Source organism: Sturnira hondurensis, unplaced genomic scaffold (assembly GCF_014824575.4).
Source record: "Sturnira hondurensis isolate 20B ecotype Veracruz unplaced genomic scaffold, ASM1482457v3 Scaffold0020579, whole genome shotgun sequence".
Taxonomy (NCBI): domain Eukaryota; kingdom Metazoa; phylum Chordata; class Mammalia; order Chiroptera; family Phyllostomidae; genus Sturnira; species Sturnira hondurensis.
The window spans coordinates 834,981-964,058 of NW_028093210.1; the positions used below are offsets into that span (position 1 = coordinate 834,981).

Sequence of the window (129,078 nt, forward strand, 5' to 3'; positions counted from 1 at the left end):
GTGACATTTCCAAAATATGCATGTGGATAGAAACAAAATCGTAACTTTAGAATCAGCTTTCTTTTGATTTTTCCTATTTTAGTTTCTTAAATTTATTAACATGCATCTTTGTACTCAGACCAATAACAAATAACCAGTAACTCAAGCCAGTAACAAAGCCTCTTTTATTTTTAATGACTATTAATATTTAGTTACTAAATACTATTTCTAAATGTTGGTCACTAATACTAGTGAAGACTGATCCTTTACCTTCCTCCTACCTCGTCTTTCTGCCTACATTTTTTTCATTTCTGTGTTTTAATGATTACCACAATCATACCTATCTTTACACTGGTAGCTTAATTTCTCACTTTCTTACTTCAAAAACTCCAATAAGAAACTCAAAATTCTTATTTTTTCTATTTAAATCTCTGCTATTAATACTCTATTGTTTATTTTCTTCTGATTTCTCCATCTTTTAACTGAAATTAATAGGAATATATAAGTATAATATAAAATTGACCTATACATTTATAGTTTTATTTTTTCTCTCCTCCCCTTTAATAATATTGATCAATCCTGTAAAAATTTCTTTCTCATCTCAACTGGTCACCACATACAGATACTCTTCACAGCCTACTTTCCTTACCCTCTTAATATCTTAATGCCCTTTATTCACATTCCCTTTAAATTTTATTTGTTTTATATTGTGGAATTCACTACTAGACAGATATAATAAACATCCCCCTCTTATCCCTCACCCAGCATAGGTTGTTATTCCTTGTCTACCTATGTGCAATATACACCAGCTTTGTGTTTTCAATCTTCACTTTGTCACCTGATACTGTTTTTAACCAACCCTCTATGGTGAGACGCAGAACTGTGGTCCTGTCCATTTCTGCCATAAAAGAGCAAGATTTTAAAAACAATTGAATAATGCATACACCAGTGAGGTGAGAGTTTACTATGCTATAAACACTCTTATCAAGGGGGCTTATTTTAAGTTAGAACATTGCATTTCATTAATTGCATAATTTCCCCAGGATGAAAGGGTAGCCCGCCTAGTTCTGAGATCTCTAAGTAATACCATCCACATCCCCTGGATAAATGCCACTTCATAGGTAATCCATAAATTTGGCCTACAAGATCTCAGATTTTGAGGCCCCAGAATTTCCTCTATTGTGTCCTTATCCAACACTTTCTCCCAGACATTTCTGAACAATCTATATCTTTATTAAACATGACTGCTTTGTCTCTCAAATTTATCCAGGCATTCCCTTATAACCTAAACCTCTTCTCTACATGCTCTCTTCACCCTTTTTGTCTTTTAACTCACTTATGTGGACACCACGTACCCTTTGGCACTACCAAATATTAGCTCTTCACCCTTGACTCCCTACTACCATTTCTCCTACAGGTTGGGTATGGGCCCTTTAACTCACATTGCTACTTTCACAACACTTATTCGAGGTAAAAGGTAAGAACTAAAGTTCTAATTTGTCTAGAATTGGCATGTTAACACGATATAAAAGTTAATTTTGCATCTGTTGTTAACTTGTATTGTACAAAATTAGCATTGGAATTATCCAAATATCAAATGCTAATGTGCCCATAATAAGAAATCTTAAACATGAACATAAAAATACACAAATATTTAAGACTGCCTGTGAAAAAGCTTAGCAACCTCTATGCCTGCCCACGCGTCAGCTGAACTGGGAAATTTCCATGCATTCTATTTGGCTCCTTCAACGCCTTCAAGGATTGTTACTGAAATTAATCATTAAATATGGGACCGACCCTGAGGTTTCAATGACATTGTCATGGAATTTAAAACCGTCTTTTTTGTAATCTAAATACTCAAAGACCCACACGTTAACCAATTTAAAATTTGTGGTTCTCTTCAAGGTTTTAGTAGCAGACAAGTTTGATAAAATGCAGAGAGCTCATTACAGAAATAGACTCTCAGTATCCCATTAAGAAATAACACCTGCTTTTGTTAAAATTCTAGTTTGCAAGAAAGTGAATTTAGTTTACTAAAAAACTAATCCTGTAACATGTATTTGTATGAAATATAATGCATAAAATCAATTATGGAAAAGGTTGACGGAAATCTGCCTGTTTCTCTAAACCCTTGTTTCTTAATTTGAAACAAATGTGTTCTTGGTACAATGTTTATCAAAAAAACCAATATGTCATGATTATTTTATTTAAATTAGAAATTTATAGCTGCTATTTTCATTTTTATTTTGAAAAAATATTTTAAATTTAAATAAGGTGATTTTCTAAAGAAAATTGACCAGATTATGTACTGTTTTAAAAATGGAGAGAAAAATGAAAAAAAATAATAAAGAAACTTTCATTTCTGGATAGTTCCTGAATGAGAGTAACCATTTATATCTAGATAAAAGTAGGCAAGCATAACTTTTAAAACATAAGCCTTTTTGTACTTTTCTGTGAAGAATCTGAGTTTTCAGAAAACAGATAAAATTATATATAACTGACAATTTTAAGGATTAAATAAGACATCTTAGTTGTGTGCCTTGGAACATACTTTAGAACTTTAAAATCCCCTTTAGCTTTACACTGTGCTCTCCAAGCCCTCTAGGGCTCTGGTTTTGCCTCTGCAACGCAGCTGGGTGAGGGTCTTATGGTTCTGTAGGACAGTACAGTCCCCACCAGCTTTGGGCAGAGGTCATCTGGTCTGCTGAAAGCCAGGCAATGGCTCCATTTGAAACCAAGGAGGCAGCCCTGCTGATATCTGAATTGACTTTGTGGGAGAAGTGGAGGTCATTCTTTCCTTGTGTAAAATAATAGAGTAAGTTTACAGCCAAATAGCATTGTAGACCTGTCCAGTATAATCCAAATAGTCTGACAACCTTCCTTAATTCCTTTTGATTTCCTTTGCATTCAGTATGAACTGACACTTTTCCTGCTGGGTACTGATTAAATCCATGGCTCACACACTAATCTTATCACACTATTGCTTAGCCACACTCCTAATGTTGTCTCCTAAATATGTCTTCTCATTTTTTTGCAATATGGATAGGCTGAGAATTTCCAAAATTAAGTTCTGGTTCATTTTTGTTTAATAATTCTGCCTTCAAATTACTTATTTCTTTTCATATTTTATTATAAGGAGACAGGGGGACCCAAACTGTTCCTGCAACACTTCAGTTTAGAAATATCTTGAGCTAAATATTCAATTCCATGGCTCACAGATTCTACCTTCCTCAAAACATTGTAACTTGAACACAGCCAAGTTCTTTGCTACTTTATGATAAGCATCACTGTTTCTTCAGTTTTTGATAAAATACTTGCCATTTTCACCTAAGACCTGAGAAGAATCCTCCTTAAAATACATAAGTCTGCCGACATTCTGATCATGCTTGTTTACTTGTCCTGCAGGAAGATGGAAGTGTTCTTTAAAGCTCTCCTTTTCCCGTTGAGTCTCGGATCACCTTTCAAATTCCCTTCACAGCAAAATCTGCTTTTTCTTGCTTACACTTCACCACTCTTCCGGCCTCTACTCAGTATTCAGTTCCAAAGATGCTTCCATATTTTGGGCTATTTCTTACAGCAGCACCCCACTTCTTGGTGCAAACTTCTGTCGTAGTTCAAGCTGTTATAAGAATGATCATAGACTCAGTTAAACAGCAAACTTTATCTTTCATGGTTGTAGAGGCTTGGAAGTGCAAGATCAAGGTGCTGGTAGCTCCAGTATCTTGAGTCTGTCTGCTTCCTGCTTGCAGACTAGCTCTCCAGCCTCTTTTTGTATGGGCACTAATTCCACTAATGAGAGCTCTATGCTCACGTCCTAATTATCTCCCAAATGCACATCTCCATATACCACCACAATGGTAATCACATTTTAGCGTATTAATTTGGGGGGGACACATTCATCTTATAGCAACTCCCCAAGTGCAAACACATTAACATCCCATGTAAACCCATATGCTTTTGCTGTGTTCCACTTGTTATTTTTTTCTAGAACCACAGTACTGGAATGGAATTACCTTATCTACCTCGTGAAGTAGGGAAAAGTGCCTGATGAAACTAAGGAAAGGTTTTTAAAGGTTCTGCGGCAACACAGCACAGATCAATTTTCTTTATTTCATTTGGCTGAAGCAAGTGACCAAAGAAGGTCATGCTTCCTTGAAAAGGGTAGAGAAGCAGACTTCTCTCTCCATGAGGCATTGCAAGCTACGTGACAACAGGTGAGATGTCATCATTTTCCCCCAGAGAGAGCATAAAGTAAATTATAAATATAGGCATTGATTTGGGGGAGAATTAATCTTCTTTTTTTTGATAACTGAGTTTTCCTTCCCAAAAATCTGGTACTTATAAAAATTTGTTCAAATCTACTTTGTGTATCTTTGGAGGTTTTCTCATTTATGTTGTAAAGAAAACAGTTATATACAATTTGTAGATAGTTTATTGTTTTCATTTTATGTAAATGAGGACTTTTATTATGTTTTAAATATGAACAATTTTTAATTTTTTCTTTTTTACATGTTTTTAAAATTTTATTATTTTCCAAATACAGTTATTCTTATTTACTCTTTAATTAACAAATATATTTTAAAAACCCAGTCTGGGAAGCAATATAAAATGAGCTATATAAATAAAAAAAACGTTCCTGCTCTAAAAGAGCTTAAATGATATCAAAGATGAAACACATTTGGGTAGTGACATTTTAAATAAAATTTAATATAGTAGGTGACAAATATATAAAATGGTTTGACTTTGAATGTAATAGATTTAGGCTTGTGTTGGTTGCTCCACTGAACAATTAAATTGATTGAACTGACTAGGTTAATGCTGTGTGGCTTCTTATTATTCTCTAAATATCTCTCCTGAACCAGAAAATTCTATTCAATAATGTAAAGATGTACGAGAAAGAAAAATTTTCTTTTTTCCAGTGGCATATTACTTAAATAGAGGTCTAGACAAAATATTGCAGAACACAGATGCAAAGGTGATTAAATTTGACTGGCACAGTCACTGAAGTTTAAAACAAAATGCTTTATTTTATTAAATTTTATAAAGATAAGCTAAGATTTGGATCATGTTAAATGATAGATGCAATTAACCAACAGTATTTTAGATCTCCAAAAGCGAAACAGTGTGTAATATTTGGGGAATTTAGGTGCTTGAACAAAATAGGGTTTTTTAAAATAGATTTTATTTATTCATTTTTATAGAGAAGAGAGGGAGAAAGAGGGAAGCATCAATGTGTGTTTGCCTCTCATTCGTCTCCCTCTGGGGCCTTGGCCTGCAACCCAGGCATGTGCCCAGACTGGGGATGGAACCAGCAATTTTTGGTTTGCAGGCCTGTGCTCCATCCACTGAGCCACACCAGCCAGGGCTATTTTTTAAATATAAATGTATAGATTTGATTAAAATATTGGAAGCCTTTAGAATTTGCTGTTAGTTGACTACTTGAGAGCTAAAGAAGCTGTAGACCTGCAGAGATAGTCCGATAATACCTACTACAAAATGAATTATTAATATCAAACATTTTATCAACTATTTACATATATCAACTTATTTAATATCTAATTAACTTATGAAAAAGGCTAATTAGTTCATGTTATGAACAGAAATCTGAGATGCAGAGTGTTTATGTAACTGTCCCATGGTGAAATGGCTAGATGCCATGGCTTTGACTCTGATCAGTCTTTCCCTGGAGTAGAAGCATTAAACTCTACCCCGTGGTTCAGGAAAAAGAAACGTTTATGTGTATCTTAGCTTTAGAGAGTTTGGAAGATGAAGGAAATAGAATTTTAAAACAGTGCTAGGAAGAGATAATATTTAAGAACTTGTGTGATCATATCTGTATTAGGAATTTTCAATTCAGTATTGGTTAACACCTTAAACATGAACAAATTTTTGTGGGATAAACAATGTTAAATACCTATTCTGGAATTGCTGTAAACAGATGCCAGGGACCATAAACGAACGACATTGTGTTATTAAGCTAGAAATCTATGTAAGAAAAAAAATGAAGATACCAATATTATGGAATAATACTTGTAAACAGCATGTTTTCAAGTGGTTTTAATCCAATTACTAACATTTAGATAATAAACTAAAGGGTTTAAATTATAAGAAATTATATATTGCCATTTTTTATGGTAGGTAAGTGCCAACAAGTGAAGCTTTTTATATGGAGTTGAAAGACCTATATCATATAATTAAAATGAAGAAAATCATGCTCATTTTTCGTTTGTGGTTTTCCCATCCAGTAAGATTTTCACGCATAGAGTGACACCTAGTTTACGTTATTTGTATTTTTCCAAATTAAAGAGTAATGAAAAATTTTAATAAATCTTCTCTAAAATTGCTTAGTTTGTATTTAAGCTTAATATTAGTTAAAAATAAAAAGATTTTAGCCTACTCTAGAAAATTATTTTATATTGTGATATTTACCTATTCTGATATAAATGAAAGTACTTTAGCTTTGTTTCCTAAATGTTGTACACAAACTATAGAACACAATGAGGACTTTACCATCACCAGGACATGTTAGCTTTGCATGTTCTCTCAGCATGTGGTTTTCTCCCAGCACTTTTCCTAGCACTCCCAGCTAAGGTTGGGTACTTAAGCCAACCAATTGGGCTTAGCAATCGTGTACTTCTTCCTTTTGCTTTAAAAACTCAAAGAATGAGTTTTATGCTTTTATCTTGCCTTAAAACCTAATAGTAAAACCTATTAGAGAATAAAGTGTACAATAAAATAAATGATTCAATATTTTCTATTAATGTTTTACTGAAAATATTTTTGGTATGAATACTAGATAAGGAAAACAAATCTGTAAGGATGCATTGCTAAGAAAGAAGGAGAGAAACACCCTCCTTATCTCTACATAAATAATGGCCAAGCTGTTGTAACCTACTGTTCCTGGTGAAAGAAGAGGCCATTCTTGTGTATACTTTCTGACAGAATGAGGACGTTCATGCTGTCCTGATTAGTTGAACAATGTCCTGTGGCATTTTCTCCATTGATTCAACTTCCTGATGACAGTCTCATTTGTTGTTCATACTGACCTTTTTTCTTTCTGTTTTTACACCCTTCTCTTTTACAAAGAAGAAAAAAGATTTAAAGTGCTCAGTATGTTCCAAGCTGTAAAAAAAGGCATTTCTTTGAGTCTTACGATAAAAAGATGAGATTATCCTCATTAATATTCCCACCCACATTTTACTTATAAAAAATTGTTTTTTGAAAATAAAATAATTATTATAGAAATTAATTACTCACCTAGGTAAAACTTTACCTTGTATAACAATTAATTGATTATAAATGCACTTTATTTCCATTACATTTTTGTATACAAATTTGATCAATATCTATTTTTAAATATTTAACTATATTTCTTCAATTTAATCAATAAGTAGCAAATAAGGTTTTGAAGTATATTCGTAGGAGAAAAAGATATGAAAACAGTATTTATATATTGATAATCCACACACAACATATCTTCTAATTTCTATTTTCATCATATAAACTAATTATTGTGGGGGCAAAGTTGAAAAGGCAACTTTACATTCATATAATAAAATACATGTATTTCTCTCACCAATATAAACACATGCTAGTATTTTTGAGTTATGATGGAATATAACCTGTCTTCTGAAATTGTATAATACTGAGATTGTATAATACCAATTTGGAACAAGAAGTCTTTCTAGGTAGTCTCTATAATAGATGATAAAAGTAGATGTTAAATATAGATGATATGGCTACATATTTACAAGGAAAACACAACATAGCACATTTTGCAAATTATGTTTCATAGTAAACTAGTTGTATCGAATGTTTCATGTAAGCCATCACAAACTGCTTTTGTTTCTTGGTAAATTTGGAAAATACTGTATGAAAAAGACTCGCATGTAATTACCTCAGCCTGATTAGCAGCAATACTTCATGTGCATCATGATTCTTTCCTATTTATAAAATTAAAAAAGACATAAAAGCATTTTTCTCAGGATCTCATGGACCTATAACTCTATGTATTTTGGGGGGGCATAATAATATACTGGACCTTAAAATATTTTAAATGATAGAGAACAACAAAATAAACTTAAATGAAAACTCAGATAATATAACTATAGTTAGTACATACACAAATAATTAATTTCCAAAATAGAAATTATCTATTCTTGTTTAAAATGTTTAAATTTCTTTAAAAAATAAGAATGTTTATTCTTGTTTAAAATTCTTAAAGAAAATATAAATTTTAAAAAAGTTGAATGGCAGTGTGTCATGAACAGATGCCTATTGCTCCTGTCCTTTAACACCAGTGGAGTTTGTGACTAAATGAAGGAAAGAAGAACAAACAAGTCAGGAAAGGTCAATAAATAAATACCCAGGCAACAAGGAAGTCATCTAGAATTAACTCCTAACCCCAGCGAATCACAGGTGCATCTAGTTTAAAGAAGTTAATACACATTTAGAATCCAAACTGCAAAAGACACTTTCAACTTTTTATGCTCTGCAGTGAAAGGCAGACAGTAAACAGGAAAGAATGGAGGAGAAAGACATTCCACTATATTGAACATACTCACCAATATTAACGATTGTGAAAGCTCATTATCAAATGCAAATATAATGTAGGAAACAGACAGAGCAGGATGACAGATAAGGAGTGGGGAGGTTAGGGGGTGGGAGGATGGAGCACCATATCCGTATCTGACCGGCGCACTCCTTCACATCACTGATGTCTATATGCAAAAATTGCCTTTCAATGAGGCCAAACTTCATCATTGTTACATGGTGTTACAATGCATCAACTCAACCCACCACACCAGTAATTTAATGATGCCCATTATCTCTCTTTTCCTCAAGTGATTTGTCATCTCGGCATTTATTTATCCGGGTATTTAGTTATTGCATTAATTATTCCTTATATATCTTTATAGAGTGCAAACTCATGGGGAGCTGGAATTTTTTTTTTCTATTTTCTTCATTTATTTTTCCCAAACATGGAGATCAAGACTCAGGATATGGAAGTTACCAATAAATATTTCTCCAATAACTTAGTTTAACTAAAATAATTTACACAATTCTTCTAATATGTCCACTTATTAACAAAATAAAATTGACTACTACAGTTTAGCATTATTTTTTCAGCATACATACAATGGATACATAAATTGAAAGCAACTTGGATTATTAAAGAAAGTTCATAAATTTAAATGTTTGATACCAGTACATCATACATTCTAACCATAACAAAATATTAATATACATTAATAATAAAGAAATTTAAAATAAGACTGCTCATTCATAATCTCATAGACAATTAAAATAATGTGTGAGTTAAAGAAAAAAAAGGCAAATTATAAAATACTATAAGCTCAGCTATGAGGGAACTTTACAGTTCTGAATAATTTACATTTGTAAATATCTCATGATTTAAAGAAGAAACAATAATCAAATTTTAAAATAGCATGAGCTGTTTCATGGGGAACATTTATAGTCTTGAATGCTATGAGTTAAAAATAAGAAAGACTAAAAATGTATTTTTAAATTTACTTGTTAGGAAGTTACAAAAAGCATGACACAATTTAAAAATGGGGCATATTCTATTTCCCAAAGCTGGTTGAAGTAACACGCACTCTTTCAACAGTGCAATTGACTCTCATCCCAACAAGTGGGGTGTTGTTCATTTTGTTCCCTTTGAATCTCAGCAGAAATTTGTGACTAACCTTTTTAGTAGAAGGTGGCAGAATGATGATAGGTCAACCCTGAAGCTTGGTTATAAAGAGAATAGAACTTCCCTTGACTCATTCTCTTACAAAAGTTTCCATGTAAGCGTGTGTGTAAAAAGTCCAAATATTGGGACACCTTTATGCTGAAGAGACCAGGAATAGAAGCCATGTATGTAATAAAGATGTTACCGAACAAAGGGTCCGGGGGGGGGGCAATACTTGGCCCACCGAGGGATGCCAAAAACTGCNACCATTCCAAATCTTTTCTGGGGCCTCCCTTGGCTGCACCCTGTATCAAAGATGCTCTGGGAACTTTAGCTGTGCTGGCCTAGAGCTCTTTGAGTTTTCCCAGCATCAGCTACTAGACTTATAAGAGGTATAATGTTTTCTCTTGGCTTCAAAATACAGCAGGAGATACCAAGTGGAGTAGAGACAAAACTTTCCTGTCTCTCCGTGTCTTAATCTCTGACTCACAGAACCTGTGTGCATGATGCATAGTTGTCAAATTAGTTAGAACTAGAAACTGTGTTTACCAAGTTCTGCTTTCATGTATATTTCTTATTTGGAATTGACCAAAACAGGAAAATGAATAAGCCTTGAAAGTGGGAAACAGAGAAGTCATTACTTTTCCAAGGTCTCAGAAGCCAGTCAGGTTGAAAGAGAGGCATAGAGATATCCAGTGTACACAGAAATAGCCATGGTCCCTGGGACTCCTGGCCTCAGCAGCCAACAGTGGGTGCAAATCAGCTGCCAAGCATACCGCTGAAGCTGCTTCAAAAAAAAAAAAAAAGCGAATTCCACTTCCAGATTTCTCCACTGATTTTCAGTTCATAGTTAGACATAGTTAGACTTACATAGTTAGACATGCACACCTTCTAGACTATTTCTTAAAATTTGAATTTGCTCAACTACTTCAGTGACAAAGTCTTGTGGTTGAAAATGATTGATCCTTATCTTTCAATTCTTTGTGAATTTTACTTAGCTAATTGCTTTCATATTTATGTAAATCCTATTTCTATAGTAAGCTTTGTAGCTCTATCGCAGGTTTAGTAACTCTACATTTCTAATAAAACTTTGCCTAAGACAACTATGAATTTATCATTTATACTAAAATATCTATGGCAAATATAAACCTTCAATTTTATATTAGAACGTTCAAGTTTATTTATTAGAAACTGCATCATTGGATATGAGATCAGGAATATAACATATCTGCAAAACAAAAAACATAAATTCAGGCTTCAGTGATTTTGATACATAGGGAGTGGGGATGACAAACATTTTTTTTTTTGTAAAGGGTCAGAAAATGAGTTCTTTAGTTCATAGGGTTTCTTTTTCCTTTTTTTAACCCTCACTTGAAAACATGCTCATTGATTTTTCAGAGAGGGGAAGGGAAGCAGAGAGAGAGAGAGAGAGAGAGAGAGAAATATTGATGTGACAGAGAAACATGGATCAGTTGCCTCATTTACGCACCCAGACCAGGTACCAAACCTTTGACCTAGGCCTGTGCCCTCACAGACAACCAAACCCACAATCTTTTATTTTATGGGACAGTGTTCCAACCAATTGAGCCATAACAGCCAGGGCTAGTTTGTGCTTCTTATTAAGTCTCTATTGTAACCATTCAACTCTGCAGAAGCGATTGTTGCTGTGTTCCAATTAAATTTTATTTACACGAAAACTATTAGCAGTCCAAAATTGGTCCATGGACCATAGGTTGTTGAACTGTGGTTTACAGAATCACGTTGAAGCAATTAAAAAGAGAAGGACTTCAGAATTTATTTAACTTTGGAATCTACTCGATTTAAACTTACAAAACTGCTGTGTACAAAATCATTTTATTACACTTTGATCATTCATTACTTCCTAATTTCTATCATACATTCACTTTCCTAGGAAATAAACTAGATACTACAGTTTGGCTTTTCAGATACTCAGCCTATTTCTAATTAAAGTCTAATTTTACATATAATTGACAAAGTACATTGACTTATGCTCTCACAATCTCTTGTGCATCAACTCATTATGTGTTGCAAATATTCTCCCATATTTCTTGTGGAAATCTGGTGAATATGTGGGATCCCCCTATGGTAAAATATCAAGGTAAATAGTGGCACATGGAATTCAAACTGATGGAACCTCACAGTACTGAACTTTAGCTTGTCAAAGAAATGTGTGGGTTTGTTCCCTTTGCTCCATGCTAATAATGCAGTGCTTAAGAAATAATAAATAGAAAGAATAAATAGAACCAGTGTTCAGATAACCTGAATTTTTTTTTTAACGCTTGCACCTTGTGGATTTCATACCTTCTAGCAAAGAAATCTTAGATTTATTTGGTTACCCTTAGAAGAAAACAAGTTACTGTGACATCTCCAAAACACCTGTAATTGTATCTGCAGGCAGCTTCAGGGCTGCTCCTTCATTAACACCCTGCATTCTGTAGCTGCTGTTGTCTGTTTAAAAAGTCACAATAAATACTGCTCACAACCAGCCATTCCTTTCTCATATCATAACCAAACTGCTCAAAGCAGATCATTCATTGGCTAAATCCACACACATTATTTATGCCACTTAACAATAAATATATCATTTTGTAATTTTTTTTCTATTTTTCTAGTAGGACTTCCTTCTCTGACAGAATTACATTTCAAAAATAAAAAAATCTATTATGCCAATACAAAAGACTTAAATAATATTAAATATTTCTATCCCTATGCACTGACACTGAGCCGTGACTGGCTCAGAGGATTTGTTTTCCTCCTCCCTGAGACATGGTATTATTAAACATGTTAAAGCATTATCAGCCAACTGCAGCTGTTGATTATTTAATGACAGTAAGCTTCAATTTTAGGTGTTTAAAGCAAATGTCACTCTCTTCCTAAGTAAATAATCATATTTTCATTTTCAATTTAATTCAGGCAGCTATTTTAAAATTTGTGATTCACTGATATACATGCATATATTTTAGCATCATTAAATCTCCAGAAATTTTATGCATAATTGTACATATGATTTTTATATGGTAGGGAAAAAAGGCCTATAGATACCAGTAGATTGAAAAATGGAGACATCAGTAAAAAATGATCATTATTTAAAAAGTCATTGTTGTTATGAATTAAGATTGAAAATATAACTTTTTCTATTTTTCTCACTTCCAATAATAATGTGTTTTAATTTGACCATGGTACCTTAGACACTAAAATTATTTTATTTCTCTATGAAAAGCCTTTAAATTAACATTTAAAGACAATCTTTATATCACATGAAGAAAAGTATTGAATAAGATTTAAGAGAAATGAGTGCAAAAACTTACCTTTTGCTAAAATCAATCAATAACATTACGTGACAAAGGAATATATTGTAAACCAGAATTTTTCATCATGCTTCTCATAATGACATGTGACCCTGTGATATAAGACAGCTATTTTTTTTAAGAAGTTCCTTTCAGGGTTGTCATATAATCAGGCTTTCCAAAGGCCCTTGACAAGGCAAAAACTGTTTTTCACTATTTGCTATTTGTAAAAGCCCAAACAAGTTTTTGTTGGCTGTTTGATTGATTCTGTTGTTTGGATGACTTTATCCTTCAAAGTATTTTTAAAACACAAAATCAAGCCTTTCGAACATATTCATCAAGTAAAAGATCTGGGCTAGGGTAGAAGAGAGCTAATCAGGCACATTTCTAATTATCTTTATATAACATTCAAGTTAAATATAAAATAGAATCCAGTTTCAGAAAAATGAATGAAATGGAAAACACTTAATTTTCTGTTTACTTCATTTTTGTGAAATCTCTTGTAGCTTAAAAATGCTATGATTTCAGTTACAACAAAGTCTGGTAAATGAACCATAAAAACAATACTGTATTGATCAGAGTAATGGATTGAATGAGATGTAATGAGTATTGCTGATTCCATTTCAACAGCAATTAAACACCAAAGGTCAATTACTCCCATCAGCTACTCAGATGTTTTCTTTTGTTTTTAATTGTTCAAGTACAATTTTATGCCCTTTTCTTCGACCCCAGCCCAACCTCCTAGCCCTCCCCACCTCCCTCTCATTTCCATCCCTTCCCCATTACTGTCCATATGTCCTTTATAATTGTTCCTGCAATCCTTCACCCTTTTCCCCTGAAATTTCCTCCCCTCTCCCCTCTGGTTACTGTCAGCCTGTTCTCTATTTCAGTGTCTTTGGTTATATTTTGCTTGTTTGTCTGTTTTGTTGATTAGGTTCCTGTTAAAGGTGAGATCATATGGTATTTGTCTTTCACCACCTGGCTTATTTCGCTTAGCATATGCTTTCCAGTATCATCCATGCTGTTGCAAAGGTTAGGAGATCCTTCTTTCTTTCTGCTGCATAGAATTTCATTGAGTAAATGTACCAAAGTTTTTTGATCCATTAATTTATTGATGGGCACCTAGGCTGTTTCCAACACTTGGTTGGTTGTAAATTGTGCTGCTATGAACATTGGGGTACATAGGTTCTTTTGTATTGGTGTTTCAGGGTTCTTAGGATATAATCCTAGCAGTGAAATTGCCCAGTCAAAAAAAAAGATCCATTTTTAATTTTCTGAGGAGATTCCATATTGTTTTTCATCAAAATGTCCATACTACCCAAAGCAATTTGTAGATGCAATGCAATACCCATTAAAGTACCAATGGCATATTTCACAGATATAGAACAAGCACTTCAAAAATTTTTATGGAACCATAAATGACCCCGAATAGCAGCTGCAATGTTGAGAAAGAAGAACAAAGTAGCAGGGATCACAATACCTGATATCAAACTGTATTACAAGGCCACTGTAATCAAAACAGCCTGGTACTGGCATAAAAACAGGCACATAGACCAATGGAACAGAACAGAGAGCCCAGAAACAAACCCAACTCTCTATAGTCAATTAATATTCAACAAAGGGGGCAGTAACATAAGATGATGTAAAGATAGCCTCTTCAACAAATGGTGTTGGAGGAGCTGGACAGCTACGTGCAAAAAAATGAAACTTGAGCACCAACTTACACCATACACAAAAATAAATTCAAGGTGGATAAAAGAGGTAGATATTAGCTGTGACACCATTAAAGTCCTAGAGGAGAACATCGGCAAAAAAATCTCAGATATTTTACACAGCAGTATTTTCACTGACATGTTCCCTAGAGCAAGGGACATAAAGGAAAGAATGAACAAATGGGATATCATCAAAATAAAAAGATTCTGCAGGGCTAAGGAAAACACTGTTAAAATAAAAAAAGAACCGCCCTGACCGGTGTAGCTCAGCAGATTGCGCATGGGCCTGTGAACCAGAGGATCGAGGTTTGATTCCCAGTCAGGACACATGCCTGCATTGTAGGCCAGTTCCCAGTGGGGAACACATGAAAGGCAACCATACATTGATATTTCTCTCCTTCTCTTCTTCCCTTCCCTTCTAAAGATAAATTAATACAATCTTAAGCAAAAAATAAAAAGAGAACCAACCATATGGAAAAACATATTTGCCAATGATACCTTAGACAAGGGTTTGTTCTCCAGAATAATTCACACAAATCTACTCTAAGAAGACAAGCAACCCAATTAAAAAATGGGCAAAGGACTTGAACAAACAATTCTCCAAGGAGGACATACAGAGTGTCCAGAGACACATGAAAAGACGCTCAGTATCACTAGCTATCAGAGAGATGCCAATTAAAACCACAGTGAGATACCACCTCACGCCAGTCAGAATGGCCATCATAAACAAAGCAACAAACAACAAGTATTGGAGAGGTTGTGGAGAAAAGGGGACCCTAGTGCACTGTTGGTGGGATTGCAGACTGGTGCAACCACTATGGAAAACAGTATGATATTTCCTCAGAATACTCAGATATTTTCATTTTAGTTACCAGGTAAATGAATTGAAGCAGAATCTGGGACTGTGTACTTTAATCAATAATGTTTCAAAAGGATCCTTCCTAGGTACAATGTTTCATTCTAATGAAGCAAACAGCCTATTGTCATCTCTGGCTTGTTGAGTTGACCTAAGAACACTACTTGCGAATACTATAGTTGGAAGGATAACTCACTCTTTAGTGCCATAGAACAAAAGGAACTTAATCATAGGGCTACTTGTGATTGACAATCTATTAACTAAGAAACAGAAAGTTGTATTCTAAAGAATGACACTCTTCAAATTCTAAGTAAATTACCATGAATGTTTTTATATAATATATGGCAGAATCAGCCTGAGATATAAATATTTTTGACACAAGAGAGCATTGTTTTCAAGGTTTTTCTGTGAAGACAGCAAACTATTTCATTCAAACCAGGAGGATTTAGATGTGTGACTGACCAGGTTCTCTTGGTAGTACATGGAAGTTAAAGTTCTGGACTATAAAGGTATTTATTATGTTCTCCGCTGAAGTGTAGACTTCAAGCATTCCATTTGGTTACATTAACTCTCTATCAGCACTTGAACAGGTGATTTGCAGGTACCTGATGGTATGAATCCAACAAATACTTTTCTTAACAACTCAACAGGATACAGTTCCAGGTTGGATTCAAGACCAAAAGAAAAATATATAAAGCATGAGTAAATACAATATACTTAGATAGACACAGAAAATGTAAATTAGGGATAAAGATCAAAGCTTACTGGGCAAATGCCCTGGGTATTTATTAATGGTCAGATTTAAGTGGGGATGAGTGGTAAGTAACAAGTACAACTGAGTGCTTATTATGTGGCTGATGCATTATAAATACAGAAGCTCAGTACCATGTGTGGTTGGCCACGTATTCTCCTTCCTTGTATTGTTTTAGAGCATGTATTATATAATATTTTGCCAGCCGTAAATACCATATAGTAGTGTATGCTCCCTGCAGGAGGGAACACTGTCTCACAGTAGGCATGTGTGCAGTCCATCACCCATGGTCAGCTATGGGGAAGGACTGACTGGCCACGAGAAACCTGCACACACTACAGACACTGATTTTATTGTATTTCATCTACTTTTTGTGAGTAAAGCATTGTTCCACCAGTGACTCGTATGTTGGTTTTTCCTTGGCTACTTCAAAACTGTAGAATACTGATGTCTGCGGGCTCCTTTACAGTGGTTGGCATTGTCAGGATTTTTCCATCCCTCACAGTGGGAATCCTCACTTGGCCTTGGTAGACAGATTTTCCTGCTCCACAGATAGAGTGTCTTATATATGTTCGTTAGATACAGTTGCTTTATTTATTTGCCTCTATATCCTTAGATATCTTGTTTCTGATTGTTATAGTCATTATTAAAAATGGAATTTTAAAGTCTCCAAATATTATTGTAGCAATGCCTATTTCTCCCTTCCTTTTTATAATTTTTTGCCTCTTATATTTGGATACTTTGTTATTAGGAACATAAAGGTTTATAATTTTTATATCTTCTTGATGTCAATATTTTATTAATAAATTATTTTAAATCTTTGGTAAACATTTTTAACTTAAAGTTTGTTTTGTCTTATATTATTAGCAAAGCCACTGAATAGAATGTCTTTTTCCAATCTTTTACTTTAAGCTTATTTGTGTTTTAAGAACCAAAGTGAGAGTTCTGGCCAAGATGGAGGTAAAGATACATACATTGCATTATCCTTGCACAATGAAAAGGAGGAAAACAAACAATTTAAAAATAACCAAAACTGCCAGAACATCCAACTGTATGGAAATTTAATGACAAAGCAGTTAAAAAAACAATGTTCATCTAGACCTGTAGGCGGGGCAGAGATGGACGGCCAGGCAGAGAGGGCACGTAACAAGATAGTGGCTGGCTGTCCAGGGTGGGTGAGGCTGCAGCTGGTTAACCCAAATATCCTACATTTGCTTGAGGATAAGCCTGGAAGAAAAGCTGGGAAGCAAGGCAATCCATGCAAACCCAGAGTTCCAGCAAGGGAAATATCTGTGGGGGTTGCAAGAGCAGGAGCAATTCTCAGTCTCACAAGAAAATCCATTGGAGAGGCACACAATGGACTCTAGAGGTTCCTAAAACACACATAACCCACCCACCCAGGAATCAGCACCCAAAGGGCACAATGCACTTGTGGGAAGCAAGGGATGTGATGGAAAGTGAAGTGAGAGACTAGTAATTTAGCAAGCAGCACTGTTCCCTTTCTGATCCCTCCCCCACATACAGTGCCACAGCCCTGCCCTAGCAAATGCCTAAGGCTCAGCCCCTGACAACAAAACAGGTGCACCAAGACAGATAGATATGGCCCAAGTGAAAGAACAGGTCAAAACTCCAGAAAAAGAACTAAGCGACAGGGAGATATCCATCTTGTCACATGAAGAGTTCAAAACACTGGTAATCGGGATGCTCAGAGAAATGATTAAAGGTCACAAAATAAAGGAAAAAATGGAGGCTATACAAAGTGACATAAATAGAAATAAACAGGGAAACAACAGTGAAGGGAAGGAAACCCTGACTCAAATCAACAATTTGGAAAAAAACGGAAGAAATAAACATCCAACTGGAACAGAATGTAGAAACAAGAATTCAAAAAAATAGGAACCTTTGAGACAACTTTAAACATTCCAACATCTGAATCATAGGGGTGCGAGAAGGAGAAGAGGAAGAGCAAAAAATTCAAAAGTTATTTGAACAAATAATGAAGGAAAACTTCCCCAACCATGTAAAAGTTGCCAGAAAAATAATTCATCTGAAGAGAAACTGATTTTGCATGAGCAACTTTGTATTCAACATTCCTAATTGATAGAAAGGAACCTAAAATGTAACTGTTAGACCTGTCTCATCCATAGATTGAATCCCTAAATCATTGCTCACCATTGCTGAGACACAAATGATTGAGGCTTTATCGGTGCCTTCAAAATGCATTAAATGCACTATCTATTAAGGTACGAAGACAATAAGTAAATGTAATACAGTAAATGGTATATAAACTACGACAACAAAGAACATTTGAAGAAAATGCAGTATAATGATTATACTGGGGACCTGAAAGGACCAACCACCAGATCCTGCCAAAGAGAAGACAAAAAGAATGTGTCAGGTTATGGAAAGTTTTTTTAGAGAAGGTGTCAATTCGGCTTATCTTTAAAGATGACCTCATCACTATATGGTTTTGCCACCTTTGGTGTAAACACAGCTGCATGCATGTATGTGCAGACATACACGTGCACATACACACAGCAGTGAGGATGAAGGCTGCCGGAAGTTGGATTAGACAAACGCCCTCGAGGAACATTTTCAACTGTAACTATCGATCCCATGTAGTTTTGTTCACTTGGTTCAGAGCCTGCTACTACCAGGAGGCAAAGCATTGTTTTCACTTACACTTAAATTAACTTTAAACTCACATATTAATTGAGCTGTAAGTGCTGAATAAATACTGTCAAATCATTACAATCTGGGTCTTAACATTTAAAAGTATATGGACCCATTCATCACTAATTAATTAATCAGAGATGTGAAGAATCAGTTGGAAGGAGAAAACAGTCTTTTAAAACAAACTATGTAAAATAGTAAAATAGCTAAAAGGATAATTTGCTTTCAGTGCAGATAAACTAAAAAACCTCTTGTTTCTCTGACTGGTGTGGCTCAGTTGGTTGCGTATAATTAGGCAAAGTGAAGAGTCACTGGTTTGATCCCTGGTCCGGGTACATACCTGAATTGTGGGTTTGATCCTGGTTGTAGCTCCCTCTCATGTTGATGTTTCTTCACCTTTTTAACTCTCTCCCTCCCTCTCTTTCAAAAAATAAATATATACAATGTTTTTAATAATACAAAAATTAAAATAAAACCTGTTTTGCCTCTTCTCTTTTGTTATTAGAAAGGATAATTATGTGATGTTTGAGAAATAATCCCTCTGGTAAAATTTCAATCTATTAGTTAGTTTCGGCTGCTATCACAAAATGCCATAAATTGAGTGCCTTAGAAAACCACTTCTTACATTCCTAGAGGGTGGGAGTCAGAGATCAGAGCGCTACCATGGTCAGGGTCTGGTGAGTGCCTTCTTGTAGACTGTGGATTTCTCCTTGTATTCCCACAGGGTGGAGAGTTCTGAGAGAGCTCTCTGGGTGGTCTTTGATAAGAGCACCATTTCACTCCTCACTGTTCCACTGCAGTGATCTAATCCCTGCCGAAGGCTACACTTCCTGTTACCTTCCTACTGGGAGTTAGGATTTCAACATATGGATTCAATTTGATCACTCAAATTGAGGCACAAACATTTAGTCTGGAATACAATTATTAAAATTAGGTATGTTTTAAAAATGGCCTGTTTACGTAAAATTTACTAAGTACCTGATATTAGAGATAGTCTCAATTTTTAAAGAATGTTACCTATAATATGAATAATCTTTATTAANAGCACCATTTCACTCCTAACTGTTCCACTGCATGGTCTAATCCCTGCCGAAGGCTACACTTCCTGTTACCTTCCTACTGGGAGTTAGGATTTCAACATATGGATTCAATTTGAGTGAATGAGGCACAAACATTTAGTCTGGAATACAAATATTAAAATTAGGTATGTTTTAAAAATGGCCTGTTTACGTAAAAATTAATAAGTACCTGATATTAGAGATAGTCTCAATTTTTAAAGAATGTTACCTATAATATGAATAATCTTTATTAATAAAAATTTTAGTAACCTGAAATTGTTTTATATTATTTATATGAATCCCAAGTACTTTATGTATGTGTAGATATAAATATTTTTCAAATATGCTAATATCAATTTTCAAAAAATAAAAATGATTTTTCCAGAAAATACAGAGATAATAAAATTCTATTTATTCATGTTAAAGTAACAATGTTTCTGTAGTGTGGACCCCTAAATCAGCTATAAGTGCTAAGGAAAATATGCACCCGTTACATACACAAGTGCACGCACTCATAAATACACATGCACACATTTAGAAACTTTGTATATGTTGAAATCATAGTTAATTGTGCGTTTTGTTAGTTTCCATATGGAAAACAGATTGCATTCCCCAACCTATGGAGGATGTTTTTGGAAGTTCCTAGTTCAGAAAAGATAACTGCTGTAATGTCCATTTCATGTATGTTGCATGGCCTGAAGATCACTGAATGCCTGAAGTCCCAAGAGGGTCCTATATATATATAACTATACACATGTATACGTACATATATACATGTGAATACACATGTATACATGTGTGTGCATATATGTGTATCATATATACACAACCAACATTTAATTTAATTTGTAAATTGTGTTGTAGAATTTACCACTGTTTTTCACTTATGTCTCCTATTCACTGTAATAAAAGAAGAGCACGAACTAAAATTCTATAAATGTATTTCTCTGAATTTGATAATCAAATTCTTACATATGAATTAATATTCAAATAGGTTTGTGTTCTCTTATAGTTCTACGCAGATCATTGTTTTTGAGACTTTAGGGAGGCATTAGAATTTTTAATCTCTTGCCTGTAAAAATTGCAAATTTATCAATTCTCCCATTATAAGTGAAAACTGAACTCAATACCAAGTACTTCATGCATTTAAGTAACAAACTTCAAACATAAAGCCCAATGAAGGGAAAAACAGTTTCATCAATTCTCTTCAGTTAAATTTTCTCTCTTGATTCATTAATTTCATTCTGTACATGTTATTACTCAGTGAAATATTTTCTGTTCCACTGTGATATTTTGAATAGCCAACAGAATTCTTTAGAAATTTGCCTGTCTAAAATCACTTTTTATTCTATATACTTCACAGATTCTTCTAACTCCTCAATTATGTGGTTTTAACCAATGGTCCTGTCTCATCGTGTTAACATTTCTTCACATTCAATTCAAGGGTTGCATTACAAATGACCTTTGTGTTCTCTCTCATTTCTATTGGGAAAACCAACATAGACTTTCCCAATAGAAAATCTAGGATTATAGTTTTATCTATACACCAGAAAATTAAAAACTGTTATCTTTTTTATTTCCATGATTGTGTAAAGAATATATTACTGTGCTCTCATTTAAGTAAGAAAAGTGGGCCTCATAGATATTGCCACAGTAACCCAGGTTTTGAATTGCTTAAAGGTAGGCCTTGTAAGACATGGTTTTAGAGATATTTAGATATAAGAAAAGTACCATTTCCTGCTAAGATTTGAATGTTTTTCATTAATATGTACAAATTTCAGTAACATATGCAAATATAATAATGTTAATAACAAAATAATATATGTCAATAAATGTATTATGCTTTCTTGAACATACACAGAGCCAAAATTTGTGAAAGCCTGGAAAGCTTGTATGAAATGTCCACACATAATAAAATTTACATTTTTTGAAGAATGCATAAAGTTTTCAAATAAGACCACTTGCTGTGTTATAAAAGTCACAACAAATTTCAAACATAAAATGCCAAAAAAAGAGAAAAATCAATAATTTAGGGTATACTTTCTGAACATGTGTAATTAGATACATGAAAGCAAACATTGAGAAAAGGAGCCCGAATATTTAGAAAGTAAATGCTCATTTTAAATAATGTATGGGTAAAACAATAAATAAAAAATTGTAATATGTTTTTGCTTAAATGTAAAAGAACACTTCATGTTTGATATACAAAAACTTTAGGAATACATCTAAAACTTTGGTAGTAGAACATTTGTTATAAAATTAAAAATGTTGAAAATCAATTATCTGAGTTTCATTCTGAGAAAGCTGAAAAAAGGAGAAAAAAAGAAACAAACTGAAAATAAAATTAAAGAAATACAATAGAAAAAAGTAATATTGCAATCAATGGAGAAATAATTTGTGAAAGTTTAATACTCTTTTGCATAAAAATATAGCAAACTAGGAATAGAAGGATTGATCTATAACCTGACGAGATACAAAAAAAAATACAGAAGAAAACATTGCTCTGAAATAAGAATGAGGAAGAATGCTCTCTCAAAATCTATAATTTGTGGTGATGATGTATAAGCACATATATACACACCTCATGCACACATAAATACAAGGGATAATCCCCCTAAACCAGCATTTATTCATAAAAATTGTGTATTTACTCTTACATGTTTAAACTTTAGTCACCTTCAAAGTATTCTCTATTTGATGCTATACAGTTACTGAGAATTTTTTCCACTGTTCAAAACAGTTTTTTTGAATTCATCTATTATGAAACTTTTTAGTGCTTCTGCCATTTTTTTATGTTTTGCTTTACCACTTCCATACAGGCAAAACATTCCCTTTTGAGGACCTTTTTATCCAAGGACAGAAAAAAAAAGTCACTCAGAGCAAGGTTGGGTAGATAGGGAGGATGGGACACATAGGCTGTTTTGGGCTAAAAACTGCTGAACGTTCAGCATGGTATGTACAGGCAGATGAACGCCCATCGTGAAATGGGCAAAGACATGGAAAGTCTTCAAAAAATTCACTATGATGAATGCAAACACAACATGGAAAATACAAATGTGCCCTGCCTGGTGTGGTTCAGTGAGTTGGGTATTGTCTTGCAAACGCAAAGGTCACTTGTTCGATCCCCAGTCAGGGATCGAACAAGTTCCTGCCTAGGTTGCGGTGTATGTGTAATTATATAACAAATATCTAGTTTCATATAACATAATTTCTACTAATTTATTAAACTACTTATTAGTGCTTAGTATCTGAAAAGTAATATTTGAGTCTCAGCTCTCCTGCACAAAGTAAACATTAAAGCTAAGAAAACCTGTATCTAAAAAGGCACACATGAAAGGAAACCAATGGATGTTTCTCTCCCTCTCTTTTCCCCCTCCCTTCCTCTCTCTCTAAAAATAAATAAACTCTTTATAAAAAAGAAAATACCACATGTTGGGAGAACTGACAAGCTCTCCTGTCTCTGAGTCTTATACCTATCAATTTTATGTGTCTAAAATGTTCTACCTGCAATCCTTCACCTGGCTTAATACTCCACAATTATCAGCTTAGAGAGGAAATCCATCATACCACCTGCCTCATCCTAGTTCCTCTATTGCTATTTACTCTGTCATAGCTCACAGTTCATTCCCTTTTAGCATCGATCACAGTCTAAAATTACTTTGCCCCTCATTTATTTAGTAGTTATATTCTCATTTCAACCTCAAATGGAAAGTTTCTTGAAAGAAGGAACTCTGTTTATCTTTGTGCAGGAGAGCTCTGACCCAAATATTAACTTTCAGATACTAACCACGAATAAATATTTTCAATAAATGAGTAGAAATTATGTTATATAAAACCAAATATTCATCATATGATTCCAACATTGATTTTATTACATGTTAGTTTTGAAGCAATGAAAACTGGCAATTGTCTGGGTCTATAATAATATTCTTCCAGACTATACATGCAAATATTATCAGTATAGGTTACTTACCTCAAACCTTATTTTAAAGCTAAGAAAATCCGTATCTTAAAAGGTTAAGTAAACTTAGCCATAATAATTTCTAAATAACATTTTTTAACTCTTTAATTAAAAAAATATTATTTACTTAATTTTAGAGAGAAGGGAAGGAAGGGAGAAAGAAAGGAACAGAAAGGGAGGTGTGGTTGCCTCTCACGTGGGCCCCACCGGGGACCTGGCCCACACCCCAGGCATGTGCCCTGACTGGGAATCAAACCAACGACTCTTTGCTTTGCAGCTTGTGTTCAACCCACTAAGCTACACCAGCCAGGGCTAAATTGTATAAACTTTTTAAAGTTACTTTATTTAGATTTAAAAAAATTCTTATTGAAATTATATATTATAATGCATCCTCTGTTGAATTAGCCAATTGTGATTAAGGTATAACAAGTCCCTGTATTTGGAGATAATGCCAGGAAGTGTGAGACACCATTTTGGAAAAAAACAAACTTGTGAATAGACAGAAAATAGATCATTAATAGAAAAATAATGCATTGTAAGTAAGAATTTATCAAAGAAATAGCATTGAACTCCAGGCCAGTAAACCACTGGTATAGACAGAATGTTATGCTTTATGATTATTGTGAGTATTTCTTATATTTAATGCAGATAATAAAATTCTCCAGGCACCATTTCTATAGTATTTAATTTTTCAAACAAACAGTATGAAAGCATGTTTTTTAAATTCTCATGATAGTAACTCTGGGATGATTATAGATTTTACAATGATTTTTATTAAAGTTTAGTTGGCATACTACACAATATTTGTTTTGGGTACACAACATAATGATTCGGTATTTCTATACCTTACAGTGTGATCACCACCATAAGTCTTGTAGTGATCTATCACTGTCAATTTATTGCAGTATTATTCACTATATTCCTTGTGCTGTATGTTATGTTCCCATTGCTTATTTGTTTTATAACTGAATATTTGTGTCAATACTTCTCATTCCCCCTCACTTGTACCATACCCTATTTCCCCCTCTGCGATAATTAGTGTGTTCTCTGCATCAATGGGTCTGTTTCTTCTTTGTTTCATTTGTTTGTTTTGTTTTTTTTAACATTCCACATACAAGTGAAATCATACAGTATTTTTGTCTTTCTCTGTCTGACTTATTTCGCTTAGCAGAATACCCTAGAGTTGTATTTTCAAATATTTCTGAGCACTTGTGTCTCCCATGTTTTAATCAGCATTATCAAACTACAGTTGAAAAACAAAGTCCCATTTTAGCATGGAATTTCTGCCTCTGGAGATACTTTCTGCATTTCCTCCACCAAACATCCCATGGAGGAAGGCTAATTATAGGCTGCAGTATGCACCTGGGTGAAAATTAACTTTTAAGCAGCCTTTAAAATAAATGGTTTTTAATTATTATCATTATGTAAAAACTGTATAAATGCCTTTAATTGTACTTATAAACTAACATTTGCTATAATTGTCACCAAGCGTAGGTTCGCGATATAACCTCTCCTATTACAAGTCCAGCTGGGTAATTGCTCCGCTAGCTGCCGAGCAGCCCCGCACCAAGAAATAGACAAGAGTCACACACAGTAACTATGCTGTTCACTCAGCCTTTATTGAATGCAGGTTCACTCAACGTAGAACATCAACATACATTAATATCCTCCTCACACTCTAACAATCTAAGAAAAATACAACATACACCCCCACAGCAATCAATGAGGGATAACGAACCGGAGTCCCCAAATCTCAGCCTTCAGGTCTGGGAGACAGCACAGTGGGCAAGGGACTTGTCAGCATCTTGCTAGGAAGGATCTCTGGAGCAGGGTGGGCAGAAGGGCAGATGAAGTCCTTGGTCCAGCAGGGCAGAGTCTCCGGTGGCTGATGCCATGGGAGATCAACGTGGCTTGGAGCAACACTCTGGTGTGTGGTGCTGGGCTGTCTCAGCAGCCGGCTGGAGCCTGCCTCAGTTACACCTTGAAAGTGGTGTACTCCACCTTTCTGGGTCTTTTCGATAAACGTCTTTACACTCCTGATGCCAACAGGGGCATTTGCCCAAGAGCCTATGGGTGGTATATAGCTGCTATTCTTGACACCCCTGTTGGCAAAAGCGGAGTTTCTCCAGGAGCCTGTCTACGTGTGGTCCTACCCTACAGACATGGCTGTTCTGACCATGTGTGCAGATATCATTTTTTTAATTGTTGCTCGATTACAATTGTTTCCATTTCCTGCCATTACTCTCCTGTGCCCTCCCAACTCCCACCTCTCACATTCAATCCTCCCCCCACCCCCAGTAGATTTTTTCCTAGGTCCTTTACAAATTCTCCTTGACTTAACCCTTTCCCTTCTTTCCCCTGTTAACTGCCCCTCCCTTTCGGTCACTGTCAGTTTGTTCTTTTTGTCAGTATCTCTGGTTCTATTTTGCTCATTTATTTGTTTTGTTGATCAGGTTCCACTTATTATTGAGATCATGTGGTTTTGTCCTTCACTGCCTGGCTTATTTCATTTAGCATAATACTTTCCAGTTCTGTGTGCAGATACATTAAACGTGTCTCCTTGCCAGACATGTCTGCTCCAATTTAAGTAGTTTCCCTTTGAACCAATGTGTCATGGCTGACTGACAGCCACGTGGGTTGACGTGAGTGACTCCGCTTTGATTTATATACTTTATACCATCTTGATTGGACCAATACCACTTTATTAGTCCTGCTCGCCACAATAATCATGATCTAGGAACTACCATAAAGATTTTCTTTTTTATTATTAAAATAAAAATAAAAGAATTTCTCATTATTGATTCATAGGTTATTTTATTTTATGAGCACAATTGTTATTGAAATACAATGTATTTCAATTATAACAGGTATTCAATAGTAGTCACTTAAAATGAAATTTAAAACATCTAACAGGTATTTAATAGTAGTTACTCAAAACAAAATTTAAAACATCTTGAAATTATTTAATTACTGGGAGATTAAAGATCAACATACAAAACACTCAACTATAATAATGAATTTTATTATTTGATTAGAGAAGTAGGATTGAACATGCACATTTAAAAAATAAGAATATTTTATTTGTTTAAATATTATTTGACGGTACCATATTTTCATTGTCTCCTTAAAGATGCATCATTGCTTAAAATTACCATGTGTGTCTGTAAATGAGTCAGAGAATAACTTTTGTTTTCACAGAACTTTTGCTGAAAGACAAAATGCATGACAGTTTTATTTTTATTCAAACTTAGCCAAAAGATTTTTAGAAAACACTTGCAAAGAAACCAAAACACCTTTAAAATAACAATTTGACGTAGGAAGGATGAAAGGGGTGGGGAAGAGAGGCAGTATGCTGTGATAATACAGGGCTGCATGGCAGCTGATTCAACTTTATATTTTTTCTTTTGTTTTTTCCCCTTCTCTAGCTAGTTAATAAGACACATGTGAAGAAATGTGTGAGCGATAAAGATGTGGTGCTTTACAAACACTGTTTGAGAATTTTTACTTGGGGATAAAAAAAGTATTATCCTAGAGAACTATTCAAAAATCAGTTATTAGAGTAATAAGTAGACTAAATAAACTATAAGGCTTTGTTTTAATATTATATGTAATCACAAATCTAGTAACAGTCATAAAATCCTGATGTTAATTTATTGAATTGCATATGCATAATTATGTTCACAAAACGTAAATAACTATGTTACTGACAGACTCCAAATGGAAGGTGCAAAACTATGGCTTGTCAGGGGTCATGATAATTAATCCACTAAGGAATTTAAAGGTAGAAGCCGAGGTCAGTGATCATATTTTTACACTCCTGCTTTAAATTACTTGCAACCTTTGTTGGTAACAGTACATGTGCCCGTGCATCCCTGCTGCCTCAGAGAACTTCTGGAGCCAGAGATGTCAAGGCTTCCTAGTTTGGCATCAGTCAGGATCCAGTTAAGAAAACAGAAAATACTCTTTGTTTATTTTTTATTATTGTTTTTCACCAAGGCATATTTATCAAGGCAGTTAATTACATAGATCTGTTAGATGTATGTAGTTTAATGCATTAGAACTTTAGACTTTTGCATGCTCCCATGTTATTTTGCTTAATGGTTGTTAAGGAGACTGTTCTTGTCTTTCCCTATAATATTTTAATACTATATATTTGGGAATAATACTAATGTTGTTAAAGGGTTGTTTTTGTTATTCCTTGAATAATTAACTGCATATTTTAATAATAAACACCCACAAATGCACATAGGCTTATCTTTACCAAGGATATCTTGTCAAATGCCTATATAATAATAGCTTTAATGAACATATTTTGTTATGTGTATATCTATATCTATAGTATATATTTAAGAATAGGAAAAGCTCTAGAAATGAACCAGTCTGAAGAATCCCAATATTAAAATGATGAAACTAAGAATGTCTTTTAAATATTTAACTAGTATGTTCTTGGTTTTTGCAGTATCAACCATTTCCTCGTCAAAATCCATGTTCATGTTCACGTACATACACAAGGCTTGAGAAGATGTGGGGATTTCAAACTGTAAACATGAAGCAGAATTTTTCACTCTATTTCTCAAAAAATCTCCAATGTGCTCTCTCTTCATCATCATATACGACTAATTTGAAGTGTAAATATTTCAATATGTATACTCACATATAAATATGATGTATATATACATATAAATATATATGGAAGTGACTTAGTAAATGTCTAGGAAATATTGTTATAATATTAGAATTATAGCATACATTTGTCTATACTATGAATAAATAAGATACATAGCTATGTATCAGAGTTTGAATTTTAATACCAGTAAAAATTTTCACAACAGTGTGATCTCCAAACACAAGACATTAAATTCTTCTCAATAATATTTTGAACAATGAGGGAAAATTAAATTACTATCAAAGCAATGTGTAAAATTCAAGTGATATAAGTTTCACAACTTTTGAAACTATTTACTTTTGATTTCAGATATTTTAATTGTCTTAAGAAAATAGTATGATGAAATAAACATATTTTTCAAAGATCACTCAAATAACATATCGGATGTTACTTTTCATTACTTATATCTTAGAATTTTTGTTTTTATGTGCCTCAAGTTAATTACTCTAAATTTAGATTATTATTTTATAGTTTTACTTAGCAAAATACTGTTGTTTGTGAATTTCTGGAACATAATAGTCAACCATACTTGATCAAGGCTGATTAGTGAAATTATGTTTATTTTTTATATGAGGTAAGGTCATTTATTTTTTACAGTATGAATGGAATCATTGCTGATTTCCTACGCATACAAGAATTGAATTTCTTCAGATAAATCTTATGTTTCTTTTGGGCCCAAAAAGACATCTGGATACTCATCATAAGTGTAAAAATTCCAACTAGAAGAAAAAATAAATAGTTATTTTTTTCTTTCTTCTGTGATGGATATAGCAAGTTATATTAGAAAGAAATATCATATATTACTCTAAAAATATTTCCCAAATGTTTCATAGTTTTCCATCTATTTTATGTACTCATATTCCTTATCTAGCTTATATATGTTCAATCAATACTTATTGCATGGTTTGATGAACACAGAGAGTATATAGCAGAGATCAAAATATATCTACATATTTTTCATCCTGTTGCCCCAAAGTACTTCCAAATAAGGAATCTTTATCTCCGAATTTTTCAATAACTGTTGTCATATGCAGTAATATACCTCTTCACACATACACACAATTGCTATGATCAACCACATTTATTGTGATTCCAAATTTTGTACAATGAAACAAGAATGGATATAATTGGTATAACTGATATCTCTTCTAATACATGTAGTTAATTGAAATCTAGCTTCCTTGCATGTGTTTGTTAAAATGCCAGCATCCAAGTTTATACAATCATGCTCTTAGTCGTCCCTTCACAGACACTCATGGACCCTGGGGAGCTCACACAAATCTGTGCACACACACACACACACACACACGAGACTTTCAGCTTTAGTGCATTATTACCACTGCCTCTGTATAACTAAATTTCCTGGCTCGGATTAGGCCGTGATACATAGAGATACATAGTACATAATGTTCCATTATATTTTAAAACTATGCAGAAATCCAAAGTAAAAATATAATGGAAACACAAAATCCTTTTGCAAACATGACAAACTTCAGAGCTGTAGCAGCATGTGCAGAAATCACTGCTAAAGATGTACTGACTTCCATTGAGCATAAACCCAGGTCTTACCTGGAAGCGTTTGTGTCATGACTGTGAAACTGATCCATGATCCAATCTGTTAGATTAAAACATTAGTTAACATGTATGTGTAAGCTAGCAACTTGTTCATGTGTAACTTTAAGTAGGTAATTCACAACTTAAAACACAGTAGAAAAATGATAGGTCAAAATAGATTTTCCCTAAATTACTTAAGTGTTCAATATGAGTAAATCATAAGCAACTTTACAAAATAGTCATAAGAAAATGGATATTGTTCAAATTTTTTTTTAAATCTCAAAACATCTTAAAACATTTTATGTGAAGATCATAAAATGTTATCTAAATATAGATAAATATGTTATAATTATTATTTTTAGGGAAAATTACAGAAACATTCCAATTTTCTATGTATATGATAAAATCAATATTTATTTATATCTCTGTCTATGCTAGATCTATAGATAAAATTATCATATTTTATTATCATATAAAATCCAGATTTATTATCATGTAATAAATGTAAACACATAAATGAATGCATATATTATACCAAATAAAGTTTAAATATTTACATGCATAATGGCATACCTCATAGGTATAGTTAGGACATGAAACCAGGAAAAACATCCATGTGAAGGGGTTACAGTTTGGACTTGGAAAACAGGCATTAGTTCCTTTTGGAAAAGAGCATAAAATGTCAGTGATGCTACATATTGCACATTTGAATATATATTTGTTATATGATTCTAAATTCCCAAGAACAGCTGTCCACCACATGAAATGCCATCATATATTTACAGAATCTTATTTCACAAATTACTCAGAAGAGAAACATTTTTAAATATTATGACCCTTTGACTCAAATAGAGTAACTGTCACTTTCTGACCATGTCTATAGCTATGTTGCTATAAAATTACAGAAAACATCATGATAATCAATTCTTTAACAATTTAAATAAAGTGATGTATAAAGTTACTTTGAATATTTTAATAGTTGCAGTGGTATTGCATACTGATATTAATAAAAGCGTTGTACCATTTTTATGCCTCTTCCTATTCTCATTTAGTGTCAAAGAAGGTAATTTTTGTTGAGATTATTAAATACCTCAAACTTCCCTTTCTACTAAATTAGCAAAAATCCAATGGGAATTTTATAAGGAGGTCATTTATATGAAAAAATATATAAATATATCTCATAAGAGAATTATAGTGAATATCATTATATTTAATATTCAAAAATACCATCCAAATTATTTCTTCTTAGCAATCAGAATTGTTATTCACAGCTTTCATTATGCTTAGCATATTTTCACTTGATTTTTGTTAGTTATTATTCACCTTTCAATTTTTTTCAGGAAACATTTTAGATAACAAATTTATAATGATTTCAAATTGAACTTTGAGCTGTGACATTTGTAAAAGTAAATGTGGATTTTAACATTATAGTTTATTCTCTACGAAGATTTAATCAGATGGACACATAAACTAATCTCTTTCATTATAATTCTACAGTCATAATGAAATGTCAGTATGTATTCAAAATTATAACTATTGTTGAATATCAATGTAAAAATATAGGTTCTATACAAATTTCATGTACTGCTCATTTCAAGATAAGGATAAATATGTATGCCATTTAGTATTACAGATTCTCTTGGTAACATTTATACAAACAACTTTTTGTGGTGCCCATATAACCATCAATAAAATATAATAGAGACAAATATTTACGTTATAGCAACTGAATTTCAGAGGTGGAAAATGCATACAAGCTAATTTGGTTGAGAGCCTCTACTTTATGACTGATCAGCTTCTGGAGGTAGGACATGGTCAGGGGTCCACAAATACAAACTTCTTTCTGATACAGTTTACAGGTTAAAAAAACAATATGTGTTGTGGTGCACAGATGTGTATGTATACAGATATTGTCTTAAGTGTACATAGTTGCTGTTGATTGTAATTAGAGATAAGATTAGGTATTACTAACTCAGTTTATTCCCATTATATGTTCTCTCAACATTTACTTACTATTTATAATGGAGCTTCTATTAAACAAAAGTCTGAAGACTTTTTTACATTACAATGCTTCACCACCTAAAATTTTTCATCTTAAATGGCTTATTCCACCACTTCAAGAAGTGCTGCCGATGGTCCCCACTCAACTCTCGGCACCTCCTATGAAGGTGATGTGGTTGAAGGGAACCACCTCACTCAAGGTTTCACTCACTTTTTTGTTTAGTCTTAATCCAATATTTGATCAATATGGAAAATTGATGTTTTGATTCAGTACAGTATTGTTATTTCCTCCCAACTCTATAATTTTCTGTGGGTGAGTGAGACTCTCATTGATCCTGCATTTCTTTTAATTTCCTGTCTGAACATAGTTTATTTTTTTTTTGCATACCAAAAAAAAAATCACTCCTTAACAGACCTCCTCACTGCTAATCACTATCTCATTGTCCCAAGAAACTAAACCTATAGTGGTTGGCACCGGGAGTGGCCCAAAAAGAAGATGCTGGAATGATATTCTAGAGTTGAATGACTTAGGAGCTTGCAACCGGTACCCACCCCATTACAGATGGTTGGTCCAGTACAGATAACTGCTGGTTTGAGGTAGCTGTACAAGTATAAAATCATGTACCAGTGGTATCCTGGTGTGTTACTCTGTTGGAAGGGAATGCTTTATTTGGTCCAATGGAATTAAGTGGGGGTTACTAACATTGTTCTTGACAAAGGTACCTAAAACTGAAACTGATAATTGATGATTAAAAGCCAATTGTAAAAACTAGAGGATCTCCTTGGCACCATACAAAGAAGCCCTAATTTTCTGAAGTGAGGTAAAGACTGAGAAAGTTGAAGACTGGGTATTCGCAAGAATAGTCAAGATCGAAGAATATACACCACCAATCTGAAGCAGGTCTGTTAAGCCAAGGTTACCTTCACAAAAAAAATATAATAGATGGATTTTTCCTAACTCCTTAAAGCTAAGAAGTGGTCCACCCCTCCCTGTTAAAAGTTAGCACACGTCTTGCTGGAAGGTAATAGAGAGGCTAACATGTTGCAAGGACATTCCCTTAGGATTTTTCCATGCTCCCATTAAACCCATGCTATAGCTAGGACTGTATCTACATATAACCTACCTGAGACTGTTCTGGGCCTGATTTTTTAAAAAAGGATTATTTCCCAGTGGAGTTGCAGGACCCAGCAAGCATGAACAAGCAAATTACAGGAGAATGTATATATGATTGGATTTTGAGGGTCCTTAATAAGAAGACAAAATATAAAATTAGATAAGGCTACGTTTATTTTTTTAGAGCACTCCCATGGAACATAGGAACCTGCTAAGATGGTACACACCAACATGCACCTGGAACCATAAACAAAGCAATAGTCTCCACTATGAGAGGAAGAAATGTTATAATTCCTATGGCAAGCAGAGAAAGAAGGTATTAAATGGCTGAGAAATGTAAGGATATTAAGTAGATAGTTTATATAAGGCTGAAATTGAAATGACCCTTTTCATGGGAAGGACTTTTTTTTCCTCTTCATGCTCTATATTCTCATATTTTCCCATTCCATGGAAGAACCTGAAATATGCATCATTTTCCACAACTATAAAACACATGTTAATGTAAAGATACCACAATCACTAAGATTAGAGTTAGCTTACTGTGGTTCCACTCTGATAGAAAGTGATGTCATCTTAGAACTGGGAGGAGCTGTAGTGCTGGGGTGAAAGGACTTTTCCACCTCTCCCAGATAAAACCCATTCTAGTTTTAGCACTTTATTATCATAAACTAGAATGATTGGCAAGCTCAGAAGAAGCTTGGTCAACAGAAAGCTGCGGCTGGTTAAAAGAACACAAGGTACCTGGTGGATAGATCGATGCATTTGTGACAGTACTATGTCTGAATTCAGACAAAGAAAGTTAATTAGAGGTTATTAGTCAAGAAACTCGGGGCAGCTGGCTCAATATAAAATAAAAAAACAACTATTAGTTTCCCAGTTTTTAGATTTGAGCCAGTTGTAAGACATTAAAATCACTGATGGACAGTCAGTGTGGGACCCCAGGAAAAAACACTCTACAACATGAAAGGCAGCATAGATGATGATTGTCACTAAAATAACTTCAATAAATGTCTATGGCCATTTGTTTGGGACACCATGCACTAGTGAAAGTGGTTATGGTGCATTGCAAGGACTATCAGACGCAGTGTGCCTTCTAGGTCCAAAGTGATCATTTCCTCAGATACAAAAGGAATATTTGGACTATGCTGTTGAGAACCACCCTGCCTGGTTTCAGGAGCTGTAACCCCTGCTCCCCATGGCTAAGGCTGAGTGAGTGACCTTTGGACCATAAGCCACTAAGGAGACAAAGATTATCTCCCTGGCAGGAGTGCTGCTTCTGCTTTTTTTACTTCATCCATAACTGGCCCCCAATGCTTGGTCAGTTAGCCAACGATGGGTAAGATTCCTAAAGGGAGGATCGACCTAAGACAGGCATGATCACGTAGAGGCCCCAGGGAGGGACTTGGGGAGGCTACAGCAAAAGGAGATGATGGACCCTCCCCCACCACCAGCTTTGACAAAGCTCGAGTCTTCATTCTGTCTGCAAGAAGTTTCCTAATCTCTTGTCTGCCTTACTTCCCTGCCTGACTTAAGCCTGAAACAATGACAGAGGGCAGTGCAGCTCTGTGCTAGAAAGGGCAGGCTCCTTGGGTGATCAAGCCTAAGAAAGAATATATAAAATCCTGTGAAACCCGCTTTGTTAAGAATGCTCTCAATTAAATAACAAGGGTCCGAGCAGGAAATGAGTTTGTTTCTCAAAGTTTTATAGCTCTTTAGCTAACAGACCCTGACTCAGAGTAAGCCCTCATAGTTCTTTGTATGCTATTGTTTGATGCTTACTGCCTGATAATGATTAGTGAATTTACCTGTATTCCTGTGCAAATTGAAACCCAATAAAAACCCATCAAGGCAAGATTTGATGTGCTCCCCCCTCAAGAGAGTAGCCTGCCACCCCTTTTCTTCCACAGGACTCAGTAGTCCCTGTGAATTTGTCTCACATCTCATCCATAATGCCTCAGACACTGTGGGCCAGTGTCCGCATCACTATACATACTTTGTAGTTTGGACAACTTCTACATTGTTTTCTTGAACTTTGGGCTAAAGACTGTTGCAGTGAGAAGAGCCAAGTGGAAACCTACGAAATTGCACCCATTCTTCTATAAACATAAAAAAAAATATTGCATCCCAGGGCATATTAGTGCTATCCTTAAGATATGAGTTATGCTTGAGCAATGCTTTCCTTTTTATCGCCATTTAATTAACTTTTATAGGCCCCAACAAAAGCAAAATGAATTTTAGAGCATGACAGTGAAGTATCATGAATTTGGTCAAACATTGTTCACCATTGCAATTGATCACCAGAAGCAGCATCTTTGCTAGAACAGATTGACCCAAGTTTGAATAGATGGATATAACCCCAGAGTTGACATTTTTCCCATTTTTATTAAAAGAGGATCAGAATAGTTTTCTTTTTATGCAAAATTATAGACTTTCATGTTTTCTAGGACCATATTAATACTTCTTTCTTCTGTCATAGCTCAAGGGGATCCAGACTCATTGGACATTTCACTGAAAATCACATTCTTGCACTATGTCAGCAACGTTATTCTATACTATTCATACTGCATGAGTTAGAAATGGCTAGCATGTGGGAGGCCTTATTAGGATGTGTGGTGTACAGGAGGTGGAGGAAGAGAATAAACCCTACAAAATTCTAACGGCCCTCAGTAAAACGTTTTAAGACCAGATTATTGTGGGGCACCACTTGAAAAATCAGAGGAAATATACTACAATTTGCACTTCCCACCATGAAAGAAGCAAAATTATTTTTGGCCTCTTCCATTAGGGAGGTATTATATTAAATGTCAGGAAACTCTGCTCTGAACCATATACCATGTAGCACAAAGAGCTACAATAGTTTAGCAGTGTTCGAAGCAGAAAATTGCAGCAAGCTCAAATTTTAGCTCAAGGACTCCTGCACTTGGGTAGATTCTCTGTGTTAAACAACAATAGTGGGAAAAGATAATATGTGTAACCCTGGTATTCTGGAGCAAGGCCGTACAATTTTTAGTGGAGAATCATAGTTATTTGAAACAATAGTCCTGGGATGCTGCTGAATCCTGGGAAAGATTCAGATACTACTCTAGGAACACCAATGACCACGTGGTGCTGCCTGCATCGTAAGCTAAGGTCTGCTAGACATGCCAAGTCAGAGGTTGGGTGAGACCAGCAATAGTGCATTGTAAGGTAGAAAAGGAATAATCAGAGTGAAATATAAATAGAACAATAGGATACAAGCAAGCTGCATTGGCATGAATTCTAGACAACCATATTAACTATCAATGTTGAACCCTTTTAACTCACACATTTGGCCACTGTAGGTATACCGCAAACCCAGCTGAAAAAGGAGGAAGAGCCTGAGCTTAGTGCAAGAATGTGTTGGCTGATACGTGGTATAAACCAAAAAAATGCATGACAGATACATATAGTTATATTCAACTGTCACTTTAAAAGGCAATAGTGAGGGGGGTAGGATTTTTCAAATGGGCAGAGTTTCTAGAGTTGAAAGAGATATATTCACAGCCTATGATATACACAGAAACATGTGCTGTATCAACTGAACAAACAAATCAGGAATGTCCATGAATATAAGTGTGGATATGGAGTTTGAAGATCTTTGTATGAGAAGTTAATGCCCAACAAGAAGCATCTATAATAAAAGAGACAATACACAGCAGGTAGAAAAGATAAGTCAGCCAGGCAATGCCAGCCAGCCTCTGTCATGGACCACCCCTGTGCTGGCACATGGGTGCTTGAGTGGAGTGTGACAGCAAGGATGGAAGCGGTGCTTGGGCTCCATAGCATGGGCACCCTCTTACCAGGGCAGATTTAGCTACTACTGCTTCTGAATGTTCAAACTGCTAGCAACAAAAACAACAGTAACACCATATTAAGCCATCATTGCTTTTGGAGAATATAAGTAGATTATTTATTGAATTGAATTTATTGTAAAAGGGAGCAGCAATTCATACTTCAGGAAAAGATGCAGAGTTTGTTATTTTGGGTGGGGGGGCAGTTCTGAATCGGTCTTATTATCTGAGAGCTTGCACAGTATTTGAACAATTAACATATACCCTTCATAACATACTGTTAGTTTTAGAGATCCACTTTCAAGAAGGAGGTATAAGAATAGGTCCACAACCATGAAAACTTCTAATGTGAAATCCAATATTATTAAGAAATTGCTAACCTGATGTTTAGCTAACCTGCTGGATTTGAGGGAATGTTCTGTTAAAGTCACTGCTGAAATGCTGTCTTAGAGGCAATGTATATCTTTAAATCAATAATAAACCATAGCTTTGAGTTGAGTGGGGATCTTCCTGTGACCCATGACAAAATATTACCCATTTGTGAAGAAGGGTTCAAATCTGAAGGCTCTGGAGTTGTGAGGATAAAAGAACTATTGTTGAAAAGGTAAGAGACCCTGATCCTTAAGAGGAGATAAGGAGCGTATGCTTTGCCTCTAGTACCTGGACATTCTTAGCACTCTGTTGGCCCATGAGCAAGGACCACATCTTTACCCTGATAAGAACATGGAGACAGAATTTTAGATACAAGATGATGATCTACATCATGGTAACAGATAATTCCTGAGAGGTTAAATATGTCAAGTGAAATCAAAGAATCTCTTGGAGTATATGGAGAAGGAAATGGTGCAAATTAGCTGTTATATCAAGAACATGTGGAGTGGTAAAGGCTGTGTAATTTCCCACTAAAATGGTTCCTTTAATTTTCTACCAATAGAAAAGTCCACTGGTTGCTCTTGGAAAGTATACAGAGAAGTGAATCTGTGAAGTAGAAGAGGGGATTGTGAAGGATGCTGTGATTTGCTGCCAACAGAAATGATGAATTTATTCCAAAATTGCCAAGGGTGCTGCTGTAAGAAAACTTTCAACTGTCTGAGACTCTGAGAGGATGGTCTTAATTAAAGAGAGCTGCCTTATCCAACACCATTCACCCGTCTGAGAGAGACCCCAATTCAGTTTACCTTTCCTATTGTCATTCCAACTTTGGAAAACTCTAAAGGCTTTTCCTCGCCTTTAGATATTGTTAGGTAGTGTCAGATACTATTACTGGTAGATAGTGTGTCTGGAGTGCTGGTGGGTCTCCCCCATTGGCCAAGATGGTGCAGCAGAGGGAGGTTCTTATGCTGAACACACAGAAAGCTAGACATATCAACAGATCGGGCCTGAGTACAAAAACCTAGCCAGATAACTGGATAGAGAAAAAAGCCCTCCCACCCCACCTTATCCACTGGTACCAATCAGTACCAGATTGGGAGTGGGACTAGGGGAAAGGCAGACACATACACACCAAAGAAGTCAAAATGGCACACGGGGAGGTGCTGGACCAACGAGGCCTATCAGTTTAGTCTGGGAAAGAGAGGGGTTGGTGGGGGTGGACCCACCCCAAAGTGCATGAAAATTTGGAAAGCTGATTGGTCATGTGGAGAAAGCAGCTGTTTCTTCTCATACCCAAGCTAATATGGACCCAGGGAAACAAAAGCACATGGGCTCATGTCTCACTCATGCTTGTGACCTGAACATGCATGGCACATTCTCCAGTTCTCTCCACGGGCCACTTGGCCTTAGCAGCCATGTGGCCCATGGCTTCTAGTGAGGAGTCTTTCTGTCTCTCTTGCCCACCTGGGGGTGAACTCACTGGTATATTCAGGTTCTTTCCTAGTAGTAGGGGACTCAAGAGTTGGACAATTTTAGTTTAAGGTAAATAGTTATAAGGCTAGTAAATAATGCATATGTTAAAGCTTTGTTTCAGAAACTATAGATAAGGCCCATCCTGGCTCCTGGGAGAGGCAGCTGTTCTCCTGGGGCACTGCTGAAGACCACCCACTGGGGATAAGTGGAGGCATTGGGGCCATTGTGTTCTAGGAGGACACAGACGACCACCAGCCCCTAGGAAGAACTAACTGCCCAGGGAAACAATACTGCAGGGTTTTTTTTTTTAAAGTTAATTTTCCCTGATTTTCAAAACCCTTCACCACACTTTGTTCTCTGTTATAAAAGTGCTGGCTTAGAGGGAAATGTAAGATGGTCCATGAGGCTACAAATCTGCTGTTTTCTCAAACTGTGGGCCATCTGAATAAAGCACCTGTAAAGATTCAATCCTAGTCTCCGCTGATTGGGTTTGGTATGTGACAGGCAGCCTGAACACTGGTGTCTTTTCCGGGTTTCACTAGGTACATGAGAACTTGCAGCCCTAGCAGCCACGTGGCCCAGGGTCCTGCAGGCTCCTCAGTCAAGCTCCAGGAGGGATTCTGAAATGAACAGCAGCCAGGAACAAGCTCAGCTACCTAGATGGGGACTATGATGGCTTAGCAGCTGCCTATGGACTCCAAAGGATTGTACTTCAAACTGTAGCAGTAACTCTGCACACTGGCTTTTATCCTGGTTTGCAGAGTAGAAGGGCTTTGAGATGGGAGTTCATCATTCTCCCAGATCAAACAGCACCTGAAAAAAATCTCTCTTGTTTTGCACAAGCATCTGTCCCACGAATTTGATTTTTGCGGCAAAAAGAAGTTGAAAACCCAATTATTTGTTTGGTTACAATGTCTCTACAAAGTGACTGAAGCCCCATTTGAGACAGCATCACATCTGCCACTAGAAAACATGCCTTTCTTTTTTCATACCTTTTAAAATGCTTTTTAAATTTTATCCTGTATCGCTCTGTGTGTCCTAAGAACGCATTTTAACACCTTGTTTAAACATGCAATATGAAATGGTTCCCCTACCATAATTTATGCCTAAAGCAAATGTGAGACAGATGTTAATCCAAACTTCAATTAATATGTAAGTGGGGAAATAACAACCTAACAGCAGCAGAGACTAATGTGGAGCTGACAAGGTACTGATACTTGTATAAGGATTTTATGTAAGGGAAAATAATATATTGAATGTGTAGGTATCTAGAATTCATCAGAAGATGAGAGTATATTTTTAGAAGATATCTGAGACCTGATTCATCAGAACACTGGGTATGGAAATTCAAATGAAATGGTCTGACATAGTGAGGACAGATGCTTTGCTTAGAAGGCACTGCTCTGAGGAGAGGAAACAGTAGTCCAAGGATCCAGCTCAGATGGGGAAGGCATTGGCGGAGGCTTGCAGGGTGAGGAAAGAAGGACACACTTCTAGGAATTAAGGGATTAAAACACAAAAGAATATGTAGAGAATCAAAAGACACAATGAAATCTTCATTTTTTCCAGAGCACACCTTACTCTTTAGACACTTCACTTCAATCATCCCGTTTATAAAAACAATTGCTATTTCCTTTCAAGGATGATCTATGGACTTAAAAATGAACATAACTTAATCAGTATTCATTGAAAGCTCCTATGTGAATAAAATAGAATAGGAGAAACTTCATTTTCTTCCTGCTAAAAAATAACTTCACAAAGAGAAGATAGATACAATTTTTAACAGAATACACATAGCCAGAAGCATTTGCAGAATACCAAAGAATATAACCATTAAGAAATCCTAAAACTCAAAATATGTATGAACAAAAGAGCAAGGGGAAAAAGGAGTGGATTGTGCAAAAAATGTAGAAAAAAGCCATCTGAGTAATTTTGAACATATTTAACTTTGCCTAAGGATGGAATGTTCAGTAGAATATAGGCTATTCAGTAGATGAACAAAATTAACCAATAATAAGAATAAACTGAAGATAAAAATAGAAAGTGATAAATACATAAGATATGAGGAAAATATAATATAACATACTTTTAACTCTATACCTCCACAGTCCACAATGTAACAAAATGAACTTTAAATCTATAGTCTAAGAAAACCTTCTAGAACTAAATTTCTAAAAATCCACAAAACAACCTAGTAGATAATTACAACATGTCCTTGGAAAAAATTGTGGTGGAATTATCAATTCTAATACATACCCTACACAATTAATAAACTTCAGTAGTAAAGAAAAAGTCTTCTGAATTCTTCAGGAAAAAAAGTCAATTAAGAAAGCAGAGAAGATTAGATTGACATCTGATTTCTCAAGATCAACATGGATACTGGATATGGTTAAGACACATATATCAAGTATTTTTTCAGGAATAATTTCTAAGTCACATTTGATTTTTAAAACATAATGACTTAAATTTTTATATTTAAATAATGACACCATGTTCCAGATAGATGGAGAAATTTGAGCAAGGTCATATTGTTAAAGGGTCACAGTCAAGACTAAAATGTGTGACATTTAGAAATTTGTCAATGTTAGCAATTTTATAGGATTGTACTGTGCTTCGTTCCAACATAAAAAAAAATAGACCGTTAGTTTTTCATGTGGGTTTCATCATACATATCCAAAGACAATTCAGTAGATCTATTAATTTGAATCAGATAAAAATGACATTCAATCTCTTATAAAATGTAGGCTTTACTTTTATACAAATGCAAACAAGCCACAATAGCACTTTGTACAAATGCAAAGAACAAACAACAAACTAAGAAGCTATTCAGATTATGCAATGAGTGCAACATAAGTAAAAATATGGCACAAACACTTCAAAGACAGTTGAGAATTTGTAGAAAGTGATTCATATTCAGGCCTGGCTATAAGGCCTGCAGAGAGTAGAACACCTGATAATGGTGAATGCGTATGGGCTGCCAATCAGTGCAGATCAGTGACTCACAGTGTTAGAACTAGAAGCTGATCTGGGGATTCCAAAACTTAATGTGTCCAAGATTTTGATGCAGAAGCCTGGGATGAAACATGTCATGGCAAAATTCACGCCACAATTCGGGGAAATACAATGGGGCAGCTGATAGTGATTCCAACAAAAAAATTTTGCAATGTTTTTACACAGTGAAAGAGACCCTGGGAGAACTGCATGAGGTCACAAGAGCCCACTTTGAAGGGAACGGAGGAGTCACTGTATAATATTTCTTGCATTTTGTATCTTCTTCAATAAATGTCTCTATTTTTCATATTGCATGGTTGGATACTTTCTGAAGAAGCCTGGTACAGTACAATGTGATACCCTGATAATTCTAATAAATTGTTATCATGTAAACTTATCCCCACACTACTGAATATATTCCTCTTTTCCTTTATACCTCATCCCTCCCTACTGGTTACCATCCCTTGGTTGCTGTTTTTGTGAGTCTGTTTTTGTTTTGCTTACTTGTGTTTTAAATTCCACATATAAGCAAAACTATATAGTATTTGTATTTTTATTTAAGACTATTAAAAATAATTATTATTATAGTTCACCCTAGAGAAGATTAAAACAAAAAGGACTTACCTGTGTGACTGGGATGAGCCAATACTACATTGATGAAATGATTTCCAGCTTCACAAATCTGCAAAACATTTTATTTTTTAGTGTGATATACCTGTGCCTGTTAAAAGTGTTTCTGGTAGATATATAACTATCCATGTAACATACTAATCCAAAAGATTCAATAGATACGTTATTGCTGTAATTATAAAGAGAGAACGTTTTGCATCCTAACAACAAAAGAAGTTGTTCGTGGGCATATACAGAACCAAAAAAATGTCACATTGACTCAGAAATTCTGAGGACATTATTTACCCTGTTTGATAACTAGGTTCAAATTGGTTGATGAATCCAGCCCTGCTGATTATCTGGTTTGTATTTTTATGGGGTACCTTTTTATATCATGAAGAGACAAGTCATGGTGCTGATCATAAACTTGATATAGTTGTGCATATTCTGCGTTTATTAACACAGTAAGAACCTTTCTCCTTCAAGGTTGGTAATTTGATTCTCAGCTGGTGTCAGCTCAGCCTACACACTCCTTTGCAGGCTGCACAGTCCCACACAGACACTGGCTGCACGTGTCTGTTTTCAGACTCTTTGCTCACGTCCATCTACTAGTCGTCCTTGTTAGTAGGTGATTGTGACCCCCCAGGCCTCACCAAGGTCTCCCAGGACTAAAGTTCCAAAAGTGAAACATACATCCTTGGAACATAACCCCTTTTCTTTGGCTGTCATATACATCTTATCCTATTTAACATACTCATGTATATACTATGTATATACTCAACACATAAATACTCTGTTTTTAAAAATGAATTGTGTTATCCAAAATTTTTATTGTGTGTAGTCATTCAATTTTCACTATACTCTTTAATTCAGGGCCTTTTTAAAAATATATATATTTTATTGGCCCTGTCTGGTGTAGCTCAGTGGATTGAACATGGGCCTGAGAACCAAAAGATCGCGGTTCAATTCCCAGTTAGGGAACATGCCTGGGTTGCGGGCCAGTTCCCAGCAGGGGACACATGAGTGGCAATCGTACATTGATATTTCTCTCCCTCTCTCTCTCCCTTCCCCTCTAAAGATAAATAAATAAAATCCTTAAATAAATAAACAAAAATAAATCTTAAAAAATATATATATGTATTTTATTGATTATGCAATTACAGTTGTCCCATTCTCCCCTTCACTCCCCTCCACCCTGCTCACCCCTCCCCCACCATTGCCCCCTTTTCGTTCATGTCCATGTGTCACAAGTTCTTTAGAGTCTGTATTTTCCATAGTATTCCTGCCCTCCCCCTGTCTATTTTCTACCTACCATCTATGCTACTTATTCTCTGTACATTCTCCCCCCTTCTCCTCCTCCCACTCCCCTGTTGCTAACCCTCCATGTGATCTCCAGTTCTATGGTTCTACTCCCGATCTAGTTGTTCTCTTAGTTTGCTTTTGTTTTAGGTGTGGTTGTTAATAACTGTGAGTTTGCTGTCCTTTCACTATTCATATTTTTTATCTTCTTTTTCTCAGATAAGTCCCTTTAACATTTCATATAATAAGGGCTTGGTGATGATGAACTCCTTTAATGTTGTTAGTCTCTTAGCATAGAACTGATTTCATTCTTTTTTGTTTCAGCATTTTGGTATGCATTTATTCACAAATAACATTATTCCTATAACTATAGAAGATACTCCTACTTTCTTCTTATTACAAGGCAAAGCTAAATTTTGAATTTTTAGACAATGATTTCATAGTTGAAATCATTTATGTGTTAGTTCAGTTAGGAGCGTGGGCTTTGGTTGGATAGATGTGTTAGAATGCAGCATCTTTCACTTACCCTTCAAGTGACTTAGATATTTAAAATTTAATTTCTTCATCTGAATGCTAATATAAATTTTTGTCTCACAGGTATTAAATGATGACTAAATAGAATCAAATACTGTCACAAACTGTTCAATAAAATTATCATGATATTTTTAGTTAACAATATTATCAATAGAAACTTCTTCAGGAAATGAGTCTACATTCATCTCACTCCTCTAAATTTCTGTCTCACACATCATCCACACTACTAACACTTAATTGCCAAATTAATTATTATATGTTTGGTTCTCATATCTGTTGCTAATCTCTCAGTCCAGACACTCACTCTGTCATATGTATTTTCATCACTCACAGTACCACTCCAAAAACGTGACCTATGATTAAAATATTTATTAATAAGAAATTAACATATTGAATATTTCAGAACAAATTACATATTATAAAATATGTTTTTCTTCTGGCAAGATACATTTGTTTTATTATTATTAATATTTTATGTTCATTCAACCATCAAAGTATTTTTTCTTTCTACTTATCACAATGGAACTAAGTGATAAAACAGGAATCTTCTACTTAAAGTGTGAGCCTTGAATAATATAGCATTTTTGTTTCAGTTAGTCCAGTAGTGTAGCCTCACTAATGTCATAATTTATGTTAGGTGTTTTTCCCCAGCCCAATCAGTAGTCATAGTGATGAAATCCTTTATATACATACATTTATTTCCTGGTACGGGGAGAAAAAAACCCGCCAACTATAGTTATATGCTTAGAGATACTTAGTTTATCAGCAACTTAACAACTCCCTTATTGATTTTTAAGAGCAATTGTGAATTTTTGTAATTTTCATCTTAAGAATAACCTTTAAAATTCTGGGGAATAAGTGAGTCCAACACAGTCTGCAATACTACTTGACCTAGATTAGAAGTGGTTGATATAATTTCCTTTTGGTGTAGGGCTCAGTCAGATGAGAAAATTCAGTTCCTGCTGCAAGCTTAGTATATGGTTCTAACTCTGATTAAAATTACAGGGGCACATTAAATGTGAAACAATATTTCTTGGAATGATTGACACATTTCTCCTGAGTCAATTCTTACTAAAATTAGATGTATTCACTTGGCATATTATATGTTACAAAACAATTTAATAAATTAAGTTTGGAGGCATTTCCTAGCATAAAGTTTGTTTTTACATAACTTAAATTTTAAATTATTTTAAATAACACATTCAGGTGCTACCTACTCTAAAATATAGCCCTGGCTGGTGTAGTTCAGTGGATTGAGCACAGGCCTGAGAACTAAGGGATCACGGTTCGATACCCAGTCAGGGCACATGCCTGGGTTGCAGGCCAGTTCCCGGCAGGGGACTCGCGAGAGGCAACCATACATTGATATTTCTCTCCCTCTCTCCTTCCCTTCTCCTCTAAAGGTAAATGAATAAAATCTTTAAAAAAGAAAAAAGTTTAAAATATGTATAGCCCCTATGTAATAAACGGGTAGATTGTAGCTACTAAGAATACAGGAATGTAAGAAAAACACTAAGGAAGCATGTCTGCATTTGTTAAGACAGAAATGATATTACAATATTATACACAAGAGCCATTTTCTGCATTATAGTAGTAGAACAAATTAACTTGATTTTAATTTGTTTTGCTCATATACAAATAAGCAATTTCTGACTATTGCATTTTTCCCTAAAAATACAATGTGATAAAAACAGAGTTTATATTTTATAAATACATCAAGGTCAGAAAAGCAACCTGGGGCCCTGGCTGGTGTAGCTCAGTGGATTGAGCACAGGCCTGCGAACCAGAGTATCACAGTTCGATTCCCAGTCAGGGCACATGCCTGGGTTGCAGGCCAGGTTCCAGCAGGGGACCCATGAGAGGCAACCATACATTGATATTTCTCTCCCCCTCACCTTCCCTTCCCCTCTAAAGATAAATAAATAAAATATTTTAAAAAATAAAAAACGAAAAGCAACCTGGGGACATTGTCAGAACTGCCTTCGTTGTAAAGAACAGTTTAGGCTTTAAAGTCTCTAAGTGTCTGTCGCACAGCAATGGGACAACTGAACTGTGCACTGAATGGAGTAAATTTTCTGGTGTTTGGGATTGTTTTAACCACAATTAAAAAATAATAAAGTTGCTAAAGATGTGTTTTGAATGACAGTAAACTTTAAAATAACAATTAATGTAAATTTAAATAGTCTTTACGTTTGGATGCATATGACAGCTTAAAGAAAACAAAATAATTTCATTTGTGCTTATTTCACTTAATTTTTATTGAGTACTTTGACTACTTGTCACTTTGCACTAGCATTTGTTTGAACGATTACAGGGTGTTAAGGATTCAGTAGTCCATTCTGTATTCTTCAAAAGAATCATTATATGGATAAATATAAAATTGTCAGCTAATATAATTGAAAAATCACAATGTTTACACATGAATATCACCTTTTTCTTAAATGGTTTCATTTAGAAAGTAAACAAAAATACTTTTACTTTTTTCACCCCCCCGTGTCTCTGACATTTCAATTTTACTTTTAATCAGTAACACTAAGTATTTAACAAAATACAGTGTCAATTTAATAGTCCACAAAGGATGTGATTAAAATATTAGAAGTGATGTATCACCTCTCACATTATACTCCACATTTTTCTTCTGAAAATATCCACCATTACATCTCAATGTCCCTAGACTGGAAATATGATTAGATCAGAATACATGGAATTCCATCATGAAAGAGGCTTTTTGTTTACTACCTTGTCAGTTGCATGCTGCTTTGCGGACAAAAAATACCAAGTACCAATGATCAAATCTGACCAAAACAAGGGAATAGATGGAGGCTTACTGCAGAGATCCACTTTTATATAATTTGTATAGTATTCTTCCTCCCAAACTTCATCAAGTTAAACTTTCTCTACTTTAAATAAGTAAAAGTGATGTTTTCACTTTTACTTAAAATCCCAACAGCCTAATACAAAATCTGTAGACATCAAGTAGTAGGCTCTGTCATTCTATCTTAGTAAAATCATCTGAGTTTTCACAGCAATAACAAATAACCTTTATGATCTTATGATATACAGAGGTGGGTAAAAGTAGGTTTACAGTTTTATGTGACACAGTTTGTTCTTATATTATTATTTACTAATTATTGTAATATTTATTATTATTAACCTATTTTGCTCACTTCTGTATTTACAGAAATGAAAATAATCTGCTTTATTTCTGTACATATCTGTTCCCATCACAGTTTTATATGTATTACTATTAGTATTATTGTTGGTTTTGGCAAAGCTAATATCTTATAATTTTGTCATTTGAGCAATGTGATAGTCTTTTTATTAATATATTTAAAATATAGAATCAGTAAGGAAGTGGAGTGCAGGATGTGTGGAGGAGAGCAAGGGAGAAAAATTGGGACAACTGTAATAGCATAAAATAAAATATTTAACATAAATATTTTATTTAAATAAATATTTAAAATAAATAATGAAAATATTTAATAAAATAAAATATTATTATTCAATAATAATAAAAACATAAAATGTAGAATCTGCTAAACTGTTTCTAACTCTCATAATCTGGTTTGTTTTGAATTTAGTTATTTTTTATTTTCTCTATAATAATATTAATGATAATTATAACGTCATATTCCCATAGACTGAGGCTATTTAATAATATAGGCTAATATTATACAACCTTAGCATTCGTAAGTCTTAAAACTTATGATGATTTACATAACTATGTTAATAAAATTACAGAACTTTATTCTAATTCCTGATATCTACTAATTTATATACATTTATATATCTACCCATTTATATACAATTCTATTAAAATAATTTTAAAAACATACGTTGTGTTGCAGAAGAAATGTCTTTGAATGCTAACTAAAGGTTTAACAGAAAATATACATGCTAACCAATACATCATTTTCATTAAGACTTTATTTTTTAGATTAGTTTAAAGCTTACAGTAAAATGAGGGAGAGGTACAGAGATTCCCAACATACCCCCTGCTGCCACACATGTATAGCCTCGCCATCATCAACATTGCCCACAGGAGTGACATATGTGTTCTAACGAAGTACCGACGCGGACACAACACTGACATCCAGAGTCCACAACATGCGTTATGGTTCACACTTGGTGGTGTAAATTCCAAGGGTTTGGATAAATGTCTGATGAGTATCCACCATTATGGTTGTATAGTAATTCCACTGCTCTGAAAATCCCCTTTCATCTCTAATCTCTAGTCCCCTCTCCCCTGGCAATCACTGATCATTTTTCTGAGTTTCCATAATGTGATTTACTTGGAATCACAGAGCATGTAGCATTTTTCACAATGGTGTATTTTGCTTATCAATACATTTTAGGTTTTTCCACGTCTTTTTAATTTTATTTTTAAATTACAATTTGTATTCAATACTTGGATGGGTTTCAGGTGTGCAGCACCGTGCTTAGGCAATCACATACTTTCATCCCCTCAGTATTTCCAGTACCCACCCGGCACCATGCACAGTTTTTACGACATTATTGACTATCTTCCCCATGGTGCACTTTTCATTCTCATCTTGTCATGGCTTGATAGCTCATTATTCTTTACACTAAATGTTATTGAATTGCCCAACATACGGCAATTTATTTATTTTTTCACCTACTGAGAGAACACCCTAGCTACTTCCAAGGTTTGGCAATTTTATGAATAACGTTTCTGTAAATATCCTTATGCAGGGTTTTGTATAGATACAAGTTTTTAACTAATTTGACTAAATACCAAGGTACATGATTACTGAATCATAATGGTAAGAGTATAGTTAGTTTTGCAAAACAGCTATATCACTTTTTCCAAGTACTGGCTGTACTGTCTCGGTTGCATTCGCATTAGCAATGAGTTAGAGTTCTTAATCCTCCACATTTTCTCGAGCATTTCATGTCAGTGCTCTGGATTTTGTCATTCTAATAGGCATATGGTGGTATCTCATTGTTTTAGTTTGTATTAATCTAATGACAGAAAATGCAAAACATATTTTGATATATTCTTTTGTCCTATGTGTATCTGTGTGATAAAGTCTTGGCTCATCTTTTAATTCAGTCGTTTGTCATTTTATTGTTGAGTTCTTTATATATTTTGTATAACAGTCCTCTGTCAAATGTGTCTTCTACAAATAATTTGTCCTGTCTATGCTTGCTTTGTCCTTCTCTTGACCTTATGTTCCACAGTGCAACTATTAATTTTGTATAGTTGTTCAGAGATATTTTATTGTATTTTAATTAAAATTGATCTCTCTTGTACCCACCTCCGCTTCCCCTCCCCCCACAATCACCACACCATTGTTTTTGTTCACGAGTCATTTTCCTGTTTTCATGATCCTTCCACCCCAACCCCACCCCCAGGACTGTCAGCCTCTATCTATGAGTCTGTCTCTCTTTTGCTTGTTAATAAAGTAGCTAATCAGTAATTTCTTTCGTGGATTGTGTCTTTGGTTTTGCATATAAAAAGCCACTGCCATACCTACATCTAGGTATTTTCCTATGTTATCTAGGTGTCCTATTAGGGACTGTGTGGCCAGGTTAGCTCACCTGAGCTCTGCCTCCTGCCCCTCCCCCCTCAACTCCCCTGACCCATCAGTGGTGAAACCATGACAGAAAGGTTGGAGACCGCTGTTCTAAGAGCCTTATAGTTCCTCATTTTAATTTAGATCTGAGATCTATTTTGTAACTTTTTGTGAAGGGTATAATGTCTGTGTCTAGAATCTTCTTTTAAATATGCATGTCTAGTTGTTCCACCACCATTTATTATGACTCTTTATGCTCCATTTTATTTCTTTTGCTTTAAACAATATGTTTTACTTTTGAAAACAAATAATCACAGGATTTCAGATAAAAGTTCAAATATTGTATCTATATCACTGCATAAAGTGAAAACTAAATGTTATTTTATGAGTTTATTTGTTGCATGAAACTAATATTTTACTGTATAAACTTTGTCCTAGGGGATGGTATTTTTGCTCTGTAAACTCTAAGTTTATGGAATCAATTTAATGTTTAAAGTAGTTTATCTTTATTTTATTTCTGTGTACCTCATTATCACAATTCTGGGAATACCTGAAATTTATTTTTAATCTATAGAGCTTTCATGAACTATTGTATAATACAAGAATGCTCATATACAGTATAAGAATATAGTTAAAGAATCATACCATACAATATTTTTTTAAATTTAAAAGTGACACTTCATGTATACTAACTCTATAGTTAATTATTACTATAGTTAATTATTGCTGACTCATTTGTGATAATAATATGTCCATACTTTTTTTACATTGGTTTTAACATCTATTCTAACAACAATCATTTCTATGATTATAGTAGCTGCTGATTTTAATTGAGATAATGCGTACATTTTAGGAATAACTCAGTGTAGCTGAAAAAACAATTATAATTATAACCAATTACAATAAAATAATAAAATATATTATTTTATAACTAATTGTATAACTAATGCAATAAAATAAGAATATATGCAGTAATTATACATCATTACTTTTTAAAATTTGTTTTAGAAATAATTATATAAGAAACAGTGATTCCAACTTAATTTAGAGGTAAAACATAATTCCTTTGTATTTATTATTTATATAGCTCCCTCAGCAGATTTGAAACTAAAAGGGCAGTGGTGAGAAAGTAAATGTAACCTTTGTATTGGTGTTTATTATAGTCAGAGGATCAGAAAAACAGTCAAAAATAAACAAATGTTAAAATAAAATGATCTAAAGAACGAAATTGAGAACAATTAAGTTAGATCCTTGTTTCATTCAAAAAAGCCAACTGTGTTTGCATCTAGAATTGGTTAACAATTATACCAAGGTGGTTTTTTGGATGTTCATTTGTTAGATTTGTAAAACTTTTTGCTTTTAGAATTTTATACATTGTGAATTTGAAGACAATAGGAAGAATTACTGAGTATATATTTTTCAAATTTTACTGTATTTAAAATAATTTTATTTATCCTTCATAGATGAGTAGAACATTTTGATTAAAATACCTAATGACTTGATTATGGGAAGTTATTTAATTTACTTCATTTAATACCATTATGCCATAAAAATATATATTAGCTACATAACAAGTAATCAAATACAATCTATTTGCATTTTAATAACATTGTAGTTAGAGCGTGACTAGCAATTAATATAAATAATACATACCAGAAAATTGATAGCAGATACTGTGACTTGCCTGTTTCCAAATGCTAGAGAGGAAAAAATATATATATAAACACTCATATTTTAAATTGTCATATTATACACATAATTTAGGAAAGATTTATTGTTAAATTTTAAATAAATTAACATTATTTGAAGAACAAAGACAATAAAAATGGATGTAGTATAATTATTTTAGTCACACAAATGTATAATTATAGAAGGGTTTGTATAAGAGATTCTCCCTCCTCAAATTTAATATGGTCACCTCACCCATGGCGAGGAAGTTGAAATATACAAAAGTGATAAAAGATGAAATTTTTCATCAGGTAATAAAAGTAATAAAAGATGAAAAATTTTTATAAAGTAATAAAAGTAACAAAAGTCATAAAAGATGAAATTTTTTACAGGTGGTGAAATAAAAGCTTACCATCTATATCAACAGTTCCATTTATTTCTTCTAGCTTTACGTGAGTGTGTTTACATACAACTTAGTATTAGGTTAGTTAAGAGGAAATTCTACATACATGGTGGTGTGTACCGTGGGTGATTAATGTAGTAGGCAATCCAAGAAGTGAATCCCCAGTAAAAGGTACAGCCCTGCAAATAACACAAAATAAAAGTTAGAGGAATATATATGTATATTCCCATATATATACATATGTATATATATATACACACACACACATATATATGAATATATGGCACACATATGTTGCATTTATATATAGGAATGTGGTACATATATATATTCCTATATATATATATGCTATACTGCAATAATTTTACATGAAAAATGGCATAAATTTTCTAAGCTAGATAAATTGAATGTTTATTCACCAAGTAAATTAGCATTTTATCATTTCAAAAGTAATATCACTTAAATGAAAAAAGGAAAGAAGTGCATTTATCTAATCCTTATTAATATAAATAGGTATTCATATATGATTATGTAACCATACATTTTGCAAATAATGGCTTAGTCTACCCAATAATAAGTATGAATAAAGTAATAAAATAGTAAATTATTTATAATTATTTCTTAATAGAAATGGATATAAGAATTAATTTTTTAACCATTAGCAGTAATGTTTGTTCACCTATCAGCAAGGGAAATATACTGATTTTAGAAGTCCCAAGCTATAATACTTTTTGTCAAAAGAGAAGTTACTCCAAATGATTTCTGGGGTTTTGAAGAATTCTAGAATTTAGTGTTTCTTTACAAGGACAACAATGAAATGGCTACCTTGTTCAAATTTTTAGAAAGTAGATACTTGCAAAAGAAGGAAGATTTTAGTAAAGGCATAATTGATATTTAAAATATATTTTGAATTAGAAAATAAATTAAAATAAACTTTAATTGAATATTTGAATTGTGGCATAATAACTAATGTATATTTTCACCTCGATGTTTTTGAAATTTTTCTATTTTTGTGATAGTTATGTACTGGTTAATAAGTATTTTATCTAACATTTATTTGAAGAGCAAAGACATCATGAAAATGGATTATCATTATTTTTATCACACAAATGTGTATTTACAGAAGGGTACATGTGTGAGATTCTTCCTTCTCAAAAATTTGAATTTAGTGCTGTTTCCACAAAAAAAAGTTTTCTCTGTACTGTTAATAGTTCAAGGCAACTCCAGGATATGGCATTTCAGAACGGAATGTTTAAGATACACCGATAAATTAAATTTAAAAAAAAAGTCTTGACGGAAACAAACATGACAGAGTTATTTTGCAGAGAATTTGATACACAAAACATCTCAATAATAATTGCAATTACATATTAATCCCCACCTTTATCAAATTTTTCAAAGGTGTATGCCCTGCAGAAATTTTGTGGACAAATAAAGTTTCCAAAAGATATCGGGTGTAGTGTATACAATGACAGAAGCAGGCCAAGCTGGAAAGAAAATAAAACAGAAACGTTAAATCTCTTCCAAAAATCTGGCTTGCCTTATGCATTTCTTTTTTAGTTCACTATGATATTCTATATTAGGGACTATTATTTCCAATAACTCAAACACAAGGTTTTGGTACTTTTATTCTAGAAAATTTTAAATGTATTTAAAAACAAAAGTACTGTTACAACACTCTATACATTTTCTACTGATGACACTAGAAATATAACGCCCATCATATGCTATATGCTCACACCTGCTCCAGTATTACATATGAATATTATAATTACAAATGTGCTCATGTCAAAGTGAAGCAGATAATTTACTAGCTTAAAAATATTCAAAACTTAGTAGAATGCATTTGACATTTTATAATACTCAGAATAACTTTTTCATTGTCGGGTTGTCCTTAGGCAAGAACCATAAATTAGAAGTTTGAATCTCATTTTCTATACAGCCAGTGCCAGTTGTGTTTTGTTTAGCTTTAGTTTTATGCTTGGTTTTGACAATCTAACACATTGCATTATTTTGTCTGTGGCTTTGTGTGTTGGTTTTTCTTGCTGTTGTTCTAGTATTGCCTCATCTTGTCATTTATATAATTATTATTTGAAAAGTAAATGCCGATATAATTTAGAGACATATATTGTATTTTCATACTTAAAAGTATTTCTATTAACATATGTACCTATTTTATGAATAAAATATAAAATTTCAAAATGTTGGCTATTAATGAAGAAAAACAATACGGGTCAAAGATTGCGCACTTGAACTTATGCTAACTAAGTTGAGCATAAAAATCAGCATGCCACCCTGGTGTAGGGGTGGAGCAACACCTCACACACCAAACGGTTGTGGGTTTGATCCCCAGTCAGGGTACGTACCTAGGTTTCGGGTTTGAGTCCCGTGGGAGCACATACTGGAGAAAACTGATCTACACTTCTCTCTCACATGTCTCTGCCTCTCTCTGCTTCTCTGTCTCTCTCTCCCCTTTCCTATCTAAAATTGATGAGCATATCCTCAATGAGTATTGACAAAAAGCAGCATGCCAATCACTTTATGTAAAATGAAACACTGAGATTCTACTGGCATATTATTATCACATATATGAATTAATTTTTTCTGATTTTGATTAATAATGACCTTTGGAAAAAACAAAAACAAACATACCAGGCCCAGCCATCTAGAAATTTATTATTATTCATTAATTTATGAATATATAATTGTGCGCCTATGATGGAAGAGACATTTTATATGTGTTGTGTATATCTATGAACAATAGAACATTTCTGAATTATCGGACAGAACGAGCAGTATGAATTTCTGGGCACAAAGTTTTCTCCAGGCTGTCCAACCCACGGCCCATGGGCCACAGGCAGCCTAGGATGGCTGTGAATGTGGTCCAACACAAAATTGTAAAGTTACTCAAAACATGTGACTTTATTGTTTTTGTTAGTGTTTGTGTATTTAATGTGTGGCCCATGACAACTCTTCTTCTTCCAGTGTGGCCTAGAGATGCCAAAATGTGGGGCACCCCTGGTAGACAGTACGACAGACAGAAACTACAGTCCTGAGATAGGAGGTTGCCTTAAGCATTCAGAAGGCTGATGAGGAAATTGGTGTCTCTCCTAACTCATTGGTTCTTTTGTATAAGTATTTATGTATAATAAATACTTGAGTAATAAAAGTTCTCATTTTGTAAGAAAGTAAAAAGATATTAAGTTATGGCTAGCAATGTAGCAGAGCCCTAAATGAAGAATTTTGGTTTAAGCTATGATACATATAAATTAATTCACTTATTTACTTTATACTAGACTAGGACAGCATAGAGAGTAAAACAGCACATGTCATTCTGCCTTTATATTTAAATATATGCAACTTTGTACATTATTAGTAACTCACTAAGTTTGATTTCATGTCAAATATTACCATTTTATTTAATTTTCATTGACTTCCCTTCAAGCACCAATTCTTTCCCTGTCTTATGCTTACCTAACAGATCATCCTTAAACAAGCTTGGGTTCAACACTCCTTACAGAACATCATATTTGAATATGTGTGTGTGTGTGTGTGTGTGTGTGTGTGTGTGTGATTCTTATGAAGTAAACTTCAAGGTATGGGAGCTGTGAAAGAAGACACTGTCACAACTTTACAGAGCTACAAGAGAGGTGGTGTATCAGGTTTCTGTTGAGGAAGACTATGAAGGCAATATTCAGAGAAAGTTTGAAGATATAAGAGATTTTGCAAATAGTGGACTTTGAATTGCAGGGGCATAGTGGAAGGAGTCCAGGTGTTGGGGAGGACTTGGGGAAGGCAACTAATAGAGGACAGTAGAGCTGCTTGAGAGAGAGTGTGAGAGATGAGAGATGACCTAAAAATATGGGGTTAAAGAAGTGGGGGACCTACACAAGAACATGCATCCACACATATAAAAATCATCTTGCCCTTAAGGCAGAAAATCAAACTGTGAGTGCTGTGTGCAGGAAATATTTCCCTGGCTACTTTTCCATCAATGATGGTGCAGTTGGAAGCTATAAGGCAGTGTGGTCCTAGCCACAGTGTAGCTAGTTCACAAAATTCCTTTGGTGAGAGCAAGCATGATGATTTTTTAATATGAAGCCTCTATCTTAAAAAATAAAACAAAATATTGATTTGATGAACAATAGCTATGGGCCACTTTTCCCTGCAGATGGGGAAGGCAGATCCTGCCTTAGCCCTAGTGTTTAAAGGCTTCTAAGAGAGACCAAGAATTTTTGTGGTGGTTCAGTCACATACAGAGCTGAACTGATCTGAAAGATACTTTTGACTCTGTGATTCGATTCAAAGCACTTTTGCGGAATTAACATTGGAGTACGTGGTAAATGGATGTAACATTTGAAATTTGACCTTCTTAACCACGAGCAATGACATCCATCCTGAAATTAGGTTGTCTTAGAAGACTTATGATTATTTTCTAGAGCTCTTTTAGACATTTACATTCCAGAAGTAATTTGTATGTATCTGTTCTGGAATGATTTTATATGAACTTAATATGTTTGTTATTTTGGAACCATGTTACACAAATACATTTATCAGCGTGAGAAGTTAGAAGACATGCGGTGTTTGTGTTTAAGTATAGTAACCACCTGTGAGCCAATTCCTTTGAAAATACCACAGGAGGAAAAGTGTCCCTTTTTCATGCTGTGCTGTCAATCTGTACATGTTATATGTCTGCTCTAAAAACTGAGTGCAGTTGCCTTCTCCTCATGAACTCTTCACCCCATACTCTTTCTAAATGAATAAGGCATTTTTTGCACTTAAGGAAAAGAAAGCCATGTTAATGTCTCAAAGGGCCTCCCACAACCTGTTCTATACTGACCAAACCGTCATGCAGGAAAGCCAGTCTCCCTGTGCCTCCCTGTCCCCACCTGTGGCTCTGCGGTACCAGCTTTCTTTACGTTCCTAGATAATTTCCAGAGGCAGAGTCCACTACCTTACTGAATAAAATCTGACTCACCCTTCCAGAGAACAAAGAAAAAAATTTCAAATGCAACTTTCTTAGAAAAGCCACCTCAGAACACCCATCAAGGTCACAGTTTTCTCTTTTGTCCTCTAAAAGTGCACAATCTTAAATACAGTGTTTTTAATTTGTTCATCTGCCTTACCATTAAAAACATTTTTATTGCATAGTCCTTGTAAATCAAGCAATGTGTTAAGCAGTGAAGTTAGAAAAAACACAAAAGTACCATTATAAAATTGAACTCTATAGAGAGAAAGGAAATTGGTTGTGAATATATAATTTTACAGTGAAATTATATAAAAGAAACACATTGTAGTAGCATATTTGTCATGGAAGGAATAACAAGTGCTACTCTGAGTCAGAAATATGGGGATTTTATGTGAGGTTTGAATGGAGATAAGGGAGAGGGAGGTAAAGAGGCTGGAGGAGGAGGGATGGCACGTGTAAAAGCCTGTCGGAAAGGGAGCACGGGAGATACAAGGGCAAGAGAGGAGGTCAGTGTGGCTTTAGTACAGACATTGACGGCAAGAAAAAGTTTGATTTGGGACAACAAATTCAGCAGACAAATCATTCTCTGTCTTCTAATAACCTTAAGGTCTAAATTCTGTTTCTTACTCAGAATGTTTTCACTTGATTGGGATCTTTTGTTTTTAAATTGCTAATCCTATATCCCTACATCTCAGTGTAGTACCTTAAACAGTTATTCTTTTCCTCTTTAATGCGGTATGGAGAGAGACAGAAAGAGAGAGAAGAAGAGGGAAGGAGAAGAAAGACAAAGAGAGAGAGAGATTAGCTGATTATTTCCACAATATGCTAACTACCAGTTATATATTTTGCTTGTTCTGTTTTTATAACTGCCCTAGTCTTTTTTTTTTGTCTTACTTCAAAGTAAATTTTTATTTTGGATTTTTACTTACTAAAGGAAACTAGTAAAATTTTAATTTCCCCATTTTTTATTTAGGCAATGATTTCTTTCCTATGCAATATTGCCTGCATTCTTAGAAAATATGTATATTTTAAACTCTATAGAGGCTTCCCAGCTTTATAATTTTAAACTTTTTTGATATTTCTAAATTTTCAGATTTCTCTTGATAATTATAGTTATTAATAAGTCCAATTGCCTCTATTTTAAGGTGTACTTAATAGTTCCTTGTTTATAAATTTGCAAGTTGGTATGTATATATTATTCATGGTTACCTAAAATTTATTTCCCTAAAATTGAATGCACTTTAATTGATTATACAAATAATTTTATCAACATAATGTCTCCATGCTATTTTAACTTCTTACTTTAAATGTACTTTATTACTTACTGTACCACTGGGTGGCGTGATCTTCTAGAACTCTCTTTCATGTCATATATGTATGGGATCCTCAAATAAAAGAGGAAATATATTAACAGAGGTCCTGTGTATTCAGCCAAAAATACCTGAAAATAAGAAGGTGATTTAAATTAAAGCATATGTATTTTAGGTGTTATGAAGTTTTACTTATTATACCTGAAAATAAAGCTTTAGATTGAACTATAAATTTGTTTACATGTTCTTAAGATCTATTTATGAGTGAGGTTTATCTATTATACCAGAAGATAAAAGGTAATTTAAACATTAATTTTTATAGATGTTATTAAGGTTTATGTATGACTGAAGGTATGTCTACAGACTTAGCCTATTCTATGAATCGGAGAAATGGACAGGTGAGTATGCTTTTAAAAATGCATTAGACTAGGTGCTTATACAAATAACAAGAAGTCTTCCTTGGAAATAATAACTGAAAGATACGTGGACAATTATAAATAATTTAAAATAACAATACAAGTTAAACTTCATATAATAATGTCTTCATAAATAGTACAGGGGACTTTAATTTGAATAACCAAACTCATAAATGCATTTCTCCATGTCTGCCCAGCCATAGACATACCCCGTCTTCCATGGAACCTGCCTCTGTCGCTGAGTGGTATGGCCTACGTCAGGGGTGTCTGACTCATTTTCACCTGGTCCTTAACAGTTAAGCGAGAGCTGGGGGCTGCTGCCAGGTAGAAACAAGGTGCTGGACAGATGAAACAAGGTGGAGGGCCCTTGTGCTTTGTGTTTGCCACCTGTCCGCCTACATTGTCTGTCTTTCCTGTAAGTCATTTCAGGGGAGTGTAATGTTAAACTCCATTGATTTAACTGTGATTTAAGTGGAAATAACTCAGTTCTCTCTTTTGAAGCTTTTAAACCTTAATTCTAATGAGTCTCAGTGAGTAATTAAAAGATTTGCCCTCTCATGCCTGGAGCTGAGAAGGAACCATTATGTGGAGAGAAGTATTTCACCTTTAGAGAGACAATCGGAAGATTTGGAAATGTCATTGAAACAACACCAGATGACTGCACAGATTTTTTAACTGACTGGTTTCTGATAGATTTTGAATCTGATAGCTGTCCATTAGTTGTCTTTGTTATGATGCCAAGGCCAGGTTAAAGTTATTCTCTGGGATTTTCAGATGAGAAGAAAGAGTCATTTGCAAATTCAAGGAGAAGAGAAAGGATATATACATGACAATGACGAACATGACTGCCATTGCTACCTTGTCTTTGCCAATTCTCATTTTCTAAGAAAACTTGCATGTGTTTTTCTCAAATATGAAGATTTTTATTTGTATACATATGCACACACATATACATAGCTATTTATATGTGTTAGTTTTTTTAGTTATAATTCTGCCTTTTAACCTATTTATCAACTCATGAGCAAAAGGTACCTGAGGGCCAAAGCAATACAACATCTGATAAATTCAGTACAAAAGTAACTTTTTCACTGAAAGGTAGTATTCATTTATTGTGTACAATGTGTCTGATTATTCAGATATAAAGAAAAATCTTTACCACTTTTAAATGTTTACTAATAGAGTCTAGTCGATACTTTAAAATAATGAGGAAAGTGATAGTGTATTACAATAAAAAGTTTAAAATATTTGTTTCAACTATACCTACTCTACTCAAGTCAAATGTGAGTAAATTCTCTCATATTATATCAGATGTGAGAAATGTTGTAAATAACAGTTAACCTGAGCCTGTAGGGAGCCATTTCTTGTGGCATGGAAATGTAGCTCAGTTCCCACATGGAAAACCAGTGGTGAGTTCTGCACACAAGACCATGCCCACGGAGAGGTTTTCCCATGACGAATCAGGCCTGCATTGTACCTAGGCTGCTATGAGACTTGCTTTTGCTAAAACTCCCTCACCTTAAGTTGAGGCAGAAATGCTTACTGCAACTTCCTAAAATCTGTGCTAAACCTCCCAAGTATGGAGTGTGACCAGTTCAACTACTTTTCTCCTTGGTCTGCAACATCCTTCTCTTTGAAGTAATTAGCAACATTCTTTCCTTTGTTATCTGGAAAAGATAACCACCTGCAGCAAACCTTTGAATAGTAAATGAGGACCATTCTCCATGTAGTATACCCAGAAAAACAATAAAAGCCTGTCCAGGCAGGGGCGGGGGCCCTCTCTCTCACTTAGAGAGCAGCTGTGTTGTCCCTTTTTCCTCACAGGATTTCTGTAGTCCATGTGTATTTGTTCATAGCAGCCACAACACACATGGATCCTGCTGTCCAGGATCCGCATCATGAACCAAATGTCACTATTTTGAAGTTAATTAAAATGCCATCACACATGTGAAGTTTATTTAAATCAGATAAAATTAAATCATAATCTTATTTCCATCGTCTCAAAAAATTGAGGCTGCGAGCTTATTATAAGTTCTAGCTTATTATATGTTCTAAGAGGCTCAATATTTTATCAAAAATATGGTTCATGTTGAAACACAGTTGTTAAAACAGTGCTCGATAGTGTAAAATAAATTTTGACCTCATGAAAACACTTGAAAATTGTAAAATACCTTTTGGACAATGCATCTTTCAAAAAAAGGACTACTTAGGTGTTAATAGAAGAAAGAAAAAGAGATGTTTCAATAAACATGAAGTGTAATGAGAAAATAGCTTTCAGAATAAATTTTAAAAGGTCCAGATATATAACTATTAATGACAGCCTTCTAAAAAAAGAGTTGCTCTTTACTAAAAAAGAAAGAGAAAACCAAAACATAAACCAAAATAACAAGCAAATATGCCATTTATAAGCCCAAGCAAGTCAAACAAATTGGCAAGGACTAGGGATTTCTTTATAGTCCAAAAATTTAGTAGAGTCTCTGTACTTAAAATAAGCAGGCGCATTTGCTTTTTACTTTGAAGATCTATGCTATTTGTAAATTACAGTCGGCTTCCAATATCAAATCAATTTCATGTTTCCTTTGTATCGAAAGTTCTCTGTAGTAAAGTAATGTCTTCCTTTAAATGTAAAAACACTACTTCTATAGGTAATTGGTATTTTCTGGAACTTCTGTGGAATACTCAAGTTAATCTATGTCTAAATTGAATAAAGAAAGTAGGCAATAGTTGCTTTAGAAAATTTAAAAAAATAAATAAAACATGCAGCCCTAATGCTGTGGCTCAGCTGGTTGGGTGTCATCTCACAAACCAAAAGGTTGCAGGTTCGATTCGCTGACAAGGAAAATTACCATGTTTCAGGTTTATTCCCAGCTCAGTGTGGGTATGAGAGAGGATAGATCAATGTTTCTCTTTCAAATTGATATTTCTCTCTTTTTGTTTTTCCCTCCTTTCCCCCTCTCTAAAAATAAATAAATAAAATAAAATAAAATATGCAAGTATAATTGTGATTGAATAGAACCCTTGTGTTTAAATTATGCTCAAAATATTTCATCCTGTCTTGAAAAAAAACAAAAAGTCTTTAATTATTAACATGCTCACTTTACTTATTTTCTAAAATTGCAATTGGTGGCGGAGAACATAATGAAATGCATATTCCACAGTTGAAATTTATCTACAAAAATAAAGTAGTACTAACTCTAATCTAAAGAGAGGAGAGCTACTAAGCAAAATTATGAGAGCATTTCGCATACCACTTTGTTCTCAATGAGTACTACTGAAGCCACTGTAAAAGTAGAATAAGAAGGTTTTCTTTTTTTGTTTAAATTACCCATTATATAGATAAGATATAATGGAGAATTTTATTTCAAGTTATTCAAACAGACCATAATAATGAGATCAATGAGAAAAAATGAACCAAATATTTTAGTTCATTTTAGGTTTCAAGGGGCTACTATGTCATTGAATAGTTAGAAAGTTAAAAATTTTTAACAGAACTTTAGAGTAGTGATTCACCTGGGATATGAAGCCCAATAAGAACCTGATAAGAACACAAAGTCTACACTGGCTAATGTAGCTCAGTGGATTGAGTGCCAACCTCTGAACCAAAGAGTTGCTGGTTCAATTCCAAGTTAGGGCATGTGACTGGGTTGCAGGCCAAGTCCCCAGTAGGGGGCACACAAGAGGCAATCTTACATTGATGTCTCATTACCTCTCTTCCTCCTTCCTTTCCCCTCTCTCTAAAAATAAACAATTGAATCTTTGAGAAGAAAAAACACAGAATCGTTTTGAGGTGCCTGACAATGCAAGAAATAAACAATATTTCTTGTTACCTTTAGAACGTAGAGGTAGCTCTATATAATCTGCAGAATTTGTGTTAGGGCATAAGAGAGTTACATCCTAGAAGTAAAGATTATGCAGAAATAAAAATATCTTTACAGGTACTAAATCTCAAATTGAATTGTTTCAATCATTGAATGGATTAAGATGATCTGGACCCTGTAGTGCCTTAGTTTGTCTATAGGATGATAAATTATCTCTCAAAGAAGAAACCATTGTTCTAAGCCTCGTGTTATCATCAGGATTTTCAAAAACTTTTCTTCAATAGATCTGAAATATGCACATATACAAGGAGAGTAGATATCATGGCCAAAACCAAAGGAAACAACAGACATTCAAAATAGATGAATTGAAGATTTACCTAACAGAATTATCAGACACAAATCTTAAAAACCTATCTTTTATATGTTTAAGGAAATAAAAGATAAGGTTGAGAATTTTATCAGATATTAGAAAACTCTAAGACAAACATTTGGATGTTTAATATGAACCCTAGAAGGTGGGACAAATGGAGAATCAAAAGGTAAAGAGTGTATTTTAACTAATTTTTTCAGACTATATATATATATACACGTAGATATACACACACACACAACCATAGACTCAAATAGATTCAGGATTATACTATAAACCCAAAGCAGTGTAAATAGAAACATAAACATAAGTGTGCACCACAGTCAAACTTGATAGTCAAGCAAAAGAAGATTATAAAGTAAGTCAGTCATATTAATTTCAAAGGCATATAGTAGACTTTTCAAAAGAAACAGTAGGAGTCAAAATTAAAGTAATAAACTTCAAAGGCAAAATTAACTCCCAAGATAAGACTATTTTTCTGCAAAAATGTTTTCCAAGAATAAAAGTCAAATAAATACATTTTACCATGAACAAGAATTGAGAGAATTAGTCACTGGAAGAACTACCAAGACAAACAAACAGACAAACAAACAAACACTAAATAAAGTATTATTCAGGAAGAAGAATGATTTTACTAGATGTAAACTAACCATTGCAAAGAAGAAGTAAATTGCCATAAAAGAATGAATCTAAATAAATATTGGCCATGTGATATTGCTTAAATAAGATAGATGATTAAAATCTACACCACCGGATGAGCCGGTAGGAGCTCAGACATGTTAAAAGTCATTGAATTATCAATGGAGTATCTTCATATTAGTAAACTTAATTTAAGCAAATTATATTAGTATTTAGTATTCTGAGATGAATTTTACAATGTGTTAGATAACCACTAAAGTTACTAAGAAAGAAGACATAACTGACAACACAATAGGAAAGTTGATAGAAATGAAAGTATTCTAATATTTAATCTAAAGTATTCTAATTTTTAATCCAAGATAGGACAAAAGAAAAAAGAAGCAATTATAAAACACAAGAGACAAATTGAAAGAATATATTAAATTTGGCAATAAAATAATAGGTAGTACTTTACAACAAAAATAAACTATGATTAAATGTAAAATATAAAACTATTAAACTATTAGAAGGAAGCATGGGAGCAAGACTCTCTGATCCAGTGCTAGGTGACATCTTATATATGACCAGGAAGATAAGATTCTTAAAACATTAATACATTAGGCTACATGAAAGCTGAAAACATGTTACCCAACAACAAGAGTGAAATTCTGTTGAGATGATGAAAAGACAAGTTAAGAACTAAGGGAAATATTTATAAACTACATATCAGAGGGAGGATTTGTATCTAGAATATAAAAGGCACACTTAAAACTCAAGTCTCCGAGATAAATAAAAATATGTTCACTCAAATACCTATACACCAAGAGTTAATAGCTTTATTTATAATTGCAAAAACACCATAAACCACCCAAATGTCTGACAATGTGTGAATGATTGAACAAACTCTGCTACATCCATGCAACTTCAATGCTATTCAATGAAAAAGAGCTCAGTGTTGATACTTGAAACAACCAGGATGAATCCAAAAAGTACTTCATTTATAGAAAAATAAACATCAGCCTCAAAAAAACTGGTTGATTCTGTTTGCATAGCGTTTATCACAAGACAAAAATACAGAGATGGAGATTGGAGATTGCCCTAGGGAAAGCATGTTTTTGTTTTTGTTTTTGGTGGAGAAGGGAGTGCAACAATTCTGTATCTGATTTTGGCAGTAGATACATTAAACTATGCAACAGATAAATTGCCAGAGTTATATGAATACACATGAATGAATGTACAATGATGAAAACTATAAGATCTTTAGTCTAATCTAGTTATTAGAATTTATACAGTGAAGATTATTATATTATATTAACCTCTTCTCCTAAGCCTTGCAGTAAGTTCTATATTTTCTCTTTTAAAAATTATATTTTCTCACCCTGGCTGGTGTGCAGCTCAGTGAATTGAGCACGGCCTGAGAACCAAAGGGTTATAGTTCAATTCCCATTCAGGGCATATGCCTGGGTTGTAGGCTAGTTCCCAGTGGGGGACGCATGAGAGGCAACCATACATTGATATTTCTCTCCCTCTATCCTTTCCTTCCACTCTAAAGATAAATAAATAAAATCTTTTAAAAAATTCTATTTTCTCAATGTATCTCTGACAAAGCACTCTTACTTGAAGAAAAATACTATTAAATGTTAATTTGACCTTGCTAAATTAAAAAAATTATCTTTTTAAAAAAACCATTATGATAATGCTTTTATTCTGGAAGTGTATGATAATAATTTGCAAAAATACAAGAATATGTGGTACAATATTGCTTTTATTCATTTATAATTTAGTTTATGTAAAGTAAGTGTGATTGTGATGTAATGTGTATATTTAGCATTTAATAAGACTGACTCATTCTGGGCAAAAGGGTGTCTGAACCACAGAGTTGATTTAAAAATATCCAGCCTATTTCCAGAGTTGTCTTTGTTACCCAAATGACTTTTCTCTCAAATAGGCTATAATTTTCTAGTACAATTATCATATAATTCCACCTTAACACTTTTTTATCCTCAATGCTTATCCAAATGATGGAGCGGTAACTTGCAATGGACTCACAGTTAATGCTGCTTATTCTCACACAACTTCTGTAGACAGAATTCCCTTTCCCTTATAAACGTAGACAAAGACTGAGTGGTTTAACTTTTGAAGATCAAAACCTGCTTGCCTAAAATCTCTCTCAGCAAAGGCCTGTAGATATCATATGTACTGAACCCTTTACTTATACAATGCCTGCATCAACAGGTTGCTTTGTAAACATTATAATACATTTCACAATGATCCAGAATATTTTAAACTCAGTTTTTAGTGCAACAAATTAGTATGCAAAGTTCAACAAATTTTGGAAACTAAAGCAACTATTTAACCAAAAAGCTTATAAGCTTGTCTATCTCTCTATCATCTATTATTATCGATCTATCAATCTATCATCTAGCTATCATATATGAAGATTGTATATGTTAAAGAAGAAATTTTTAGATATATAGAGAATGCAACACTGTTTTAATTAATGAATACAAACTTGAAATTCTCTTTTCGAGAAATAATAATGCATGAAATATCTTGTGTTTGTAAGAATATTAAAATTGATAGCTTAACTATAAAGGGAAAACTCAAAGCAGAATAGATGATAATGCTGATCGCTAATGCTGGCAAAAGGGAAAGACATTTTGAACAGAAATTATTTAAAAGGTAATCACATCTCCATTATTTAATAGAATTCACTCAGAAAAAATCTTTAAAAGTCTAAATGATATAAATAAGTGTTATTTAAAAGTAGAATGATTGCATTATTCTTTCTGTATCAGAGTCAAATTGTTTATTAGATTAAAACTGTCATTGGTGTTGTAGCTAAGTATCACATAATATTTCTCACTACTGAATGTATTCTATTACTCATGAAGAGTTTGGTACTTGTGAACTGATGTCAAAGATTTCCTGTTTCTTAGACCTCCTGGTTTCTTTCCTTTTTAAAAATGATTTTATTATTGTTCAAGTACAGTTGTCTGCATTTACCCACCACTATCCCTCACCCTAGCCATTCTCACCTCCCTTTTCTGATTCCACCCTCCTTGGTTTTGTCCACGTGTCCTTTACAGTTCCTGAGAACCCTTCCCCTCTTTTAATGACTTTGAATTTGGTCACCATCGCCTTAAAGCTCCTTCTCCAAGGAGAGCCAAAAGAGCATCCTCCTCCAAACCCAAAAAAGTCTTAGGACTTTACTCTTAGTCTCAAAATGCTCTCCACCTGACTTAGAACATTTCTATTGAAAACTTTATCTTTCTTCATTCCAATGTTGAAAGGATCTTCATTATCACCAGGCTCCTAAATTGAAAGCTGAAGAAATGTCATTGACAAGGTGTAGGAGAAAAGAAAGGAGCCATCAGACATTGAAAGGACTGACTTATAAAACAAAATTTAACTTCCTTTTCTCAACTGTACCCTCTCCTGTTGCTCCAGTTCTGGAGTAGAAGTTTAGCTACTGATCACAGTAAAAGTGGACAATTAAAAATACATTCAAGACCATGTGTTTTGCTACACAGTATTTGGCAGAAATATTTCACATCAGCAAGTATTGCACACCAAACTATGGCATTTCAAATTAATACTTACTGTGGTCCAACTGACCTGCCGGCCTAGGTCTGTGAAATAGAGTGTGACAATGGAGGAAGCTGCAACACTTTGAATGGTTATGTAGTCCTTCAAAAAAGGCCCACCTTAAATAAGAAGGAAGTATTATTTTAATATAATTTTAAATTATAATGAGAAATTTTCATTAGAAACCAATGAAAGCTAAGATGAAATTAAGATGGAAATTGTGATGTGCAATAAAAATTTTGAGATAAAGTTCAATGTGTTTATACCCATAGTATAAAATATATCTAGTAAATTTTCAAATGCAGTGTTTACCCAATGCTATCTAAACAAAGTAGACTACCAACAGGTACAATCCTATTATGTTCTTACAAAATGTAATATTAAATAGTGTCATAATTAAATATGATACAAGATATTTTTAAAAGTATAATTTTGGATGTCAGTTGATACACCAGTACATCTCAACTGTTCCCTAAATAATTCTACTACCAGGATACATTAGGTTGGGTAAAATGATTTCAGTGCTTATTGTTAAGCACCAGGGGAGAGGAAGGGCTTACCTTAAAAAAAAAAGAAAAAACATAAATGAAAAGCCCTGTGGATACTGTGTGGAAAATGGGAGGAAAGGAAGCAAGCATATTATTTAGGGGTAATTTATAATTTATCAATAGATGATTGATGTCTGGATTAAGGCGTCAATAGAGGAGATGTAAAAAATTTGGTAGATACACGTGTATTTTGAACACACAGTAGGTTCAACTTAAGAGGACAGCATTCAGTGAGTTAAAAACTAGTCTTAGGGGGCCCTGGCTGGCGTAGCTCAGTGGATTGAGCACGGGCCTGCAAACCAGAGGATCGCGGTTTGATTCCCAGTCAGGGCACATGCCTGGGTTGCAGGCCGGTTCCTTGCAGGCTAACTACCAGCAGCAGACGCACAAAAGGCAACCATACATTGATGTTTCTCTCCCTCTCTCCTTCCCCTCTAAAGATAAATAAATAAAATCTTTTAAAAAATGTTATCTTTAAAAAAAAAAAAAACTGGTCTTAGATCTGGGCTCAGCACTTAGGCTCCTTACAACTTCATTGACTGACATGAGGAAGACAGACGGAGAAAGGAGCAGGACTTGTTGAAAACTAAGATTTCCGTCAGGATATGTGAAGTGCGTGATGAATATCAGACATTTAAGTGGGAGCTGTGAAGGAAGCAGTTGGAAAGAAGTGTCTATGCATATATTCACTAAAATTTAAACCCACAGGGCTTGATGAGATTATTTATTTTGTATTCACTTTAAAATGAGGACAATGGGAACAGGGACAGAGCTCTTCAGCACTCCAGGATTTTGAAGTAGTAAGGGAAGTATATGTAAAAGACTACGGAGCTCAGAATGCAGCCACACTGTGTATTCAAGCTCATAAATGAGTGTTATTTTAAGCTGCTAAATCTGTGGTAATTGGTTGAATGAAAATAGGAAGCTAATGCAACATGGATCCAGGTAAAGACTGATATCCAAAGACTCAGTGCTGTCACTGTGACAATCGTGTGTAACAACACGAAATGTTAATAAGGACCAACATTCTGATGCTTTGTACAACTTGAAAGTGTGTTAAAAACATATTTCCAACATGCACGGATGGACACCTTTGGGGAGGGGATCAGTTACTACTCTTCTATCGCCCCCGTTAAGTTCAAGTTAACTTCAAGGAACAGAGCACCAACATGCTTTAAAATGCAGTCCCATCAATATAATATTTATATAAAACAACCTGCCAGAAACCAGGCATAGCGTTCATTATACCATTCTTAGGCTTATATCATTAATTCTAGCACTCTTAGTTATCAGGGACCCCTGTGTTTGGCTCCGTGACTATATCTTTTTCCAAAGGGAGAGGATCGTGTAGGGACAGGGGACATGTCTAATATGAGTTCATGCCATTACTTCCTATGTCATACCTCAGCCATTTAAGGCTTGAGTTTTCTGCATAAATTAACTCAAGCAATATACTTTCCTCCGGCATTTCCTCTCAAGAATGGGCCAGATGCTAAGGGGTATATGTCTAAGCCTTAGGATTGGTCATGGCTGTTGTATAACGGCTGTGGATAGGGGGAGGAGTAATAGATGAAAAGGGCCAACTCTACTCATGCTTCACCTTTATGTTACAGAAAATCTGAATCCTAAGAATCAGAAATTCAACCCTCTACTTTCAGAACATCATTAGGTCCTGGTAATTAATCAGGTTGGAAGAAAGACCACATTTTAGTTACCTGTTTGTATGAGAGATTTATTGAAATCACGGCTGCCCTTTGTCACAATTTGCATACCCACAGCACTTCAAATGTGACTTTCAGTTCCTTCTAATATGAATCGGTGTCTAGTTCCTCACCCCTTCCATATGGATTAGCCTAGAGACTTGCTTTAGTGAACAGACTGTGGGGCAAGGGATCAGCTGCCAGTTTCAAACCTGGGCCATGGGAACTCTTGAGTGCTTATAATCACTTGTTTACACCCCTAATTCCACCATGAGAACAGCATATAATATTCTTCTGAAGCGTGAGACCACAGAGAACAGAGAGGCGAGGTTGCAGTTCTGGCCATCCTAGACCAGTCAGCCACTACGATTTACCAACCTTTACAGCTACATGAGTAATACTAGCCAGGTAAGGCCAACTGCATCTAGCCCAGCTCATCAGAACTACTGAGCTTAAAAAATGCTTGCTGTTTTCTCGTAAAAATCAGTGCTTTAGATTATATTTATGTTTCAGCAGTCTTTGGTGTGAGGAAACTATAAAAGACTAAATTCGCATGCTGTCATTTTTTGTAGTGCAATAATAATTCTGGAAAATGCATTCTGGCAGTGAATATGTATAAATATTCAGGCCTTGAATTATTTTGCCGTTAAGTCTTTTTAAAACATTATAACTATGTTTATAGTAGTAACTATTATTGTTAAAACATCTACCTTATATACATCATTCAAGAGTTTTATAAATGCAATCTTAGAACAAATAAGTTAGATTCTTTTAGAGCTCCATGTCACAAAAGAAGACTCTATAGATAGGTAAGTAGAGAGTCAGGTTTAAAAAATTGAGTTACTCCAAAAAAACCCTTTTTTTGGTACAATAGCAGCTTGTCTCACTTAGTTAATATTCTCTCTCTCTCTCGCTCTCTGTCTTATTAATATGTCATCACATTCCTATCCAAGGACACTTGGCCATATTTTATTCAGATCACACACTGGTAGACTCAACAAGATAAATAAATGTGAGGGGAAGCTAAAACTTCACATTTACCAGAAAGGTAAAACTAACAGAAGTTCCCCAGTCACTTATTGTGTCCTTCAGTTTAAAATTACATTTGACATTGATGCCTCTGGTATTTTTTTAGTCTTTTTTATGTAAGTCAAGTTCATAGAATAATACCTCTATTTTATGTTATTTCATGATCCATGTGTCAAAAAGCATTTATGTGTCTGGCACACACGAGGCCCTGCAGAGACAAATATAAACAAGACGATGATTTGTCTCTTTTAGACTCTAATCAGATGGGAATTCATCTTTAACACATGAACTTGGAAGAATTTGAGACTATCAAGAATATATGACTCTAAAAATGCCATGGATTCCTTTGTTTTCAACACAGATGTCTCAGACACAATGGAATGTCTAAGATAACAATGAGAACAACTACAACATCTTAGATACAAGGAAACCATCATTGGTTTATGCTTGAATATGTTATCTGAAAAATGATAGCCTGAATATTTAAAAAGCACCAGACTTCCAACCAAGATGGAAGTGTAGGTATATACACTTTGCCTTCCCACATGACCAAAAGAAGGACAATAACAAATTTAAAAACCGAAAACAACCATAACTGTCAGAAAATCAAACTATATGGAAGTATGAAAATCAAGGAGTTAAAGAAAAAACATTCATCCAGATCAGTAGGAGGGGCAGAGATGGGCAGCCATGGCAGAGGGGACACACAGCAAGGTGGCAGCTGGAGGACCTGGAGGATGGGCTGGTCCCACATCCCATGTGGATAAACCAGGAGGAACAACTGGAGAGTGAGACAGACCATGCAACCCAGGGTTCCAGTGCAGTGATATAAAGCCTCAAAATCTCTGGCTGTAAAAACCTGTAGGAATTGTGGCAGCAGGAGAAACTCACAGCCTACCAGGAGAGATCTTTGAAGAAACCCACAGGGTCTTATATGTATGCCCCCTGGACATGAACTAAGGGTGGGGGAATGCTGATGGGAGGGGTTTACAGAGCATAGGGGAATAAAAGAAAAAATGGGACAACTGCAATAGCATAATCAATAAAATATATTTAAACATATTTTTAAAGCATCAGAAAAAGATGCACTTCACCATTGAATGGAGAAATTTAGAAACTGAAATTTCTTAATAGATGGCATCTTGTGACTATTGTAGACTTTGAATAAGTATCCCTCCAAAATTTACACTCTAACCACACCTTTTATTTAACAATTCAAATTTCAGAATCAAGTTGATCCAATGTCAATAATGATGCTTTTTAGCAGGGCTCATTTAAGTGTATCTAATCATAAATTTTCTGAATGGACTGGATGGTTTAAAACCTGAGGCTTAATAGTGAATATAATAATTTTCTTTGTAATTCATTTATCTCTATTCCTCCTTATATCACTTATTCTGCATTCATATAGCAAAAACAGAAAAGGGAAATGAAAGAACTAACATCTAGTTTTCAGAATCTGTTAAAGGACAGAAGGATGAGGGAGTAAATTAGTAAAAGTTTTAGACACAAAAATATATTAGTTACATCTTACCCCCAATATGACTGACAGTGAATGGCAAAACTTATCTCTTTGAGACTAAAATTCTTCATCCATAAAAGTAGAACACTGAATTGTCAGAAAAATCACATCCAATAATAAATTTGTAGCACTTACTGAAGTACTTTCTGTTCAATAACTGATAAATATTAGCTATTGATAGTAGAAAAAGGATTCCAAATTAAGTAGATTTATAAGCAAAAGTTGGTTCTTACCACATTCTAACTGCAGGCCAACTCGGGAAGGGTACCATTTAGGACCTATTCAATGACAAAAAAATAACATTTAATTGTCAGAACAAATGTAAATACTTTTTATATTTGATGATTTTGAGAGAGAGAGCATTTATTGTTCCACTTATTTATGCATTCATTGTTTTTTTGTATGTGCCATGAGCAGGAAGTGAATATGCAACCTTAATGCATCAGTATGTTCTAACCAACTAACAGTTGGAAAACTGTTGGAAAACTAACCAACAGTAGTTCTAACTACCAGCTAAAACTAAACACATTTTAAAATCTAGAAGTTTTTACTTAATGACAGATTAGATCTTAGGAAGTGAAGAAAATACTATCCAGTGTCAGAAATGGAGATAGTGGTTACCCTTGGCAGGGTGCTGAGAAGTAATGCTAGATAATTCTGAAAGAAAGCTTGGTAGAAGCTTAAACCTTCTGCTTTGTAATTGGAGACTGGTTATGTAAGTGCATTCAATCTGTGGACATGTACTAAGGTATGTGACCTATGTATGACTTGTACACTTCATGCAAGTTAACAACTTCATTAAAACTGAAGTACTTTGAACTCTGTATAATGCATTTATTATTGGCATGTGATAGTTGGTTATTTTTCTCTATTAAAACTAAGACACTCTATCAGTATAATATGTATTATTGACATAAATATTATGGGCTTAATTATCATAGTAGAAACAGCACTTTAGTATCTTCTACTTATACTACCATTAGGAATAAAGGAATGACTGAAAAATTCTATCTGGTTGGGAAAAATCAAGACACATTAATTACATACTGCCTTAATAAAAATGTTGGTTCAGAATTAACAAACTATAATTATTTTCTCTTACAATAAAACCCTATGTTATTTTAAAGTCTCTAATGAAAATTTAATCATTGACACAAAGTCAATTTTAAGCAAAGAAATGATAAATTTTTAAAAAGAATATTGTCATAGGAATATTCTACAATTATTGTGTTTTGAAAATATTACTTTTTAAAGTGTCAGTAAGAATAATGATAATGGAACTACTGCAACCTACTATCTCTAAAATTGCTTTAAAAAAGACAACCTATGCATACAAGTTCTAATAAAAAATAACTCATAAGTCAAAAGTTCTAATCACCAGTTAAAAGCTATTTGAAATTAAAAAGAAACAAAAGTGAGTAATAGCATGGCAAATGAAAAGGCATAAATATTTAACTATGATAGAAAATATGCAGATAAAAACACATTATTTTTCTTTTGTTTTTCTATTTGCTAATGCAATTATTATTTTTACATAGCCATTTGTTGCTTTGGAATGTATGTTGACACTTTCTGTTGAAAAATATTTTAAAATAGCTACCTTATTACTTATAGTGAAAATCAGCTTCCAAAGAAGATACAATGCAAAGAAATGCAAAAGAGACTTCTACAGTTTTAAATGTTTCTGACCATGGATATTGAAAAAATCTATAAACCATATAAGACCCATTTATATTTGACAAATGTTCAATGAGTACCTATGATTAATGTACATAAGTTGTCATATTCTAACCATCTTAATGATATTCATATAAGACATCACTTTCAATAGTGCTTTATGATGCTTTTAATGGTAGAAAAGTCAATGCAAAATGAACTTTATCATTCTAAGTAAATATTTATGTCTGTGAACTATGTATGTGAATACTGGCAGCATTCACAAAAATGAAGAGTTAGAGAACTTAGAAACTCTAAACACCTTCAGGAAAATCAATGTCTTTCCAACTACTTCAACATGGATCAACTGCAAAGCTGCTTAAAAAACAGACTTGGCATTTACATGTTGTGATGTTTGAACACTATGCTAGTGAGAGTTATCTGCCTATGTAAGCCTTTGGATCAGTTTCAGTTATCTTTTATTAGTTCAATTATCTTTTAAAAGGATAAAGCATAAACTTTCTGAAATGTTCTTTACTAGTTGAAGTGCAGTAGAGTAGGCTAGAAAAATGGCAGAAAAAAAAGACAATTTATAAAGAATAAAGCATTTAGTTTAAAAAAGAAGTTTTAGCATGTAGGAAAGTCTAGAGGATTATTTATACTGCTGAGTATATTGAATTTAAACAAGTGACTCACAGCTGAATTATTATTATGAGTAGATTTAATGCATCAGCCAGTATCTTAAATTATCTAAGATGCTCAACTTGGTTTGTATAACTTTTATCATAGTTTAGCCACACTTTAGAGATCTTTCTTTCATAAGTGGAAAGGTTTATATCACTGTGTAATAGTATTCTAAATATGTTATGTCTTAATATAATTCAAATGTATTTGTTTCAATAAGGTGATGTTTATCAAACTGTTGTGAGCCATTAGTGAGTTAAAAATGGAATCAACATGTTATTCTCAGATTTTTATAAAATAAAATGAAGGAAAGGAAAGGAGTGGGATGAAATAGAATAGAATAGAATAGAATAGAATAGAATAGAATAGAATAGAATAGAATAGAAAAAAGAAAAGAAAAGATAATATTGTACAAATGGATTGTCATATTACTGAATGCAACATATTGGAATAAATTCTAGATACACAGGTTAAGTTTGTTTTTTAACTTTTGTTTCAACAGTTTCAATATTCTGTTTTCATATAAATAATATGAATGTCTTATTTTGTATTATAGTCTAAAAAGTATGAACTCAGTTGGTTTAAAAAATGTATTTTTAGCCCCGGCTGGTGTGGCTCAGTGAATTGAGCGCCAGCCTGTGAACCGAAGTCCCCGGTTCAATTCCCAGTCAAGGCGCATGCCTGGGTTGCAGGCCAGGTCCCAAGTAGGAGAAGCACCAGAGGCAACTACACATTAACGTTCCTCTACCTCTCTTTCTTCTTCCCTTCCCCTCTCTCTAAAATTAAATAAATAAAATCTTAGAAATTGTGTTTTTAAATTTATTAAAACCATTTATAATAGATCTCTTACATAAAAATTGGCATCATTGATTGAATTAAATCCTCTAAGATAAGACAAATTTGAAGGGTTTAAATATTTCTTTTTCAAAATAATCTTTTTGAAATTTGCAATGATTAAAGAAAATGGTAACAATATAAGTCATATTAGATTTAAACAATCTAAATTATGTTATGAACCATATTGATTCAAGTACATATGCCAGATACCTGCCCTTGTTTTCTTTTAACCTAGGAGCATGTTAATTATTATTATTTGTGTTATGATTGGATTTTTTTCTACATGATATTGGTCAAAAGTATAAATGTATATTTAAATTTGCTACTTTTCTTTTCAGATATCTATTTTACAAATGATAAAAGTTGACAATGGACAGGTAAACTATTTTATTCTTAATGGTAGTGACATTCTGTCTTTGTATATAGGGAATATAAAGCTGATAATCAAAACTTACAGACTAAAGCATGAAAATTAAGTCCTTTGGAGTGATATATAGTTTATAAGACAATAATTATTACTGATAGTTATTGATTACTGGTGGTATTAAATACTTAACTGAAACCAGTGTGTCACATTATTACTGAGAGAAGAGACATATAGAGAAAAAATAGTGGGGAAATTTTCAAAAATAATTGGTATCTTTGGTGACCTAGAACCTGAATTCCTCACTTAAGACTCTAAGTAAAATTCACCCCCTAACTCCTACCCTTTCTTGATATCACCAGTCCTACTAAGAATAAGTTCTAAGAGCAGTTGAAATGCTACTTAAAAATATAGTCATAGGATATAAAGTAGAGCATAGTAAATATAGTCAGCGATACTGTAATAACAATATATGGTATCAATTGGGTATCAGACTTAATGGGGTGATCAATTAATAAGTTATATAAGTTTCTAATCCTATGTTTTACTCTTCGAAGTAAACAATATTGTATGTTACCTGTAATTGAAAAAAATAAGGAAAAGACACTACTCAATTTACATGATGGTATACTTATAGTGAACCGTGGAGAGAGAAGATGGTGCCCAATATTTATTGTTGACATCCTGTGCTGTGCGTGGCTGGGGTGGTGATGGGATGAAATGTAAATAGAAACAAATGGCTCTGAGAAGTGTGCTATGCAGAGCTGACTCTATTTAAGAGTTTAGCGGAAGAAGGAAAAACAGTGTTATATAAGTTTCTACATGGCTGAGTTCAATTCCTTAAGATTCCTGAAATTCATGTAGGAAAAATAAGAAAAATGGAGTATCTTTTCACAGAAATGTAAAATGAGAATGTTCTCAGCTAGACTAATGAATCATGCCCATGGTCGACCCTTTTCTTTCTATCAGCAGACGGACATCTAACCGATCAACTCTGAGAAACACAAGCTGGTGAGAGGGCTAAGCGGTGAGGTGCACTAAACAATGGTCTACAAAGAACCCTGTGCGTATGTGAGTAATTCTATGTACAGTAATAGAATATCCTTGTGCTTGATTATATAAAGTAATAATAAAGATGATACTGATCATTTATTTTCATAGGCAAAAATAAACAAGATACTGGACTACAGTAGTGTACAATAAGAAAGGTGTTGGGATATAAAGCATTTTGAGTGCCTTGCTTATTTAATGGTTAATCTTAGACTTTGATAAAATAATTTTAACAAACAGTTTTATTAGTAACATTTCATAATTCTATGAAATCAAATTTTTCTTAATAACTTCCAGTTAGTTCTCTAGTTTTGGCAACTGAAGATGTGTACAAACTTTCTCCTTTCCTGTCAAGTAAAAACTTTCTCCAACAGGAAGTTCTTAGTACATAAAACAAGGTTAAGGGTCAGGAAATGTTTACCAGGGAACAGAATGGTGAGTAAGGACCAGGATGGTGTGACAGAATGTGCACAATGCATTATCATTTCAGTTACATTGCTTTATTAGTTAGTGCAGTACTGTTACCCTGTTCCCAAGCACTAAAAGCCTAAAAGTCGGACAAAAGAGCAGGTGCACAAATTCAGTTTTCTTTTTTATAAGAAATAGACATCAAGCATTATAGAAAACTCTGTTTTAATGTCCCAAAATACTCACTGCTGATTTAGTACTGTTAAATCAGTTGCATTATTTGTTAGAAATGATTCCTTTATTACTTTACTTCACTGGAACTAAATCAACCATTTTATTATCTGTAAACTGTTTCTTTAAAGTCTTATAAATGTTTCCTAGATAATTAAGTGATCAAAGTAAAAATGAATCAAGGATGCCAGTAAGATATGATATGTATGATAGTGTTTATGGATATGAAAAATAAGAGAACTGTTTCCAAAGTCATACCTGACAACAACAACAACAAAAAGTATTAACACTCAAACCAGCAACAACCAGCATGTATAATTTTGCTGACCTTGCAAAGAAAAAGCATCTGCTAGAAAGTTTATTGTTAATGAGGTACTCAACCAAAAAAGACAAAGTGCTATAACACTGTATAATCAACAACTGCAAAGCAAGGCTTCTGTAAAAAAAAAAAAAGACATGGTTCTAAAAATGGAAAATTTTAAAGCTGTATAAACAGATATTCAAAATTACAAAATAAAAACTATGAGGGAAAGAGGCATAAAGTAACAAGCCAATTTTAAAAATAGGTCAGTAAACTAGAAGACATAAACAGGAATAATGTGGGACAAGAAGACGAGCAAACAGAGTACAGCCAAACGATTTCTTTCTCGTCTCTGGTGTAAATCTCTTATCTGTTTGCTCAGTTAATTACCCACCACCCTAGGACTGATCATTATGCGTACATTCCCATCCACATTAGACACTATTAGCCGTCCAAGATTCCCAGAGTATCCATCATCACCATGGCACTTCTCCAAATTTTGCTTTACAGAGTTACTAATTAGACCTGATTGTCCTCTCTTCATGTCTTCAAAGACTCCCCGATGTACCTTACAAAACTCATAGTCTGTCATCAACAGGACATTCTGAGTCAATTATCTGAGTATTTGTGTTGTTGTTGTTGCTGTTTTCTCCAGCAGAATAAACACACATATACGCATATAGTCTGAGGACATTATGAGAACCTTAACAGGGGGAACCTCACAAAACTTGAATTATTTTTGGAGGGCAGGCTTTCCCCACTAGGTGAGTGTTCTAAGAACCCATCTGTATCAGTGTCCTAGCTGTCATTGCTGTGAGAGGCTGCGTTCAGTTTCAGGGAATTTGGTTTTGGAGACTCTTTCAATACCTTTGCCCATTTCATGATTGATGATTTATGAGCACACCTGCCCACTGCACTGAGTGTTCAGCAGTTTTTGACCAAAAATGGCATGACCCCAATGCCCTACCCTCACTATTCACCCTGATCGCTCCCCGAGGGACTTTTTGTTTTGTTTCCCCTGAGGAAAAGAATTTCTCAAAGGGAAACATTTTATTGAGGTGAAAGAGGTGAAGCACAAAACAGCAGAAGCCCTCAGAGCTGTCAAAATCAAGAGTTCAGAAACTCATTGAGCAGTGAAAAAAGTCTCAATAGGTGTATTGCATCAAATGGAGAGTACTTTGAAGGTGACTGAGTTTGATCATGTAAGAATAGAGTAGAGTAACAGGGGAAAAGTGGGGCAACTGTAACTAAAAACAATAAAAAGAATAAATACACAAATTTGTACAAAAATCCGTTTGGGGGGGTCTCCCTTCGTATGCCATAAAGGAGCTTTAACTTGATGCTGGAGGTAGTAGGGAAGTAGGCATAGGATGCAGACCCTGTCAATGTATGAGGAAAGGTATTAAATTGGAGACAAATATAGGTATCCAGATTTAAAGTTCTAAGCACTTGAACTGTGGTTGTGAGATTGCAGATATACCAATGGTGTATCTGAATATGTTGGTAGTAGTCATTTGCTTGATAGTCAGTGACCTCTTTCAAATAGTTTTATTGCAACACACAATCTAAGAATTTTAATAAATATAATTATAATGTGGCTATCTAATCACAGAGCTACACAGCCACATGTATATACACACATACATACTCTGTGTTCTTATAATTGAGATATTTTATTTGTTCTGGGATTAGGCAAGTTTATATTAATTTGTCATCCCCCAAGTCCAATACCTTCAAATATAAACAAAGTGCCTTGGTTGAAAATGGTTTCTCATTATCACAGTACTTTAAATAGAACCTTTACACAGGAAGACAATTCAGTATGCAGTATGTATCCTTATTTATTGTCCCAAGAATTATTTCATTTCAGTATTCACCAATTCTTAGAATTTGGAAAAAAAACTTGAATTTTTCAGAATCAATCTATTATTCCTTTGTGTGCCAAAGGAACCAATCTATTCAATCTATTATTCCTTTGTGTGCCAAATCTAATGAATTTTTTCAGAGGTGTCTGAAAGATGCAGTATTGAGATGCCATGTCAGCTGTTGAATATACAGTTGAAAGTTCTGGTAAGAAGACAGTTATGACCTCACCCATTTGTTAGTGATATTTTCTCTTTTTTAAACTTTTATCATATTTTTGTATTATTATTGAGCCCCTTTATGCTCCATCCCTCACTGCAGTCACCACATTATTGCTCACGTGCATGAGGGCTTTCCTCTTTGATCCATCCCTCCACCTTTTACTTCTGTCCTGTGTCGTCCAGCCTACTCTCCATCTACGAGTCTGTCTCATTTGTTCATCAAATTCATCAAGTTCATCAAGACTCTATGAGTCTTGTTAGTCCCATTTGTTCATCAAATTCCGCATATGAGTGAAATCATATGGTATTTGCTTTTCCCTTGCTGATATTCTCTGAACAACTGAAATTATTGAGAATGCACACAAAAAGAAACATGTAGAATTAAAAAGAAAACATGTTTAAGATAAAGTTTGAGAAGTAATGATATTTAAGAGGCAAAGAATCACGAGAAGTCCTCAAAGGAGTCTGAGAATGAAAGTTCAGATAAGATAACGGAATTAAAATACCTTAGAATCAAGTAGGCAGAGAGGTATGATCAAACAAAAAGAAGCCAAACACAGAGAAAAGTAGTGTACATGTCAGATGCAATTGATTGACAGTTTAAGTTACAAATGATCAAAAATAATCCACTGCATTAGCCACCTACCACCAAAGAAATGCTAGTGACCTTTGAAAGATCTTGGCTTGCTGACAAGTGTGTTTTGAGGTGAGTATTGAGTTACGAATAGGTGAAGGAATGATGGCATTGTTAAAAGTGGTTTGTATGTTGGAAATTTTGTTTGGTAAAAAATATAGGTGCATTTGAAAATATAGGATAAAGTGAGAAATAAATGTTACCAGAGCAGAGGAAGAGGTTTTCATAGTAAAGCATTTGCTATTAACTAACAAGTAAGTGAACAGTGTAGATAGAGTACAAATGACAATTTTAAGTTATGTGACACTTCAGAAGAATGGTGGGATTCTAGAGATTGTGCATAATCTCAACAAGTTCCACAAAATGGGAGTTCTGAATTAAAAATGAGATATTTAGAATAGTAGATGGCCATGTGGTTTAGTCAGTTTCAACATTAAAAGTAAATCATAACTAAGGCAAATCTCCTGGTTTTAATAATATGGTAAGGAGGTAAAATAGAGAGGAAGTAAAAGTACCAGAGAAACAAGTCTTATTGAAATTTGCATGGTTACCATTTTAGATGTAATTTTCAATGTAATAGCAAGTCTTAGAATGAAGGAAATATCTGAAAACCTGATACAAAACCTCTCAAAAAATAGGAAAAAGTTAGGTAGGTAAGTAGAAAAATAAAAAGAAAATTGAAAGGTAATATACTAGAATAACATGAAACTTATAGTTGGTAGAAACTTTATTAAAAGAAGTTGACTTAAATTTTAAAAGTAAACTAGATGAATGGAGTGCTGTGAATTGTTACAAAACACTATATAAGGAACTCAACACCAAAACACAAACAACCCAAATAAAAAGGTAGAAGACCTGACATGACGCTTCTCCCCAAAAGATACACACGTGGCCAACAGATATATGAAAAGACGCTGCACCCCACTAGCTATTAGGAAAGTGCAAATCAAAACTACAATGAGATACCACCTCACAACTGTTAGGATGTCTATTATCAACAAGACAAGTAATAGCAACTGTTGAAGTTGTAGAGAAAAACAAACCCTCATTCACTGCTGATGGTAATGTAAACTGGTACAGCTACTATGTAACAGTAAGTAGGCTCCTCAAAATATGTAAAATGCAATTTACCATGTAATCCAGCAACTCCTTTTCTGGGCATCTATTGAATAAATTTGAAAGCATTTACTTGTAAAAATATACTCACCCTTATGTCCGTTGCATGATGGTATACTTATAGTATAGTATAGTACAATATAGTATAGTATACTTATACGTATACTACTCATGGTGACTAAGATGTGCAAACTGACAAAGATGATTGGCTAAAGAAGATGCGGTACATGTACTCAATGGAATACTACTCAGACATAAGGAAAGGTAAAATATTGCCATTTGCAACAAAATGCATGAAACCTGAAAATATCATGCTAAGCAAAACATTTCAGACAAAAAAAGCCTAGAACCAAAGGATTTCACCCATTTGTGGGATATAAAACTGAAAGCAACAAATAAACAAACAAGAAAAATAAACAAACAAAACCTCATACATAACAGTATGAGAGTTGGCTACCAGAGGGAAAAGAAAGTGGAGGGTAGTAAGGGGTAACAGTGGCCAAATATATGGTGACAGATGACATTTTGATTTTGAGAGGTGCACACACAGTGCAATATACAGTTGATGCATCATAGGATTTTGCACTTGAAATCTACACAATCTTTTTTTAGATATTTCATTTATTTTTTTATTAGAAAGAGAGGAAGGGAAAGAGAAAGAGAGAAAGAGAAACACCAATGTGTGGTTGCCTCTCATGAGCCCTCCTCCAGGGACCTGGCCTGCAACCCAGGCATGTGCCCTGACTAGGAATTAAAACTGCGACCTTTTGGTTTGTAGGCCTGTGCTCAATCCACTGAGCTACATCAGCCAGGGTGAAACCTATATAGTCTTACCAACAAATGCCACCTCAGTAAATTTAATTAAAATATATATTTAGATTTCATTTGATAAACATTTAGTAAACCTCAAAATTATCCTGTAGAATTTCTATCTAAAACATTCATTTTAGATGAAATGTTCTTCTTTTGACTTTTTTACATTATTTAAGTACAGCTTGGAAATGACTGCCATAGGCTTTTAAACTCAATAGGTACTGAAGCAGGAAATTAAGACATTTTATTTTTAAGAACATGTAAACATTTTTTGGAATTTTGAAAATATTTTTGTCTACACTAAAGAAAGTTAACCAGGAATGCTTGCATAATTCAAATAGAAAAATGTAATAATTTTCTGAAAATAGACCTTAGATCATTTCTATACTTCTCTAGCTTTATAGTAGAAAAGGTAAATACTTAACTATATATTCATTTTATAACATTGCACACTATGTAATCATCTACACACACATGCACACATATATCTAAGGTCTGTATTTTAAAATATATATGCTACATATATAATACCACATAATACTAACCTGTACATTTTTTACATAATACTACAATTAAAAGCTTTGTTGATGTGGATTTATTTTATGAATATTTTACTCTAACACATGCCAGGAAAGAATTAGTGGTCACTAAAATAAATGGTGGAAAAACAAGGAGGCTATACAGATTCATATTTTAACTATTTAACAATGACATATAATGGCATTATATAAGTGTTTGGATCATATTTGCAAAACATCATGTCCCTGAAACTGCTTGAAATTCAAATTTATGGAACTCTAAAAAAATAAACTAAAGACCTGTCAAGAAGATATTTGTTTAAAATTATCAGCCAAATGATGGAGAAATCATGATACAAAATAAATGACCAAAGATATATTTTTAAATAGGATAAAGTTTCTAAGATTAAATAATTTTTAAAATAGGTAATGTAAATATACCTAAAGGAGAGAAAACAGCTAACTGGACTCAGTAAGAATAACATTTGATAACAAATTAATGTTATGGAAATCAAAATGATATTCTAAATAGTGAGAATCCAGTACTCTATTTGTTGCATGAGGATAAATTCCAGATATTTAAAAAAGTTTATGTTTTAATTGTATTGTTTGTTATTTTGGGTGTTGACTTCTTATAAAGAACTGTGTTTTTGCTTTATAAGTTCTTTATAAATTTTGGTTATTAACCCCTTATCAGATATATCAGTGATTATGTTCTCCCATTCAATGGGTTGTCTTTTTATTTTATTGATGGCTTCCTTTGCTCTGCAAAAATGTTTTAGTATACAAATGAAAATACATAGTACTGTTTGATTTTTTTTCTTGTGTTTCCCTTTTTCTAGAAGATATTTTGAAAGAAAGTATTGCTATAGGAAAAGGATCTGAATAGGAACTCTTCCCAAGAAGACATACAGGTGGCCTAAGACACTTGAAAAGATATTCAACATCACTAATCATCAGAGAAATCCAAATTAATGTTAATTATTATTTGACAGAGGAGAAAAGTACATCCAATGGGGTAAAGGAAGTTTATTAAATAAGTGGTATTGGGAATGTGTGCACATATATGTGTGTTTCTACATGCTAGCAATTCCTGATGGCTATGTATGAATACTTATCTTCCAGTAGTATAGCATAGTACTTAGTCATTTGACTTGAATAATGTATTTGTTGAAATACGTTAAATTAAATAATTATTTTTCCGACTCAACATTAAAAAGTTGTTTTAAATATAAAATTGAAAATACAAAGAATTTAAGCTATTATGTTGTAAGATAATCATTTGGAAACATAAAGCATTTTCAATGAAATAAAATTTCACATATCAACAAATATTGTTCTTCACAATTGTAATGATCTTTAAAACAAGAAAAATTAGCAATATGTGGCATAAAATAATTGAGTTTTGTACACAGTATGCTATATAAATATGATATTTTGAAAATCCTGTGAAAATGTAAATGGATGAAATATAATTTATGAAATCTCACTCTCTTCCTAAAACATTTGGTCTGAAGGTTATCAAGGTGGCGAATAACTGATGCAATTTATGGTTATTGTCAACTGGTGGCAGATGGTATAACATCAAGTTTCTTTGTATTCAGTTGGCACAATTGTTAGAATTCCTTTAATGACTAGAAGAGCAATATGTACAGGTTTTATTAACTTACCTTATTCTTAAAATCCACATGTATAATTAAATATGATATTGCTGTTCTCTAGTAAAGGGTCTTATGTATACCTCAGTGATTAAATTCAAAGAAGGTTTCCACAGTTTTTACAAAATATAACCTTGAATATTACCAAAGAATAAATAACCTTCAAAATTAGGACATTTTCTGTAAATTATTGACAAAGCTCACAATTCCTTTTGGTAAAGAAGCTATTAACGTATGTTAGCTACTTCTTGACTTAATGACAGAAGCCTTTTTCTAAGAAAAGTATTCTGCCACTTCTTTGCTTGTTGCATTTATCATTTTCCTAGCTTCTTTTGTCAACAGATCAGGAAACTTTAGAGCCTAGCCAGGAGGCTCCTTTTAAATTGCCTAGAGAGCACTCGCTATTCTATACTGTATATGAAAAGTGCTTCTAGTCTGTTACCTTTGTTTTGAGTTACTCTCTCTGTACTTTTCAAAGTTTAGCATTTTTTATATTCTTCTGGTTTTCTGGCAAAAATTTACATGCATTTCATCTGCTATAATAAATTATACCTATATTCATGTAGCTAAAAATACAATCATTCTGCTAATTTCATTGTCCTTTCTCTTGTTTTCTACCCAGGGCTTTTTCTGGGAACTGCAGAGACAAGTACTCCAATAAATTTTAAACACTGAAACGTTTTTTGATATGGTCAACTTACAGATAATGCACATAGCACAGGCAAAATGACTTTGCTTTGCTTTCAGAAATTTCTTTTATACTAGTTAGTTCACAAACTACATTTCAGATGATTGTCATTTACTGTTTTACTTCAGTTCACATACTACTTATTCTTAGATTAGACTCACAGGGGAAATTCCACTAGCACGTTCAAGCCATATTTACTTTTTTTCCCTTTTATTCACGTCAACCGTTATTTACTTATTGTTTAATCTTATGGTGCCGTGTGACATTAGACAGAAATCTCAGCCTTTGTAGCAAAATGGGTACTATGTTTAAATTAACAGCACTGGGCCCTGGCTGATGTGGTTCAGTGGATTGAGTGCTGCTGGCCTGTGAACCAAAGGGTCGCCGGTTGGATTTCCTGTCAGGGCACATGCCTGGGTTGCAGGCCAGGTCCCCAGAGTGGACCACAATTGATGTCCCTCTCCTTCTCTTTCTCCCTCCCTTCCACTTGTCTAAAAAAATTAATAAAATCTTTAAAAATAAATACATTCATTAATTAATTAATAGCTCCAGTACTTGTTACATAATTTTAAAAAATTTAACTTTCTAGTTTTTTTCTCTATTTGCAAATGGGGAATAATAATAGCCTTTCCAAAGTAAAATAAACAAGTACTATTTGAACTTCAGCCTGAATGAAAAACATGACTCAGTAAAATAGAGGAAATTTGGGTTATGTTTAGAGTACAGGACACAAGAATCATGTTCCCTGAGCTTAAATTCCAGCTCAGTGACTTATTAGCCATGTGGCCTTGGGTAAGTTCTCTAATCCAATGGCTAGTTTTTTTCAGACATTATGCATGATATTGTAATAACTTTGAGGACAACTTATTTTCATAGCAAGCTACCTATAACTACAAAATAAGTACATTTTAAAAATTAGAAAAAAGTTGATTAAAAACTATTTGGATGAAAAGACAAATATAGGTCTTGACAACATAAAAGTCCTAGAGGAAGCATAAGCAGGAAAATATCAGGTATCCAATGATGCAATATTTTCACCCATACATTCCCCTAGGGCAAGGGATATAAAGGAAAGAATAAACAAATGTGACTACATCACACTAAAAAGCTTCTGTATGGCTAAAGAAAACATCAACAAAATGGAAAGGGAAAAACTCTATGGGAAAATTATTCACCAACAATACTTCAAACAAGGGTTTGATATATAAAATTCCAAATACATAAAGAACCCACATGACCTCACACCAGGAAGACAAACAATCCAATTGAAAAATGGGCAAAGAACCTGAACAGACAGTTCTCCATGGAGAACATGCAGAGGGCTTCACAGACACATGAAAAAATGGTCAGCATCACTACCCATCAGAGATCTGATGCAAACCACAATGAGACACCACTTCACATCACTCAGAATGGCCATCATAACCAAATCGACAAACAACAAGTGCTGGCAAGGTTGTGGAGAACACTGCATTGTTAGTGGGAATGCAGACTGGTGTAGCTACTGTGGAAAACAGTGTGGGGTTTCCTCAAAACACTAGAAACAAAATTGCCTTTCAGCCCAGCAATTCCACTGCTGGGAGTACACCTTAGGAATCCTGAAACATCAGTTCAAAGAATTGATGCTCCTATGCACCCCAATGTTCATAGCAGCACAATTTACAACAACCAAGTGCTGGAAACAGGCCTAAATGCCATCAGTGAATGCATGGCTCAAAAAACAGTGGTACATTTACCCAATGAAATACTACACAGCAGAAAGAAGAAGGAAACCCTACCCTTCTTAACAGTATGGATGGATATGGAGAGCAGTATGCCAAGTAAAATTAGCCAGGTGATGAAAGACAAATACCGTATGATCTCACCTATAAGTGAAATCTAATCAACAAAACAAACAAATGAGCAAAATTGAAGAAGCAGAGACTCAGAAATAAGAACAGACCAGGAGTGACCTGAGGGGAGGTGGAAGGGGGAAAACGGGAAAGAAGGAGTAGGGGCAAACCAAGGAATTTGAATAGAGGACTCATGGGCATGTACAATAGGGGGGGATTGACTGAGGAAGTTGGGATGATGAGTTAGGGGAGAGCAATGGGGTAAAAGTGGGACAATTGTAACAGAACAACAATAAAAAACCTATTTGGATGAAACACTTCTTTTACACAACTTTGTACAACAACAACATTTTTGAATTTCTATTAGAGATTTCTTGGCTTATAAGAGTAAAGACTCAGTTCCTAAACAGCATATTCATTCCACCATTGCTTGGAAAATACTTTAATTTTATTAATATATGTTCTTTTTGTCACTGACAAGTATCACATTCATCCCTCATCCCTCTCCTTAGAAGTCTAGATTATAGAAATTTACACAATTTTAAGTAAGATAAATTGCAGCAAAACAACTTAAGTTTTAGCCAATTTTTTCCACTGGAATTCACTTGTTATTTTGGCAACATTTTGTTTTTTCATTAATTAAATCTACAAAATAGAATACAAGGTTTGTCCAAAAAAATGTTTAGCCATTGTTAATACAAGAACTGTTTGAGTGACATCAATATCACCTGGCATCCAAGGAGAGTGAACCAGTGGACTAGAATATACATGGGTGAACAATGACAAGTTCACTGTACTAGTTAGTGGTGGTGGTACATGCTGTTGAGTGAGTGTGTACTCTGGGGGCATCACGTTCAAAATGACTGAGCATGTAGAGCAATTAACCTGCATCAAATTTTGTGCTAAGCTTGAACATTCCTCTGAGGAAACTGGATAATTCAGAAGACTGCAATTATGGGTAACTGGTGATTGGCAGATTTATTATGACAATGCAATCGTGATGCATTGTGTCTCATGAAGACTGTTTTGACAAAATACCAAGTAATCTATGTGATTTAGCCCCCCTACAGCCCAGATTTGGTGCCCTGAGACTTTCAGCTCTTCCCAAAACAAAATCACCTTTGAAAGATAAATGTTTCAGACCATTGATGAGATTCAAGAAAATGAAATGGAATAGGAAGATAATGACAACTGGGAAAATTTTGTGAGGTCCCAAGTTGCCTACTTTGATGGGGACTGGGCCATCATTGTCCTATGAACAATGCTTCTTGCATCTCATAGCTTCTTCAATAAATGTCCTTTTTTTTCATATTCCATGGCTGGACAGACCTCATATATCATTACAAATTTAAATTAGTATGGATACATTTGGCTATGATTCTTTGTAAGTTCTATTACTTTCTAAAAATATTAATTATTCTAGCAAGTCATGTTGTATTCTAAGAGAGAATAAATTGCCTTTAAATTAAAGAATACATGAACATATTTTAGTTGAATAACATGAAATGGGGTAATACTGCTCAGCCTAGACAGCTAATTGTATAAATACATGAGGATTTTTTTAAAAGCTCTGTTGAAATCTTAGATTTTTTTTTACATTTCTTTAGTCCAAGTGTCCCTTGTACTTGTATAAATTTCTATTTTTCAACTTGGTTTTGACAAACAGTAATTTCTATATGCAGGCTGTGTGAAAAGGTGGGAGTGACTAGAGGGATGATATATGCAGAATTGAGTGTGAAAATCACTGAAGCTGTGCAGGAAAGACTTCAAGGTATAAGCAAGAATAATAATTTTAAGTGTTACAAATAAATGGATGGAGGTAAAGAAAGACTAGCAGAGAATTTGCAGTTGAGGGCATTTCACCAATTTTTGGTAGCTAAAATGAGAAGAGGAGAAACAGTTGAATGTAATGTTTTGTATGGGTTTGTGTAAATGTGCATATATAAAATTTATAGTGTATTAGGTGTCTCTTGATGAAAATCATTGTTCTTTCTCTTTTGCCTTAACAGCTAACACTGTAATTGCATTTATCTCCCTTATTTTCTTACCAGTCTAATTGCTGGTGTCACCAGGATAATCTAAAAAAAGACTCATAACAAAGCAGGCATGAAAAATTATGAACCTTAAAAGAGCATAAGGTAGTCATTTTACAAGACAAAAAAATCATGCTAAAAATTTTCCAAAATAAAACTAAGAAAAATGTGAAGCTGACAGAAGTCAGAGAAATAGTAGGCAGATAAGAAATCAAGATCAGTGAGAAAATCTAGAGAACAGAGGCTAGAGATAAAAGACATGCAAGGAGCATTCTTCCCTCAGGAAACCAGTCCTCTGATAAGTTAATTTTTTCCTTACAAGATTAACAATTTGTATCATAACTCCAGGGCCTGAAAAAAATAGCATCTGAAATGTCATAATAAAAAAATAAATTGGCATCAGAAAAATAGTCTGTAGAAAGCCAGCAATTGTAGTTATATAGTTATAATTATTGTACAAGTACTATATATACATATTTATACATATGTGAGTATTCTTGGTTGAATATATTTATTTGAAAAAACACACAATGTCACATACTCTTATTATGCTAAGAGGTAAAACATGAAGGCAGTTAGCACGTAACTTTCTTTTAACCATTGTACATACCATCATATATTGTTGGCGTTAAAGTTTCTTGGTTTCTTTTTATGATTTGGCAAATATATTAAACATAATATCCAATTTAATTATTTGAGATACCTCCATGTAATGTAGTACAAGCAAAACATGTATTTTGTGTCTTCATTTTCTAAAATCTGAAGATCGATAACTTTTTAAAATTTAGTACAACAAATGCAAAATTCCATGAATACTATTTTTCTACAAGCGATGGATATACTTTCAAAGTAAAGGTACTTTTGTAAAAGTAAAAAATAAAAGCTAAAATTTATGCAATTGTTAAAGATTCAAACTTTGCTGAGAAAAGTAAATTAATAGTTGTCAAGATATCCCTAAGAACTGATATAATCAGCTATTAAAACTAACCATATTACAGTCATATTCAGTTTTCCAATTCTGAAACTGTACATTTCTAGGATTTTCTGCAAACTGTCTAACTTCATTTGCCTACTTAGAAATAGGCTTGGTACTACATAAATGCAAAAATTCTGGCTCTACAATTTTAGGATGCCATGTAATTGTTATGTATGTCTTCCTATACATACAGACAAGCTGTCAGAAAGTATGCATAGAATCACACAAGGTGGTGATTGCACATTGTTTCTACAAATACATTAGGCTGTTATCCATTTCCTCATTTCAGGATAAATACAAAAATAATGTACTTCTTAAATTGTCATATCAATTTAAATAAAATGTGTGTGCCCTTTTTTACTTTATAGTAAATAATTATTTTCAAATATCCTTTCACTTGATACTACATTCAAAATTTTCTGAAACCATATTATTAGCTAAAATTGATCTAAGGCTTTCCAAAGATGGCATTCATTACTACTTTAATGAGAACCATATTTATGCAAAGAAAGGAATGAATCAAAAACATTTAGACTGTAACTAGGAAATACTTCTGGAAATAATTATGGTAGCATGGTTTACATGCATTATGGGCTAAGGCATGAATATGGAATTTTAAGTTTTTTCAATAATTTATAATATATTGGCATAAATACATGCAGAATTTGCTTGCTGAAAATAGAGAATTGATCCATGGCAGATCTTTCATTTTGATCTCTTATTTTCTTTAGTTCTTTTTTTCTTACGATAATCCCTTTTTGGTTCACCTCTGCATATTCAAAACCTGCCTGTCCTCATGGTAAAATAGCAGAACTCACCCTCTAAAAGAATCTAAGCCAATGATACCTCAGACAAGGGTTTGATCTCCAAAATGCACAAAGAAGTCACATGACCCCACAGCGGGAAGACAAACAATTCAATTGAAAAATGGGCAAAGGACCTGAATAACCACTTCTCTATGAAGGACATGCAGAGGGCCCCACAGACACAGGAAGACATGCTCAGCATCACTAGCCATCAGAGACCTGATGCAAATTAAAACCACAATGAGACACCACTTCACATCAATCAGAATGGCCATCATAACCAAATCAACAAATGAAAAATTCTGGGAAAGTTGTGGAGAAAAGGGAACCCTAGTCTACAGTTGCTGGAAATGCAGACTGCTGCAGCCACTGTGGAAAACAGCATACAATTTCTTCAAAACACAAAAAATGGAACTGACTTTTGACAAAGCAATTCTACTGCTGGGATTATACTTTAAGAACCCTGAAACGCTAATTTGAAAGAATCTGTTCACCCTAACATTCATAGCAGCACAATTTATAATAGCCAAGAGCTGGGAACAGCCTACGTGCCCATCAGTAAATGAATGGATCAAAAAACCTCGGTATACTTACACAATGGAATACTACGCCGCTGAAAGAAAGAAATTCTACCCTTCTAAACAGCATGGATGGAACTGGAGAGCTTTATGCTAAGTGAAGTAAGCTAGACAGTGAAAGATAAATACCAAATGATGCCGCCTATAAGTGAAACCTAACAAACAAAACAAACAAGCAAGCAAAATAGGACCAGAAACACAGAAATAAAGAACAAACTGACAGTAACCAGAGGGGATGGGAGAGGGAGATAAAGGAGGAAAAAAAAGGAGAGGGCAAGTCAAGGAACATGTATAAAGGACCCATGGTGGGGCTGGGAGGATTGAATGTGTGAGGTAAGGGTGAGTAGGGCAGGGGGAGAGCAATGGAAGGGAATGGGGACAATTGTCGTTGAATATTTAAAAAGTCCATAAAAATAATCTAAATCATACTGCAAATAATGCTGTTCCAACAAGTGTATGCTTTCTATTTCATTTAAAAATTCTAGAATATTTCCCATTATGTCTATAAGTTTTAGATACATTGACTGTTTTATTTACCTTCCTCATAAGGGTAATTTTTGAAGTCAGACAAGACATCTTCTACTTCCATTTAGTCATTATGTCTAGCATATGTCATATGTACAGAAAATATTCAGTAAATATATTTTCCTGAAAAAATAATGAAAATAGTAAAAGCAGTTCTACCTATTTTACTCTAAGTTAATATTAAACAGGTTAATGTTCTAATTTGTGAACTTTAGGCATATTTTAAGAAAAAAACATGATTCAACTAAAGGATTAAAAATTCTTGATAGCAAAACCTATGGATCGTAGAACACTAAGAACGAAACCCGAAGTAAACTACGGACTTTGGGTAATAAAGATGCGTCAATACAGATTACTGGGTTGTCAAAAATACACTACCCTGATGTGGGCTGTTAATGGTGGGGGAGGCTGTGCGTGTGTGAGAGAAGGGGGTAAACCAAAATTCTGTGTATTTTCTATCAATTTTGCGATGAACTTTTAAAGTTGCTCTAAAAGTTATTTTTAAAATGTTCCCTAGCACTTACAGACATCTTCAGTGTTTATGAGTAAACCTTGTTAAAATGTTGTAAAAATAAAAATCTAACTTATACTAACTTCATATCAATATTTATATATAAATAATTATAGGAGATCCATCAATAGACTATATTAACTATTAATATAGTTCAATAATATAATCTAAATATATTATATACAGTATTCCTATGTGGAAGCAATGTGACAGGTATAAATACATGGTGAAAAATTTTTGCTTAATAATTTGCTTAAATGGAAAAATACTTTGTATTTATTAACATTTGTATATATAGGAAGATTTCTGTTAGAATGCAAACTGCTCTGATATGAACTACAAAACAGTTTTGTGAAAAAACAAAGGGATAATGAGGTTTAAAGCATCCATTAGAGAATAAGATACAAGAATGTTCATGATCCAGAGGTTTCTCTGGAACCATATTATTTCTGAGCTACATGTTAAAATACTATGTCCACACACTACTTCTCTTATAACATCGTACTTATTTTTACAGATAATTCTGAATCAATAAAAATAAGACTGTAATATAAATTATTTTTTTAATTTTTAAAGATTTTATTTATTTATCTTTAGAAGGGAAGGGAAGGAGAGGAGAGGAATATCAATGTATGGTTGCTTCTCATGCATCCCCTGCTGGGAACTGGCCTAAAACCCAGGCATGTGCCCTGACTGGGAATTGAACCACGATCCTATGGTTCACAGGCCTGCACTCAATCCACTGAGCTACACCAGCCAGCGCAAATTCTAAAGTAGATATAAAACTTACATGCTTTGTGAAACTTTTGTTTAACATCATGAATGGTAGATGTTTGCGTCACCTGTAAAAAAAGAAAATAGAGTTATAAGGAAAAAGTGTTTATCCATTTATTGTAGATTTTTAATAAGAAAAGATAATATAGCATTTTTGAAATATAAAGTTATTTCAAAATAGTCTGCTTATTTTGTTTAAGTTTTAGTCATTTTTGCTTTAAAAATTTGACACCATACGTCTATACACTTTTTCCAATATTTTAATTTAACTATAACAATAATGGTGTTGTTACGAGTTCATCCTAATCTATATCTCTAAATTAAAATTTTGCATTTTTTCTGCTACTAATATTCAATTTTTGGTTTTCACATAAGTGAAATTATCAGAGATGAGTAAGTGCACAAGACAAATAGAAGATTAAGTGTATAAAAGATAAGGCAAAAGTAGATTTGCAGCTGTCCATACGAAAAATAATGCAATCATTAATAAATAATAAGAATCAACTTTGTGTTTTTTGTACTCACAACTATACACTTACTTTTCCCCCACCATTTATACAGCAGGGTAACCTTGAGATACAAAATTATTTTATATGGACAAAAAGGGAAATATTTATTTAAAATATCATCAGGAGAAACTACCTAAGACTCCTAGTTAGTCACTAAAACTTCTATCCAAAATTACTGTTAGTTCATCAAAATCCATGTTAGATATATTATTTGGGTTCTTTAAGTGCATAGTGTTTTGACTGTTTGAAATATTAAAATAAATTGAATGAAAAAGTGTTTTTTTATTTAAATTGGAAAATTCATGAGGATAAATGTTCTATCAAAGCACCTCAAGCCATTACAATACTATTTTTTAAAGATTTCACTTATTTAGTTTTAGAAAGAGGAGAAAGGGTGGAGAAAGTAGAGAGAAACAGATGTGAGAAACATCAATTAGTTGCTTCCTGTAGGTGCCCTGGTTGGGAATTGAATAAATCTATGAAGGCTACCCTGTCTGCAGCTATTTTAGCCAAATATAAAAAGAATTTTAAAAATATTTTCCAGTGGTGTCTGACCTATGACCCATGGGCAGCATACAGACCACAATGGTTGTGAATATGGCCCAACACAAAATTGTAAATTTACTTAAAACCTGATGAGATTTTATGCAGTTATTTGTTGCAATGTATTTAATGTGTGGCCCAAGACGACTCTTCTTCTTCCAGTGTGGTGCAGGGATGCCAAAAGCTTGGACACCCCTGTTAGACAATATTGCTGAATTAGGTACCTGGATGTGCTTAATCGACTTTTTCAGGCCTTTAATTGTATTCAGAGCACAAAATGAGGAAAAGATGTTAAGAGTATATAAGATTATAATTACTAACTCGATGCCTCAGTAGTTTCGTCAGGAATATTTCAATTAAGTGTGCAGATGGGAGAAATACATATCCTTACATTTGAAATCCTGAAATTCTCATTAACCTTCTTCTTGTCAGACAAAATTATTCTTAAAATGTTAAGTAGACAAGTAAACTGTGTTTTTTAGTTGAAGCAAAAAATTACTTCTAAATTTTCAGAGCTAACGGTTGAAGTATAAGTCATTATCATTACTTCATTTAACATTTAAATTGCTGGATTAAGGAAAAATATTTTCACAATCTAGATTCTGAGTGAATTTGTCTCACACAAAGTTCCTGCAATGTTTCACGTATACACAAATAAAATGTATCATTGTTACCCTTAAAACTTAGTCATTTTTCAGGAACTCCTTGAAATGAACAGAATATCTTCAGAATACTATTTATCCAATTTAGATACATGAAAATTTATTAGTAAGAAAAAACAAGAATGACTTGAAGTTCATTTGACTAAGACATTGAAATATGCACTATGAAATTTGTCAGTAAACGTTGTGAAGAACTGTGTTGACCAATGAAGAAACAGACAGGAATAAAAACAAGATAAATTGAATAGAAATAATTAGCTCTAGAGCTGTGAAAATACACCAAAACCACAAAATAGTCAGTGCAGAGCTTCTAACTGGCAAGAGCTCTTTCTCACTTTGCATACAAATGAAAGATAACTAAACTAGCCTAGAGAATAATATTTTAATATGGATTAATCCAAGAAAGTGAGAAAAGTACTTCTGAGAATTTCCATTACAATGTTTTAGATTAGTAAATAGAATATGTGGTTGTCCGTATATTGAAAGAGAAAGAGTGGGATAGAAACATCTATGTGTGGTTGCCTCTCATGTGTCCCCTACTGGCGACCTGGCCTGCAACCCAGGCATGTGTCCTGACTGGGAATCAAACCGGCGACCCTTTGCTTCACAAGCCCGTGCTCAATCCACTGAGCTGCATCAGCCAGGGCTGTATGAATAATTTTATAAATTCAGAATATGTATAGAATTATACAGAGTATCAAGAGTTTCTGTTATGAATAAAATGAACACACAATATAAATTTGGAAAAAACAGTATTAATAAGTAGTAAGAATTTTTAGCCTAACTAGACTTTGTTTACTTTTTGAGAAATTAAAAAAGTAAATCATCTCGATTGTGTTTATTTATATAACACAATGAATTATTTAAAATCAATTGTTTGATTTATTCATAATTGTACATACATATAAACACTCACTTATTTTAAATTTCTTTATAACAGCTTTTTAATATATATAGCAATAACATCTGGTTATTGTCTTTTCAGTTCAAAAAGAAAATAATAGCATTAGCATATAGATTTATTTTTATAAAATATTCACCATACCTGTTAAAAATATATTAATCTAAATAATTTACTTTTATATAAATACTTTTATTCCCAATAAATTATTTGTAAATTTTATTTAAGGTTATAGCTCAGATGTTAATGATTTTATAATAAATATACATATATATGAAATAATCACCTATTTTAAATACTTTAAAAATTTATAATAGATATTAGTGTTTGAAATTCTAACACAGTACAAAAAAGAGGTATATTTTATAAATTAGAAACTAATTCAGATTTTAAGAACATGAAATATGTCACCATAGATTATCTTTGTGGAATATTCTTACAATACATGTTTTACAACCTAAATTAGAATACTGTAGGGCTGGGTGATATAATAAAGACCATAGAATTAAAAGCATATTTTTAAGAATAAAATAAATCCTAGTGGAGTTAACATTTATAAGTACTTCTCAAATTATTTCTTATTATGTTTTCCTATTGCAAGTTTGTGAAATGTAGAAAATAATTCTTTTGCTCAGAAAAATTTACATGTTCCATGGTATTACTGAAATAAGTAAGGCAGACTAAGCCATATGAAATAAATTCTGTATAAACAGTAAAAGGCCATTTTAAATAAAATAATATTGGCTCTATGGGATCTAAAAGAAAATCACAAAATATGTTAAAAACATTAGTAATCAAATGAACATTTTTCCCCATAGTCACAGGTATTATATGAAAATTAACTGCAGTGTGAAGAGACTAATTAACAGATGACTGGGTCTATTAGTCTACTACCATTGATTAATTATTAGGCTTCATGATCAAGAAAGGAACTAAATTTATGTGTGCATACTCCAAATTAATTTATTCTTATTTTGCTGTAAAAGTAATATTTTCTTAAATACAGAAATTCTATATCAGTAATATAGATCATTGAAATGTAAATGCAGATGAAACTAGAAGGAGAAAATATGTGGCAATCTGGTTTAAATTTTCTTAATTATAATCTGTAAAATATTTCAGGTTCATATTAACTGATATAATTGGCTAGTGATGACCAAAATAAAAAGGCTTGTTAGAATCAAAGGATTTAGAAGTCTTTTGAAAAGTTATTGATTAAAATATAATTGGTTTCTTCTTGCTGGTTTACAGTGAAAATGACAGGGACATTTGTCAAAGTCCCTCTGTCTTCAATTGTAAATGGGAAAGATAATATTTACAAATACTTGAAATTATTAAAGGAATATTACAATAATTGTTATTACCTATAAATCTGCTTTGTGTGTATGTATGTATACTATTTATTAGAAATAAAAGAGTATTTATACACTATTCTGTTTTATTTTATTTTATTCTATTCTGTTCTAACTATATTATTTTGATTATTGAAAAAATAACCACAGTATTTTCCAGATTCTTCCATCAAAAGGTAGAATTTTTTTCCCCAGACCTTAAGTTTATCCTGGCCTCTGATACACTTTAATGAAAAACCTGTTAAAAGTGAGGCTTGTGCAAGTGACAATTCGAAGACACGAGAGACCATGTATTTCTACTCTTTCTGACAATCCCTGTGATGAGCACCATGTAAAGAAGCCTGAGCTTCTTCCCATGTGACAGACAGACGCATGTCCTGTTGCGGCTATTTCCCCAGTGAACTCCCTGATAAGGGTGCCCCAGCTACTTGGCAACCAGCTGCAAGTACTGAAGTGAGTCCAGCAAAGAAGCAAATCATGCACATACACAAACAGAATAATGAGATAAATAAATTGTCTTTGTTTTAAGCTATTAAGTCTTTGAGTAGTTTGTCCTCAAACAGTAAAGAACTATTAAGAATATTAATCATTTAGAACAGCGATTTTAGCCTTTTTCATCTCACATCATCAATAAACTAATTAATAATTTGTGTGGCACATCAAAAATATATCTTTGCTGATCTGACAAAGATATAGAATAATTTTGATTCATTCAAACTAGATAGCTATTGTTATGTTCACTATTGTTATTATTTTATTGGACAATCTAAGTGAAAACAGGTCATGCCTCTGAATAAAGAGTTTAGTATTGCATGTTTTAAAAATTCTTGTGGTACACCAATGCGTGTGGCACACCAGTTAAAAATTGCTGATTTAGGGGACAAAAGAACAAATAAAACCTATAATTTCAGTAAATGATGAACTGCATATTGAATAATGGTCCCAGAAGATAAAAAAGGAGTTGAAAATTCTTGTCACCCAGTGATGTAGTGGCCTGACATCACAGCTCCACACATTACTCGTGGATTTGCGGTGGTGGTGCAAACAAGCCTACTGTACAGAGTTGTATAAAAGTATAACATACAATTATGTACAGCACACAATACTTGAAGATAAGTGACTATGTTATCAGTATGTATATTTACTATACTACACTTTTTATCATTATTTTAGAGTGCATTTTCTACATATTCCAGTGTTTGTTGTAAAACAGTATGCCTTGTTACACCAACAGCAGCCTCACATCTCGTTTACGTAGTTTCCCAACTGCATCAGCTTATTCTGTGCTTAGTGCAATCTTATGCTATCATGTACAGTAATGTGCTGTGTAGGCTGCTAACCTGGTAGCAAAACTGTATAGCCTAGGCAGGAAGTACACTATGCCATCTACGTTTGTGCAAGTGCACTCTTTGAAGTTCACACAACAGCGAAATCACTTAATGATGCATTTGTCAGTGGCTCATGACTGTAGCTCAATTATTTTACTGTACAAGTTACACACAAATTCAGGAGGGTGACTTACTTTTTCAATATTTACATGATATTTGTAAATCATCTGAAAGGCTAATTCTTTTGTTTAATTAATTTACATTTTGTTCTGCCGATGATATTTTTAAGAGATATGTTGATAACTTTATTTTTTCTTTTTAATATATTTTATTGATTATGCCATTACAGTTGTCCCATTCCCCTCTTCATTCCCCTCCACCCTGCACACCCCTTCCACCACCATTCCCCCCTTTTAGTTTATGTCCATGTGTCACAAGTTCTTTAGATTCTATATTTCCCATACTATTCTTGCCCTCCCCCCATTTTCTACCTACCATCTATGCTACTTATTCTCTGTACCTTCTCCCCCCTTCTCCTCCTCCCACCCCCNTCCTCCCACCCCCCCTGTTGCTAACTCTCCATGTGATCTTCATTTCTATGGTTCCACTCCCAATCTAGCTGTCCTCTTAGTTTGCTTTTGTTTTAGGTGTGGTTGTTAATAACTGTGAGTTTGCTGTCCTTTCACTGTTCATATTTTTGATCTTCTTTTTCTTAGATAAGTCCCTTTAACATTTCAGATAATAAGGGCTTGATGATGGCGAATTCTTTGAATTTTATCTTATCTGAGAAGCACTTTATCTGCCCTTCCATTCTAAATGAAAGCTTTGCTGGGTAGAGCAGTCTTGGATGTAGGTCTTTGGATTTCATGACTTGGAATACTTCCTTCCAGCTTCTTCTTGCCTGTAAGGTCTCTTTTGAGAAATCCACTGACAGTCTGATGGGAACTCCTTTGTAGGTGACTGTCCTCTTATCTCTTGCTGCTTCTAGGATTCTCTCCTTTATTTTCATCTTGGCTAATGTAATTATGATGCGCCTTGATGTGTTCCTTCTTGCGTCCAACTTCTTTGGCACTCTCTGACCTTCCTGGATTTCCTGGAAGTCTATTTCCTTTGCCAGACTGGGGAAGTTCTCCTTTATTATTTGTTCAAATAAGTTTTCCACTTGTTGCTCTTCCTCTTCCCCTCCTGGTAGCCCTATAATTTGAATGTTGGAACATTTAAAGATGTCCTGGAAGTTCCTAAGCCTCTCCTCATTTTTCAAATTCTTTTTTCTTCATTCTTTTTTGTTTGGTCAATTTTTTCTTTCTTCTGGTCCACTGCATTGATTTGAGTCCCAGTTTCCTTTCCATCACTATTGGTTTCCTGTGCATTTCCCTTCATTTCAATTAGTTTAGCCTTCATTTGTTCCTCTAATTTGTGACTAAAATCAACCAGTTCTGTGAGTATCCTGATCAGCAGTTTTTTAAACTGGGCATCTGATAGGTTGGCTATCTCTTGGTGGTTTAGAAGTATTGGCTCTAGGGCTTTGAGCTGTTCTTGAGCCACAATATTTTGGTCTGTTTGTGCCTGTTACATATGAGGGGCAGAGCCTTAGGTGTTCGTCTGGGCAAGGTGACCCAGTTGCTGGGTTATGATGCTGTCCATGGTCAGATAGGAGCAATGGTGTTAGTTCCACTCCCTCTCAGATTTCGGTCCCCTCTGCTGCTTCCCAAAAGCAAACTGGCCCCCCCTGGTGCCAGCTCCCTGGTGTGTGGGCCTGTGCACCCTCTAGGACCCTGTGGGACTCTCCAACAAACTCTGTCAGTCTGGGAGCTTCTCCCAGCACCTCAACCCCCAAAATTTTTTCGGTTGGTGGTTTTAGGCCTTAATTCTGGTCACTGGGGCCCTAGCTTGTGTGGTGTGTCTCACCTCTCGCTTCTTCGCCTGGTTTATCTGTGTGTGAATGTGTGACCGTGGTCAGCCACCCGCCTTACGCCCCCACTGGGTCTACTCGTTGCCACCCCACGCCTGGGATCTGCCAACCATCTCCTGTGCTCCTGGGTCCCTCTGGCTGCTTTTTCCTGTGCAACCCCACTCACTCCACCAGCCGCTGACTCCACCCCCTTACCAGTCTGGCTGAATGGTTTGTTGTTGTTGGACTTCTATACAGTTCAATTTTCTGGGTTTTGGTTGCATTCAGTTACTAAAACTTTGTTGCCTTTAAATTTGGTTGTGCGAGGAGGCACAGTGTTTCCACCTACACCTCCATCTTGGCTGAAAGTGAGATATGTTGATAATTTTAAAAAACACTCTAAAGATTTGAATTTTGTGTACAAAAATGGTATCACTGTAAACTGTGTCATGCATTTAATTTTGTAATAGCTATTTGTTATTCACAAATGTTATATATTTAACATTATTGTTTAAGATACTTTATATTGCCTTTTGAAGAATGCATGATGCAATTAAACTCAACATCAGCAAACACATGAACAAATATATTATGTATAAAATATTAAAATGTGTAATTTATTCCCTTGGTGATTCAAGGAAATGTTTGCTCTAAGGCAACTTGCATATCCTGGGAAATAAGTTAATATGGGTAACCAGTTTTCTCAAAAAGTAGGATTTTTTCCTTCCTCCTTGAACATCAAATATTATTAGTCCATCTAATTTGAATACTTCTCTTCCTAAAATATATTTCTTGTCATACCAGAGAAGAGTCATTTAAATGGTTCTGAGAAACTGAAGCTTTATAAGAAAACAGATTATTTTGGCAAATATTTGTATTTTTCATCTCTACTTCTCTCATCTCTCAAAAGTGATGTTGGTTGATGTTGGACTTATCCCTTTGGCTTGCTTCGGGAAATGGAATGTGAAGAAGAGGCAATGTCTTCATTTCAAGCTGTAGTCATTGGAAGGCATTGTGGGTTCTTACATACCCGTCTGGGACCTGCCATGATGATATGTGTTCTGGAAGTTTCTTGCTCTTATTTCTTGAACTTCTCCCTGCACATGTTTTTCACAAACTCATTTTTCCTTCCTGCTTAGAAAACAGTCAGCCAGGATTGTTACAACTAAACAAATAAATTAATAGAAATTGAATGAAAAAAAATTGAGTCTCTGCATGTTCTAAAAGTGAATGAACTTTAGCACATAAATGTTGGAGTAAGTATCTTTGTTGCAAAGTCTTTACTTACTCTGGTAGATTAATAATGCTTATAATAGTTGTTGTTCTTCACTGGGTGGGCCACCCAGAGAGAATATTTTTTATCTTCCCCACGTTGAACTGAGGCTTGGTCATGTGACTTGATTGACCAGTGAAATGTGAGAGGAAGCAGTTTACTTTTAATATCCAAGCAGAAGCTTTAAGAGCCAGTGTGTTGTTAGCCAATCATTATGAACTGAATGTTATGCCCCTTCAAAATTTACATATTTAAAACCTAACACGCAATGTGATGGTTTAGGAGGAGGGATCTCTGGGAAGTAATGAAGTCCTGAGGGTGGAGCCCTCGTGATAGAATTAGCATCCTTATAAAAAAGACTCAGAAGAACTATTTAGACCTCTCAATCAATGAGAAATGCCAGTCTGCAAACTTGTGAAGGATACTTGCCAGAATCCCACCATCCTGGCTCTTGGATCTTATACTTCCAGTGTCCAGAACTTGGATAAATAAATTTCTGTTTTTTATAAGCTACCATTCTATGGTAATATATTACAGTAGCCCAAAGTTAGATACCACCTGTCTGTTCACTATACTTGGAAACTGACTATGACAATACCAAGCAGTCTTTGATCTACCTGGTTCTCCAATAGAGTTCAGAGTAAAGCCACAGCTCATTCTCTGGGCATGGTATATGAATGATAGTTAAAGCTTTGCTACTGTAAATAATTGATTATTTGGAATCATTAGTTAGTCTAGCTTCAAGGACACTTTTATTAAATATTGTCTATATTCAAAATGTAGCAGGACTTTTTAAAATAACTTGATTAAATTTATCAATGTTAAAGGACCTCATATACTACATCTTTCATATATAGAGATCTATTAAGATGATCACTTGACCATTATAAACAACCTAATGAAGTATGTGATACTGATAGTCTTCAAAAGATTAAGAAATTGTGGTCGTGAAATATAAGTATCCTCCTAAAATTACATGATTGATTAGTTAACTAATATGGATAAAAATTTTTGAAAGCCTTGCTGCTCATAATATCCCTTCTAAGTATTGTCTTTGGTCTTTACATAAACTAGATGACTGTTAATAATTTAAAAATTATTCATTAGCAAAAGGATCCAAGATTACCTGATATGATATGGTAAATATGTATGAGAATTTGTGGTTTCATTCAAAAATATAGCTGAGTTCAAAAGAGTACAGTAACTTTTGTACATGTCATGCATTTTGGAGTGGGAACACACTCACACACACACACACACACACAGATACATACTCTGTTTTAATACAATAACCAGTGTGCATATAGTGTTTTCTATGTACCAGGTATTCATTTTAAGCAATTAACTCATTTAATACTCCTAACAACCCCCAAATTAGGTACTATTATTTTCCCTGGTTGCCAAGCAAAAACTGATGTGCTTTGGTATCATGAGGCCTACACCTTGTCACAGAGCTAACAAGCAGCAGAGCTGGGTTAAATTTAAGCGATATTGTACCTGAATTCAGTTTCTACAACACCATGGCACAGTGAGACATGTTCAAACAATACTCTAGAAGAAATAAGAAAAAAATAAATATCTATATAATGTATCTAAGGGTAATAAGTTCTAAAACAAACATATAAATGAGGTCTGAGATAAGACCTGATGCAAAGAAGCACGATTCTGACAGGAAGATAAGGATATATGAGCAAAGGCCTAAGCTGGTGATCAGATTATGCAGATATTCTGAAGAATATCCTTCTAGACAGAGGAATTGTCAAGGTCAGAGACTACCAGGGATCACCACAGCAAGAGCAATTGAGAAATGGCAAGCAGGCCAGTGTGTTTGGAGCAGAGTATGGATGGTTAAAGATGTGATTGGAGGGGTGAGATGCAGAGATAACGTAAAGCTTTTCAGAATATGGGAGAGCAGATTGGATATTCTGAGTGACACATGTACTTGGAGTGTTTTCATCAGAAGAAAGGCATTATATTTTATGTTTTAGAAGGATCAATTTGGTTTCTGCAAATTAAACAGATTCTGGATGACAATTAAAATGACCTTTCAACAGCAAAAGCATTTTACCTGCAAAAGTAAATCCCAAATTTTATTTTACCTAGTGATATTGTGGAAGCTCTATGCTGTAACTAGACCTGAAAGAACTATGGCAGATATATTCTGTGTTCCTACATAGACGGTGTGTGTTCACTGAAGACCTATCTGTACCAGTCTATTTGTTAGAGGTGACAGTGTCTTAAACTAGGATGGTAACAGTTCAATTACAAGACATATTATGTATAGAACAAAGTGACCGAGTGGTTGGATATTATATAAACAGGAAGAGGTTCTAGAGAGTCAGCAGCTTGATAAACTGAAGTGAGACTTTTTCCATAGCTCATTAAACAATTGCTTCTGTGGGCGAATTCTCTCTTGCAGTGAACACTTTGGACATATTGCAATCACTTTCTGTGTCTCGGCCTCTTTAACTTCATAGATAAATGACCTTGAAGCCATGGCATGAACAAATCTAAAAAATGCTTATTCCATCATGTATACATTGCCCATGATAGAGATGCACACATTGTTCCTTCCTATTAGGACTGATTTGATTGTATGAGTAAATAGAATAGATGTCATCAGGGAAGGTGAGATGGATATTTTTGTGTTCAGAAGCAAAGATAAGTTCTGAATACAGATTATTTTTTATGATAGCACTGTACAGCCCCAAGAACAGATGGATTGAAAATTAGGTCCTTTAGGCAAACTGTGCCTACATTCTTAAACTGTGGCATACATGGACCTTTATATATTTTTTTAATGACAAAAGCCTAAGAAGACATTATGTCTATACAATTGCAGAAATGTTGATTGAAAACTAAAAGCAAATAGGTAAATTTATGAATCTATTTTTAATTATAAAAAATAATTGATTTTTCCTTCCCATTTTAAAATGAAGTAGATTTTATTTTAACAATCAACAGCTCAGTGGTTGTTGTGGCTGTTCTGTTGATTATGTTCTTACCATGTCAAGAGTTAAAAAAATTTACATAAAATAGCTCTTAAGATAAAAGTGATTTCTCAGTAATTTTAGAGTAACAGCTTTCTGAAATTGCCTATCTATAAAAATGAGGAAGGTATCATCTGAATAAAGGCCTCAGGATCCTCTATTACATTTCTTATTTAATTAAGGTTGGATTATAACAAAATTTTATTAAATGGAGTTTATGAGAAGCAGATGACACATCTGTATTTAGTGGCATGGAGACCAGTGCTAACAAATAAAAGATACCGTTAGACTGTCAGTAACTCATCAAATGTTTTGCTAAAATAAATTACTTATTACAATTCACTTTGGTTTTAAAAAATCAAATAACCAGTAATTGAAAAGTTAGAAACACCCAAACACAAAGCAATCTTAAATGTTTATTTTGGAGGCAGTAAAAGTGTGGGATGATAACACACTGTAATAAGAAACAAGGACAGGTAACAATTGATTCCCTCTTTTCATAAAATGATGTCAGAATCATGAGTTTATGAGAAAGCAGAGACACAGCATTCTTTAGGAGTAAGATCAATTCTCAAATAAAATATCTGGTATCTAGATGTAGTAGACAGTTCAAAATCTGCCTAAAAGAGAATTAACTTCTCATAGGAGAATAAACAAGTATACTGTTCAAGGGTTTTATGTAGCTACAGACTTGTGAGCTCAGATTGCTCAGCTGAATCCCCATAGATCAACTGGGATTGAAAATTATTTGATGACTGTCAGTTTAAAAATCCACTAATAAAATATAGTATATTCTTGGTATTGAGCTTGACAAGTTTGTACCTTAGAAAGTCTTAAGTGGGAAGGGAATTCATCTTCACCTTCTTCCGTAAATTCTCCAGAGGTGTCTCTCTAGCAATGTGCCTTCAGTCAAAGCCTGAAAGAAGGCTGAGCATGTAAGGCAGTTAGAGAAAATAATTTCTACTTTAGGAGATTATTCTTTAATCTTAGAAATATCCTAATGAAAGAAAAGAAATATCCTCATGATGGTCCGTCAGTGTGCTGGGGCTATTTATAGCTAGAAGAGATATCTGCAGCCATTTTAATTTCTTCAGTAGAAAAAAATTATTCATCTGGGCTCAGCATGATTTTTTTCATACCTGTTTTGTCTTTTATGATATTATTTTGTGTGACATAGTTCATATCACACATAATATTTCATGTGAAATATTTCATTTTATAATGACTATTTACATGTCATTATTAATCACAATACTGTGAATATCTGAAGAGAAATAAATACACAGGGTACAGTAAAAGTAGGTTTATACATGTCTTTATAAACTTATACAATAATTAATAAAGAATAATAAAATAATTAACTCTGTGTTTTGTGTATTCACAGCCATAACCCTACTTTTGCCTGCCCTGTATTTGGTTTGTTTTCATTTGGTTTTCATCCTCATGTTCCCAGGCTTTATTACAGTGCCTATGGACTGGAAGATTAGTATTCTTCAGTGTAGTCACATATGAAGAAAAAACAACAGGGTAGAAGAAAAGGAGAGAGTGAGGGAAGGGTGAAGGATTAGGCAGTGTTCTAGGATTGTGTCCCTGAATCTATTTTCGTAGGTAGTACTTAATCATAATCAATTGAAAGTGTTATAGGGGTAAAAACTTCAAACAATGATTGCCCTCTAAACCTTTGAGCTCCTGTAAGGTAATCATGCAAATACCATAATTTTCATAGGAGACAATGAGGTGTCATGTAAATGTATATTAATCTAAGATCACTCACTTATATGTATAATTTAAAACTATTTTGAACCTAGATGCTGTCATTACACAAATTCTAGCAAAAATATAAATTTGATTATGTCTGTGCTTTTAGTGATCTAGACTTAAGGTCTCTGGGAGCATACATTTGTGTCCAGAAACACATGGTATAAGGGTAATAAAAATCTTAATGTTATATAAATATCAGCATCCACTTGCTGCAGTATTTCCCCTTCAGACCTCTTGCCCTGGAGACTACATAATTTAAAATATAGAGTAAAAGAATTTTTATTTCTTAGTGTTATTTTAAGTTATTGCTCATTTGATAAATCCTAATCATGTGAGTAATAGTCACAGAGAAGTTGTCAGTAATACCTCTGATAAGGTACATGACAGGGCTAAAAAAAAATGTGTGTTAAGGACACGCTAAAATCCCAGCAACAAGTTCGGAGATTATTTTGATAGTTATTTATTTGGCTACACCAAAAATATCAGTAAACTGTTGATCTGGACAAGGTACATGCCTAATACATAATTTGACTTAAATTCCCAGAAATATATTATATAAGCACAATCTTTATCTTTCATGTTTGAACTCTTAGATCACAAAAAAGCTACAAATTCCTTCACTGCAAAATTTTTGGTAATGAGTACAGCATTCAGAGCTTCATGTTTTTTCAAGACTTGAGTGAAACTTCCTCCATGGTGTCACTGCCTTGGCATCTGTTTTGTTTGACTCGTGGCCTGCAATGACCTTGAACTGCTATCAGCCCTTCATGCATTCACACGCCTTAGATAACCGTCCTCAGAGTCACAAGTAAATGCACATTCCAGATATAACTTTTCCAGTAGCCTTGATGATCAACAGCCCACCACCCCCACCCCAGGGCATTTTCCTTGTGTGCATGTTAGATAAGACCCACGGGGATTTACTAAAATCTCCCACTTCTGATTTGAATTGATCAGTTCAGCCTCAGCCCAGGAACTCAGTAAAGGCAGAGGCCCCAGGTCCTGCCTTGAGGCCACTTTAAAACAGATGTCATTCTCACTTTGCAGAAGAACAAATGGAGGCACTGTTGCAGTAAGTAGCCAGCCCAAGATAAAACATTCAAAATGACAATGTCAGAAATTACAAATTCTCAAACGTTTATGCAGTCTTACTATACTGCAATTTCTGTACTATTTTCTTAAAAAAAATACCATTTTTTGCCATTAGGAGAATTGGAGAATTATTGAGTGCTTTATTTTATCTGTAAGAAGTCTTTTAAAAGCTTTTGAGATATTTGACAGAGACATTCAAACAATAGAAGAAAGAGGGCTCTTGTGGTCAAGGTCCTCAGAGAAAAGATTAAAGAAAAAAAGAATGGGATAATATTGGAAATATTTATTAACACTAGTTTTAGAGTTTTGCCATGCTCTTGAATCATCAGCTTATCACAAGATAAGCTTCTAACATTTTATAAAACAGAAGTGAGATAAGGAAAGTTAACGAGTAGAATAATTTATGGTTAGTTTCTTTTTATTTAAAATTTTAAAAGATTATTTTTTACTTAGCTTTAGAGAGAGGGGAAGGGAGAGAAAAAAGTGAGAGAGGAACATCAATGTGTGGCTGCCTCTCTCTCCCATCCCTACTGGGGACCTGGCCTGCAACCCAGGCATGTGCTCTGACTGGAGATTGACCCAGTGACCCTTTGATTCCCAGGCTGCCACTCAATCCACTGAGCCACTCCAGCCAGGGCTATTGTTAATTTTTTAAAGTTTACATTTCAGATATACTATTGATGTTCCAACAAACACTTAAGAATGGTATTTAATAGTATAATTTAAATTCTCCATCTTATCATCCCTGGTTAGTCATATGATTTTAATCATTCATGGGAAATAACTAAAATATTTATATATCCCCATCTCTACTCTCTTTTTATAAAAAGCTTCTTAGATTTTATAATCATAATGTGACTATTAGTAAACTACGCACAAATACAAAGTTTAATGTTATACATCATTGTTGGGTGTAAGCCAGAAGCAATTTGAGCATTCGGTAGAATGAAATATTTATTTGTTTGTTTTTTGTTTGTTTATTTACTCATTTATGTTCAATTTATTTATTTATTTTTAGAGAGAGGGGGGAAAACAGAAAGAGAGGGAGAGAAACATCAATGTGTGGTTATCTCTCACGCTCCCTCAACAGGGGACCTGGCCTACAACCCAGGCATGTGCCCTGACTGGGAATTGAACTGGTGACCCTTAGGTTCAAGGGCTGGCACTCAATCCACTGAGCCACATCAGCAAGGGCTAGAATAGAATATTTAAATGTCTTTTTGTATGAATGTATTTACATTTATTCCAATGATAATTTGATTTAGAAAATAGTATAAAGTACTTTCTAATATCATACTCCTTTACTTTAAAACTATTAGTGTTAAACATGAGTGCATTGTGAAATCCACATATCTCTTGAATAGGCATTGATTAAATTCAGTACATATTTAGTGTACGTGGTCTCTTTGTACCAAGCATTTGTTTTAAATGTTGGGGATACAAGAATAATAAAAGCCAAATCCCTGGTTTTGTAAAGAGGGCATGTAAAGAATAAGCCAAATAATACCTAAAGTGGAAAAGGAAATAAATGCTAGTAAAGTAATAGAACATAGAAGGATAATAGAAAATATTGCCAGATTTTGCAGTTTTCAAAAGTAGTAAATATAGTCCTTGAAAAAAATGAGAATTAAGTCAAGATCAAAAGGAGGATGTTGGCTAGTTTTGAGTAGTGAATAATATTATCTTAACAACAGACTAGTTCTGTGGCTATATAAGAAATACATCAAAGGTACTAAGCACAGAAACAGAGAAATATCTTGGGTCTCTGGCAGGAGAGGCGGTTCAAATTTTTTGTTCTCTAGATATACGTGAAGGCATCATTTGTGTTGTGAGATTAGATCTAGGGTTGTGATGCCTCTAAGTGTTTCCTTCAAGCTACTTCAAGAATGCAATTCTACTTACTGTCCTGAAATATCTTGTTGAAAGTTGTTTTTCTTTTTTTTGTGGAAGACCAAGAGTTCAGTTTTAGATATACTAAACTTGAGATGCTTAGTGAATAATTAGATAAGATGATAGATAGATGCTGATAGATATATAAATGATAGATAGATAGATTAGATAGATAGATAGATAATAGATGCATGCCTAGATTCATAGACAAATGGGTTTACAATTTGGGGCGAGTACAAGTTGAAGTTACATACTTATGAGTCATCAATAGGTAGATGATATTTAAAACTATGAGACTCAATAAGGTAAATGACCTAATATGGGGAGAAGTTCTGATGACTGAGTTGGTGACATTACACACCTAGTCGGTTAGCTAATGAAGCAGCTTCGAGAGAAAAGGGAGAAACCAATAAGGTAGGCTTAAAGAAAAATGTGCGTACTATTATCCTGGAACTTAGAAAGCAAAAGTGTTTTCCGAAGAATATACTTAACAGTGGCAAATGTTTTAAGGTACTGAGTAAAATAAAGTATGACAATTGATCTTTGGATTTAGCAAGGTATTTACTAACACTTCTAATGACCTCAGTATGTTCATCTTCTGGAAAGTAATGGAAGCAAATGTCTGAATGGAATGCGTTTAGGATGAAATGTGAAGAAAATGTGGGCAGATGAAATGTATATGACAGAAGCAATGAGAACAGCGGGACAGATGCTGGAGAAGATATTTAAGGCATAGAAACTCTTGTTTGTTTGATGTGTGCATGTGTGTGTAAGAAAAGCAGGATTTAATATATTTTCTTCAATCTCAGAAATTATTTCATTGGTTTTATCTCATGAATATCCTGAGTACGTACTTTATCTATGCTGAAGTTAATGGATAAATGGAAGTTAATATAATACCTAGATGCAAACACAATTTCTACTAGAACTCAACACATATTACTAAGATTCATACATATGAATTGCACCATTAAACATATCTGAATATTTATATCTAACCCAAGCATTTATAACAAATCATGGCAATGGATAATTATTAAGGAGTCAATTGAAATTCTGTGCCAGTATCACAAGTTTCATCACTCGTTTTTTTCTTAGATTTTTATACACATGAAATTTAACTCTTTAAGAAAGATAAAGGACTAAGTTGTAAGTAGCACTTTTTCGTACACTGGGTCCAGCTAAATGCAATGAAAGCCACTTAATGTGCCTTACTGTTAATGTAGCTATCAATTTGTCTAACAGAAAAATAATCATGAATGGCAAACAAAATCAATCTTCCTTATCTTTATAAATTTAAACTGTTAGGAATTGTGAAACAAGAAAAGAGTAAATCCTTTCTTTTTCTTTTAAATGCCTTGCAATCATTATGAGACAACTTACCAAATCACAAAAGTAAAACAAGATGAAACAAAATCCAGTTCTACTGACAAGTCAAAGATTTGAATGTAGAAAGTAGCAGATCATATGGTGTTGATTGTCCAATAAAAGCTGTTGAGGAATCCAAAGTTAATCCTCTATCTGCTCTACACAGTTTCCCTAAAAGTTTGCGACTAGAAATGCAAATACCAGGACTCTAACTACTCAAATATGAGATTTTTAAGGAAAACCCTTATTTCTAAGATTTTTGCATACTTATTAATTTTTGTGCACTTTAGTTATTACGAGAATGTAAACTGACATGCCAGAGCTTCACATAAAATATCAATAACACAATATAAATGAGGAAAATAACTAGAAGCTAGCTCCTACATTTCTCCTTATTTTAAGGTTAATTATTGTCAATGATTAGCTACATATCAGAAAGGACGCGATGACCAGTCTCCCTTTAGGACCCTGACCTTCATATATGTTTGACCAATTGAATATCCATTCCATTGATTGTCTGGTTTCCCTTAATTTAAATGTATTGTTTAAAATTTTTTGAATTTTCAATGGTGAGATATTACAAACATCAGCATCCTCTGAATGATTTTATTTGTCTTATTTATGAATGATACCAAAATGTAAAAACCTTACTGAAATGGTAAAATACATTATACTGTGTATGAAATTCATAAGTTAAAATTATTTATACAAAATACATACATATTTATTATTTAAATGTGAGCCTAGTGGTACTATAAAAATATGATTTAGAGTTTCACAGAAATGATTTTAAATCTATTTTCTACATATATCCTGTAGGAACTTATCAAAGTGCTTTATTTTTCATTCCCATATATAAACAAAAGTTAATATTACCCAACTAATAGACTGGTAGTAATGTTATAATTACTAAATAAAAAAGCATATAACATTTTCTTCTTGACAATTACAACAGAAAACAAGTCCTTCTCTTTTCTCCTTGTCTAGAAACAGGGCTAAAATAGTTAAACTGAATCAGGGATTCAATGCTATTTTTAGAACAATAGAGAAAATCTTAACATGACAATGAAGAAAAATAAATGAAGATATATTTTATTTAAAACATGAATCTTTTTCATAATAAATTAAACTACTAGCATCTTTTCAGTGTTGAAAGACTAAAAGTATTTTGACCTATCATACTATGTATTTCTACAATGTACACCGATTATGTGAGCTTGAAAGTATGTATTTTTATCTTCGTAAAACATCTGTGATATGAGCATATGTGGGTAATATTAAGCAATACATTCTCTTTAGCCTCTTGAACCCTGTGGTTTTAAAATAAGTAAACCTTTCAGAAAAAGTGAGCTTTTCATTTTGCAAGATATAACTCAGTTCTGAATAATTTTTAATGATGAGATTGCATCATATATGTTAATTATGTTAACATAATATATGTTAATATAATTTTAGTAACTTCAGTGGCTTTTGCTTGTTATTTACTACAAATCCTATTATAAGCCTGCGAAAATTCTTAATGAATATTAAATGCATGAAAACAGCAACCTAGCAGCATTTTTTTCATGTACATGAGAAGGTAAGCACTGAAAGTTTTGCCTTCCAATAATAGTTAATGTTAGCAGGAAAACCAGAACCTAATAATTATTTGTTACCATTAAATTGCTTGTGAAAGCTGCAGTTAGCATCACCTACTGAAATAATTTATGAAGTATCTATCCTGCTTATCAAAAAAGTAACACTGAAAAGTCAGCATTTAATCAAGACACCGAAAATCAAGGGGGCAGATAAAATAAATTTAAATAAATAAACTCACCTTGTCCACAATACATATCTGCTTTCTTGTTTGAGCGTCAAGTATTTCAATCTCAAAGTGAGTAGTTTTTGATTGTTTAACTGCTGAAGTTGATTTTAGAGGACCTGCTGAAAGTACCATTTGTGAAAAAGACGGAAAATTTCTCACATCATTCTTCTGTATAGACTGTGTACCTCCTTGAGAAAAAACTTCTCTTTTGCGTTCTGAAGCAAGAGACTTTTGCTTTTTGAACATTGTATGAACACCCAGGAGAACCTGTCATGTCGACAGAAGACACTTGGCAAGTGTGTTTCCTTCACACCAGCTAAATACCGCTGTGGAACACAAAAGGTCAAGTGGCATGCCATTCCAATTGTTCAGTTTTATTTAGCAAGACGGAAAACAATGACTGATTTTATTGCTATATATAACACCCCATTGAGAATTGCTGCAATGCAGAGGGTCACTTTACCAGCATTCAAATTATTTCTTGCTTTCTCTTTTCATCTCTGCTTCTGAATACAACCAACTGGTATCACAAATTCCAAAGCAAGAAAGGAATAGATTTTTCTCTTATCTTTGGTTTCTGAATGCACTAGTGTTCAATTATCATGTATTCATTCACATTTAAAATTATTTAAATTACCTTCATGTTACCTTGTAGTGAAATTTATAAACACATAGTACATTATTATGCAACAATTTTTTATAGATGTTGTGTAAGAAAGACTTTGGCAAGGTTTTAATATCCATTTGATACAAAATGCATAAATTTTCCACTCTATGCAGGGATGAGAAAGATGACAAGTTGTCTCTAAGATTGGAATAGGTGCAGAATAATTTTATAACTTAAGCAAAAGGAAGAAAGCCTTATTTTAATATTTGTACACATTTTGTGTTACTGAAAAATCATTAAACTTGTGTGTAAAGCCAGTACTAAGTATCATATGTACCACAATACTAAGTTGTGAAAAATTTAAAGTGTCTCAGAATAAACAATGAAAAATAATAAACAACCCTACAATAGTATTGTGAAAGGGACTGGAGTACACTGAGACCTGAAAATCTGGTGAACAGACAACTGAAAAAATCCAAAATACATTGTCACCTCTTCAAGGGATATTATAGAAAATATTCTAGATGTTTTTTTTCAAGGAAAACCTCAAAAGACAAATGGCTAAAATTATAGAGTGTGCAACCTGCATATCCAGATGAGGCTAATCCTTACTTTTATAATTAAATAAAATATGTATTATTTATTTTTAGATTTTGCTACACATTATGCACTGAAAATTCATTTGCACATTGTTCAGTTGTCTTTTTCATGCTCTAGCTGAACATTATACTCAATTTTTAAAAAGATATTATATATTTATTTTTAGAGAGTGGGGAGGGAGAGGGAGAGAGAAACATTAACATGCAAAAGAAACATTAATCAGCTGCCTCTCTTATGTCCCCAACCAGATACCTGGCCCACAAACCAGGCATGTGCCCTCACTGGGATCGAAGTGGTGACCTTTTGCTTTGCAGGATGATGCCCAATCCCCTGAGCCATGCTATTCAGGACTACACTCAATATTATATATATATATATATATATTTTAACATTTTATTTATTTATTTTTTAGAGAGAGGGTAAGGGAAAGAGAGAGGGAGGGAAACATCAACGTGTGGCTGCCTCTTGCATGCCCTCAAGCAGAGACTTGGTGCACAACCCAGGCACATGCCCTGACAGGGAATCAGACTAGTGACCCTTTGATTTGCAGGCCAGCACTCAGTCCACTGAGCCTCACCAGCCATGGCAATATTAAATATATATTTAAAACGTAGAATATAGGGATATGTGTGTTCAGGTATTTATACAGATAGATACACATCATGCAATTTTGTTACCCCAATTGACCAGGACTCCAAACTTGGTATTATTCTTACCATCTCTCTTTCTCCCACACCTCAGGTCTAATTTATGAGAAATCCAGAATGCAATCTTCTCACCATCTCCACAGCTGCCATCAAAGCACCTCTCTCACTGGCAATTGTTCTTTCAAACTTGTCTTCCTGTAGTGGCTCACCTATAGTGTGTTTTTTCACACAGCATCTACAATGATCAGTGTCTACATTAAAAAAAGATAATCTAGAGAAATGCAAGTTAAAACCACAATGAGATATCACCTCACACCTGTCAGAATGGCTATCATCAATAAATCAACAAACAACAAATTCTGGCCAGGATGTGAAGAAAGGGAAAACCTTTTGATATTGTTGGCAATGCAGGTTGGTGCAGCCACTGTGGGAAGTACTATAGAGATACCTCAAAAATTAAAAATGGATCTTCCTTTGGGTCCAGCAATCCCACTTCTGGGAATACATCCACAGGAACCCAAAACACTAATTCAAAAAGAACATAAGCACACCTGTGTTCATTGCAGCATTATTTACAGTTGTCAAGATATGGAAGCAGCCCAAGTGTCCATCAGTAGATGAGTGGATAAAACTGTGGGACATTTACATAATGGAATACAACTATGCCAATAAAAAACAAATCTTTTACCTTTAGACAGTATGGATGGACCTAGAGAATATTATGCTAAGTGAAATAAGCCATAGAAAAACAAATACGATATGATGTTACTCCCATGAGGAATCTAATGAACAATCTGAACTAATAAAGAAAATGGGGACAGAGTCACAGATGGAGAGCAGAATGACAGCTAAGTAGGGGGAGAATAGAGGATGGAGGGATTGAGCAAAAAGAGAAAAGACTAAAGGACATGGACAACAGTGAGGCGATTCTGGGGGAGAGGGAGGGTATAAAAGGACTAAATGGTAATGGAAAAATACAATAAAAATTTAAAAAATAATCTAATGATCTGTTCAGCACACTGCAGGGGATTTCTATCTTATATTAAAAAAGCCAAGTTTCTCTGCAAAGGTCCACACGTATCTGCTTCATCACTTAAACTACATACAGTGCCTAAAATAGTGTCTGGCACACAGTAGGTACACCATAAACATGTACTAAATACAAAAAATTTAATAAATGGACCCTGAGGGTGTAGAAAGAATGATGTGATGGTAATTGAATGGCTAGGGTAAATTACTATCACATTACAATAACATGACATAACTCTGACTGATATAATGTATCTTCACATATAGTTTCTGTTTAAAGAAGGGAATTGTCAAAAGGACACAGAAGCCAAACAAAAAGATCTCTCCTCATCAAAGCTGGGAATAATTCAAGAAGGAAAATAAATACTAGTGACAATAGATTCTAATTCAAAGAAAAAATATAAACTCAAAGACCTACAGTCCATGCTGTCATTAATACATAAATAAATAAATAAATAAATAAATAAATAAGAATAAAGAATAAAATCTGCTTAAACAAAAATTTCAAATTTGCATATATACGCACACATATATACATATACATATATGTGTATATATGTGTGCGTATCTATATAAACCCTCCTCTTGTATGTGGGTTTGACTTAATGACACACTTATGAAAATAGTGAATGGAAAGCAAGAATGGAAACTTTATAGTGGAGAAAACTGGCAGGAATGTAGTACTTTAGCCAAGAGGCCAGTTCCAGCATCACCATGAAAAGTCATGTTGCTGCCCTGGATCCACTGATACCAGCAGATGAGGGCACGTCACCTCTGCAGGAGTCATCAAAGTTCATTACCTCAGCCTAACCACGAGAAAACACCAGACAAACACAAATTGAGGGTAGTTCTAAAAATTACCTAACACTTTTCAAGACTGTAAAGAATACAAAAAAGAAGAAATATTCAAGGAATGTGGCAGATAGAAAACTGCTACATAGAGACAGAAATAAAATGCAAAATGGCATTCTGAGTTTTTCATGGAAACCAGAAAGGGCACTCAATAATTAGATAAATGAATAATTATCACAAAATTAGTATAAAATCCACATTGTACCAACTACCTTATACCAGGGACTATAAAATTGCCATAAAATAAAAATTATTTTCTTCTAATTTTATAGCTATTTCTTATGAGTCTTATCTTTTGTCTGTAAACATTAGTAAATCTGTAGAATGACTTCATAATTACCCTAAAATTTGGTTATAACTATCACATGGGTCATCTTATAAGTGATATATATTAATATTTATTATTTAAGTTTTGGTTGATCCAATTTAATGTATTTCTATAAATATTTATGCTTTCACTAATATTATTTAACTCTATTCAAGTATATTCCCCAGAAATGTATTATGCTTATTAAGATTTCTTTTATTAAATTTTATTGTTACGCCTCTTGACTTCAAAATCACCGAAGCTGAAATAAGTAACTGAAAATTAAATTAAAACTTTGGAGGATAAATGCTAATGAAAAAGAAAAATGTGTAAGTATATGTTCAGATATGCAAAATATTCACATATATTAAACAGAAAGTTATTTATTATAAAAACTTAAAAATTCTTATGTTATAAAATAATTTCTCTTCACTCCCATATGTGTAGGTAGAAAATTTGTTTGTTTGGAAAGTGCTAATCCTTACAATTCACACTTGGTTCCCTGCACATCTATTTCATCTGGTTTTCACTGAATACACGCCAGTGTCTGAGATTTTCTCATTTTTCGTTCTTCCAACACTTTTATCCTACTCCTCTGCTTATGTTCATGTATTCCCACTTCTTTGTGCTCATATTATAAGGCTGACCATTCTTCCATCTAAGGCCAAAAACCAGTTGTACACTGAATCTCATTTCCTATTGTCCGCTGAAAACATTGTTACAGCATTCAATCTCTTCTTTACTGTATTATAATTCAATTTATTTTAATCAGTCTTTAAGATCAAATTATGGATTTTGTAATACCATTTATGTTTAAAACAAATCTTTACCCCATATCTATTTTTAGCTAGCTACTCATTTCTTTTTTTAATATATAAATTCTTGAAAATTTTATCTGAGACGCGTGTCCCATTTCCTTTACATGTATTCCCTTTTGGCCCCATTTTAACATTCCTTGTTCATACCCACTTGTTCTTAATGACATCATTGTCAATGTCCATTTTTGCAAATCAAATCTTCAAGTCTCAGTCTTCAGTGTTTAAACCAGTCTGCAGTTTTAAACCTATTAAGTCACACTCTCCAAAACATTTTCACCAGTTGATCTCTAGGATTCCATCTCCCCTGGTTCTCCTTTGTCAGTGATCTTGCTTGGGTTGCTAACTTAAGAAATGTGTCAAATATGAGCATGGCTAGAACTGGAGAGCATTATGCTGAGTGAAATAAACCAGGCAGTGAGGGACAAATACCACATGACCTCACCTTTAACAGGAACCTAATCAACAAAAGAAAAAAAAAAGCAAGCAAAATAGAACCAGAAACATTGGAATTAAGAACAATCTGACAGTAACCAGAGGGGAGTGGAGAGGGGACAGTGGGGAGAAGGGTTTTCGGGAACAGCTACAAAGGACACGTGGACAAAACCAAGAGTGGGTAGAAGCAAGGGAGGGAGGTGGGTTTGGCTGGGGTGCGGGGGATGGTGGGGGTAAATGCAGACAACTGTAATTGAACAACAATAAACTAATTTTTTTAAAAAAGACATGTCAAATATTGCATGTCTAAAAACAAAACAACATTTTAAAAAAGACTTTTCTCAAAAAATACTCTCCTTGCAATTATTTACATTAGGGTAAATAGCAATTACTCTCATTTTTTCTTACCCAAAATGTATAAATTAACCTTAACTATCTCCTCCCCCACATCTCCTGGGCATTCCATATGCAAATGGTATTGGTTTTACTGTTTAAAAATATCTGGAGACTTAGCATTTTCACAACCTTCAAAGAAAACGTCATCATCTCTCATTTTGAACATGACAATAGTCACCAAAGCACTATTCTATTTTCTCCAAAGCCAACCCCTTCATAAATTGAATGGGTTTTATAATTTCCTGAAGAAGTAAGCACAAACATTACATCATCCTTCATAGAGTCTGTGTGGCTGGAGCTCCAATCCCCGGTCTCCCCGCTACTGTATCCATACTCATTCTACTCCGTCACTCTGGCCTATCAGTTTCTAGAAAACACCAGGCATCTCTCCCCTTAGTTTTGCAACTTATTTTCATCTTTCTTGAAATACAGTTCTCAGGTAATTGTAAAACTACTTAATTTTTTTCTAGGATTTCACTCAAATATTACTATTTTTGAGAAGATATTTCCAACCACTCCGTCTCTACTGGCCATAATAAGTGTGGTTCCTCATTCACCTTTTTTTCTTCTGAGCACATATCATCATTTGAAGCATTAAATACGGATTAATGTATCCTGCTTTTACTGAACGTAACCTCCACAGAGGAATTAGTCTATTTTATTTACTATTTCATGTTCAACACCAAGAATAATTGCCAGGCACGTAGGCAGTAGATGAGGAACAGTTATTGAAATTATAAGCATATTAAATATGAAGCAAAGCAGACAGTTTAAATGATCTATAGATCATTGTGACCAAAAATAGTCTTAAGATTTAGTGGTTTTGCTGCCCTCATAAGGGATGGAAAGACACAGACTTATCTGTCTACAACAAGACAAACTTTTAGACCAGGAGCTATTCTTTTCACATCTCCGACTGTTTTTAAAAGAGTTTCTAGAATTTTTTCCCTTGATTCTTCAGGCAGACTGTATTTGGAAAGAGAATGGTATAGAACTAGTATTTCTTGGCTGTCAATCTAAAACATGTCTTGTTGCGTAAAAATAAGCGAGAAAAGTGTGGATAATGACTACCCTGGTTTAGAGGACAGAGATAGACACTGAGTAGCCAATGGGTTAAATAACAGTTTAATTTAAAAATGTGTATATGTCACAGTTTATTTTTAAAAACTTTTTTGTAACTATAAAATAGTTTTTTTCATTATATTATCCATATTATATTTAATGCCTTTCATTTTCCTGTATTCTACATCATAACTATATGACAATCTTTCACCACTTTTCTAAACATTACTTCTGCTGTCATAAAAATCAACTTCTGTCATTTTTCAGTATTTTATATTTGCTACATTGGTGCTTATTGGTTTGGCGAAACTAGATGATCTGTTTAATCCAGTTACTCTGATAAAGAATAATACTGAATAAAATATTGACAGGAAAATTTAGAATCGTCCTAAAAAGATTACTTACATTTTTCAGATTTATGGTGTATTTTTAGGGTAAAAACTAGTAACAATGCTGCTTCAAAAGACTGAGATTCAGATTTTCTCTTTAAAATTGTTTTTCCTTTTTTGTTTTGGAATATAATGATATCTTAAAGTTCTCTACATCAGTAATACAACATGTATCACACATGTATGCCAGTCAAAATCATCTCTTCATTGTACACTATTTTTTATTTCCCTTGTATGAAGTCTGGCTAATTTTTAAAGATATACTCTTTAGATTATTAAGACAATTAATATCAATTTATATTATTTTTCATAAATTTATAAATTCTGTATCTAAAGATATTTCAAGAAAGACATAGTATCTTGTTCTTTTGGTTGAAATTTAAGTAAGAAACATTAGGCCCATTTAGAGAAATAATGTTTAATTATCATACTTGATTGCATATCACATTTCACAGATTATATTCTTGAAAAATAATATTCATATTTTTTCTGACTTTATATTTCATGACTTACTATTTTTATTGAAAATCCACTGCCAACATGAAATGGATAAAGTGAATTGTTAATAAATACTCAGACTTCATCATTAATCATAATCTTACACTGTCTGTGGCAGCTCATGCTGTATTTTGAAAGCCCTATTGTGTGGAAATGCTCCCAGCACATTGCATTATTTTGATTGTGTCATTAGTTCAGCTAGTGACTAAGTCATGCTATGAGATAATCCTTGCTTTTAATATAGAAAGAAGAATGGCTATGTTCTTGCTTCTGATTATGTTAATGCAATTCCAAAATGTACTTCAGGAAAGTATATAGGTGCTGAGGAACACATGAGCTGAGGTGTCCTAATTATGGAGAAACAAACAGCAAATAAAATCACCACATTCTTGTAATGCCATTTCATATACATTTCAAACAAGCTCCTCCTCCTCAAACAAAGCACAATTATTGCTCCTCAAAAGGTTTTCTCATTCATAAATAGAATTAGATACAGCAAAACAAGATGGTTTGACAATTTGTAAATAGGGCTCACCTGGGCTTGACCCCGTCTTCTTTTTTCTTAATAGTTCATTTTTATTGTATTTTTCCATTACCATGTATCCTCTCAGACCCTCTTCTACCTCTACCCACCCACCTCCCACCCACAAACCAGTATTCTAAGAAAAGATTTAATGACTTCCTGTTGAAAAGTGTTTCAACCCAAAATTTAGTTCAGCGACAGAAACATGGTGAAGTGAAAATGTTTGTAAACAATGTGAAGATCACCCTATACGATAGAAGATGTACGTTAAGGATTTCCAGGGTGCCCAACCAGCTGCCGGTGGGCCACATATGGCCCAGGATGACTATGAATGCAGCCCAACACAAATTCGCAAGTTTTTTAAAAACATTATGAGATTTGTTTTTGTTTTCTTTAGTGTTTGTATATTTAATGTGCGGCCCAAGACAACTCTTCTTCCAGTGTGGCCCAGAGGTGTCAAAAGTTTGGACACCGCCAACTCTAACAGGCTCTATTCTTCATGTTTGAGCATGTTTATATAGGTATAGTGTAGCTATAAAAGGAAATATGTTGTTGAACATGTGGCTTTCAATTATTTTTATTTCTGAAATATCTATAAATACAAAACTACACACAGCATAGCTTTAAAGTTTAAAGTGTAGTAATAAAACAAAAACTCTAGCATCATGACACATCTTTATGAAAAAACAGGGTTTTGCAAAGTAGGCCTACTCCTGGTAGAAGAATAAACTTTTGCCTGCCCACAACTGTATACTTAATTTTTCTCCACCCCTATATTTTAAGATCTCTTTGAACATCTTGCTCTCTCCTGCAGTTAATCTTTCCTTACGTTTTTTGGTATTTGTCCTGAAACAACACACTGTGTGAAGTTTCGGAGACACCTTTTGATATTTACATGAATAGTACTTATTCTGCTGTGATATACATGTTCTTCCAAACATTCCATTTTTGAGAGTAAAATATGTTCATGTCTTCTGTCAGCAGTAATTCCAATATAAGAAAATGCTCATCAGTTATTATGCCTGACATTGTCATTATTTGCAATGAAATTGATTTCATTGCATACAACATGATACAATATTTTATTATGCTTGTCAGGGTCTGGGATTTATTTCCATTTTTCTTTTACACACATTTCAGCAATAAAAATGCATATACATGACTCTTGGTATGCATGTGACAGTATTTCCCTGTGTTGAACACCCAGATGTATAATGGTTGTGTAATAAATACAAACATGTTTCATTTCACTGGAAATGAAAACTGTTTTCCAAAGCTGTTGCATCAATTTAAACACCCAGCACGGGGGTCTAGTACTGCCATCTCTGCGTCCTCAGTTTTGCACTTGACATTATCACACACTTTATTTTTTCAATACAATCAGTTTTTACTGTGATCTCAATTTTTATTTTCATGATATTTTAGGTGGCTGAGCATACTCTCACAAATTTTTTATCATTTTTTTTTCTTATTTTTGTTAAAGCCAGCTCAAGATTTTTGCTTATATTTTCTTTTGATTCAAATGCTTCTTCCAAATAATTCATAGATGCTTTTTATGGTTTCTGTATTTCAATCATTTATTTATTATGTGTATCGATAAAGTCTTCATCAGTCTTCTGACCTGTCATATTTCACTCTTAATAGTGTGTTTATTTGACACACATTCTTAATTTCGAAGTAATCTAAATTATCAGGTTTTCTTGTCTAGTTATTTTTGAAATTTTAATAAATCTTTCTCTTTGCTGAATTATCAGAGCTTTTCTTTTAAAGGTTTACAAATTTTGCCTTCCAATTATGTCTTCATAATTCATTAGATATTGGTATTTTATGTTATAATGAACAATTTACATTTTTCATCAGAGATAGCATATGGACCCAGCACAATTTTTTAAAGACTCCAATATTGCACTACAGCACCAGAGGTATATATATATATGAAGTTTTCTTGTGAATGGTGACCTGCTTCTCTGAATTGGAGAATTGTCCATTTCTGCATCATTACAACAGTATTTTTATTACCATACCGTATAAGTAGTCATAATATAAACTAGGACAAATCCTTCCCTTTGGCTGTTCTGTAAGTGTATGTTTGTCTCCCTTCTCTAACATTAATTTTCAAATTATATTATCAAGTTCTTTGAAAAAGTCTGGAAGTTCTTATTGTGATTACAAATTGGAGAGAATAATATTTTATTAGTTTTGATAATTTTCTTAAAATTCATATTTTCTCTGAATTGTTTAAAATAATATTTTGAGTTCCTGCATTATTTATCTTTTTTTATTAATTTGCTACCTTGGACATCACTCATTTTAAAAAGTAAATGCTGAGAGCAATGTTCAAAGAAAGTGGATTAGGAGGCTCTTGGCTTTCTTTCCTCTCACGGACATGCTGAATAAACATCTACATATGGATCAGTTCCCTCTGACAAAAAAACAAATATCAGCTCAGTGGCTTCTACACATTGGGTGACTAAGAAAATACCCACATTGAAAAACTTAGGAAAAGCTGATACAGACTCCCCAGTGCCATGAAAGTCTTACATGCAGAGGGAACCCCCAACTACCAGCTTCCTCCTGAGGAGGAAAGTGTTTTGGCTGCGCAGTTAGAATCCCAGCTTTTATGACTGTCACTCATGGGACTGGGTCCCAAACCACCTGATATGGTTTTGAATTTGCAAGTCACCCAGGCATCACCTTAAACAAAGAGAATATTTTTAAAAAATTCTTCACCACCACTACTAGTGCAGAAAGAGTAAGCAAAAGTGTAAGGCTTCTGGTTCTCCCAGGGTGAGATTTTTTGTTTGTATGTTTGTTTGTTTGTTTGTTTTTTGTAAGATTTTATTTATTTATTTATTTTTAGGCAGAGGGGAAGGGAGGGAGAAAGGGAGAGAAACATCAAGGTATGATTGCCTCTCCAGTGCCCCCTACTGGGGACCTGGTCCCCAGCCCAGGCATGTGCCCTGATTGGGAATCAAACTGAAGACCCTTCGCTTTGCAGGTGGGCACTCAATCCACTGAGTCACACCAGCCAGGGCTCCCAGGGTGAGGCTTGACAGGAGATATCCCCAGCTGCTGCCAGGTCAAACTTCTAATCAGCCTGCATCTGGGAGCTGACTTGAATCCTGTGGGAACTTATAAGGGCTGTGGGCAATTTCCTTGCCTTCTCCTCTAAGGTCTCTCCAGTAATAAAACAGTCTTTAGCTTCTCCCTGGTAAGAGCATGTCTAATACTGATAGCCTTCTGACCTGGAAGTAGGCTGAGGGCCAGGGAATAGGAGGGATGCTGCCACGTCCTCTTCCAACCATGTTGTCTGACAAGGTCCGGGCATGGAGGACTTGAGTTCAAGGAATTCGTCTCCCCGGAAGAGAACGTGGCATCCAAAATGGGTTAACAGTTGGCTGTTTTATTTTAATTATTTTACTCTTGCTACTGAATATAGGCATTGTACTGTACTTACTCATTCCTGTGAAAATCACCCAAGAGGAAGGGACAGTTCAGGGGAAAAGATTAGTATTCCCCACGGAACTGCCTGAAAGGATGGAAAAATCCCCTCTAATGAAATAGCCCCTGAATGTCTAAAAGTTGTTGGAATAATAGCCCCTTCTTTACCTTGAATAGGAATATATATCAATTAGAATTAGACAGACAAAGAAACAGAAGTTGGTTAGCTACTACAAACTAAGCACATAGAAACGATTACTAAGGAGTTAGAGTCCATAGTACACAGAGAAACATTTTAGACAGAAAAAGATAGATAGCTAAATTAGACATCACAAAGGCTTATAATAAATTTCCTAACCTCTGCTCGGTCTAGCGTACCTTTTGCCCCATGACAAACTCTGAGAACTTTAATAAACAATAAGACATTCAAACTCTGTACATAGAGCTATTTCAAATTGTCTGATTAATGGTTCTCCTGGTCAAAACAACTTTTGTTTAATATAACTGAAACTATGGGAACTTTCGTACTGTTCTTGGTTACCTTTGTATCGAAATTTTCTGCTTAACTGANAAACATTTTAGTCAGAAAGATAGATAGCTAAGTTAGACATCACAAAGGCTTATAATAAATTTCCTAACCTCTGCTTGGTCTAGCGTACCTTGTGCCCCATGACAAACTCTGAGAACTTTAATAAACAATAAGACATTCAAACTCTGTACATAGAGCTATTTCAAATTGTCTGATTAATGGTTCTCCTGGTCAAAACAACTTTTGTTTAATATAACTGAAACTATGGGAACTTTCGTACTGTTCTTGGTTACCTTTGTATCGAAATTTTCTGCTTAACTGATTATGCTATACACCTGTAAATGTCAATCACTACCAAAAATGAAAATATAAAAACCTGCTTGTACTTGCAATAAACGGAACAGAGCTTCACTCTCCTTTGAGGTGTGCTGTCGTCTGTTACCCATCGCCAAGGCCTTATCCACCTTTCAGGAATCCCTGGACCCTGCTGCAGCTGGACCGAGACAGGATGCCCTGGGAGATCAGGAACCACTTGGGGTCATGGTGAGGACATTGCTTTTAACTTCCAGTTGCCTGTAACTGAGCACATGCATTGCAGCTGCTCTGCCCCATTATAGAGGTCCTGCTCACGGTTGCAGATGCCCCGTCCCTCCTGCTAAAGCCGCTCTTGGTGCTGCCTGACAGTCCATGAAGGCAGATCCTTTTACCCAGGCTTTTGGTTTCATTGCTTTCTGCTAGTTGGTGCTGAGTGTGGGTAACTCGCTTACTATGGGAACTAGGGCATGGGAGACGAGAAGTTGACAAGAGCCGGAGGAGTCTGCCCAATTGGCCATGAGGGCAGCAGGAGGAGGTTGATATACTAGGCAGTGCAAGTCTAGCAAGACAATTAGATAAAGGGGAAAAGCCTTCCTACCCCCCTGAGTACAAGATTGGGGGCTGGATTAGGGAACGGCAGGCTCATGTGCAATAGAAGTTAAAATGGTGGCTTGGGGAGGCGCTGGACAAAAAAAGTCTATCAGTCTAGTCAGGGAAAAGAAGGGATTGGTTGGGAGGTGGACCCACCCAAAGAGCCCAACAGTTTAAGGAGTTAATTGGTAATTCTGAGAAAGCATCAGTTGCTTTCCTACACCTGAAAATAATATAAACCCAGGTACAAAGAAACTCTTTTTTGTTCATTTCTTGTGGTTCAGGACCTGCACTCAGATGATGCACTGGCTGGTTCTCTCGATGGGCCAGGTGAGGGGAGTCTCTCTCTCTCTCTCTCTCTCTCTCTCTCTCTCTCTCTCTCAGAACTGGTGGAGCATCCACTTGAGTGTTCCTGTGTTCTCTGGCCCAGGAGTACAGGACCTTGCATCCCCAGAACCCGAGAAGTTGTGTGGCTAATGGCAATGACAGCACCACACTCAGCTTCAGGAGAAGCTTGAAGCCAGAAGGCAGCTGGGAACAAGCTAATCTGTCTGGATGACCATTTAGTAGCCACCTTGGGCTCCTAAGGAGAGTATTGGAAATGGAGTAGGGCCTCTGGGCACTGCCTTTTGTCTTGGCCTTACTCAGGACAGGGTGGTTTTGCCTGGGTTTTGCAGAGGAGATGAGCTTTCAGACAGGGAATCTGCCATTTTCCCAGATTTTTCAGCATCTAAATAAAAGTTTTTCCTTCCTCACCAGGATCTGCCTCTAGAGTTTGCCTTTTGTGATGGTAGGCTGCCAACCCCCCTATTTTTGTTTGGTATGCTCACACAGACAGAGCCCCAACTTAAAAGGCTGCCATCCATGGGACTGGCTACCAAATCTATTAGCTCTGAGAACTAATAGAGCTCTATAATTTTGAGTCTAATGGGCATGAAGAATATAGAAGCAGCTTTATGGAGATGCATAAGCTTTCCTAGTGGCTATCACCCCAAGTTAAGCACAGAGCTAGTAGGTAAAAACATCCAGCTCCCTGTTCCTCCTTGAGAGAAGCCAGACTGCATTCTAAATTCTGACTTTCACTTTGCTTTACAGGGTGACTTCCAATTACCCTGTATCTGGGAGCTGTCTGGGCAATCAATTAGTCCCCTGGGAGCCTGAACTTGTATGTGGTTCCCCTTTCCTTTGGGGCACTGACTGGACTTGGCATACACTAAATGCCAAATAGGTGAGCCCTATTTACAAATATTTACAAGGATCTAGAATCTTGGTCCAACCTGAAGATTTTTGTGTGTATATTCATCAAGAATATTGTCTTATAATTTCCTTTTCTTAGAGTATCCTTATATAACCTTTGGTATCAAGGTAATGCTGGCCTTATAAAATGAGTTTGAAACCATTTTTTGCCTGTTGATTTTTTGGCAGAGTTTTATACAACTTCTCCCAAACATTCCATTTTTGAGGGTAAGATATATTCATGTCTTCCGTCAGTAGTAATTCCAACATAAGGAAATCCTCATCAGTTATTAGACATGACATTGTCATTATTTGCAATGAAATTGATATCATTGCATACAATGTTATACAATATTTTATTATGTTTGTCAGGGTTTGGGGTTTATTTTCATTAATTAATTTTGAAAAGTTTGGTAGAATTCAACTGGCCTTAAACTTTTGTTGGGAGATTTTTCAGTACTGCTTTATATTTGAATTTTATATTTCTTTGTAATTCAGTCTTGATGGGTTCTATGTGTCTATGAATTTATCCAAATTTTCTAGATTATACATTTTGTTGGCATATAATTGTCCATAGTAGTCTCTTGTGATCATTTAAATTTCTGTTATCATTTGTAATGTCTCAAATTTTATATCTTGGCATTTTTGTTTATCTTAAAAACAAACAAGCAAACAAACAAACTCTTTCTTAGTTTTGTTCAAATTTTAATTGTGTGTTGTATTTATTTCTGATCTGAATGACACCAAATCTCATAGACTGTTAACCCAGTGATGCCCAAGAGTGATAAAAAATAATAAATCCACATCCAGGTATATTTCAGTGGAACTTCAGAACCAAAGGTATAAAAAAACAGGGTAGAGAAATGGACAGATTACTTCACAAAATTAAAATAGATTACTGATTTATATTTTAAGGGTAACAATTGGGGAATTTTACTGTATAAGGGTAAAAAGAAAAGTCTTGGGATTGATCTTAACTCTATCAAGTAAATTACAAAAGGTCGTCTTATATGCACAGTCAGTGGGGGGGGGTGGTTTTGTTTCAGTAAAGTCTTAAATAATACAGTATTAAGAATGGTAGTAGAGAGCCCTGGAGGGTGTAGCTCAGTGGGTTGAGCGCGGGCCTTCGAACCACACAATCGCGGTTTGATTCCCAGTCAGGGCACATGCCTGGGTTGCAGGCCAGTTCCCAGCAAGGGACTCACAAGAGGCAACCACACATTGATATTTCTCTCCTTCTCTCCTTCCTTTCCTCTCTAAAGATAAATAAATAAATAAATAAAAATCTTAAAAAAAAAGAATGGTAGCAGAGGAAAGGTAATCTTTCTCCCTTTCAATCTCTCTTTCTTAGCTTTTATGGATTCAAATTTAGGAAAGTGGATATTATATCTTTTCTTTAAGAAATATAATCTCACATTAATTTTCAATATAGGAAAGAAGTATATTAAAAGTGCATTCAGTTGAGCTTAAAAATCAGTCAATTACAAGTCATGAATATCAATTTAATCATTATTTTAATGATGCCACTGCATCATTAAATGATGCCCCGTGCCATTGCAGATGCTCACTCCTGCACTTGGTTCTGTTAATCTGCTTCAATGTGATTTTGACATAGAGACTCTGACAAATGACCCCCTACAAAATAGTCAGACATACCCAAGCTTCCCTATTCACGATACCAAGATTCACATAACTACATATCACACCTGGTTTATTTGCTATCCTTCATCCCTACTGAATGTGAGACCAAGAACTTTTACTGTTCTGTGCATTGATGTAGCCCTTATGGCAGGGACATTACCTAACACACAGTACATGATCAATAAATATTGTTAACATAACAGATAGCTGGATAGATGGGTAGGTGAGAGTTCTGTTGTGATACTAGAAACTGTTAGTTTTGTACTGTTCCACAGGCCACAAACAAGGTGTAAGTAGAACTTTGCAAATCTCTTGTGCAATTTGAAACAGAGGTATTTTCCCAATTACAGGTTAAATCTTCAAGGATAAAACAAGATTCCAGGTAAAAGTCTGTGAATTTATGAAGACACATCTTAGCCTCGCAGGCTTACCAGGACTGGATCAGGACAAAAAATATTTTAATGCTAAAGATAACATGGAAATAGCAAAGGAAGCTGGGGCACCTAAAGTGGATGGGGTATTGTATATGGAGAAGCCCATTTGCCTTCAAGATTTATCATAGAAAGAACAATTTTTCTAGGATACAGGAATGATTAGCAACTGACTTTACATTTTTCTTCTTATTGTTAAATTTCAGAATCCTGTCCAGAGGTCTAGGTTGTGGGAAAGTTTCTAATTAGCTTGATGAAGACCATCAAAATATATTTATAGGCTTACTCAATGTTAATTTATTTTATGAAATTCCAGAGAAAGAAATTTGATATTGTTATTTAAATTTTATCCCATAACCACTAATATTCATCATCCTCACCACTTG

At 34.1% G+C, this 129,078-nt stretch overlaps 1 protein-coding gene across 1 annotated transcript; it reads right to left on the reverse strand.

Annotated features, from left to right (window-relative positions):
- Nucleotides 1-29,094: 29,094 nt before the first annotated feature.
- TECRL (trans-2,3-enoyl-CoA reductase like) lies at nucleotides 29,095-112,594 on the reverse strand. The gene is made up of 12 exons (XM_037029888.1): nucleotides 112,361-112,594; nucleotides 93,001-93,052; nucleotides 72,141-72,185; nucleotides 67,124-67,227; nucleotides 58,317-58,432; nucleotides 53,404-53,509; nucleotides 52,129-52,201; nucleotides 51,605-51,648; nucleotides 42,597-42,654; nucleotides 30,786-30,871; nucleotides 30,228-30,273; nucleotides 29,095-29,377 (listed from the first exon to the last, which is right to left on the reverse strand). Exons 1-12 carry the CDS (start codon nucleotides 112,592-112,594, stop codon nucleotides 29,250-29,252), a joined length of 1,092 nt encoding a protein of 363 aa, XP_036885783.1. The 3' UTR covers nucleotides 29,095-29,249.
- Nucleotides 112,595-129,078: the final 16,484 nt, after the last annotated feature.

Coding starts and splice junctions, on each gene's coding strand:
- TECRL (XM_037029888.1), bottom strand. CDS start 112,594: ATGTTCAAAAAGCAAAAGTCTCTTGCTTCAGAACGCAAAAGAGAAGTT. Junction 93,053..112,360: donor AGATATGTATTGTGGACAAG/GTGAGTTTATTT, acceptor CTTTTTTTACAG/GTGACGCAAACATCTACCAT. Junction 51,649..52,128: donor CCCACGGTACACACCACCAT/GTATGTAGAATT, acceptor TTTCCTCTCTAG/CATTTGGAAACAGGCAAGTC.